Raw genomic sequence first — 140,178 nt, forward strand, 5'->3', positions numbered from 1 at the left:
TAAGTTTTTAGTAAATCCAAATGCAGATGTTTGCTATGGCAAGGAAAGCTCCGTCCCCCTTTTCTATATATATAAAATGGGCGGAGTAACACACCTGTTCCTAGTAGCCTACCTGTGATTTTTAGCTTTGGTTCAGTTCTCTGCAATTTCTGTGCCATTCTCTCACTTATCTCCAATTCTGTTGCAGGTCACATGATCAGAAAAGTGTTACAGATGCAGAAGGTAATGAAAATAGTCAAAATACTGTAATGCACTGTACTCAAATGTAACTCTTCATTTTCTTCTCATAGCACTTCCTTCTAAGAGACCTTCAACTCAGACCCGTGCCAAACCTACATCTGGTCGAGCTAGGGGCCCTGCTAAACCAGTGTGCAAGACTGAGCCCCCAACTGAAAGTCCTGTTGGTAAGCCATCAGTCTTGTTGCTAAATCGTACAGCAAAACCAAAATCACACTCTTAAATCTCCATGGTTCTTGTCTATAACTTTTGTATAATGGTTTATAATCTTGTCTCAATCTTGTTTTTGAAATTCTCTCAACAGTTGATGAAGAAATTAATAAGAAGTTTGAAATGTAAGTATTATTCTGTATAACATTTGTGCCACTTAACATGATCTATTAATGAAATATAATGTTATTGTGTCAAATTGTGTTAGTTATTCTATTCCTGTATGTGACTTATTCTATAAAACTTTCAGTAAGAAGAAAGAAGAGGATGGAGATGACCTCAGTGAAGATGCACTTGACGTAGAGCCACAGTTTCAGGATTTGACAAATATCAGGTAATGAATCAGACAAGGAGCAGAAATCTGAAAAATATGGCTATAACGATGCTATAATATATAATTTTCTGAATTCAGTAGTGCGGAAGAGGAAGGAGACAGCAGCGAAGAAGATGTTCCCTTCAGAGATGACCTAAATGACCAGAGCTATGATCCAAAAGGAGAAAAGTGGGAGCTTACAGTTTATTAAATTTACTGAAAATATACACATTTTAATAAACCGTTTAAATATATAATTCTTGCAGGGAAGGCCCAAAACCAAAACGTAGACTTCCTCCGAGACAAAAAGAAAAGCGAGAAAAAGAAACCGATAAACATCCCAAAGCAGAGAAAGAAATAAAAAAGGAGGGAACAGATTTGGAAAGTTTGGAAAGTGCAGAGGAGGAAGTCAAAGCTGAAGAAAAACATGTGGAAGAGACGGGAGGACCCAGGAAGTAAGCACACATCCATAATCACTTTCCAAAACAAATACAATGTCCATCATTTACTACGTTCATTCCTGTGTTAGGAGAGGTAGAAGGAAAAAAGATGACAAAACTCCACGCCTGCCAAAGCGAAGGTACAATCGTGCACTTCTGTACTCATTAGAGTTTATGATTGCACTGAATATTTATATGTTGAAACCCTTTAGGAAAAAGCCACCGGTTCAGTACGTACGTTGTGAGATGGAGGGTTGTGGTACAGTCTTGGCACATCCACGTTACTTACAGGTCTGTCCCACTGTGTCATGATTAATGTTTCAATGTCATCTGTCAAGTGGTTTATAAAATACTTATGTATGTTATTTTATCCATCAAGCACCATATTAAATACCAGCATTTGTTAAAGAAGAAGTACGTATGCCCGCACCCATCCTGTGGAAGGTTGTTCAGGCTACAGAAGCAGCTGCTGCGTCATGCTAAGCATCACACTGGTAAGTAACGCACACAAGGCATTTGTAGAAAACATAAACACCACCCAGCAGTGTTGTTTTTTTTTGTAGATCAGAGAGATTATATCTGTGAGTACTGTGCTCGTGCCTTTAAGAGCTCGCACAACCTCGCTGTCCATCGCATGATCCACACAGGAGAGAAACCTCTACAGTACGTCTTCTGTACACATATTGTTTATTGGTCTGGTGTGATTTCTATTATTGAATTAAATACAACAGAAAACATGTTACCCTTTCATTTCTAGGTGTGAGATCTGTGGCTTTACTTGCCGGCAAAAAGCTTCACTAAACTGGCACATGAAAAAGCATGATGCTGATGCGACTTACCAGTTTTCCTGTTCTATTTGTGGCAAAAAGTTTGAGAAGAAGGACTGTGTTGTGGCCCACAAGGCTAAAAGTCATCCAGAAGTTCTAATAGCAGAAGCACTTGCAGCCAATGCTGGAGCACTTATCACCACCCCAGCTTCTTTGCTGGAGCTACAAGGAATCCCTGTGCCCACAGACCTTGGCAGTCTAGAGGTGGGTCAAATTGTGCCTGAAAGTCAGGCTCCAGCGGTAACCCAGGTAGAGAATATGACCCAACAAGTGGGTCATCAGGTGGTGTTACTGGGTCAGGACCAGACCCTACATACCATGCAGGTGCCTGTAACTATTGCACTGTCACCCATCGATCCCCCTTCACCCGCTGACCAGACTCATCTCCAGCTCCAGATGCCTGTGCAGTTTGTGCAGGGCCCTCAGCCACTGACCCCTTCCCCCAGTGCAGTGGTGACACATCAACCCCCTCTGCAGGCGTACTCCTCTCAGCAGCAGAGCACAGGGCAGCCCCACATCCTTCAGATGACCTTCCAGCCTGTGAGCCAGCTTCACCTGCAAACCTCCAGCCCGGCTCTTGTGTCTTCCCCCCAGTCGCAGGTCCCAGCCTCCTCTAATGGGGAAGGCTTTGTTCTTGACAATCCAGTGATGTCTTCCACCAATCCCAACAGCAGCTGCCTCCAGCAGACAGAGGCAAGAGAGGACAGTGTGGTGTGGGAACAACAAGAAACAAGCTCTGATGTGAAACAAGGATGGTGCACACAAACAGAAAATGGAAGTTAATTATATGAATAACAATAATAATAATAATGGCCTAAACACTGTATTTAACTGCCTAAGCTATGTGTAGGAGCACCAATATAGTAACAGTTTATTCTACTTTAGATACCTTTTGGTAGCTTTTTAGATTTTCTGTATCAGGGAAAGTATGTGCAAGTTGTTGCATTTGTACATAAGTCATGTTAACACAAGTTATGTGTGTATGTTGAAGAAATATTTTACAATGCTGGTATTACAATATAGTCATCCTGTCCCAAGTAAACTGTTTAGTCTAGAATGTGGCTCTTTCAAGGTTTCCATCAAAATTAAATGTTTATGCACATAACAAATTTAATAAATAAACTCTGATTAACATAGCAAAACATATGTATGTAACATAATACATGTGCTGCTGTTAGTCTTTACAGTTAATCCATGTTCAAACAGACATTGTATTGCTACCTACATTGTTGTGGACGTTAGAAATTCCTAGATGCAAACTACACATTTTGCTGTCACATAAACGTAGAAATCTTAAATAGGTCTATAGTAAAACTGCACCTCTGTAACAGCGTGGTAGAAAGGACACACAACTGTTGATTTGTATGTTGTAAATAAATGTCTTAACACCCCTTGTTTTGTTCTTTTATCCAGGCATAGAAGACAAATGTGTCAGATATGGCCTCCCTCTTTTTCCCTTTGCATTGCATACCGCTTCATTGCTCGTTTTGGGGGAATTAACGTGTTGCTTAGACCAACTCTCTTCTTGGTTACTTTCTGCCCTTCTGACTTATCCTCTGTGTCATGCTGGTTTCCCTGGGGTCCCTGGGCACCACACGCACTGGTGTGGGCCTCTCTACCAGTTTGTAGATGGCAGTCAGCGGGTTGGGTTTGGAGATCACTGTCATGGGCATACTTGCATTTAATGCCAAATCTGCATCTTCCATCCTTCCGGTACGACACACATATCCGCCGTCCTCCGATGTGAGAGGGTCGGGCCTGTTCTGTCAGGGGCACGTGCTTTTGCAGAGCATGTAGTTTCTGGTCCGCCTGAGCCTTGAATGGGTTGGTGAACACACTGGTGTCAGAGCAGGCCTGCAGGGAGGGTGGTGGCAGTTTGTTCATCCCGGAGGACAGCGTGGGGCTCGGGAGACCTCCCCGTGGTGTGCCATACAGGTGTGCGATGGGCTGCTCTTCCTCTGGCTCTTCTGAATCGCTGGATGCTGACCCAGAATCCGCCTCAAGTAGGAAGTTTCGGCTCTTTACAGGTTTATCTTGACACCCCTCCTGATTAGACCTTTTCAAAGAGAATATATGTGTAACCATTACAACAGTGAAGGCAAGGCAAGTTTATTTATATGGTACAATTCGTACACAAAGTAATTCAAAGTGCTTTACAGAACAAGAAAGACATTACAACACATTAAAATCACACAAATCAAAACATAAATAATCACAAATAATCATCATAAAATGTATATTAAAGCAGAAGAGCACAGAATAAAAACCTTTCAGTCACATGCACAGCTAGCGACCTGAGCACAGGACTTATGTGCTTATACTTCCTGGTTCTAGTCAGGACCCGAGCAGCAGTGTTCTGTGTGCACTGCAGCTGTCTTAATGCTCGGTTGGAGAGGCTAGTCAGCAGAACGTTACAGTAGTATAACCTACTGGAGACAAATGCAGGGATAACTCTAAGTCTAAGTCTCTAAGGTGTTCATCTGACCTGGTGTTACTCAGTTCATCTGACCTGGTATTAGTGTGTTCATCTGACCTGGTGTTACTCAGTTCATCTGACCTGGTGTTACTCAGTTCATCTGACCTGGTGTTACTGTGTTCATCTGACCTGGTGTTAGTGTGTTCATCTGACCTGGTGTTACTGTGTTTATCTGACCTGGTGTTACTGTGTTCATCTGACCTGGTGTTAGTGTGTTCATCTGACCTGGTGTTAGTGTGTTCATCTGACCTGGTGTTACTCAGTTCATCTGACCTGGTGTTAGTGTGTTCATCTGACCTGGTGTTACTGTGTTTATCTGACCTGGTGTTACTGTGTTCATCTGACCTGGTGTTACTGTGTTCATCTGACCTGGTGTTACTGTGTTCATCTGACCTGGTGTTAGTGTGTTCATCTGACCTGGTGTTAGTGTGTTCATCTGACCTGGTGTTAGTGTGTTCATCTGACCTGGTGTTAGTGTGTTCATCTGACCTGGTGTTACTCAGCTCATCTGACCTGGTGTTAGTGTGTTCATCTGACCTGGTGTTACTGTGTTCATCTGACCTGGTGTTAGTGTGTTCTTCTGACCTGGTGTTACTCAGCTCATCTGACCTGGTGTTAGTGTGTTCATCTGACCTGGTGTTACTGTGTTCATCTGACCTGGTGTTAGTGTGTTCATCTGACCTGGTGTTAGTGTGTTCTTCTGACCTGGTGTTACTCTGCTCATCTGACGCTTCCCCGTCGCTGTCCGAGCTCGAGGACACTCCGTAGCCCACCAGAGCGTTCATGTTGTCGGTTCAATGAAAGTTCAGCTATTCAACAGAGATTTTTAAAACAACAAACTGCTGTGAAAGTAGAACGATTAAAAACATTTGTACATATGACACATCTGCCCCTGATTTATAGATATTAAAGTATAAAAAAGCCTGCTTGTTCTGCCCGACGGGAAGCTGCTGTTTTGTTTACACTCAATTTGCCTACAGCGACACCTACAGTAGTGGCGTGGTACTGCAGGAGTTAAATCCCGGTAGTTATTATTACTAAGTTTCAAAAATAAAATAATCACAATTTTTTAGAGTATCTTAGTGTTTTCTTTTATCATCTCCTCTTTCAGCCTTATCAGGACGTGGGTATATGTTCCCAGCAGCACTGAGTCACCATCAGGTTAATTACTGCATGTGAAGTCTCCTCATTATGCACTGGCCTGGCTCACTTGTAACTTTAGAACACAACGTGAACAAGAACTTTGTCTATTTAAATTAGGGTGACCAGATTTTCAAAATAAAAAATTAGGACATACCCTGGTTGGGATGGTTGGTATAAATAAAAAGATTTTACTCACTTGTGGTTCACTATATAATCTGAGGAACATCTGTCAGTCTTTATTTATTTATTTAGTTAGTTAGTTAGTTAGCTAGTTAATTAGCTAGTTATTTATTTATTTATTCATTCATTTATTTATTTAGTTAGTTAGTTAATAAGTTAGGTCGATGGTTATTTATTTATTCTTATTTTTATGTATTTATTTATTTTTCATTATTTATGTATTTATTTATTTATTTAGTTAGTTAGTTAGTTAGTTAGTTAGAAGGTTGGTTGGTTAGTTAGTTAGTTAGTTCGTTAGTTAATACGTTACGTTACGTTTTATGTATTTATTTATTTTTATTATTTATGTATTTATTTATTTAATTAGATGGTTATTTATTTATTTTTAGTTATTTATTATTATTTTTTTAATTTATGTATTTATGTATTTATTTATTTATTTAGTTAGTTAGTTAGTTAGTTAGTTAGTTAGTTAGTTAGTTAGTTAGTTAGTTAGTTACTTAATTAGTTAGTTAGGTGGTCATTTATATATATTTTTGTTATTTATTTATTTTTTTTATTTTTTTATTTTTTTATTTTTGCCTTATGCTCATTTTTAAGCACGGATTTCTTTATTATAGCTAAACAAATCACACTATATTGGTATCAAATTGGTAAATAAATTGGGACACTTAAATAGGGACGTCTGCTCACCCTAACATTGTTAAAGATGAACAAACTTACAGCAATAGTAATGTATACATTTTGATTCTATTAGCTGTACCCCCTTTTGAATTTTTATTATCCAATTAGTTACTGTCTTCAGTCTAAATGTAGCTCTCTACTTCCAGTAAATCTGATAAGCTTCTCATGCATACGCTGATGAACTCCTCCTTTCACCCCTCTGGTCCTGTTGAATTCCACTGGCCAGGCATCAAGTTCCCAGAGGAAAAGGGCGGAGAGCTGGCCAAAAGCATGCAACACAAGTAACTCGCAGCAAGCAGAGAGGCTTTACCTGGAAATAAAAGCAGCAAGTCAAGTCAGAGTACAGTGGAGGAGGAGGAGAGATTAACTGAGCTGAACTTTGTGGTTTAGATGAATTACATTTCCACTGGTTTATAAATTTGGAAGTTATTTTTATCTGTATCTCTCAGTGAGCAGTCCAATGGCTCTTAGACGGACCAGAGGAATGACGTCTGTGGCCAGTGCTGTTTCCATAGCTGAGCAGCTACAGCATGACTGCTCCAGTTTGTTGGAACTTTATGTGAGTATGGCATTTTTTTTCCACTTACTTCAACCTGTTCTGAACTAGCTCATGTGTTTGTGTTTGAGTAGTTGCCATTCATTTGCTAAAACCTATAGAATCTTTACAGTGACAGGGAGAGTGGTTTAGGATGTGTGCAAAAAGAAGATAAGGGTGGGTGTGTGGTGTTTGAAATAATTAAATTGTTTTACATAGAAGGCAATGGAATACCAAGGGAGTGTTCCAGGAATTATAAAGGTGGGCGTTTATACTGGAACAGACTTGTCATTGCCTAAGGCTTGATTTCCATGTCACTTAGTGTTAGTATTGGTTCTTTGACTATTCATTCTCTGCAGTGAGATCATGCTGGGGGGTGTCCTACGTGCATCTCTATGGTCTATGTTCAGCAGTAACCATGGAGACATAATGCACATGTTAACCAACACTGACAAAAAGTTGTAAGACTGATTGTAAAACTGATTTAAACAGCACATTTGATCAATACAAGTTCAACAAAAAAAGTGAAAGTGACTAACTGAAAAACGTTTTATGATTGTAATTTTGTGTGTGAGGGACTTATTTAACGTCACAAATCATCTCACCTGTTGTAGTTTCAGCCACGTAACGCTCACGTCTAACAGAGCTTCTGACAGAGTTGTGCCTTCACTTAGCGTCACAGCACCAGGGAATGTTGATGCAATCAGCTGCAAAGTATCAATTCACTTTTACATAGGCCCTGATGTTATCTAATATTTGAGAAGGTATCACATTCAGCAATAATTAAAATGCAAAAGGCAGAGGGAAAGTTGCCAACATGTTTAACCAGTCACAGACATGAAGAGGTGGAGGAAGTACTCAGTTCTGTTACTTAAGTAAAAGTACAGATACTAGAGCAAAAAAATACTCAAATAAAAGTATCACATGAAAAAATAACTTAGGTAAAAACTTAAAGAGTAAAAAGTAAAAGTTTTTGAGATGTAATAAAGCTTCAAATGTAGTGACTTTGATAAAGGTTTGTGCTGAATTTTGCTCAGAAAGAACTGCAGTTTTTATTTGTACATTTTTGTTTCCTCAAAATATGCAACTGATAAAAAAAAAAAAAAAAAGAGCTCCTCAGGATTTTCAGCAGGTCTCAAACAGTAATAAAAAATACTTGTACTTTTCAGTCCAGTTCAGAAATGTAGTGGAGTACAAAGTAAAAAAATACCCACTGTAAAATGTACTGAAATAAAGTACAAATACCTAAAATTTAAACTTAAGTACAGTGCTTTATTACTTTTCCTTTGTTATGTTCCAACACTGCAGACATGTGTCATTTCATCAGTATGTCCCTTGACTATTCTTTGGGTGGGAAAAGATTTACAATGTGGGAAGAATCTAACCATAATTAAAACACATTTTATCATGATGAGGGCAGACATTTCAAGTACTGTATGTTGTTTTTTTTTTTTAAAGTTGTCTGTATTATACTCCTATATACTTCTTGCTGGATGTCCCATGACAGTGCTAATGCGGACCATGTTTGGACAATCTGTCACACTGGTCCTAAGTTCCACAGGGAGTACACAAACTCAGCAGCCAATTACATTCTTATCATGCCAGATCAGCTCATGTTGATGTAATGCAAAAGAGTGAGGGAATAAAAAGTGTAGAAATCAATAACCAGCATGTTCTTTCCTCAAACGTGCAGGTTAAAATATATATTCACCTTGAAAAGATTCTGAAAAAACAAATAAAAACTTAAAACTATAGTAAATTTTAAAATAAATGCCTCTTACAACACATTTTTTTCACAGATTCCTGGCAAATTTTGTGAATTCACACCCAAGCTAAGCCGCATTTCACTTAAAACCTTGCAGATTTCTCAGCGGTTAATTGATTTATAGTTTTAGAAGCACAGTATGTCCTGCTTCGTTGCATGTTACACAACACACCTCCATCTGCACATATCGCTGGGTTTCAGATGACATCATAACATTCTGCAGGCCAATAATATTAATACCATAAGGAAGTGGACTAAGGGAGTTCGGCGTCAGCTCCAGTCAAGTGAAGCCTGATTTGTCTGTTATTAATGTTCATATCTTGATTTACAGACAAAATTGTGAAATCAAAATACCAGAATCATGTAGAGCGGGTTAAAATGAACATTTAAGACCAAAACGACGAGGCTCGGTGCAGCAGTTACAGAGTGAGGGGTGCTAATTTTTCAATGTAAAGTGAATTGGAGCCAGAGTCGACGGAGCAGGAAGCGAACTCATGACACTTCCTATTTGAAACGCGGCGGCGAATGTGTTAGCTTTGTCCGTTTATATAAAGAGTCTATGATTAATACAGATAATTAATTAACTAATGTGTTCAGTGAGTTTGTGGTTCTAGTCACTTATGGAAATGATCATTTACCTTTGAATATTTCATTGCAAAGGATAATGTAATTCAGAGGAGTCAACGGGGGGAGCCAGAGTCTTAGAGGCCCAGAATTGGACCCTCTTCCTATTAATTTATATGAGAGGTGGGCCCACATGAGGCTTCTTGTCTTGGGCACTGATGTAATCAATAGAAATCTGGCTCGTGCCTCCGCCCTCTGGGATTATGGCGTCTCACAGAATCTGAAAACTACCAAGAGCTATTAGGTTTTAAGTTTTGTTTTCTTAAGTTTTGTTTATGGCCTGGTATTGCGTCACACGTTTAATTAAATCCTCATGAATTGTTCCTAATGTGCACAGGACTGGACATGCATAAACTGAACAAAAGCATTCCATTTCTTTAATCCTTTCCCTGCTTTTCAATGCTCAATTTGCCTTTATTTTTCAGAGGAAGAGGGAGAGTTTTTCCTCGAGCATGACAGTCACTGATGGTCGACTCGTGCCCGTTCAGCTTTCGTCGGCGCTGTTGGGCAGTCAGGAGAAACTATGGCTTCTACACTCTGCCCTTGTCCAGTGTCAAGGGCTGATGGACAAGGCCGTGACTAAAGAGGAGGAAGAGCTGAGCAGTGGGGCGATGGGGGAGTACGAGAAACAAAGAAAAATGGTGCAGGACAGACTCTCTTTTCTGATTGGCAAAACTGAAGAGCTGCTTAAATCACAATTTGGCTCCACGTTGAAACCCTTCAGTGTAGCACCAGAGGTAAGGCACAGATGAAGAGAGGTGGAAGAAGTACTCATGTCTGTTAAGTAAAAGTACAGATACTGCAGCAAAAAAACAACAAAAAACTCAAGTAAAAATAAAAGTATCACATGAAATTATCTACTCAAGTAAAAGTATTAAAGTAACAGTTTAAAAATGAACTTAAAGAGTAAAAAAATAAAGGTATTCTGTGCTAATTTTGAGCTCTAATAAAGCTTCAAATGTAGTGACTTTGATAAAGATTTCTGCAGAATTTTGTTCAACAGACACAATTGTACCACTCTTTTTTTTCTAGCTGTTTTTATTTATATATTTTTATTTGCTCAAACTATGAACATGTTAAAAATAAACCTCTCAGGCTTTTCAACAGGTCTCAAATTATAATAAATACTTTTACTTTTCCATCCAGTTCAAAAATGTAGTGGAGCCAAAAGTGCAGATGCCTGATGTAGTGAGGTAAAAGTAAAAAATATTAACCCAAAATGTGCTTAAGTACCTAAAATGAGTACTTAGGTATAGTATTTAAGTACTTTTACTCTGTTACATCATCATGCTGTGTCACTGTAGTAAAATCCATCTTGAGATTGTCACGTCACACCTCATAAAAAGTTCCGCCTGATGTTAAACAAATGCAGATTTTAAGATGCTAAATACTGAACTTTGTGTCCATTCAAAAGTTCTCTGACACTGTGGAGTGACGGTTGTATTCACCAGGAGTGACTCAGCACTTTATCAGCTTGTTCCACCGGGCTTTGGTTTAGTTTTTAATGGTTTTTGTTTTGCATTACTTGTCACAAATATGGTGGATTTCCATATTTGTGATGTGATGTTGGGTGAAAATGCCAGACTTACGTGAAGAGATGCAGTGATCCAGCTTTGTCAGTGCTCATGTTGAAACTTTAAACATCATCTAAACCAAATCCAACATGCTCAAATATAAAATTAACTTCTGCTATATAGTTTTAAAACATTCATCGACTGGCCACAAGAAACAGTCATGTTTTCTCGACTGATTCGTACCTGACACCTGCATTGATATTGGGACACGTGTGATTATGTGTGAAGTTTGAATGCTAAAATATTTACTACATCCTGATCCTACAACTACTCCAGACGACCATCTTGGACCCCGAGGTGGTTCACTAACCGACAAGAAACAAATTGTAAAAGAGGATCATCCAAAAGTATATTTAAACAAACTGCTTTTTAGTTAAACGTACACTGTGTAACTTTACTGATGAAGAGTACACCACCTGCTCGTCTCCATGTAGAATGTCCTACAATGTGGCATTACATTTATCAATCTCCATGTACACAAGCAGATGGCGCCACCAGGCCAACTTACAGGTCAGATTTGTGGAGAGGAGAACCCACACGCTGTCAGAATGCATGTTTTTGAGCCATAAAAAGACCCATAATTAAATAAAATAATCATGTATTGCTTAAATATGTTTCATGCAATACTGTGGAGCATTCCAGGCAAACAAAAACATCTCTACGGAGACAATTCCTGGTTGCAAAGATGATATAAGTTTTGTATTACACCACTAAATTGTCAGTCCCAGTTAAACATAAATACTGTGTGGATAATTGTGTCTCGTTTACTTAAAAAACACTAAATCAATCTATCATTTTCTCAGGTGCAGTGTCCCTCTATTCTGTTTGAACTGAAGTTGTGGGTGTACCGTGTTTTCAAAGAGATCGACTACTGGGCCAAGATGTCTATCAGCACCATGCAGGCCCTAAACAGAGAGCCAACGGTGGTCCGGAGGGTCAGGAGAAGCACACGGAGCAGAAGATGAGGCACGGGCTTTAGAGGAGGAGGTACTGACTGAGGGGGACTGGGTAAAAAAAAAAACAACACACATGAAAGATACAAATTATGATTTCAAATATGAGGAGATGACCAAACTATGGACTAAAGATGTGTTTAAACCAGAGGAAAGGCTAGACGGTTTGTGCATAAACCTTTTCAACTTTTGTTTTTTGTGGATTATATGTATGTGTGTATGTTTGGACACTATTAAGTCATTTGTTTGACCGGTCACAAAGTGGATTAAGATAAGTTTTCATTGTAATGGAATTCATAACTCTGTAAAAAGAAAAAAAAAGAAAAAAAAAGACACTAAACCACAACCAATAAACTCATTTCCAACACTGCATGCCTGAAAACCAAATGGGACCAGGAGGATTGTGAAAGGGGTGTAAGAACCTCCTTGCGTCACGCCCCCTGATGCTTACACAACAGACCTTTATGAAACAGTGTCTTCTGAAACTTTCTTTGTGAGGCTGGTGATACGGACGCAGCGTTTACAAAAGGGTAGCACGCTCACGGGAGAGGATGCCTGCGTTCTGGTAAGAGGCGTTCACCTTTTGACAGTGGTGGAATGTAATGAAGTAAAAGTAGTAATGTAAACTTAAGTAAAGTACAGATACTGAGCTTTTTTTTTTTTTACTTTTACTTCACTACATTTGAGAGTGGTATCTGTACTTTCTGCTGCACTATATGTTTGAACTTGACTGAAATGTTAAAGTATTTTTATTTTACTGTTTGAGACCTGCTGAAAAGGCTGAGGGGTTTATTTTTAACACATTCTTCATTTGAACAAACAAAAATATACACAACAAAACAAAATTCAGCTCAAATCTTTATCAAAATCTCACATGAAGTTTTATTAGACCTCAGATTTCTACCAGTCCGAATCACACAGTATATTATTGTATTGAATGTATAATATAGTTTTTCTTTTAGTAAAATGTTACCTATTTTTTCTATTTATTTAACTTGTTATTTTTATGTAAAATCAACAAAGAAATGTGTAAAGGAGTCTAGAACCTGCAGTCAATGGATGCCTTTAGTAAATTTGCATTAGTGGAAGAAGTAGGCCACTCAGTTTTAATAATAATGATGAAAAAATTACAGATACAGAGGGTAAATATTGACTTCTGAATGTGCATCTTCTCTCAAAGGCAGATTTTCTCTTTGGTTATTATGGCTCTGCTGGATCAACACTGCATCTCAGCTCATGGTGCAGTTGTGTACCCCCCAGAGGCCTCTGTGCACAATGGCACCCTGTATGCAGTATGTAAGGTCAAACCCAACGAGCCGACAGATGCTGGCCCAAAGGTTTACGGCATGGTCCTGTTTAAACAAGACTCCCCTGAGAGCAAACTGTCCGTCTTCCTGCAGCTCCGAGGCTTTGATAGTGACACAGCAGAGACTAAAGCTGTGCACATTCATCAGTACGGGGACCTGATCCCTAACTGCGCTTCCACTGGGGGGCACTACAACCCCTACAACGTGAACCATCCCCAGCACCCAGGAGACTTTGGCAACTTCATAACTCAGAACGGACGCATCAAAACCATGTTCGAATCTGAGGCCACGCTGTTTGGAGGCGACAGTGTCATCGGCAGAGCTGTGGTCGTCCACCAGCACCAAGACGACATGGGGCGGGGAGGCGACGCGTCAAGTCTGCTGAATGGGAACGCTGGCCCCAGGGTCGGCTGCTGCGTGATTGGGATAACCTCTGCAGATCTCTGGACCAAGCACACAACTAATCCTCCAACAGTGAATTAGAACAATGCACAATTGCAACAATGAAACAACTTGTTAAATACCAATAAGAGAAATATGAATTAAACCAATGCGCTTTGAAATGAAGATGAGGCAGTTTATATGTGTAGCTGCACAACACAGGGGTGACATTTATTCATTATAGTGTCATTGTGCTACAGGCAAATACAGGTTTGGTAAGAAAAACCTCCAGACCTTCATCTCTGTAATATAAAATGAGTCAATCATGTTTTAACTAAATATTTGTCAGTGTGTTCAATTGTTGTCCAGTTTGTTTTTACTTTTATTTTTGCTGCACTATGGTGAACTGGTCATATTGAAACCACTGCCTAAAACCTGTAATAAACATAAAAAAAAGTACTTTAAACATTCACGTGCTGAAAGTGAAAGTAAAGTTTGAGATAATTAGGTTTAACTCATTTGGTTTGGTAACAAAATGTATTGATCAACATTAGTGTGATGTTAAAACTCTATACCACAATGTGTGTAATCAACTTCCTCATAAAACCTGAAGAATAAATTACATGCAATAAACTATTGCACCTGACCACAGTCAACTGTCTGTTTTTACTGGTTGAACAACGTCATTGGTGTCATTTATAGAAACAATCTTCTTGGTCACTAATAATAAATAAAAATAAATGTGTCTTGTGTTCACTAATTATACATAAATATAAATGTGCTCATCTGTGTTGTCTTGTCTTGACGGTTCTGTTTATCTGTGCATATGAGGTTTTTATTCTACATTCTTCTATTTTAATGTTAGTTTCATGATGATTATTTATGTTTTGATTTGCTGAATTGTGATTTTAATGTCTTTCTTATTCTGTAAAGCACTTTGAAATACTCTGTGTACGAATTGTGCTATATAAATAAGCCTTGCCTTGTCTTCACTAATCACACATTCTCATTTGAAGAGTCAGTTTCATTTGTATTTGCTTATGCCTCTTGGGGTAACAGGGCATCCTCCTACATGTTTGAAGCAGTGGTAAATACATCTAAATGTGTTCATCTGTGTTGCCTTGTGTTCACTTATAAATAAAAATAAATGTATTCATCTGTGTCGTCTTGTCTTTAAGTATTCCCTTCCTCATTGGAAGAGTCAGTTCCGTTTGTATTTGGGTCTGTCTCTTGGGGTAACGGTGCACCCTCCTCCGTGTTTGAAGCAGCGGTGAAAGAAGAAAGCTCTTCTGTGGTTTGAACACAGTGGACCGTTTCATCCTGCTCAGTGTCTTTGTCAGTCTCACAATCCAGATTATCCGTCTGATTTAAATTGTCCTGTGTAATAGTAGTAATAGCAGTAGTATCCTCATAAAGTCCAGTTTCATCTGTATTCGTATCACCTAGTTCCACAGTTTGAGGCACCGAGCTGCTGGTTTGTTGATCATCTTTCTGGGGAGGGGACAGTTGGCTCAGCTCTGACCCTTCCACTGAAGCTGAAGATTGAGATGCTGGAAAATTTGGTTCTTCTTTGAGTTGTTTGGGTTCATTTTCACCTGACAGAAAAGACAGCAAAAGGATTTTAGTGTATGCTTGCTCGTGTTCTTTCCCTCATAATTAAATGAGGGGTTGGGTTGTTTGGCTGTCGGGTGGTTGGGTGGGTTTGGTGGGTGGGACTGATTTTAATGCTTTGTAAAGCACTTTGTGTTCCTTTTTTTTGTATGAAAAGTGCTCTATAAATAAAGTTTGATTGATTGATTGATTGAAATAAAAAGAGTATTCTTATACCTTCACTAACACTGCAGTTTGAGGACTCAGGGGCCTGCTCATGAATAATAATGGTGTCTTTTCCTCCTGTAACAACACAAAAATATTTTAAAATATTAAATCTACAGACATTATACAAATAGTCATAATGAGTGCTTTTAGGGTAGAGTAAAGTTCAGAGATAAAGAGAGAAACCTACTTCCATTATACCCCAGAGAAACATCATAAGTTAAGCCTCCAATAAACAAGGAGCAAAGCAGGAAAAGGCAGAAAGGCAGAATAAACTTTGTTATCAATTTGTTATTAGAGTAAAAGAACAAATGTAACATCAATGTAAATACCAGGCAGACTCCATAATCCCGACATCTCCAATGATTTAAATTTGTTCTCCAATTCTGCCACGCGATTCCCAAGAATCCTAGTAAAAAGAGTTCAAAATAAATGAGAAAATTATTCTGGAATATGTTAAAACAAAACATAGTTACAGCTATTCTTGAGTATTAATGCAATGTTGTCTACTTGTTGATTTGGCGCTGGTGTTGTATCACCATGTTCTTCTCGTGGATGGTTTCTAAGAGAGCTGTGGCCAAAGATTTGAGATCTGAGATGGACTGGGGAGTGACCGGCAAGCTACAGCCATTTTCCTCAGACAACAACAGTTCCTTCACTGAAACAGAACATGTAATCATGGTCATAATTAGATACTTTAATAACGTCACATGTGGCTTGTTAATATGTGAGCCTGACCTTGTTTGGCAGAGAGCACACCTGTGAGCGCACTACTGTTGGGTTTACCACTAATTTTAGAGTTTTTTCGACACTCCAAAGCAGTCTGCAAATGAAAGAATATTTGTCATATGAATGTCGATTTATAACACAAACTTAAAAATACAAGATAAAAGTTGTTCATGGTAATGTAGCTTACTGTGTGTTCTAAGTTACCTTATACTTGGATAGATTTGATTTTAAAATGGCAACTTCTTCTTGTAGCTGATTAAGTCTCTCATGTAAATATCTGTAAAATTCAGGCAAAGTTTAGTGCCGACTTAACATCAAATAGAGATAAAGAAATGCCCTCCAAACCTGTTTTCCATGCACAGCGCATCTACATCCAGCATTCGGATTTCATCATTGCCAAGGAGGTGATTCATTTCCACATTGAGACGATGAGCCTTTTGTTGAAACACATCCCGCTCTGCTCGTATGTCCTGCAGCTCATCTGTCACGGACTTAACACTGTGGTCCAGCAGCTCATTCTGCAACACACAGAATCCACCTTCATAAGTCCTGCATTCAAACTGGGATTTATAATAAATTAACAAAGCTAAATCACCTGTTCTCTTGCTTCCTCCAACTGCCTGACTAGATCCTCTCGTTCGTGAGCAGGAAAATGGCGCATTCCGACCTCATCGTCCCCCAGTCTTTGTTTGGTAATGGTCATCCTCAGCAGCTGTGAGGAGAAGAGCTTTTATTCACATTATGCTACATATTTTAGGATACATTTACATTAGAAATGCACCACCTTATTGTCACCCTGAGCTTCTGTAAGTCTTTGTTTCACTTCTTTCAGTTCATCAGAAAGCTGTTGGCTTCTTTCTCTTGAGTCTCTCAGTAACTGTGCCAAAGTGACCTAATTCATCAAAATAACATTTTAAAGTTAAAATGAACACCTTCACATTGTCAAGTACAACACATTCACTACCATGACATGACAGTACTACAATAAAATATAATAAATCAAATACAAAATATATAATAATAAATAAAATAGAATAAAATATTTACTTGGTTTCGCTTTTCAGGTGGAAGAGAGGTATCTCCGTCCTAAGTATTATGGAAAAAATTGTATTAATTTAAGTTAAAAAAAAGATATAGAGTATAAAAGGATAATTTACAGTTAAAACTTACTATGAGCTCCCTGTATTTCTTCTTAAGTCCTTGATGGCGCTCTCTGAGCTGGTTAGCCATTAGTTTGTACTGGTCCCTCTCCTGCTGACATGTGTCCAGCTCTTTGGACAGGATCAGAAGGGCTTCTTTTTTGCTTTCGAGCTTTCTCTTGCAGACTAGAAACTGTAAAAGGCAACTACACACTGTTAGCTTTTCAAGAAAGAAAAAGACCCTTAATGCTAACAATACAAAAGCAATTAATGAGCCTGACGAAAAGTTGCTTCAGGGTGTCTCTAAAGGTTAAAGCTAAGAGGTATTGGCATTTCCCCTTGTAATTGGCATTAGGATAATAGCCAACTGAGATTTGCTGTAAGATGCGATTACTTCTTCAAAGACAATGTCTGCAGTACTAAAGAAAGAATGTCTACAGGTATTTATATTAAAACATGTCGTATGATGAATATCCACAGGAGCATAACAGTCAAGTCAAAACGTTATTACAATGTCATTATGTTTTACCAGACAAAGGAATCTTAATCTGCCACTTAATAAAGCCACTTGTCTTTAGTATAAACCTGTGTGCACCTGGCTGCAGCTTGGATAAAGTGGTAAACGTGTAGGGGGCACTCACCATCCCCTCCTCCTCCTGTCACTGTTATTGGACTCACCTCGTTGAGCATCCCCTGCCAGTCGCTTTCAGTCCGGCGAGACCCCTCCATGTCCTTATACTTCTCCTCTAAATAAACTCGAAGTGAACTAAAGTCAAATCATGGTCCATTTGTCCTAACGGAGAAATCCAGTAGCATCAAAACCAAAGGGATTAGCCACTGTCCAAAGCAACACGCATCACTTCCGCTGCTCTGACGTCACACAACCAGCGTCATGACGTGTTTCCGGTCAGTTTGTAATTAAATCAAACTGAAATAAAAAATAATCAAATTAAAAAATATATATACATTAAAAAAATACTGAAATCAACAGAAATCAAAACGAACACAGCTCACTATGCAATTTTTGTTTTATTTGAATTTCATATTAAGGAAATGAAGTAACTCGTGTTCACAGTTTAGGTTTTGATCACTTGAAAAATGGTAAATAAAATACTCACTCAGCAATCAAACGAGACACAACCAGATCCAGGGACACAACAGTAAGTGCTATTATGGTCCGAGACAGCTGTGGTTTAATATGCTAATTTCACACATTTTACCGGGACATTTCCAAGTTAATTGTACATTTACATTCACCAAGAGCAGCAGCATAGTACAGTTTCAAAGCATTTCAGCTATAATATAGGCCTATGGGCTGTTTGCATAGAGATCTTAAGTAAGTTATCATCTGACAAACTCACACACTGTCTTTATATTGCTTATAGACTTTTTAGACTTCACATTTTCTCCATGTATTTTCTTTTAACATCAGAAGCTATCGTTAGGTTATGCCTTTTCTACTTTCCTTCATATGCAGTACAAGCATTTAATGGCTTTTTGGTATTATAATGCATTTACATACAAATTGAACAATTTTACTTATATTTTCAATTTCACTCATTACAGTATTTAATTATAAGCTTAAATCTACTATTATATGCTCAAACACCATAGTTTTACCCTTGAAGCTGGGAGAAAAGATAAAGTTTCTCCGATCAGTGCTCACAGCTACAAAAGATCGAGGTGACTGCACATAAATATCCTTAAACTTTTTAAACAACTTTGCATCTGCATCCCACAGAAATATCTGGGTGAAGGAGTAGTCACTGCCCAGTGCCAGGTAGTGTCTGTTTGTAAAGGTGAACGGCTGCAGGACCATAGCGCCTCTGGAAGGAAGAGGCTGTAATTCACTGAACTGTTTATTGGTCCATTTGAGAATTTTGGAGTCACCGATGTAGCACGTCATGGCTAGATACAAGTCATCCTCCAGTCTGAAGGCTTTGACCGCCACTGCGTCATCAACGTTTGGGATCTCACTGTGAACTATGAACTTCAGTGTGCTTTTGTTCCACAGGTAAATGACGGGGGACTGAGAGCGACTGGCTAAGATCAGATAGGACTTCCCATCCACCTGAACATACTCGGCGTCGGTGTCTCTGAACCACTCATGGAGAAATTGGTAAGAGTAGAAGCCAGTGTCGTTACGCTCAGGCTCGTCATTCCATTTGTATACTGTGGACAGACCTGCTTTGGAGCTGTCCACTATCACAAAGTACCACTCTTTGTCTATCTGGAAAACCTCAATGTCATTTGGCTTTGAGATGTTGAAGACCTCAATAGTCTGAAACTTTGTGAACTTGTTCTGTTGGGCATCAAACTTGTAAATGTGAGAACCACCGAAAAGCTGCGTTATAACGATAAGGATGTGGTTGTCAATCAGGACAGACTTGCATCCCACAACAGACTTCCCTTTAAGGAAGAAAGAAAAAGAAACAAAGATGCAGGTTACAAACAAACAGGATTTATATTTCAGTGGCATAATAGGCTCTGTGCACAACAACTCCTCACTGTTAGCATCACTACTTCCTGTCCAATTTGATATCCATTAGGTTTTTACCGATTCATGCTAAAATGGATAAATATTTAAAGCAATGTAGACTGTATGTAACTGATAACATGTTAAAAACTGCACAAATAAAATGAATACTTCACTGAAGGGCTCTTCTGTGTTTAGAAAGAAAGATGTTTGTGTCTCAATGCTAATGCTAAGGCTAATTTTGATGCATCATTAATAAATATTAAAGCAACACCACAAACCAAAGTATATTACAAATACAAATAACTGGGTAGACTTTATTTGAATAAATTTTTATTTTAATTGGTTGTTTATTTTATATTTTCCGATTTTAACAAAGTGACTCTTAGCTTTGAGATGCCGTGAGCTAGCTAGCATGCTGCGTTGCACAGAGCCTATATAATCAGATAATAAAACCTGCAATGTTGTCAAAACTTCTGAATTTCATCTCAATGTGATCCCATTCCATGATGATGCAGCTGTTGGTGTTGGGTGAAGCCATAGCGGCGTATATATCCTCTTTGAAGGAAAATATATCTGCTGACATGGCCTGGACGTTAATGGACTGATGACGCACAAAATCTGTTTGCAGAAATAGACAAAGACACAACATAGGTACTAATAACGATTTGTGAACTGCATTGCACGTCTTCACACAAAAGTGGAAGAACTTAAAAAAATGAACTATGTGCAACTTGGATGGACCACAGACAAGCCACAGTTTCAAATGTATTTAAAGGAAATTAGGCAATTTCCTGATCTATGTTATAATGTTGTTTCCTCATCACAAACATACTCAGAATTTTCCACGTTTAACTCACAAACCCTGCATATTTAGACTCTTGAGTTCTTCTCTCAAACACAAAAGGTTCCACCTTGTGATGTCATGTGGTAATACAGGAAGTGCTCCACTGTGTTTTTAAGCTGCATACACTTTCACTAGAATTATTTGGGGAATTTCAGCCCTGGAATTGGCAGTCTCTACTGAATAAAAGGTAAAACGTAGATGTTAACCTGAAAACTATTGCTATGAATGAAACAAAACATAATTTGAGGTATGTTTTTGATGAAGTAACAACATTCTAACATGACTTAAAGTTTAAAAGAGTAAATTTTGCATAATATTGCACCTTTAAGCATTGTATAATTTTGAAGTAAACATTTTTTTTAAAGTAAAAACGCAACAAGCACACATGAAAGTATATTATGCTTTATATAGGTTATTTATGGTGCCTTTTAACGAACACTTTAATTATTTAGACATTTATTGATTTCTGACTTGCCTCCCATATGTCCTTCTTCTTCTTCCTTCCTGTGTAATGAGTGGAGTGAAATTGAGTTTTACCTGTAGACATGCACTGTCCTGGTGCTAGCGGGAGGTCATTGAGGCGTTTGCCCTTCATGTCGGTGGGACCAGCACACATCACTTCAGACACAGTGGCATTAGTGTTCTTCAGCCACACCATTAACCACTTATTCTCACAGATGCACTGGAAAGAGTTTCCCCTCAGGTCCCTGTTTAATAAATAAAAAAATACAAACATACTAGAGCACCTGGAAGAATCACGTTGAATATTTGTGTAATTTATGTTGTTAAGCACCAGATTTGATTTAAGAAAAAAGCAAAGGTCCATTATTTGTGCTGGCTCGGGCATTACTGTGCCTGAGTCAGCTTCACTTTAGAAAGCACAAAGGAAAAAGAGACACATTACTGATGCCACAACTGCTTACTCACAGCTCCAGTAACGAGTCCAAGTCGAAAAAGAGGTCTCTTGGCAAGGACTTCATCTTGTTGTTGGCAAGCGATCTGAAACAGAGCCATAAGAGGAGACGATACCATTTTGTTCTACTTAATGCTTGTGTTTTCAAACCATTACATAAGAACTGAATCATATACATTTATACACATACATGTATATGTATGTGTATGTCTGTACATTTATACACATATACATGTATTAACCTAATGAGTGATTTTGAAGGTGGTAAATATGACTTACAAATGAGTGAGGTCTCGCAGACCACGAAAGGAATTTTTAGTTATACTCTCGATTTTGTTGCCTTCAATAAATCTGTGTAAAACAGCACAAGATCAGCACATATGTCACTAGATGTGAGGGTAACTTTTGCAACAGAAAAAAATTATCTTACAAATATTCAAGATGTGGAAGTCCAGAGAAAGCATCATCTCTGATCGTAGTCAAAGAATTTCCATTTAAAAGTCTGCAAAATATAAAGAGATGAGTTGGATGTGTTGTTGTAATATATAGGCCTACAGCCCACTGTCATTAGGGTTATTTTATGGAAGCTTTATATTTTCATCATTTATTTTCATTGTTACATCAGTTGGACGTTGAACTTACAGTAGCTGCAATGAAGGCATTAGTGCAAACATGGCCTCAGTGATTTCAGCAATGGACCCGTTTACTATGCTCCTGACACAGACACACAAATCAAAGTCAAACTTGGACAGGGCACCGCGTGTATCGGATGTCCGACTGCAGAGCGATGCTCACAACACAAAAGTACGTTTTCCTCTCGAGCAGTAGCATATTTATCATTGGCTATTCTAAAAAACTGATATAACTCGTGGAAATGGACAAAACACAGCTGGCTTACAGTGAGTTGATGTCACTGGGGATAGTCCGTGGGATCTCTGAAGCGCCCACGCAGACGATCGTCTCCTTGGAGCAGGAGCATCCTGAAGGACATTTAAAGTTTCTCTTGGATTCTACGCGAACAAGAAGGAAGAAAATCACCCCTGCTGCCGCGAGCCATCCCTGAGAAGCCCGCATTTTTGTAACTTATCATCAATGACTGCAGAGGAGACCGAGGTGTAAACAGCTCTGTCCTGTCCCGTCCGCCTGGGCCGCGTCCAAACGCAGCACTGAGCCTTGGCACTGACACAGGCTGATACGGCGCAGCGCCCTCAGCATCAACAAGGCTCCAGACTGTGAGCTCTGCCACTGTGGATCTGATCTGAGGATACAGAGGGTTAGTCTAGACTGGAGCTCAGAGATGTTTACGAGGATTTTATTAAAATAATAAGATTAAGACAATAATTCAAAAAAACAAAACAAAAAAACCCAAATTATTCACCAGCCAATTAAATAACTAACTGATTAAATAACTAATAACATTCATTATCTTTTTGTTTTCTGTTGAAGATTATAACTTGATTCATAAATAATGAGACCATGGCTCCAGTAAAGAGCCACTGTCATGTTGTAATTGTTGTTAAACGCTTGTACCACTAGAGGGAGATAGGGATCACACTTTATAAGACACCAGCTTGTTAAAACGTTTATTTTGAAAACAATATTAAATATTATAATATACACACAGTGTCATCATGACATTATACAATACAAATTAGCATTAGATCTTTTATATATTAATATGTCATTCATATTTTTATTGCTTTTGAGCAAATTCTTTCTGTCATTATTAAGGTGGTGACAATAAGATTATTCCCTGGTTGTGCATAGGCCTAACAAGGTGCTGACCTTTGCTGGAGCTCCAGGGGTCTATGAGCAGGAGTGAAACTGAAGCCTTGTTGCCAGAAGGCATCAGCCGTACATGTCTGCCATTGCTGGCATAATCTGCGACAGCTCTGCATCTAACATTGCTGTTTTTAGTCTAGAGTATCTCCGAAACACTCAGGACACGTGCAAGCTGAAACCAGATGATGCCACAGTAAACATCTCTTTGCTATTTCTTTCTAGACAACCATCAAACTGTCATTAGGGAGCGCAGAGCAAGTTTGTTTAACTTCATTTTTCTGTAGGCTACATACAGTAGCAAAACCACCTCAGTTATTGTTTTGTTTTACTCATTAGTAACTGGCTCTCGTGTGTGGCCTTTGACCTCTAGATGTGTGAACATTTTGCAAATGACTTGAATGTCTATAAAACTTTATGTTAGTCAAGGAATCAGTCAAGGAAACAGAGAAGGGTTTGGACCTTAGCTTTCACAAATCAAACTGAAGGTTTTACATGCAGAAAGGCTGCAGGTTCAACTGCAGAAGTAAAAGCTTGAAGAGCTTCACCCGCTCTGTGTTACATAAAGTCTACACCCTGCACAGATTGTTTAAAGGGAGAGAATAGTTGAATGTCATTTACAAGTGTTTGGCCAAACAAAATGACTTCTGCAGCACTTATGGCTATTAACAGGAAAAATAAAAACATATCATATTTGTAATTTTAATTTGTGGTATAAAATGCATTTGTTTAGTCACATGATCATAACATTGTAGCTCAACAATGATGCAGACGTGTGCATGTGAAATATGGTCCGTCAGCACTGATTCCTTGTCCTTCCAAGTGAAATGTCATTATCAGTGGTTTGGAGTATCTGTTAATCCTTTACATCTCCAGAACCAGCTCACATGTGACACTTTCCAATCCACAAATGACCTCTGACCTCTGAACTTGAGGGTGGAAAAAGCGAAGGGGGTAACCTGGTGACTGTCTCACAGCAGGTGCTCAAGGTTTCAAGCCTCTCTGGTTCCCAGCAGCAGAAGACTCACTCATCAATATAAGGAAGAGCTGCTAGATGGCACAATCTCCCAAGGAACATAAACATGTCACAACAGTGCTGCTTAAATTCAGTCAGCACGGAGCAGGAGATTCATACAGGAGTCTGCATTTAGTCATTTTTAACCTGCACACATCAGGGCAGTCAATTATGATATTTTACTGTTGGTGATAGCAACATTTCTGCTTTAGAGGAATAAATAACCAGCGCCTTCACAGGAAATGCCCAGTAGAATGTAAAACAAAACAAAGTACAACGCTACTTAACATTGAATGAGTTTTGATAGAACTTAAATGAATAGTGTCTATTCTGAGCTGAAGTACCTCTCTTGCCCTCGTGTACACTAACTCAGCTCAAACAAACAACTGTCAGACCTGCTCTGTCCACTCCATCCACAATGTGTCACAGTAAAATCATCACATGTTACCCTGGAAGATTTGAGGTTAGTGAGAGAGGAGAAGCCACAGACCAAATGCATTTTAGAAGCAGTTGTGCGTTGTATATTACTGAGCTCTGCGTGATGTGCAAAAGCCTGACCAGGTCTGCACATGGACGTTTGATGGCCCTGATTAATGGTGCTCATGATTTAACACCTGCTGTTTTAATGTAGCCACTGTAAGAAACTGATCTCAGCTGGCATGCGTGAGAGCTGCCTCCATTTTAAATAGCTCCCTAAATGTATCATCTTTGTGGAGGTCTTTTTAACCCGTCTGTGGGTCCACATTTGGAAGTATACATAAATACTGGCAAATGTGTAGAGTTTTCACAATCACAGGAAATGTGAAAAGTATGAACTCAAAAATCTGTCACATCTACGAGGGCCAGACAGTTAAATAGAATAAGCATAGACAGGATTCCCATTGTTAATGTGACCGTGATGTCACTTATAGGTAAGTGATGTGTTTCTGTTTTAAATCATCCAGAAACAATAACGTAGGTGGTTCATAACAAAATAAACCCATTGGGGACAGCACTGGTCCGTTGTGAGACTGTAGTCTAAGTCTAATGAGGGTAAAAGTCAGATGCGATGGTGCAAAGAGCTAAGAGCTGAGCCTGTGTCCTTGATAGTGCTGTTAGTGTGCCCTCCACATGGAGCAACTGGTCACTGCCCCTCCCCTCTGCATTCCTCCAATCTGGGGCCCTGTCCAGAAACAACACTTGTGTCTTCAACACCTACACATGTATTTTATAACTGGGTCATTATAATAAGGGAACCTGCTCCACATTATGAAAACATAACATGCTGGACCATATTCAGCCCTGTCACGTGCCCAGTGGCTCCGTGTGGAGGGTAAAATCACATCTGCAGTTAGACCAAAGCACATTGGCACCAGTCAGAGAGAGTGTTCTCCAGACAGCTGTGCACACACACACACATACACACACCCACGCACACACACACACACACACACACACACTTATAGTATTTCATTGTGGTTTTGTGCCACTGTCATAATGACATTACACAGCTCATTATAAACCTATTTAACTGTAATGAGGAAAAAACATTCAGGCTAATTGTTTTGAATGAAATACCTACAACAAAACTATATTCTGACTTATAGATATACTGAGTAGGCGAGTATAGCCCATGTGTTAGGTCTTACTAATGACATTACAGAACTTAAAAATGTTGTAGCCTGTGTCCAGTGTTTCAACTAAAGCCCTGTAGGTTAAATGCTAAAGTCCATTACAGCAGAAACAGCCTTAGACCTGTCCTGTGTTTATATAGACCTATATTTAGATCTATAGGCTGTTGTATACTCTAATGTATGAATGAACACGGATATAGTATCATAAAACTGCTTTACCCCGGTGGGTCTACCAGTCAAATGCATTTCTAAAGTTTTGGATAATACAATGTAGGCCTAATATTAAAGGCACAATGCGTCATTATGAGAAATGTGAAGACAGACTCGGGAGGAGCTGTTCTTTGTTGAATGGTGCTGAAAGTGCACATATTCAGATCAGATAATGACGGGATTTTCCTCGGGACTCCCCCTGTGTTGCTCTCTCTCTTATTGACAGAAGCGTGTCTGTGCTGCCCTCCCACAGCCCTCCCCTGGACCTCTGAGGGGCTGAGGGGCTGAGGCTCGCCCTGCTCTTGCCCCTCAGAGTTTTCCGTCCTGTGTCAGGGTAACACCGTCACCGAGCACACCACCTCCACACGGCCACACTGGACTAATGGAAGCAGCCGAGGAAACTCTCACTTACCGAGATGACACCGGACTTCACAAGAAGCTGCTCCCGGAGGACAAAGTCTACACAGACTGTCCCAAAGACTGTCCCAAAGACATTAAAGACAAGGTCGAGGCGAGGAGCGACGAGTCCAACTACATGGACACTAAAACGGACAGTGCAAAAACGGTCAAAGTGTCTTTCACTGGTGAAGGAAACCAGCTGTCTGTCAGTAAATGTGACACCTCTAAACAAGGAGCCAACGAGAAGATCATTTCAGAAGAATCCGGAGATATGATTTCAAATAAACCAGTTGTTAACAGCGACTTTATAGACGCAGAGTTTAATGAATTAGTAGAAGCTGATGGTCCGGACACGAGTGAGTGCAGTGAACCGCCTCAGAGCGAGAGCGACGACCTGCACTACACAGACATGTATCTGAACAGAACCACCGAGGACGAGGATGAGGAGTCCGGCACTCTGCTGTCCCACCACTACGACCCCGCTGAAGATGAGTCCCACTACATCACCACGCACGAGATCCAGCTCACGGAACTGGACCATGACGTGGACTACGACCTGGGCACCGGGACGCGCTGGGAGTTTGAAGACGACAACTTGGTTTATTCTTTTGTGGATTACGCCACGTTGGAGACTGATAACACTAACGAGGGAACTTTGATCCTAGAAGAGAAGAGCGCCACCAAAGTCCAGGCTAATCTCGGAGGACGGGTTGTCAGCACCGAGCAGGACGAGAGTGATCTGTTTGAGTCTGAGAAGTTTGCCAGCTCAGATGAAAGCTTCTGTAAAAACCAAAGGGACGCCGGGAAGATTCACTTATCAATACAGACGGCCTCGAGGCCCGTCAACGAGCCGCTGCTCGACGGCGGCGACAGGGGCCGCTTGTCACTCGTGAGCTCTGGCGCCAGAGCGGGGCCCTTGAGCGATAGAGCCCAATATTTTATCCCGGCTCCCGGCCGTCAGCACCTGGCGACCAAACTGAGACGGAAAGATATAAATGAGTACTCCAGTGGAGCTTCCAGCTCCATCAGTGAGCTGGACGACGCTGATAAAGAGGTGCGTAATTTAACCGCCAAGTCTTTCCGCAGCCTGGCATGTCCATACTTTGATGCCATCAATCTGAGCACATCCAGCGAGTCGTCTATTTCGGAATATGGACTCAATAAATGGGCTTTTGTGGACTGGAATTACAGAAACGTTTCACACAGCAGGGAGCACAGCCTAATGGCGCACAAGAACACCACTTTAGAAATGAACCAAAGTGCAGAGAATAAAATGCTCGGACAATCAGTAGGTCAAACGAAGCACCCCCATGGTGTTGTCCCAAACATAGATAATGAAGAGCCATCTGTCACTGCAAATAGCGGCAGTAAGCAGAAAGAGCTCGGGGGTCCAGTCCAGGACAAACAGCGTGAGGTGACGCTTAATTTCCACTGTAATGTTGAACCAGGAGCGCGTGAAGGAACCAGACGTCCCAAGTCTGTAAGTGCACGGTCCAGGGAGGTACATGGCACAGTACTGGCCAGGTCAAGGTGTGAAATGGAATACGCTGATGACAGGGACCCCCACAAAAAAGCAATTTTTGCATCAAGCCTTCTGAAAAATGTAATTTCTAAGAAGATGCAGTTTGAGAAAGAACGCAAAATGGAAAGAGGTGAAATTCATGATACATGTTTAGGTCTGTCACCATGTTTCCCTGGTGTATTCAAGGTTAGGGATTTGGGGAGAAGCATGCAAAGACAAACATCTGAGTCAGGGTCAGGGTTCACTGTAAATTCAGCAGAGGAGCTACATGGGGAGGGCAGTAGAGCCAGTTCCTCTGAGCCTGTAGATGAGGGCAAAAACAAAAAGGATCAAGAACCACATAAGGAAAGAATGGACAGCCCCTCTCCAAAAGTCAGCCACACACATCACACGTCTGATCCGGTAAAAGACACAGAAAAGAATACCAACAGTATGCTCACTAAACTGCTTTTTGTACCCAGATGCCAGCTCTACACCAAAGACAAAGATTTCGCTAAAGACGTGCCCTCTCAAGCCACAAACAGCACAGGGAAACCACCAGAGATTAAAATCTGTCTCAGAAGTGTCAAAGAAAACAAAGGGTGCACTCTCAATATTGCCAATTTGTTAACCCCTAAAATTAGCTACAGTACCGTGAACACTCTCAGAGCAGCAGGGGAAATGAAATGTCCCATTGTGTCTGCATCAGACAAGATGCCCACGTTCACAGTCAGAGATATCCGAGACACCAAATGCAAGTTTCAAACACCAATTTATCAAGTCAGGGATGTGCGTAAACTAGTTAAAAGTTCATATCGTTTTGTATCTCTGGACAACAGTGAAAATAAAAACCCTGCAGCTGTTTCCACAGCAGCAGACACTGCTGATGTGGATAAAGAGACAGTGAAACAGCCTTTAACGGCCCCCATGGTTATTAAGTGTCACTCAATCAAAACTAATGTGAAAAAGAACACGGCCGAGGCGCCACGAGAAGAGACAGGAGCAGCCAGGTCTTTCCCCAAAGTTCAGTTTCACCCTGCAGCTTCAGAAGTGAATTCTGAGCATGTAGAAACTCCGTCTACCTCTGACAATAAACTAGTAAAACAAAGGCTGGAAAAAACTTCAGGTGAGTTTACAGATTGGAAAAGTGAACCAAAAATACCTAAACAGGCTGCATTAGAGAAGCTTAAAGCTGCTGTGAAGAGTATGGAGCAACTGTATGTCTTTGACAGAAATGAGTGGAAACGTAAAAACCAGGCCTTGCATTCAATTACAGGGAGCCATGTGCAGTCTCTGATCAGCAAAGAGGAGCAGCGAGAGGAGGGGGGCACAGCTCACAGCGAGAGGGCTCAGCAGGCACAAACATATAAACCACACACTAAGGGATATATGAACGTCATGCATGTCCCATTTAATAGTGAGGCATTAGCACAACTACAGCCCAACAAAGAAGGCAGCCGAAGTGCACCGCACCCAGAGCGCATCAATAAATCACACATGAGCAAAGGCCCTGTCAATAATACAATCCCACAATGCTCTGCTCCCAAATCATCCACTCTAAAAAGTTCAAAGACAGCGGCGCCATTCTCTGTGAAAATAGATGCACCAAAATGTGGGCAGCTGGACAAAGCAAAGGTCGCCGTTAATCCCGCCGTGGCACAGCCTGTGTCGGACTCGGAAAACTATCTAACTATACCTGGACTCACTCCGGAGAGCAAGGCACTGAGTGGTGAGCCAGGAACTAAGGAGGACAGTGTAAACAAACATGAGACATACATAACTACATGCTCAAATCAAAAAACCTCACCATTAATTACAGAATATCCCTCTTCGACGCTCTATCATCACTCTACTGTCGTACCACAGCATGTGCTCTGCTTCTCCCCCTCCGTCCCCACTGTGTCCCCCACACCCTCAGTGGGGGACACTCAGAGGAAGATGCTTCTGGACCCTACAACTGGACACTATTACCTGGTGGACACACCTGTACAAGCCACTAAGAGACTGTATGATCCTGACACGGGGCAGTTTGTGGATCTGCCCGTGTCCCATTCTCCCGTGTCCCCTGTCACTCCCGTGGCGTCGGTCACCCCTGTGCCTCTCTCGGTGTCCCCTCTGGCATGTGCACCCACGTATATGATTTACCCGGGCTTCATTCCTTCGCCCACACTCACCATGCAGGCAGTGCCCCCACAGTCTCGCTGTGAGGAGGCAGCCCGGGAGAAGAAACACAAAGACACAAACTCTCCGGTCCTGGCAGAGAGAGTGTACTACAGCCCTTCAGGAGGGGCCTCGCAGAGCGAACAGCTCCCTGGATCTGTAGGTCATGTGACCACTCGAGGACGTGCAGCTGACAGAATGCCTCTTATCAGCATCTCAACACCACAAGGCCCAAGAATCATTGCCCCTCCTTCCTTTGATGGAACAACCATGAGCTTTATCGTGGAGCATCGGTGACCAACACTTTCCCAACACAGACTTCAGGTGAGTAGAGTGCACACTCTGCACTGCTGTCACTTTATTTTAATACTTTCCTTGTAAAAAAGAAAAACATTCTACTCTGCTTATATTCACTTGGGCTCACAGTGCATTATTATTATTATTATTATTATTATTATTATTATTATTATTATTATTATTATTATTATTATAACACAATAATAGTGGACTATATATTTTTTTTAAAGTTAATGTAAATGTAATTTAGCTGAAAAAACATTTTATACTAAAGAAATGTTAACAGAAAACAGTTGTGATGTATAGGAGACAGATGTGCAGCCTTCACACTGTGGTGCACTGTGAGCCACTGGCTGTGGTGGTATGTCAGTGTTAATAGACATGCAGGAGGTTCATGACAGGAAACATGACTCCAGTCCTCTGCTGTGCTCCCCAGGAGACTGGACTTTCAGCCATGACCAGTCCCACAGTTCCCTTTTCTATGCATTACACACAGTCGGGCTATTTTAATAGTGCCAGACGAGTTTGTTTACATGGTTTATTCTCAGGGTTAAGACTATTCATGTCAGTGACGCCTCGCATGTTAGTATTTAAAATATAATATTGGTTTAAATTTCTAAATGTCCAATTTTATAATTTTTTTTGTAAAACAAATGTGAATATTATAAAATGAAATGTGTTCTAAAGTGTGTTATTTCACAAACTTAAATATTTGATTTGACTGAATGCACATTCAAACATATAATAATTATGTACATATAATGTCTTCTTTTTCTTGATTTTTCAACAAATGATTTACAGACCCAAACTTTTTTGTGTTGATGGAGTAAACAAATGAAACAAGATCACACACAACAGTAACGTAACACCATTAGCATAACAAAGAATGACACCATCAACAGTAAACACAGGGCAGGGCGCTTCACCACAGGAATGTCCAGGTTTAAAGGGCACACACATCAGTGCAGACGATCTGTTACAGTTCATTTAACAGTTCATTGTCCTCAATCAGAAGTTAACACTTTAAACTCTTTAAACAATCACATTTGATCAAATCTCTTTAGATTAAAAATGAGATTAAGGTGCCATACATTTTGCATGTCTCTAAACTACTGAGGGAAATATACAAATTGACAATTTGAAAGTGAAATGGAAAGTTTGTATTTCATATTTCCAGCTGTATGTGTTTTCCTGATGTGATATTGGCCTAATGTTGTGATGCTTGTCCTCATGCATACTGTCATATACTCAGGTATTATAATGAGTTGTTCTGACCGTACACTGGCTGATTTACACTGGACGTTCACTGTCATAGTGTTGTGGAGACATGAGCTCATGAGACAAGGTGAGAAAATACCAAATGACACATTTACAAATTAACTACATGTTCAAATCAAACAAAACTCTCATTAAATATTTGCTCTTTAAAATAGCATTTGATTGAAGCTGTGTCACTGAAATAGCCACAGTCTGTGAGAGGTCTTCAACATTTCAAACTCTTGTGTAGTGACGTACATCGTTTACAGAGCGGACATTACAGTTTGGGTTGACACAACGGGGCGATATGGCAAAAAACGATGTTTTGTTTCCTCATGTGGATCATTTACACTTTCTAACAAAATACACATGAAAACAGCTTTCAGTATTAATTTCATGAACATAAACCAGATGGAAGTTTATTCAGTGCCATCTCACACAAAACTATCAAATGTCTTCATATTTATGTATTTATGATGTATGTTTGTATTTATTTATTTATTTATTTATTTATTTATATGTTTTCTTCCAAGTCTGAACTCCACTTGTATCATTGACAATATTTGTATAAAAGGACTGAACCATCGACTACGCACTTTGAATTTAGCATTTTTAAAACAATTGGAAATTTAAAGTGAAATGCTAATATTAATTTTGAAAGTACCTGTTTACTCTGTTTAAAGGAGTTACCCGTCTTCATATTATATATTTCTGACATATGTTCCTTTTTAGTAATGTCTACATGTGAACCTTGGATGAACATTTTAACAAAGTGCAGTTGAATGGATAAATTGGATATTTTTTGTGTAGAAAACACCACAGAAAGTTGCATGTTTTTGTGTCTCAGGACTTTAAAGCGTCTAGACACCAGATAAAGGAGTGAAATATTTGAAATAGTCAAACGGAGCAGAATTTACACGCAGTTCCATTGTCAGCCAACGTGAGAGTGGTGTAATCCAAAGGCGATGGTGAGCGGGACATGTTGAGAGGAGCATGGCAGACAGAGGCCTCACATGGGCCGTAGTGGTGTGAAGTGGGACAGGGGGGAGGCCAGGGTGTTTGCGGTTGGGGGCGCGGGGGCATGGCTGGGATAGTGATGCAGGAGGAAAAGGTCAGGCAATGTAAAGTATTTGTTGTGCTGATGCAGGGAGAGGACAGCTGCTCAGACAGATCAGATGCAGCTCCAGCTCCAAGCGCGTCTAAGGCTGAGATGGGGTCAACTTTTTATAGCCCCCTCCCCCTCGGCTTTTTCCTAAACGGGCACTGCCATCCTGAGCACTGCGCACGCTCGCTACACAAACAAATCAAATATCATGATCCTAGAGGGACAATGAAGAGTTTATGTTGAACTACTATTACACTACCGCCTTTTAAAACCATGTTCTTTCTGTTCTTTATCTTTTGCAGATGTCTTTAGTGATGATTTCTTCAACTTGCTTGGCAGTAGAAGCTGTTTCGACCCTGGACTTCTTGCACTGCACATTTGGTAGCACCGTTGACAGACACAGACTGGTGTGTTCATTTGTTTCATTTAAGACAATATGTGTTTTCATCGTAGCACTTTGCAGGTTATAAAGTCAGCCAGGGGCCTGAGCTGATGCCGGACACACTGCTTTATTTTCTGCCTTATGATACTTTCCATTCATCTGCTGCTTCATTTGATAGTAGTGGAAATGTTGTTTTGTGCAATTCAAAAGGAAACAAGACACTTATGTGCGTAATATACATGTAATATATATCAGAAACCAGTTTGATAGAGATGGATTGTTTTAGAAATGTGACTTTAGAATCAATAAAAATATTTTGTCTAAATTAGTGCACAGATCTTTGGTGGTGCAACCTTTCTTGGTTTGGTATGAACACAAGAGCTATTCTTAGCCTCTGCTTGATCTAAGTTTCAGCCCTCACCTATGTTGATCAGTTGTGTTATTTTTTTAGTAGTTCAGGGACATCACGTCCACCATAAATCACCCAGCCCCAAGTAATACGTGCACATGTGTACTTCACACACAGTCAGAGACAAAGGCTTGGTGCAGTAATCGCACAAACAAAAATAATGTCATCGTTAAGAACAGTGGGATGAGTAATGTGGTTTGTTTTTATCACTGGGACCATTTATTTGCACAGGTGTGATGTTAAAGGTATAGTGACACACTGCACTACATTAAGGATCAGTGTATTTCAGTTAAAGTTGCCACGTTTGCCCTGTTTTATCCCCACAAAGTGCTGATAATGAGTGCGTATCTCGGTGAGTGAGATAGTACATGTTAGCGCACACTCCTGGTATGTTGCAGAGAGTTAGGAGATAGAGTAGAGCTGGACTCCTCTTCAGCTATGTACTTAGATCAGTATATCTAAGTAGTAATGTGGCTAATGAGCGGGAGCCAGCTGAGACATTTAGGGGATAACTTCCTCTATTAGTGTTGGTTTATTTTACACTTTTAGTGTAATGGCCTAGGAGTGGGTGTGTGTGTGTGTGTCTGAATGTATCTGTGTTTGTGACATCGAGTTATGCCAGGCATTTCAACATTCTGTGAGCGTACAACGAGGAGTCGTGTTACTTCACTGTGCATACGCGGCCTACATGTGTTGCGTGTGGCTATACATTTAACACCATAGCAGCGTCACTTTTTCTGTCCAAAGAATAAACCCTATGCCTTTGCTTGGTATGTGGATTACTAGAAGTACACATTAACATAACTAACTCATTCTTATTGTTATCATGGGGTGATACCTGTCTCTTGTTTCCTTTTGAAGCTGCACTAAAACTCTGGGTCATTGTGTTTTGACTTAATAATGTCAGCATCCATCACAGGACCCCTGTGTGCTGCTGCTGTGTTAGCATGTGTCAGACTAAACACTGAAAGCTATTTGGAGCTGCAGGCCAGTCCAGATACTTTATTTATTATGCACATGTTATTGCTCTGTCATTACAGAGGAAACACACCGTTATGTATCGTGTGGATACATAACCTGCTGGGAGATAGATTGGACATAGTTTACTCTTGAAACTTGAAATTGCAACATTTAATGCATCTTAAATTAATACTGATACAATTGTATAATGTATGCACTTAAACATTTACCAAATTTACCACAGCAATCGTACTTATTCAAATGCATCAGATCTTTTTAAAGGTCCTATATTACGCAAAAGTGACTCTTGTGAACTTTAAGCCATGTTATAATATTGTTACCTCCTCAAAAACACACATGGAGTTCTGTTTAGTTTCATTCAGACATGTTTGAGTAATCCTGCATTATTAGTCTGTTTACATCTCCAAAACTCAAATTAAAATGCTCTGTTCCACCTTGTGATGTCATGAAGCGATCATTTTCAAGTTAACAGCCACATTTTACAATTTGCTTTATAGAGATTGGCAATTCCAGGGCTGAAATTATCCAGATGATTCTAGTGAAGATGTACGAAGTTTAAAAACACAGTTGAGCACTTCCTGTATCACCACGTGACATCACAAGGTGGAACAGAGTGTTTTCTATTTGAGAGAAGAGCACTGTTTAATACATATGCAGGGTTTGTGCGTTAAACATGTGTGAATGAAACAAAAACACAACTCCAGCTCTGTTTGTGATGAGGAAACAACATCACAACATCGATCAGAAAGTAGCGTAATATGGGCTCTTTAAAAATAAGTTTACATTATTTCATTACACATGTTACTTTTACAAAACTTTGATTCCACTGTTTATTTTTAACAGTGAAACAGCCCCGTTTTCTGACGTCTTGAAAACGCGCCAGTTCTCCCCAACAGTTTAACCTTGATCAAAGTCTTCCCCATTTTCGTCTTAACATTATATAAATTGATCTGATGAATAAAAAATAAAAAAAAACTTTGACATCAGGGTTCAAACTGGGAATACGTGGGTTAGAAATTCAAGCTTGCCAGTACTTGAAGATGGTTAGTGAAAGTGAGATCGAGTTCGAGTTAAGTGCATGTGAAGCGATTTGGGGCAGTCCCTGAGCTTTGATGGCACATGAACTGTTTGGTGTGAGCTCAAAGTGTCGGGCTGCCCCAGAAAAGACAGAGGTCAGGATGAAAGACAAGGTAGAGCAGTGTGTGCATTTACTCACACGCTTTGAAGCAAGAGAAATGATGAATGGGTGTAATGTAGACTGACATGCCTATATAAGTCTGCAATAAATTTATGGTGCAAGCTACTCCACTTTTTAATGTCGTTTTTATGTTTTTTTTTTGTCAAACTTTTAGAGCCATACCCTGCAGGATTGGCTCAAAATGAAATAGTACTAGTGTAAGCCCCTCTTCTTGATTCTAGTCTTGTCAAGATTCACACAAGACGAGCTTCTGACACAGCTGGAGATATAAAAACAATATATATATAGACTTTTTATTAATTGCTGTTAACTTGAAATGAAATATCCAACCCAAGGATTTATTCATCCCTTGTAAATAACTGTATTAATTGTAAAAAGGGCATGAGAAAAGCTGAAAACTACACATTCATACCTTGGATCTCACATAACACGCTTTCCCCCCTTCACTTTAACGCTCTAACCCTGTGTTCATATGTTCAGATGCGCAGGGCGAATGGAAATCAAACAGATTTATGCCAACAGAAGTGCACATTTGGCATGTGCTAGTGTGTGAGGTTAGCTTTCTGGTGACACTGAAACACCACCCGGGCCCAGGGCTTAAGTTTAACCTGACAGTTTGTGGCGCTGTTTACTGGGTTGCCGAGGCAGCGTGAGACTGGCAGACACTGGTTTGCCCCCAGCTGCTCTCTGTGGTTTCTGAAGAATCTGCATTAAGAGCCAGTTGTTGTGTTTGGATGGCAGGAGGCTCTGATGTCACAGCCACGACACAAGACCAGGCCGGACTTAAGGACTTACCCAAGTGTGGTGAGCTTAGTACTACTGCGATACTAATGCAAACATCCCGTACATGTGAGATAAAATACAAACGAAGCACCACAGCTAACAGCTAGATGAGAGGGTTCTGAGATTTTAAGACGAATCTGTTTTGATTAAATTTTGTATTGAAAAGACTGTCAGGAGATGAGAGGGAGGCCAGTCCTGTCTGTTTCAAGTTTATTTGTATAGCACAGTTCGTACACAAAGTAATTCAAAGTGCTTTACACAAAAAGTCCTAACATTTAAGGAGAATTATATCATACATTTCTTTGCAGAAGTATATTTTGATGTCTAAACTGTTATTAGCTTTGGCCCTGGACCTGCTAATGCGCATTAATTCTGTCCCACTGAGGAAAAACCTTTGGACGCCTCTGAGCTGGACAGAGCTGTGCCAATGTGTTTAGTCAGACTTACAACTGAAAAAAGCAAACAGGCTCCAGTGAACATTTATTGTCAACCAGTTTAAAATCTTCACTAATAAAGTCAGACTTGAATAAGCCTAACAGTAGTAAGCAGTACTCAGTTTACACCGATCTGTGCAGTTGGAGCAGAATACAAAAAGATATTTTCAAGTGTGGATGACAAAACAAACTTGAATTTCATGTAAAATGGACAAAATGTTTTTTTTTTTTATTAATAGTAAAAACATAACCCTGTGTTTCCTTAAGAGTGGAGACAAAATATTTCTCATCAATGGAATATCTTCTTATAGGGATGGAAAAGGGGAATTACAGTGATATTTTCAGCACATACAGAAGTACTGCTTGTGTCTTTCATAAATACACTTAAAAAAAAAAAAACATAAAAGAATTCCTGATCCTCCCAGGAATGTAAACTTTGCTTGTGTTAAAAAAAACATTCACCATTTCATTGTTTGGTGTTGAGGTGTGAGAGCGGCCCCTGAACAATGAATATGAGTCCGTGTCGTGATAATGAGTCAATCGTCCTCTACCAGCTGGAATCAAACACCTTCTTGCACATGTTGGAGTTCTCCTGATGTAAAGGAAACTCCGAACCAGGGACAATCAGCTTCTTGCTCCTCTCTGACAAAGCGTTTTTCCCTGATGGTAAGCTGTCATATTTGGTCAGATGTTCACTGAAAAAAACAAAACACGTAAATTAGATGTTAAAAGGCGATTTTCTGTTCTGTTTCTATGTTATAATGTTATTTCCTCATCACAAACAAACCTGGAGATGTGTTTTGTTTCATTCGCACATGTTTAACACACAAATCCTGCATATTTAGGTTAAGTCAAGTTCTTGTCTCAAAGGGAAAACACTCTGTTCCACCTCGTGATGTCATCATGTGGTAATACAGGAAGTGCTCATCTGTGTTTTTAAACTCCACACACCTACGCTAGAATCATTCGGATAATTTCAGCACATGTGAATGAAACAAAACACAACTCTGGGGATGGTTTTGCAGAAGTAATAACATTATAATACGTCTAAAAGCTCCCAAGAGTCAATTTGTGCAACATAGCGCCTTTAAACTACATAATAAAACAGAAATACTAAAACTAAAAAAGCGCAAAAAGCTGTAACGTGTTATTTTCTCTACCTGATTGGAAATGTGGCTTTGTCCATCTGTATGCAGACCAGGAAGGGATACTCAGAGAACTGCACGGTGGTGATGAAGTCCAAAGACGCCTCTGTGTCAAAGCTGACCTCAACTCCAGTCTTTAGGAAGTCCATGTCCACAGTAACATTCCCCGATACGACCAGTGCTCCCCTGAAAACACAGGTATATGTTAAATAAGAAGAGGGAATAGCAAAACAAAAACGCAAAAGAGTAGAACTGAAGAAGCTGTGAAATGTCTTTACTCTAAAACGTTTGTACAGTTGATTGAATTGTATTTCTGAATTTGATTTGGATCATACTTGGACGACTGGGGGATTACACAGACTGTATTTTGAGGGTTTTTTGTTTTTTTGTTTTTTTAGATGCAGACAGATTAATAATGCAGGATTATTCAAATAAAACACAACTCCAGGTTTGTTTTTGAGGAGATAACGACATCAAAACTTGGCTTAAAGCTCATGAGGGTCAGATTTGTCATTAAAGTTTAAATTAAAGTTTAAAGTTACACATTTCACCTGTAATATTCAGAAAGCACATTTTTAAAAAGGACACCATTTTGATACTAAATAGAGCTGATAACGTCTAAAGAGCCACTACGCAGATTCACAACGAACGGCTTAAACCAATTGCGAACAAAACAACCTTAACTGTAAATTTAACACCGTCTTTCCTCTACACTCGTTTGTCAGATAAACGTATAGGTTAAATGAATACGTATTGTACTGTCAGTCTAAACTCGAGCCATAGGGCAGTACAAAAGCAGAAAATGTCCCGCATTGCTGTTTAAACCCATTTCATCACCTCTGAGATACCCGACACCCGGATGATGACGTGCTCCATTTTCAGCGGCTACTGTTGTGTATTCACTGTAAAGGTTTAAAATAGAAAAGCAGACAGAACTGACGTCACATTCCCTCAAAGCTAGCATTGAGAGGGGCCTTAAGCACAGCCCTGGAACGTGTCCAACATGCCACTGGAACAAATGAATCAGACAGAATACTTATAGGCTCTCTGAAGTTCACATAAACCCAGCATCAACACATGTCTATTTGTGGTTGAGTGACAGACCTGGAACTGCTCTTGTTTTCTACAAACCACTTGTCTATCAAAACGCTCCTAAAGCAGTTTCACCTTGACGCTACACAAAAGGCAGACACAATAATATACGCAGTGTTGAGAAGGAACTGAATGCACGTACCAAGAATACTTATACGTCAGAGTACTAATTTTGCATCCCGGTACACGGTTCAGTTTCATTTGGTGGTGTTCAGGATACAGTTACTTTACTAAAATCAAAGGAACACGTGGTGGTACTTGATCAAATAATTTAAGTTTCAGTGTGCACAGAATTGAAATAAATATAAAGCTGTTTTTGATACTATGTTGCATATTTACACTATAATTTATGTGCAAATCTGTGTAAAAGTAATTAGAATACAGCACTCTGATTGGACCATGGACCAGACTATCTTGCAAAATACGTCTTAATTCAGATATTCAGTATTTTAAAGTATTCATTTACATACATTTAAAGTATTCCTCCATCTTTGTACACAATAATTGACAGGGTGTGATCTGCAAACGTAGTGTAAAGTTGGATTCATATTTGCACAAACATCAAATCAAAACTGGGCCTGAACTGGACCTTAACATGGAACTAAACCAGGACTAGACCAGGACTAAACCAGGACTAGACTAGGAATAAACCAGGACTAGACTAGGACAAAACCAGGACTGGACTAAGACTAAACTAGGACTAGACTAGGACTAAACCAAGACTGGACTAGGACTAAACCAAGACTGGACTAGGACTAGATCAGGACTAGACTAGGAATAAACCAGGACTAGACTAGGACTAAATCAGGACTAGACTAGGACTAGATCAGGACTAGACTCGGAATAAACCAGGACTAGACTAGGACTAGACCAGAACTAGACTAGGACTAAACCAGAACTAGACTAAGACTAGACCAGGACTAGACTGGGACTAAACCAGGACTAGACTAGAACAAAACCAGGACTAGAGAAGGACTAAACCAGGACTAGACTAGGACTAAACCAGCACTAAACCAGGACTAGACTAGGACTAAACCAGGACTAGACTAGGGCTAAACCAGGACTAGACTGGGACTAGACTAGGACTAAACCAGGACTAGACTAGGACTAAACCAGGACTAAACTTGGACTAAACTAGGAATAGAACAGAAAACAACCAAATCTACTCAACTCAAACTGGTCCAAAACCAGGACCAAACCAAGACAAGCCTGACTGCTGCTCGACATTTGTGTAGTGACTTTGGGCTCTGTACCTGTTGTTGACACTGGTCTTGGACTCTCTGTACCAAAGACTGACTTCCATTCCTCCAGAAATATCAATGGAGAGTCCCCCCTGGAACTCTGCACTGGCCTTTAGACCAGACTGCAGCTGGATCACCTTGAACAATCACACAATACATCATGAATTAATACTGTGTGATTCTTAAAACTTTCACATTTATTTCTACAGTGTTTATGCATACTGCTTAAAGTTTAAAAGTACTGTATCTAGCCTGCGCAGTTACTGTTTTGACAAAGAAAACATAAACTGAACCTGAGTTGCCCGTGCCTAACGCTGCAGAAGTTTTGTCTTGGCGTATATATATGGAGTTTTTCTCAATATATGGACAGACCATTCCTAAAGGTGAAAGCTGAGAACTTCCAGAATTCACTCACTGAGCTCCAGAGGCTGCACTAGCACTGACTCATGATTGGCTGCATGTTCTGGGGTTTAGGCAGTGAGGATTCAGGTCAGAGAGAGTAATTTTAGGTTTAACCCAATTGGATTTGCATTGAAACTGGCAAACCAAATAAGAGACTCCTGTGAGGCTCATTCTACTTTCTGATTAGATTATCGTCTTGAGAAGCAAGACACCAAATTATATCACAAATAAATTACCGTAAATTTCGGACTATAAGCCGTTACTTTTTTCCCCACACTTTGAACCCTGCGGCTTATACAACAGTGCGGCTAATTTAAAGATTTTTGCTGCCTAACGGCCACTGGGGGGCGCTCTGACAGTAAATGCAAAAGTGAGACATGGGGAAAGATTATGAACTGATGCTTTTCAGACACAGTTAAAAAAAATAAAAAAAATAAAAGCGTTTCCTAAATTAAAACTAAAAAACCTTCTGTGTACCATCTTCCTGTGTAAATATCACATGTTACAAAACAAAAACCTGCGGCTTATATTCAGGGGCGGCTTATATATGTACAAAATTGATTTTCTTTTCAAATTTAGCTGGTGCGGCTTATATTCAGGTGCGCTCTATAGTCCGAAATTTACGGTACATCCTGTCCATTATTTTTGTTCGTGTTAGTGTTAATTTTGTCTACTAAAATATGTTCTCATAGCTTTCATCACTGTTATATTTTTATTTATTAAATTTGAATGTATTTTTTGTCAACTAAAACAAAAAAATGTGACTAAATCTTGACCAAAATGGCTGCTGATATCAATATATTAAATTCACTAACCTCTGAATGGTCAGTGAGGAGCAGGAGGCCCTTGACCACACTCAGAGGATCCCCGGACATGGAGAACATTTTGGACATGAGGTCGCTGTATCCTTTGAAGAAGTTGACTGGTCTGAGCTGCACGTCAAACAGCAGAGCAGACATCCCCGCAAACGACTCCAGGTTCTCCTCACCCTCGTCCGGGGTGGCAGCGATCAGGGTCTCCAGCCCCTGGGCCTCAATAGCCACCTGAAAAGTCCACATGAATTATTATTATTATTACTTTGAAATGAATCTTATGGTGCATTCTAATGTAACGGTTAGTGTTAGTGGTTAAGGTTAAGGTAAGGGTTGAGGTTGAGGTTAGGATTAGGGTTAAGGTTAGGATTAGGATTAAAATTAAATTAAGAGTTAAGTTTAGGATTAAGGTTAGGGTTAAAGTTAGGGTTAAAGTTAGGGTTAAAGTTAGGATTTGGATTAAAGTTAAATTAAGGATTATGGTTAAGGTTAGGATTAAGGTTATGAACATAATCTCTGACATCCTGTACTGCGTTATAATCCACTGTTTGTCAGCACACACCTGTAAACCGTGCAGAACGGCTTCTCCACTTGCACCAAACATGTTCATGTTGCTTCTTCTCAGAATACCAGAGCCAGAATACAGGATGTCCAAACTATACGTGGAAGTGACATCAGCCGATCCTACACAAAATAAATGAAACTATTTAATTAAGTGTAATGTAAATTATTATTAAACTGTATAAATAATTTATTTATTTATTTATATATTTATTTGACAGGGACAATGCAATCTGACATAGTTACAACATGAACATTGCAGCTGATGTGATGCATATAGAGTTTATAGCAAAAGCTAATTCTCAACTCCCGTCCCTGGTTGGGCTTCTCCACAATTCACCAATATGCAAAATATAATGTAATAGTTCAGTGACTGGCCACTTCAAAGCCTGCTCCGTTATTATTTTTTTATCCAAACTGTAGTCATTAATGAGCACAAAACATTTTATCATGAATTATTAAAAATCTGTTTCTGAAACTATATAAATCATTATGAGATTATGAGAACATTTGGGTGTATTTTATTGTTTTTTTTAAAATATATTTTTAAAGCTATTTTTAACCTGATATTGATATTGAAAAGTATATATTTGGAATCAATAGCCTGATAATTTAGTTATTAATCAAGTTTGAGATCAAATGTACTCACGTGCCATAAATCCTGAGAAAGAAGAGGACGAGCCAACTTTTGAAAACCGATCATAGTTGTTGACAATCATATCCTTCATTGCCTGATGTATAGTTTTGCTAAATAAACAGAAACATACACTGGGTAAGATTTCTTTAATTACACCTTGTCTTTTATATATTGCTAAGTTGGTAACACCTGACCATACCTGGCAGGCATCTGGAAGCGGAGGATGTCCTGGATTTTCGAGAGCATGTATTTATTCATTTCATGAGGTAGGTGGCCGATAGACAGCAGCAAATTCTTGACCTCCATGATTGAGGGATTACCACTGAGGATCACATCAGCGGCTGCAGCCCGGACATTTTTCTCATAGATGCGCCTGTTCTGGTGAAAGACCCTGTTCACCGTGTGTTTGACCTGTGTTTAGACAGAACAGAATACTTATAATAAAAACACAGTAACACATTAGGGAGAAAGATGGAGACATACCTCTTCTGTCATCAGACTGTTGTCATATCTCTGCAGTGCTGTTAGTGCGATTGTGTTGTAAGACCCGAGATCGGCCTCAGCGTATTTAAGAAAAATGGGAATGGCTTCTGGGAGCATAGAGTTCTTCAGAGCCAGAAGATACATCTGCACCAGGGACTCCTCCTGTGTGCTCTTCGGCCCCTTTAAAATCATGTTTTTAACCTCCACCACTGTCTGCAAACAGACAAGAGCACGTGAGTCAATAGAGTGTAGCAAAAACACATAACAGTTTGATGGGTCACTGCAGGGTCACACTTACAGGTAAATTACAGCCACCTTTTTGACACAGTTTGTGGACCAGAGCTCCCATGATGATTACCACAGACTCTTTGATGTCATTGTTGGCAATTTTTCCTTTGGAGATGTCCTGAAAAAGAGAGGAAGAAATGGAGAGATCCAATAAAGGAAAACAAAGTTAACAAACTAAACTAGCTTTTTAAAATAGTGTTATAAATAGATTTATATAAGTATAAAATTCATTATTTCCGTTTATCATAACTAATATTAAATACGCACATATTAACAGATTATAAAAACTAACCAGCAAAGCCTTGAGCATTCTTTCATTGGGATGTGAGGCAAAGCCACACGCGTACAGGAACCTTTCCTGCAAAACAAAAGCTTTGGCGTCTGTGAAGTTCAGGAACTCCAGCATCGCGTCCAGCGAGGCATGAGTCTGAGAGGACGTCACAGCATCCACCACCTGAGGTCTGAGCAGCAGAGGTACGAGCACGTTACACACACGTTACACACATGTTACACACATGTTACACACATGTTACACACATGTTACACACATGTTACACACATGTTACACACATGTTACACAAATGTTAGACACATGTTACACACACGTTACGCATATGTTAGACACATATCACACACATGTTAGACACATGTTAGACACATATCACACACATGTTAGACACATGTTACACACATATCACACACATGTTAGACACATGTTACACACATATCACACACATGTTAGACACATGTTACACACATATCACACACATGTTAGACACATATCACACACATGTTACACACATGTTACACACATATCACATGCATGTTACACACATGTTACACACATGTTAAACAATACTACTCATGAAAAGGTAGGTCTAATATAGAGGCACTCACAGAGACGTCTTGCTGGCACTCTTGAGCACTTTGAGGATCTCGTCCTTGGATGCCTTTCGAATGCTCTGGATCAGGGCCAAAAAGCTGCGAGGAGCCGAGACTTTAGACAGGCTGTTTGGCTCCAACAACTTCTGCAGGGACTGCCAGTGTTGAAACAGCTACAGGCAAAACACAAGTTTAAGTCTTAATACTTCAGTGACAGTTACTTTTAGTAAAGACGTAGTCAAATAATCTTTTCTTTTAGTCCAATTTAAATGGGAATCTAGTCCATGAATTCTGTGATACCAACACCCCCCAAAAGGATGTTCCCTTTACATTTAAAACTATACATTATTTTAGGATATAAAAGATGCAGCACTGATGCTAAGGACAAGGGCAGTTGCTCCTAAAAAGTATACAAGCCCATAATGATCCGTTGACCAGAGCCCTGCCATACACCTCCCAGAAAAAAGATGGAGCCTAAATAGAATTGGCCACTTACCGTTGGACAGCCCTTGCACTGGGATTTGACCTTCTCAGCTATGATACCAACAGCTGCGAGTTTGGCATCAATGGTTTTAACAACACTCGTCACATCTTTGCCAGCGGCTTCAAGTGGACCTCCCTCTGTTCCCACCAAAGTAAGTGTTTGTCTGAAAGCAGGAAAAGTATTTGAATTCACAGTACTACTAATTTGTGTCATATCGTGTTCATTGTGTTACCTGGATACAACTTTAGCACCAGTAGATTTGTGGGCGTTAACAGTCAGGCCGTGTGTCTCTTCTGCCACAGCTGAACGAAGGAAACCGTCTTCAATGGTAAAAACTGTAACAGAACTGGCCTTTTTGCTCACCCCCAGCACCTACAATACAATTGATACACTGTATAAAATCTATTTATAAGGGATTACTTCATAGACTAACAGAATATCTAACTGGCTTGTTGAACATTGATACGGGAACATTTAATAATCACATGTTTGTATATGTCTGAGGACTAGCTACACCAGAACTGAGATGAAAAAGACTTTTGGCTGTCCTGCTTCACAACAATTTAATATATTTCAACGACAAGCAAAATTGGATATTTTAGTGTCACAAACGCAATTTAAAAATCTGATAACAAACTTTTATACTCACACCTGCACCTGTTTTTAATGTTTTAAATGGACGTATGTACTTATTTGTTTTGTTTGTTTTTGGATTGTATTTCTGTGTGTTTTAAAGAGAGCACGCTTGAAAAGGAGAGTCTGAGTGCTCTCATTGGGCTCTCCCTGTATAAATAAAAATATGTACAAAAAAAGGTATATAAATAAAAATAAATACATAAATAAACATAAATACATAAATACATACAGTATATTAATGTCAGTTTAAATACTTAAAATAATGCTAAAATGCCAGATAAACGCTCTTACTTTGCTGTGGGTGGTGAATCCCGTCTCTGGGGTTTTGCACGTGTCCAGGATCTTAGTTCTTGTCACTTGATTTTTCTCGGCCTTGTACTGGATGGTGCACCTCCCTGACACGTCGTTCTGGATGGTGCAGAATAACATATGAATATTAGCGATACCAGACCAGTCACATGCTCTCTAACAACGCAGACTGTCTTATTGTCTTACCTCTATAACTTTCCCACTGTGGAGCTGCACTTGCATTAAACTGGCCACTCCACGTTTTAGATTTTTGATAGTATCAGGTTCAGCCCAGTACGAATAAAACGCCTTTGTCTACAAACCATAAACATATAAAAACATTAGAAGCATTTTAATAAGAACTACTTTTAATTACTGAATTTAGATGCACTGTGTAAGTTTTCTGATGTCTGCCACCTGCTTGTCTCTATGGAGACGTTGCCTGGAATGATCCACAGTATGACTTTAAACACTTCTGTCTTAAATTTATTCACTTACAGGTGTTTTATTGCTTGAAAATACAATGAAAAACATGTTTATTGTGAGCGGGGTTGCCTCTGCACAGATCTGACATGTAAAATGAACAGTAACACTTCACAGTCACTATTTTTAACGCAGTTTAAGACTAGACTGACGCCCCGCCTCTTCTCCCTGGCATTTAATACGAGCTAGACAGGATATATCAGTGTTTTACTGTTCTTTTCCTATTTATCGTGTTATATATTTGCTATTTATTGAGTTGTTTTCAATGTGCTATATACATAAACTTGAATTAAATTGAACTGAATCACTTGCTTTTTTCGAGGAGATAGATCCGTTAAACGCAGGGGGTGTCAAACTCAATTTCACCAAGGGTCACATCAGCAAAATGGTTCATGTCAAATTTGCAAATATATAAAAAATATGTCTGTGTAACTGCGTAACTTCTGATAATTGACATTTTAGCACGACATACATTTAAATTTACCTTGTCGCAGGCCACATAAAATGACATGGCGGGCCGCATTTGGCACCCGGGCCTTGAGTTTGACACATGTGGTTTAATGCCATACTGTGAAACATTCTAGTCAAAGCAGGGACAAACTCATGCAGTGGACCCTCAACCAGAAAAGTTCCACAGTGCCCCTTTAACTTGAATTATAGATGAAGCTGTTGTATATGATCATAATTATTATCATGTGACATATTATTGCAGGTGTTTACATCATTCTACAACTTCTCTTCAACACTATGCCATTTATTTGTAGCAGTCAACCACAATATCAAATAGGGCCCCCATAAATAGATTGTGCAGTGCTACTTTGTGTATTTTCCTGTCTCAGCTGTCAGCATTATAAATAAATGAAGAACACCAGGGAGGTATATTATTTCACACATACTTTTAGTCAGTAGCTGCAACATCCCTGAATGATTAAACAAATGAGACGATATTATGAATGTATTATGGACATATATTATACAAAATGTCCTTTTAGTTAGAAAGAACGGCGCACCCAGTGTCTAACTCCAAAACAGACATTCTCTTAGTGACCTGCTAACCCCAAATGCCCTTTGTCCTTTGACCTTTGGCCTTTATACTTCCCTTGCCAACATCATCACAACAAAACGTGATTATGTAAAGGCTACTACTGCGATGAGTCATGTGTCTGTCCACGCACAAACCTGTTTTACGTACGGTTCTTTGGCTAAAATCGTTTGGATAATTTCCCTTCTCTATTGAACTAAAGGTAAAAGGAGCTGTTCATGTGAAAACTACCACTTCATGACATCATAAGGTGGAACCATTTTGAGCTTTGGAGACGTGACAGACTTATAATCCAGGTATGTTTGTGAGGAGGTGACAGTATTATAACATGGCTTAAAACTCACAAGTCAATTTTGCAAAATATAGGACTTTTAAATGCTTCATCACAAAACATAAAACATAACCAGAACAAACGGTGCCATGTCTTACCTTTCCATTCTTCAGATGCACCATAAATGGTTTGGTTAAAGCTGAGAGTTTTTTATTCCCAAAGAGACTTTCCGCTGTGGATCCTTCTATGATGCTCTTCTTGTTCGAACTTTTGGACACATGCTCCACTCTGACGTTTGAGATCTGCTCGTGAGAAAGTTTATTTTGAAATCAGACATGAAGAACAACAAAGAACTAAACAGAGACAAAACAGGTTTTTCATTTGTAGATAAAGCACATACTGCTAACTGTATGAGCTGGTCGTCCTTGTTGCTCGGGTCTCTCCACACCAGATGGACGTCCACGTCTGAGGAGAGTCTGTAGCCGGTGCTGCCCTGTGGTGACCCCCGGGCCCTGTCCACTCGCACCTCTGTGGTGTAGCTGAATTTGTACAGCTGGTTATTATTGAGCCGAGGTCCAACGCCTGCAGCTGAAGAAACAGTGAGTGTTTATTGTGATACTATAGAACAAATATTTTATCTTCTTTTTTTATAGAGGTTCCCTTAAAAGAAAAAAGCTTCAGCAACAGAAAAGATGAAATACAAGTTAACTTTGCACATACATGTCTGAAAGCCCTAGCAACTAGTGACACATATGACCTTATTCGCTCATCAGCCTGACTGGGTGTGTCTAAGATAAAGGTCCACACACTGATGACTGTGATTCAATAGTGAAAATAGACTGACGTGTCACTGTGGTTGTGATTTCATCACAATGAAAAGAGAAACATCCATTCATTTCCCTGACAGAACAAATGAAGCATTAATTTAGGCCTGTGTCTTTCCAGTTTCACTTATATTCTTCAAATGTCAGTCACAAATTTCATTATTGGAAATGACACTGATTCTTTAATAGAAAAACATCCTTTTGATATTTAATACAACTCATAACTACTGATAACATGTTACTGAGTTCATGCAAACGTATGGGCTATTATTAAAGAAAAACACATTAATCAAGAGTTTCTTGACGTCTCATCCCAGAAGCCCCTGTGAAAGGTCACAGCGCCCCCTGAACTCACCTTGAGCCGCTGCAGAGAGACACGAGGCTGCGCACAGCAGAAAAACAAACCGAGCCAACATCGTGGTCCCTTCGGTGTGGCCCGTGAAACCCCGGGATAAAGGACTAAGGGCTCAAGTGGGTCTTGGGGCCAAAGAGAGAAGCAGCCGTGTTCTCTGTGAGGTTCAGTCGGAGAGGAGGGCAGACTCCAAACTCCACGCTCAAGTACTAAGTACGGGTAAAAGTGAATGATTAACCCGAGCAGCACAGATTTATCAGTCTCAGATGGACTCAGAATCATGGGCCCCTTTAACACAGGGCCAAACCACGTGACTGTGTCTCATCAATGAAATGGGATTATCACATTGATTGAATTAATCAGAAGTGTGGCCCCTCGGCTCTCCCCACGCGGTGGGGTCAGCGCGCACATGGCTGTTAAAAACAGAAAACAATGAACAAAAACTTAACTGAAGAAAAACAGGAAGTTACCGAGAAGCAACGTAGAGACGTCCGCAGTCCACACATCACCCCATGGTGCAGCAACAGCCGGTGATCTGTGGCGCTGACGCAGTCCTGAAAGTGCGCACAGAGGGGACAGGGCGGACAGAGGGGACAGGGCGGACAGAGGGGACAGAGGGGACAGGGCGGACAGAGGGGACAGAGGGGACAGGGCGGACAGAGGGGACAGGGCGGACAGAGGGGACAGAGGGGACAGGGCGCACAGAGGGGACAGGGCGGACAGAGGGGACGGAGCGGACAGAGGGGACAGGGCAGACAGAGGGGACAGGCAGCATCCAGGCCCAGGCCTCGAGCCTAGTCTAGAGAGACTAATCTAGTCCAGTCTCAATCAAAAGAATCTCTATGTTTGCAAACAAGTGAAGATCCATATTTTAATCAGTAATAGAAAAAGCAAAGGAGATTCAATGTGTAGCTGAATAAATGGTCAGATTTTTAAACCATTAGAGTGTTTCTGTGTGAAAATAACATGGAACAAACACAAACTGTGCTGTTTAATGCAGATCCACACAGATTAAAGGTCACAGGTCCTTAGGTGTAATCAGGGGCTGATAACAGCAGTAGCCATGGCTGCATATCTCAATTCTAACAGTATAGTGATATAGTAATATAGTATACAGATGTAGTATAGTGATATAGTACAGTCATGTAGTATAGTGGTGTAGTACAGTGATGTAGTATAGTGATGTAGTACAGTGATGTAGTATAGTGGTGTAGTATAGTGGTGTAGTAGTAATATAACAATGATGTAATTTAGTGATCTCGCGTATTCTCCTCATGAAAACTGAACTCCAGCTGATAATGACACAAAATATATGGACATTAACAAAGATGCACATTTATTGTCTTACATATTTACAACTAGTCACAGTCCAAATATTTACATGTTTGTAAATTAAAGTGGAAACAATCATAACCTTGACCACAGTATGAGTGGTAATAACAGACGGTACGATGTCACTGGTCTTCTTAATTTATGAGCCTTTCCATTTGAAATTAAATTATTTTTATACAAAATCTTAAAGTAAAATTTCATAAATGTGATCCATCTGTGTTCTCAGTTATAAAGGTAAATGTCCAAATAGCTTTTGTTTTTTATTTCTTCTTAATTAAAAAAATCACTGGGCATGACGTCCCATTTATTTATGTTATAATTTGGTATTTTGGTTCTCAAGATGATTATCCAATCAGAAAGCAGAATGAGTCTCACACATGCCTCTCATTTGGGTTGCCAGTTGGTTTAAACCTAAAAAAAGGCCTTTCGCTGATCTGATCCTCACTTTGTAAATCCCATCACCTGCAGCCAATGATCAGTGCTAGTGTCCTCTATCTGCAGGTTAAGACTCTGGCAACCCAGGTTCATTTGTGATTATCATAAGAGCGTAGAGTACATACAGTCTCCTTAATATAATACATATGTGTTTTGGCAATTCAGAGAAAGCTGGTGAAATGTTGCGGACAAGCAGCCAATGGCCATTAAGCCAAGCACCACTGTCAAAATGCTCGTTTGATCAAAGCACAGGTTTGTCCTAACATTAATAAACATAAAACATAAAATAGAAATTCTTTACAATTTCCAGAAGAGCATAGAAGAGCCCTTATTGGTAGTGTAACTGTCAGCACTGAATTCTTCTTCACTGTTTGTCCACGTGGAAATATGTAACGTAGCTGTAACTTCATTTAAGGGTAAAATAATATGGACAATGAATAACAGTGAACAGTGTGCAAATATAAATGCAGTTACTGAAACCATTTTGAAGGAGACCATGGGGGAATAAACAACTTAGTAGCTCAAGATAACTTTGAAAAATTTGAAACTACTCCCCCCAGTGGCTGCCTGTAAAACTATCAGTGACTAGAACATTTGTGTCTTCTACGTTAAAATAAAGTGCATTTAATCCTTAATCACGTTGTTTATAATATTTTGTCAAATTATTTTACACAATCTGTAAATAGGCTCTCCCACAAATTGCACACGAGCCCATTCATCCAACTTAAAAAAAATAATAAAATAAAATACAGTAAGCCAAAGTCCTAGTGGTAGACCAAAGGCATGCAGTGCATTGTCAGAACCACTTTTCTCTCCAACGACCCTCACATGCAGTAATCAAAACTGCAGTTGTGCATTAACAATAAAGCATAAAAACATTACAATTCAATACATTGTTATAATTTCTGCATCATGACAAAGAGTCTGTGTTTGCTTAACTTCAATTAGACAAATCTGATTTACAGGTGGGGATATGGCACAATAAGATCACAATTTTGATTCATGTACACTACTCACGATTTATGAGCTATTGCCTTATTCATGGGATTCAGACAAACAATTCCTTCCCGGTGTGGATCTTTCCCAGTTCAAAAAGATATAATATTTTGAATTGAATTGCTTAATTGCCATGACCGTGAAGGCAGTTGCCATAGCTTGAAACCCATGAATAGGCGCCTGCTCTCTACGTCTTCTTTACACTTCACGGTGATTGGTTAGATCCACATGCCACTCCCTCAACACATGTTGGAGGCTCACCACTCATTTGAGCAAAGAGTTGTTCTCTCCCGATTTGATATAACACTGACTACATTTTCTTCAGTATAAACTCTGCATTTATGTGTACCTGTAAACAATGCTGTTTTTTTGGACGCATTCAGTCACTTGAGTCCCTTTCTCGCTGGAATCCAAAGTGAAGTGTCCTGTTAGGATGAAACTGCATTTTAAAAATACCAAATACAAAATAAAAATGTGTGATTTACTGGTATGCGTATATACCTTGTGCATCTTTCATGCCTTTGGATATCCACTGCAGCTTCAGGTGAACAAACTATAAACACAATTAATTATTAACATTTTTTATATTTTTGGCTCAGCCAAATGTTCAACTTACCAACTTTCCCGGACAGCTTCAATATCACTGACAAGGTTTTGCGCTAAACAAATCCCAAATATCTGTAACCACAAATAGGGAAAAGTTGCAAGGTAAATTTTTTGCCACTAGAGGGCAATAAAATAATCAAAGAGATTATCTAGATTGTTAAAACACATGGTGGGGTTTAGGGTTGTGAAGATTGTCCTTCTTTTGACCATAAACATGATTCATGAACATCTCTTTTTATTTTTAATTTAAAGTCAATAAAGTTATGTTAATAGACTGAACGCAATTCTTGGATTATGCATTAATTAGGTCTACTGACCTGCAATAATGCTATTCCAATAAAGATCCCTGCCACCACCGTCAAGTTTTCCTGAAGCCACTTCTCAAACTGAGGCACACAGCCTTTGATATAGATGAAGGTCCTCTGCTCAGCGTCCTGCTCACACATTCACAAAGACAAGTTAAGAGTAAAAATGAACATGCAAAATAGTAAAAAATATTAAATAATGACGTAATAACTGATGTCTTTCAGTTGTTTGTTGATGAAAATGATCTATAATCTATAGTAAAACGTTCTTCCCCTTGTCACACAGTCTTGTGTCACTGAAGCTGCTTCATGTAAAGTAAAGAAAACAAACATGAGTCTTTTCTTACATTATGAAGCTGAGGAGCAGAGTTAAAGGCGGGGGAGGGGTCTCATGGCCCTTGCATTGCTGCAGCATGAGTAATACCACAGAGCTCTGATGGGGAGCCAGCAGCTGGAGTCAAACACTGGGGTGTTCACAAACTTAAGAGCTACAGAATACTGTGACCGGGGTGGGGTACCAAGTGACCTCACACATGATAATGTACCCAAACAAAGTAATATCCTCCCCAAACTCACAGTTTTGGCTCGGATATCATATCCACACTGTGTGTTGATGACATCTTCCTGTAAAAAAAAACAAACCAAGCGATTAAAATCATATATGTCCATGGGGAATGCTTCAAAGTATGGTTTTATGGGTTTTAATTTTCTAGATTTTTCTAAAGTGGAGTGCCACCTCCAGAAAGTTACACTGTGTTGCTTTAATGTGAATGTGCAGTTTTAGAGGTAGCATACAATTCATTCAAATTAAATAATTACTAAAATGAATGACTTGTGATGTCACATGAACACATCCGTCGACATTAATATAACTACTGCTCTAAATGCCCTAAAGACATTTTATTGGCTGACACAGACACAATGCTCTAAGAAGCAGGCGGCGTTTTTTGCTAACTCACTCTCCTGTCACCTAAAAAAACTGTACTTGAGCCTTTTTTGCCTTTCTCTTTTTCTCACACTGGGCTGAGCAGGTAGGCATGTTTTTAATGTCCTGTTGACAGCAGCACTAAACTTTCTGGAGGATACAGATAACACTATCTCACAGAAAGCTTCCCGTTAAAGTATGGACAGTGTAAAAGTTTGGACTCAACAAAAAAATCTGGAAATTGCATCATGGGTGATAGTGACCAGTGCAAGAAAAAGTGTGTCATACCGCTGGATCTTTGGTGCAACAGGAAAAGGGCACTCCACACTTCTCCCGACTTGGGTTGGAATCCGTGCAGTTGAAATAAATGTTTAAATTCCAGTCGTCAGCCCCAAATGCTCCACAACACTCCCACTACAAAATCGCACACAAGCTCTTAAGAATACAATTTGTTTTATTTGCGAAACCCCCATTGAGTAGCTATTGTACTGTGCATTTATCAAGGTTTTGTATGTGATATTTGCAGATGCATTTCAGTTTTACCCAGGCTTGGAACAGGCACAATCACCTGCACAAGATTATAAACCATTCTTGGACTATAAAATGGATATAAACTGCATAAACTTACATATTCTTGGGTGAAGTCAATCAGGTTTTGTAAATCAATGTCATCTCTGTAGGCACGGATGTTGTTATTGATGAAAAAGTTCAGCTGGTCCTTGATCCAGTCTTTGAAAACAAATGCTAGGACTCCAGCAGTCAGCTCCAGAAAAAAGATAATTCCCAAAAACACGGAAAACTAAAAACAAACAAAACACATACAGATTTTTATTAGAAATATTAAATTATTAGATAAATACTATATGATTCAAGAAGTCATATACAAATTTTAACAAGAAGGAGTTTTCCCGCAGTGCTCCGATGCAACCAGCAAATCCCAGTATGAACATTACACCTCCCACAACTAGGAAAAGCCACACAGGGTCAAAGCCCCCCAGGTCGGTGATGGACGAAATGTTGGAGAGGACACCCTAATGGAGAAAACAGGGTAATGAATATGCATTTGAGAATGGTTTATGCAAGAGCTGCTCTAGCCAAGAGTCTGTGTGCTGTCCAACAATAATATTAATAACATACTTCATATTTAATAGTTTGGTTTCTCGACAGCAGCCACGTCGGGGGCATTTCACTTTAAACTGATTCTTTGTATATTGACACTGAGAAGTCATTGTTCTTTGAAAATTTCTTCCAGAAACATATGGCGTTCCTGATTCAAATTCAGGAAATACACCTTTAGCTACTGATTATATTATTATCAAATACACTCATGTACCTAATTACTAATCCATTTTGAAATCAAGAGTAAAACATATCACATACCTTTTCGCTCCATGCCCATAAACCAATGGCTAGGAATGCCACTCCAAGGAACTGAAAAGACAACCAGGAAAAAGCATTAGAAACAGTATTTCAGAGACTGTAACACACTGTTTATCACAGAGAGAGCTTATGGGCAGTTGAATATTTAGAAAATGCTCCTCATTCAATAAATAGGTGAAATATATTTGGCGAAACCTCCTTATCAAAGCCTGATATCGTCAGATCTCAGAAGCTTAGAGAGTACTGGTTAGTACTTGGATGGGATCCTGTTAGGAATAACAGGAGGCACAGTGGAGCGCCAGTGACAAAAACTGTTGTTGTGTCCTTAGGCAATGCACTTCACCCACACAGCCTCATATGAATGTGATGTGGGCGTGAGTGCTGGTGTTGGTCGGAGGGGCAGATAGCACAGTTCAGTAGCCTCGCTTCTGTCAGTCTGTCCCTGGACAGATGTGGCTACAATAGTAGACAACCACCATCGAGTGTGGAGCCAATGTATAATGCAATATAAAGCATCTTTGATTGTCCACAAACCGTTCTATGTACATCAAATTTATTATTTATTGATTTATCTGGTTAATAATTTGCCGATACCAAAAGAGCCATACAACTAGACCTAGAGTTTTGTCAGCAAACCCACATTTAGTGCCCTTATTTCTGGAATGGCTCCCATTTTTTAGGTCAAAGGTCAACTTTTACTTCAACCTTTGACCCTCTGCTTCTGTAAAGCCGCTGAACTCACTAAACAAATATAGAAGAACTCCTTGTAAATAATTTTAGATTATGAAAACGCATTAGAAATGGTTTCAAAACTGAACGCATACTGTTTCCGTAGAAGTAATGTTTTTCTTTGATATTTCTGGTCCAGGACAAACAGTCTGTGGGTCATTGTGCCCATGGACAAGACTGCGGACATGCACAGCCTGATGCTGGCAACAAAGTGCAAAAGCACAGCCTGATGCACAGTTTGATGCACAGCCTGATGCTGGCCACAAAGCGTCTGCAGGCGCACAGTGGCTGTCAGTGACTGCACTGAGCAGAGACGTCAACAAAGATGAAACAAAGCGACCCAAAACATGACGAAAGCCTTTATCAAACACATCCAGACATGACAATGGCTGTAATGCGGTGAATCACGGGCCCAAAAACCCAGTAAACAAACAGACTCTCACCCAGAAGATGATGTTGAATCCAAAGATGAAATACTTGATGCAGCAGCTCACTTCATGAGCCTTGAAATGTTTTCCTGAGATCATTTTGGGCCCGGGCTGACAAGCTGCGAGTGGAAACACCCTCTGGATTTTTCACATCAGACAGACGCTCTGTCAGTTGTTGTTCCGCCATATGTTCAGCTGCATCCTGCCTCGAGTCCGCATTGGCCAAGGACAACTTGAGCCTCGATGTCTTTAACGTCGGAATTTCCTTATGTCACAAATATTCACTTCAGCACGAAGCCAGTGAAGACATAAAATGAATGTGAGCTTGAAGGAGACGCGACTCTAGCTGACCCGCGAGCTCGTCACAGCGCAGAGATGGACAGGTGCTTCGACCAATCAGGGACTTGGGTTATTTAAAGGAGGCGGGACTTCCGCTAAATCATTTGAATGTAAAATTTAGATCTAAACTGAAGGAAAAAGACAAAAAGATACAACAATCAGAGGGCTACGATAAAAAATAAATAAATAAATAAAACTGTTTAAAAAACGTGACATAATTAACTTACCCGCCTACAGACCGAAAAGTGGCATTACGTAACCTTGAAAACATTGCCACCTGGCGGTAAGTACTGTGCGTCGACAGGCTTATAATAAATATGTAACACAATAAAATAACTTGTACCATTTACTTTTATTGCATAAAATAAATATTATTGTACAAACATTGGTTTACAAAAGTTGATAAATTATGAAAAATAAATATTTTGTGCGGTTTAGTCCAGGTACATAACTGCAGGCAGAAAACCTTCATTAATACCTCATTCCATTAAAGTCCTTCTACATAGTTACAATACACATGCCATGCCCATGATACACATTTCTATACAACAGTTGGTTATTGTTGATATTGTCCTTGCATTAACCAAAAGAAAACTGAAGACACAATGAGAGAATCTGAGGGTAAACGTGACGTAAATAAAACCAGTGAAGAAAAAAAACTTTTCCTCGCTGGAAACCCATGAATTTTATTAGTTATTCTTCTGACTGTGAAAACAGAAAACTAGGTACATCACTACGTAGGAAATAAATGTGAATAATAATTAATGGAACAAAAATGCATAATTAAACTTTTTTTTACTTTTAAACTATTTTAAACATTTTGAAACATTTTGAACAGTAAAGCAGTTTTACTGTTCAGTAGGTACCAAAATTCTACTAACTGCTTCTTCATTACTGTGCATATCAACAGTATAGCCAACCATTTTATACAGTACTTGCATGATTAAAAGTACTTTAACAACAATATTTCAGTCCTACACATTACATAGAATACTTCACATAATCTGTAAAAACCTCTCAAAAGTAAATATTTCAAAATTAAATATTAGTTTTTCAAATCCTGTTTTGGCAGGACACCTAAAAATATAATTTTTGATCTTAAAAAATACTTTACTGAAAAATATGTTTTTGAATTGTGTTTGTATACTAGTGGCTTCTGCTCACTCATTTTGGCAGTAGTATTTGTAAGAAATGATTTGGTTCGAGAGAACATATTTGAAGTTCAAGTTGTTGTGCCGACCCACTTCTCATTCAGTGAGACAGAAGCTGGTGCAGTGAGGACAACTAAACAAAAAGCTTAGTGACCAACAAAATCTTATCATTCATGATTATTATAAGCTGAGTCTTGAGGTCTTCTCATTCAATACGACATTCAAATTCAGAGAAAATGGAAAGCTTCTCTGTTATTACTCACTTACATATACTTTGACCTAAATAAAAGTTATTATTAGGTCTTTTAATGATACATAGTTTATACCTCTGTAGCTTCATACAGATGAAACTGAAACCAAAAGGGTTAATAATTTTTAAATATATAAAAATAATCCTACTGATCCATCTACTGCATAGTACAGTTTACTTTAAATGCAGACAGGAAGACGTTTTGTTTTTTTAAGTATAAATTCCCATCTATACATGTATATTAGAGTTATAAACAAATACTCATCTTGATGTAACTCTGCTGCAGTGCAGACACTGCAGTGTGCACTATGGATATGTCATGATTAAGTCTGGCCATATAGCTCCATCCAATTCTGTCAGCATATTTTAAGGCAACTCTTTGGCTCATACTGAGCTTCACAGAGATATTCAAATGTAGACACTTCTACTCAGCATATTGTTGTTAAATTATCCCTTATCTACAATACTTGCTTCTTTGCTTTTGGCAGTTATTTTACTGCACTTTAGTAAATAATACTGATGGCTTTGTTATAGCCAAATAAGAAAAGCAACACATACTGTATCTCTGAGATAATCGATATAATTTATATATCTGACATGTTTCTCATCCAGTTAAAGGAGCACCAGTCGATGTAACCCGACAGGTTGACTGGCCTGAGCCAAATACTGAATAATACTGAGTATCAATAATTACTGGATTCCTATGAAAGCCCAGCGGTACGGACTTAAGTCACCTTTACAGTAGGTTTCTTGTGGGCACAGAGTAAGGAAACATATGGCACTCCGATGAAAGCCCACTTCTCGTTGGGCCAGAACATGATGACCGGGCCTCGCTCTGGAGCCTCTGTTGCCACGTCAAAGTATGCAAAACAAACACACCCCAGATAGGAAGCCAGACAGATGAGGATGTGCCTGATGAGGGGAAAGAAGCAAGTTTAAATAACCATCCAACAAAGCCTCTGTGCCAACTTTGAGCTAGAAACAGCAACAGCGGTGCAGTAAATCACCATGTTCTGTGTTTGTTTTCAGCTTACCAAGCACAGTGTAAGTAGGGAAAGTTGACAGATGACCACATTTCGCAGAATATCCAGTCACTGACCCAGCAGAGCAGAGCCAACACCCACCAGAACCCTGAGATCAAGCCCAATTTGAACACACGCAGATTTTCACACCTAAAAAAAGGAAAAAAAAATAAATGTACCGTTTCAAATATACTGTAATATTTGGACACATTTTAATTGGCATGAAATCAGTTTTGACCACACACAAATACAGTTTATCTGGAGGCTTATAATGTTGACTTATAATATTGTCAATGTTTTGTTGGGGGATTAGAAGACTGGTAAATAAAATGATCTGTTTCATCATCTTCAGTGTTTCCTTTACGATTATGACATTTATATTTGTTCATATTGACATAAACACAATAAAAACAATGTAAGAAATAGGGATTTCTATCTAATGGTTTATAAGAGAGTTTAACACAGAAAAAATGTACATTAAGAATCAAACAATTATCCCAGTTTAAGATACATATTACAATGTCCCTTTAACCTACTCCGAGATCCTAATCCAAAGAGTCAAAGTCTCAAACATCTATTTTTAGAGCTGCTCCTCTTGATAGGTCTGTGTGAGCTCTGATACACACAACACATTTCACAATAAAAAAGATCATTGCGGTAAATTGACCAAACAGAAGCCTACTGATAAACAGCAACAATAATTCAATTTAAAAATATTACAATGTTGTTAAATACTGTTAATGTACAGATGGGACAAGGAGTAGAGCATAATTTTTGTGACGTTACATAATTGGTCAAGACAGGAAGAAGGAAAAATGTCTCCTTACACTCATCAACAACAGGAAGTGCACAAATGGGGTTATAACACTGACAAGCGTTCTCAGAGGAAAAAGCCCCGCCAGTTACTTAAACATATGTTAAAGGTCCTATATTACGCAAAATTTACTCTTGTGAACTTTAAGCCATGTTATAATATAGTCACCTCCTCAAAAACATATCTGAAGTTGTCTGTCTGCATCTCCAAAGCTCAAAATGCTCCGTTCCACCTTATGATGTCATGAAGTGTTAGTTTTCAAGTTAACAGCTATATTTTACCTCTAATTCAGTAGAGATGGGCAATTGGAGGTCTGAAATGATCCAAATGATTCTAGTGAAGGTGTGTGGAGTTTAAAAACACAGTGGAGCACTTCCTGTGTTACCACATGACATCGCAATGTGGAGTGACAAGAACTGCAAGGTTTGTGTCTTAAACTTGTGAATGAAACAACTGGGTATATTTTTGATGAGGAAAGAACATTATAACATAGACAAAAATGGCCCTTTAATAACTGAAGCATATGAAACATGTAATAGCAGGTCTGCAAATTCACTGTATATTTACCCCAATTACCTTCCCTTCCTTCCAAATACAATGTAACAAAACATCACCAAAACCAATACTTACAGTTGATAAAATGCATTGCCACTGTGCAGTCTTCCATGCTCATGATCTTTTATCTACTTTTCATTACTGACGTTTTGTCCACTCAAACAGAGACAAATGTTTTATAGTGACTAATCGTGATAAGCAAAACTAAAAGGTTTTGATGAGTGGCCATCCTGACAGCGGTTCTTAAAAGTTACATGGTTAAAATCAGACTTTCAGACAATGAAGCTTAAAAAGTTTGAGCTTTAAGCCATGTTAGAATGCCATTTCTTCATCACAAACATACCTGGAGTTGTTTTGTTTCATTCACACATACTTGAGTAATCCTGTATAATTAGTCTGTCTACACCTCCAAAGCTCAAAATGCTCTGTTCCACCTTGTGATGTCACGAAGAACTCAGCCTAAATCTGCAGGGTTTGTGTGTTAAACTTGTGTGAATGAAACAAAACACAACTCCGGATCTGTTTGTGATGAGGAAACATAGATCAGAAAATACTGTAATATGGGCCTAATGTCAAGTCATGTCCGGAGATATTAGTAAATGTTGACTTTTCAGGGGCTAAAAGTCCACCTCTCAGGGTCACAGGAATTTGGCATCATTCCACGGAACAAAAAACAAGTTCCTTTTGTGGATGACTGGTACTCAGAGTAATGTCAAGAATCACTAGCAGGTGAAACAATGGCTGAATGAAACATAAAAGTTGCATTTGAGTAAATATTGTGGTTAAAGGAAATGGACCCCTGTATTCATGTGTCAGAGGAAAGCATGAAGAAAACACGTCGTCACAAATGTCCATAGACGGTGTTTGTTTTCAAGTATGTTCTCTCAGAGTAATGTGTTAGGCAATAGTGAGGTTGCAAAGGGTCACTTGGATGTTTGCAACTCTCACTGTACTTGCTTACACAGAAGTACACTTGTCTTTCTGAAAAGCAGAGCACGAACAAATCAAACTGTAAATAATTATATATTCCACACAACCCTGAGTTTTTCTCTCAAACGGAAAACTGTCATGCGGTAATACAGGAAGTGCTCTACTGTGCTTTTAAACTCCATACACCTTCACTAGAATCATTTGGATCTCTACTGAACTAAAAGGTAAAAGGAGCTGTTAACTTGAAAAACTTGAAACTACCGCTTCATGCCAAGGTGGAACAGAGAATTTACAGCTTTGACGATGTACAGACCAATAATAAAGGATTACTCAGACAGACACAAAACAAAACACAACTCAGGGTATGTTTTTGCGAAGTTAATACCATTATAACATGGTTTAAACTTCAAAAGAGTCAATTTTGTGTAATATACGACCTTTAAGCAACGTGTTAAGACAAATGATCACAACCTTGTATTATAACTGTACCTTTTAAGTTCTGTAATGAGAAGTGCGGTACAGGGAATCCCCAGAGTCATTAATGATAGTGAGTTGACGACGGGCTTAACAAAAGCTAGTCCCGTGGTGATCCCCGACAAAACACCAATAACCACCTTGAACCGTGACCTACAAAGAGAGCAGAGTCAGAACAACATCTGCGACCTTATTAGTTACGCACTTTCGAAACAAAGACAGCTGGTGTTAAGAACGGGCAGTATATATATATTAACAAAAACAGCTTTGCAAATGTGTTAGCCCCCACCCTGAAGGTCACAGTGGTGGAAGGAGAAGTGAAGGCATGTGATGTAGCTTTAACCACTGTCAGCTATCTCAACAAGGCCTATTATTATACAGGACAGTCATGGCAGTGGAACCGGCATGTGACTGGACCAGTGCTGACCTCACAAAAATAGGCAGTAGAACGCTGGTCAGTTTTAAAACATACCGATTTCTTCTGAACATCTTGGGTAGATAGCGCTTAGGAAACCACATGCCAATGGCACACATGAGTACCCACAAAATGGCCAGCTCGTCCAGCATTTGACCCAGGAAGCTGAGAGTGGCATGGAAGTAAGTTGAACCAATACCTAAAACAAACAAAAATAATAAAGCATAAATGTAAAATTATTGGAAGTATGTATCTGTATGTTTACTGCATTATTACTAGTTCATAGCTAATTAGAAGAACGAAGTGGCCGTTATTGAAGACTGAGGGGGTATGATTAATATAATAAATATCTTGGGCTAAAAGTTTAAGGAACCAAATCAACTTAAGCCTATGTTATATATAAGTATTCTAATGATATATATATATTCTTGTGTTCTGTGCCAAACAAGCGGCACTAAGTCTCAGTTAGTGTTTTCTGGAAGCTCTACTCAAATCAAAAACAAAACATCTCTGTCCATATATAATAGGCACATTTAGGCTCAAAAACTGTCTGTGGGGGTAGCTCTTTGTTATCACAGTTCTGCAGACTTTGACTTATCTTAGCAGTCTTGTTTTCAAAGTCAGACTTCAGAAGTTAGATGAGATTCTGCATTATAACTCACTTCCACAGTAGGTACAGCTATGTAACTAACATTAAATCCTTTACAAACTCTGTACATGTATTTTTATATCGTGCAATAAAAAAATCCTTCTAGGCACGATGAATGCAACCATACACGAGCCACGTCAAAGCCAACCTCTGTGATGTTTTTATACTGAAACCTGTATAAACCTACTCAGAGCTGGCACAAAGAGGGCATTAATTCTGCATACATGTAATACAAGTGTATTGTGTGTAAAAACAGTTGCAATAACCTTCACATTGAAAAATACTATGGGATTCCTGACATGAACAAAAACTAAAACTACTATTAAAAACTTCACTACTGTACTATAAAATAAACTGTTCATTACACTCATGAATGAGAAATATGTGCTCTGAAATGTAACCATGTCAAAGTCTCCTATGTGGAACAGAGGTGAGATTATCTGTGCAGACAGAGCAGACGAAACACAACCACAGACAAAAGCATCACAGAGCCATTTATGATTAAGCTTTGGTTGACCAAGTAATGTGATCTGGGACTAAATGAAGTAGTGGTGTGGACATGTAAAGACTTGTTCTATGTAGATATTCTTGTGTTATACAACACCAGCAGCATGTGAACTGTAACAACATTTATTTATAGGAGGGAGAAAATAATCTACTTTATGTAGGAGTTATACGTGTCTCATACAACACAGCTCACTGTTACTAAACTTAAAGTAAACATGGAGATCAGATGGGACTGCAGAGGTGAACACAAGCATGGAATAAAACATCATGCAACTTACCAACCACAACTAGCAGAATCCATATGAGGTAGATCCCACTGTTGAAATGTGTTGCATATTGGCGGAACAAGCACATTAATATGGGGGGCAAAACAAAAAACAGTATGTTGCTGATCTGAAATGATAGAAAAGAAAGAGAAGCTGTGAGCTCCACACCTGCAAACAGGTGTTACTGACTGACGTCATGCTTGTGTTTAGATTTGTGCGTTTGTAAAAGAGCTAAACAAAGTCTAAAGCAAAGAAGAAAATTAAAATCTGATTAACTAAGAAACAGCTAGACATTTTAGGTAAAAGCTCAGGCAAAACAGCAGCGGGGGCAGTAAACACAAAAGGAAACAAAGGAAAACCAACCGTGTTATAAAACTCAGCGATGCTGGGGTAAATAAGGTAATTGCCTTCACACCAGTCCACCTCGGAGCTGCCCGCCTGCAACTGGTCCCAGAAAATCAGTCTCACGTCACTCATCTCTGGAATAGTTGTGTCTCTGCTGGACACAGCCACAGGATAAACAGCTTTGAGACACCGAAGAGACAAAAGTGTTTTCCACCGCACGCGCTCGGCCTAGTCCTGGTTTAGACTCAGAAACAAGCATCAATCCTGACACGATGCGTAAAGCGCCAAACTATGGAGTGTCCGTGATCTGGCTGCATTTTAAAGTGCTCTTCGTCCACAAAGACTCCGCTAGTCGTGACGCGTGAGTCCTGACAGCTGCGGGCTCAATGCGCATGCGCACTCGACCCAAATCTTTTTATCACGATCAACTTTTTAACTCGAGTCATTCAACATGTTCAAACTGTCTTGTTTAAATTTCAATTTAAAATCAGGAAATTAATATTCTACGTATCATATAGAAGAGGTGAAAAGTGACTTATTGACTTTTAGTAAAGCAACCTAGATATTCAAGAGGTACCTATTTATTTAGTTTAGTTACATTTATTTTGTATACAAAAAGTTACATATATTTATTTTGTATACAAAAAAAGCCCTATAATTGTTTTTTCCTGATTTGTTTGAACTCTCGCGATAACATAAAGCTCTATGTGAGACCTCACAGCGGATATCCGGCCTCTTTTCCGTGGCGGACCGTCGTTGGGTCGGCTTGACAAAATGAAGGTACATGTTTTCACACGAAAAGTTACACTTCTCTTCGTTGTATATTAAAAATAGTCCCCTGTAGGTGATGGTACAAACATATTACTCTCCCCAAATAACTGTGGTGTGTGTTTAATTCCTCTGTGGCTCAGGATGAGCTTTGATTGTACCAGGTGCTAACCATGGTAGCTTCTCTCAGCATAGTAGCTGTAGAAACATGGCTGCGTTCAGGGTAAAATGTGGACCCGGCTAAAATGTCTGTGAAGCACCAGCAAAGGGCGCAATGTCGTTTTGCTAATTTCCATAGTTTAAGGTTACTCCCTGATAGTACAACTTGGTCTTATTCCGTCACTGTCCTGTAATTGACCTCTGTAAAGCCTCTTGTGGGGAGTTTCTTGCCGGTAAAGTAATGCTCCTGCCTTTTATATGACGTTAAATGGTATAATATTTGGCCTGTCATATGTGTATAGTTGTTTATGTAACCAGTGCACTTGACTCGTACTAATTTGGCATTTTGTTTCGAATAATAAATGTTAACTGATAGATTCCCATGCTGTGGTGAAATATAACATATTATTGTTCATTTTGCAGCTGAACATCTCGTTTCCCGCTACTGGCTGTCAGAAGCTGATTGAGGTTGATGATGAGCGCAAGCTTCGAACATTCTATGAGAAGCGCATGGCCACTGAAGTGTCCGCTGACCCTCTGGGCGATGAGTGGAAGGTGAGTGTGGTCTTGATGGGCCATTACAGATGTACGGATGGCACACTTGTATACCCTTTCTGATTTGAATGTGGTCATTAAGGGGTGGACAGAGTGTCGCCAAAAAAATCAGAGCAGCTCACCAGATGCACACAGACCTCTGCACTATGTCTGTATGAAACAGCAACGCTCTGACACTAAACTAAACTATTACTTGAAATTGACTGCTTTCTTGGGCATTTCTTCAATAACATCCCAGCAAGTTTTCTCACTTGGACATTAAAGGAGTGACTCTGTTTTGCAGGGCTACGTGGTTCGCATCAGCGGAGGCAATGACAAACAAGGTTTCCCAATGAAGCAGGGTGTCCTGACCCACGGCCGTGTGCGCCTGCTGCTCAGCAAGGGCCATTCCTGCTATCGCCCTCGCAGGACTGGCGAGCGCAAACGCAAGTCTGTCCGTGGCTGCATCGTTGATGCTAATCTTAGCGTTCTCAACTTGGTTATTGTCAAAAAAGGTAACATTTTCATACACGCACTAAGCTCTGTGGAGCAGTACCACGTTTAGCTCTTTTTACTGAACTGTTGCATCATACACACTGCTCATCACCCAAACACTACTAATTAACAAACTCAAAACATAAGCTTCCATCAAACTCAGAGCCCAGTGGGAATGCGTACACACTTTTCTGATATATAGTGGGCATTCACTAATTGCAGAGTAAACTGTTGGGCTGATGCGTGCTGGTGACAGCAGAGGAAGGCACTCTGGTAGCACACAGATGAGGGCTTTACACTGCAGACAAACAGGAGGATATGTGCTGCTTTCAGATAGTTATTTTCCAACTCTGCAGGGAGTACAAACAGACGCTCTGAAAACCAGTAGCCTTATTTGAAGCACATCAGGTTGTGCACTGCACAAAATCTCTTTAGCATTTACCCAACTCATGTTACTGTGAACACGATCTTTACGACTACATGTGAATGTTGTATTTGGCACACCGGTAAACCCTTTCTGATTGGTCAGTAATCATAAAGGGGGGACAGGTGTTGCAAAAGAAACTGCAGAGCTGCTTACCAGATGTGACCAAGCTGTTCAGTGCGTGGTTGAACTGCATTGCTCTCCCATTTTTTTTCCTTTTTTCTTATCAAAATTATGCTTGCGTGCTTGTTTGTGTTACCCTGAGTAGTTCTTGCCACCTTTTTTAGTGTTTTAAATTAAATGTGACGTAGATTAAGTTTTTATGATACATTAAAGTTGTACAATTTGAAAGTCTCTAAGGTGTCGGATTTTAAAGTCTGAATAATGCATGATTCAGGACTTCATAGTTTCTGTTTATTTTTTGTCTTAGGTGAGAAGGACATTCCAGGGCTGACCGACAGCACTGTCCCTCGCCGTCTTGGTCCTAAAAGGGCAAGCAAGATCCGCAAACTCTTCAACTTGGCGAAGGAAGATGATGTTAGGCAGTATGTTGTGAGACGACCTCTGACTAAAGAAGGTAAGATTGTTACTATAGAAAAGACTGTTTAATCCTCCATTAACTTCAAATTTAATTTTATTCAAATTGTAGTATTTGAATTGTATTTTGCAGGTTCATTTAATAAACCTTTCATTTTGTAGCTTGCTTGTTTAAACTGTAACTTTGTTTAACAAGGAACTTAAGACGCCTCCTGATTTTACCAGACCAAATATGGATGAAGTTGAGCCTTTTTTGGTTGAGGCTTTTTAAAATGCATGGACTTAAATGAAGTTTAACTCCAATTCAGCGTAATCATTTTTGGTCAAATGAGATCTGACCGCTTATAACTGGCAGATTTCTGGCTCTTGGAAAAATAATCATTGCCTGCCAAAATGTCACCAGTATGGCAGATGTAATTGATGGGCTTTCCACAGAACGAGCTTTAAAAAGATTGCTGTATGTGTACCAGAGCAACAGTAGTGTGAAAACACTTTTTATAATGAAGTGTGAATGTTGTATTTGGCACACCGGTAAACCCTTTCTGATTGGTCAGTAATCATAAAGGGGGGACAGGTGTTGCAAAAGAAACTGCAGAGCTGCTTACCAGATGCGACCAAGCCGTTCAGTGCGTGGTTGAACTGCATTGCTCTCCCATTTTTTTTTGTTTTAAATAAATGACAAGTGGTAATTATTCTAATTAAATCCCATGTTTTATTTTTTCCATAGCAAAACTATGCATGTTTGTTTGTAATACCCCGAGTAGTTTGTGTTCTTGCCACGTCTATTGTGGTGGTAGTCTGTCAAAATTTGGGGAATTTTCAAAGTAGAAAAATTTCCATGGGAATATATTAACACTGCTAAAGTTTCTTTTTTTTTTTAGTAGGACTGATGCACAGAAGCAAATCTAAATTTATGCAAATATCGCTTTCACAATCACAGCTGAGGGTACCCATCTCAAAAAAGTTGTCATTGCTAAGGCTGACCACTAGGGGTTGATGAGGAAGTTTTCCATCCAGGCAAAGTCTGGCATTTAATGGGATGGACTCCAGAGTATCTGTCACATGGTGACGTCCTCAAGATCAGACACATTTGAGCTCACATGATCATACACAAATGTCACAATCCACACGGGTGTAAAAGGGACACTGACCCCTCATTTCAGGCAGGTAAAATGACAATTTGTCAGTTTGGTCTGGCTAGAGCAAAGAAAACGGAGGGTGCAAAGTTAAAGCTAAAGAGTATTTAGAACTCAAACCAGTGAGGCCTGACAAGGTTTATGAATATATCAAATGTTCAGAAGAATATATTGCGTTCACTGTTTTGAACCCAGTTTTGTTAAGTTCTGTGGGGTTAATGGGAACTCATTGGTGGACTGGGGCATTTATTACGTAGTGATGTGAGTAGGGTGGGAACTACACATGTGTAGTTGTTCAAAAAAGACCTTGTTCTATCAAATGTATAAGGGTGACATTTGGCAAAAGCTGTTTTACAGATCTTTTGACCATACTGTTTTTGAAAATTGCAGAGCGAAAGTTCCCATGTGAAATTCACTGGAAATTTGCCACCCCTTTGCAAACTTGATATTGACCATTGGTCAGTTTTACGTCTGCCCTTTCTTTTATTTTGACTGGAGCACTTTAAAATCTTCTGTGGGCTTGGAGGGTCGGGGTTCTACCTGTGGGTACAATGTTTTGCACTGCTGTAGTTTTATGGATACAGTGAACTCTATTGTCAGAATGCTTTGCCTTTTTTGAAGTTTACATGAAGTTTACTTCTCATCCTGTTGACAGGTAAGAAGCCTAGAACCAAGGCACCCAGGATCCAGAGACTGGTGACTCCTCGTGTGCTGCAGCACAAGCGACGCCGCATCTCCCTCAAGAGGCAGCGCACTCTGAAGAACAAGGAGGAAGCATCAGAGTATGCGAAACTGCTGGCCAAGAGGATGAAGGTACAGTATATTTGCTGTACAAATTAATATGATTAAATTCAATCGTTTGACGTTGGTTTTATTCATACAACAGGAGGCCAAAGAGAAGCGCCAGGAACAGATCGCCAAGAGGCGCCGCCTTTCATCTCTGAGAGCATCCACATCCAAGTCAGAGTCCAGCCAAAAGTAAAAGTTGAATAAAGAATGACCTTTTGATGAAAAGGCCTTGTAGTGTGATTCATTATTTATTGGTTGGATAATTTCAGTATCTAAGCTTTAGACGGGATTTGCTTATTGCAATTCTCTACTGTAATGAAATAATAAAAGCTGGAAGATGACCACATAGAAGCACTGTTGTATTATACCTACAACAGTGCTTCCATTTGGTCACTTTGTGAATATGTTGGTGATAAAAAGAAAAACTTTTTAGCCAAAAAATGGACTAGACTTTCATTTTGGTTGTGCTTAATTCACAGAAAAATGTAGAAACAAATGTGTCCTTGCTGTGAGATGCTTGCATTTCCACAAACCTGACTAATTGGGCCTGGGGGAGGCCTCCTGTTGTGTCCATAGAAATGTTCCTTTAGCTATAATCTATAGTATGGCATAAAACTTCTCCATGGAGAATGTTCCATAAGTTTTATACTGAATCTTCACATTCACAAAACCAGAAATTTTTTAAGCATGTTTGAAAGATTTGATGGGTTGGCAAAATCTGCATCGTTGGCACCAAGTCATGACTGAGTAGAATATGTAGATGTATAAATTATAAATTACACTAAATCAATGTACTGAGTTTGAGTCATTCAGCGATTGCTTTACTCGGTCTTGAGGTACTTGTCCCCTACTTCCTGCAGGGACATTGGTCTCATTTGACCTGGCACCGTGGAAACAGTGTCTTAAGCTTGTGAAAAGGCAGGGCAACACTACAAAACTTAAAAGCAAGAATGAGTTTGAATGGAGAACAGGATGAGGAGCAGAAGAAATGTAGAGCGAAGTGTTCAAAGATATGATTAATGTATTTTAAGTGTGGTACAATAACTTGCACTATTGGGTATTTATTTCAAATTTGGGAAGAACAAACTACTATTATGTTTATTAAAAAAACTCAAAGTCCTACATGTAGAATTTAACAGTGAAATACCATCCTGCAGTTTTTAACTGGTCAATGAACCAGTTTCTTCTAATTACCAAATGTAAAATAGTATACACATGTTAAGGTTCAATAATACATAACCCCCAAAATCGCAATTCTATTTTTCTGAGATTAAATGGGCAATGCATAATAATGAGCGTACAATGTAAATATGCCAGAATTATCCCAACATGTTTCCCATTTGTAGCCCCTTTCACAATAAACACTTTCTAGTATTAGTTAAAACAAAAAACCTTTAGGATCAGTGATCACAGACCTGGTTCTTCTTGAGCAAAGTTTGAGGAGCATTTTAAATGTTTAATGTGAGATGTTGGAGTCTGTTGGCAGCTGGGGGGCGCTGTTTCAAACCTCTGCCTTTGACAGCACCTGTGACTATAGTTTTTTGTACAATATTCAATTGGCTTTAATGTAGCTCAGTTTGTCATTGACCAGTTTTACAAAATTCCATGGGTGAGAATATCACAGTGAAGAAATGTTTTAGCAGTATTTTCTTTCAAAAATGATCTGATTTGTTAAAAATTACACATTAAAATTTACAGTTTTATGTTTTTTAAAAGTCACACCAAGATAAATAAAGTGACACAATATCTGCGTAAAGCGATAGCTACATTTTTCATGAACATTACTTCTGAAGCAAAGGGAAATGGCAAAAAGGTCTGGCAAAATCTAAAGAAAAGAGAAGCACAAAATGAGAAATTGAGCTTAAAATAAACAATACTATAGTGTCGAATTCAAATCAATTAGTCACTGAATTCAATAATTTCTTTCTTAACTCTGTCTTAGAGATAACAAAGTTGTTTCCACCACCTGAGCTCAGTATTAGACCCATTGACCAAGTGTTGCCTGTTTTTAGTCTACAGGAAATAACGGGGCTAGAAGTTGCCAATATTATTGGTTCATTAAAAAACTCTAAAACCAAAGACATTTATGGGCTGGATACACATTTTTTAAAGTTATGCAAAGACTCTTTTGTTGCACCAATAGCACATATGATTGACCTATCATTTAAACAAAAAGCTGTCCCATCTTCATGGAAACTGGCTACAGTCACCCCAATTTACAAGTCCGGTGACATCAAATATAACCAACTACCTGCCAATTAGTCCAATTAGTATCCTTCCAGTAGTTTCCAAGGTTGCTGAAAAGTGAAAGCAAAAATTATAAATGAACACTTAAAGGCCATTCTGCTCTACACACGATGCAGTTTGGGTTCCGTGTAAATCATTCCACTGAATCGGCAAATAGTTTCTTTATTGAACAGGTGAAAAGCAAATTAGACAATAATACATGTGTTGGTGCAGTGTTTTTGGATCTTAAAAAGGCGTTTGACACTGTCAATCATGACATAATATTGACAAAATTAACAAACTTCAATTTTTCTCCAGATGCAATTGAATGGATTAAATCATACCTACTCTGCAGGAAGCAATGTGTACATATTGACAGTGTCACATCATCCCTTGTAGATGTTCCAGTTGGTGTGCCTCAAGGATCAATACTTGGCCCGCTTTTACTCTCACTGTATATTAACGACTTACCTTCAATTTGTTTAAATGTTGACTTTCAAATGTATGCCGACGACGCCGTGATTTACACGCATGCGAGGAGTATAAAAGAGGCATCCTCCATTTTAACTACAGCAATGGAGTCTGGAAATGAATAGCTGCTTAAATCTTGTCTGTTGCTAAATACTAAAAAAAAACTGTTTGTATGATGTTTACAAAGCAGCCACAAGATTTAAAACATTCAGGAGTATTCTTGAGAGGAGAAGAATTACAAATTGTAACTGAAGTTAAGTACCTTGGTGTCACACGTGACTCTACTTTATGTTTTAAGAATGATGTTAAAAGAATTGCCAATACAGTTAAATTCAATCTCCAAAATTTTAAGCAAATCAGGCCATTTCTAACCCTTGATGCTGCCAGAGTGTTTCTCCACTCAATATTATCTCACATTGAATACTGTATCACAAGTTGGTCTTTAACAAATTTAAGTACACTCAAAATAATGAATCACTCTACAAAAAATCCCTAAATGTCTTTGATAGGAAACCGCTTTCTTTCCATGTTTGTAATATTTTAAAAAAGCATAATCTTTTTTGTTTTGATCATTTTAAACATTTTAAATATGCATGTTTTATCTACAAAGTGCTACATGGATTAGCCCCGCCTCCCATGTCAGACCAGCGCCTCCTCCAGAGGAGACTGTGAGGTGCCCTATAGAAAAACTGCCTTTGGACAAAATGCTCTTTCTGTGAAGGCTACTAAGATCTGGAACGGCATTCCTCTTCAAGTAAGAGTGCTCCACATTATCCACTTTTAAAACTCAACTCAAACTCTGGCTGAAATCAAATCAGTCATGTGATCATTAGCCAAAATATGTACCTCCCTTCTTTTTAACTCTTCATATGTTGTACTAATGTGATGTATTTGTTGTACTCGTTACCTGCCTAGGGACTGCAGATGTAAATTAGCTCTGTAGCTATGATCCGGCATATTTACATTTGTTCACAACAGATGTTCATTAATGTGCATTGTCCCCATCAAATAAATAAAAAAAATAAATTCATCCACAATTTGTGTCTTATGTCTTTATTGCCCAAGTGATAGTTCAACACAATGACACAAAGCTTTCATAATCAAGGTGCTATTTACATAAACTGTCGGTGTGTTGCAGCTACTTGCATCCACAGTCAGTAGATTTGGACAGCTTCAGCTTCCAGGTGGGACTCTCCTGCCATGGAATGACTGTGAGCCAGTCATTGTGAGAAGGCGAGTCCACAGCAGCAGGGCTCGAGGGAGTGTCTCCTGTGTTAGTTTGTTGAGGACCACTTAATGTGTACATCTGTGATATGAACAAGATCACGATCATGGCCTGATGCTGAAGGTACTGGGGGAGTCTCGATATCAAGGATGACAGACAAGTTGGAAGACCCTGAGGCCAACGGGGAGACCTGGACAGCGTCACTATGGCCTGTAGAAAAGATCAGTTTGATGTGTATTAATAACATGCATTGTAATAGTATCACAATGGACGATACTTCAGCATAAACCTTTACCAATATCACTTTTAAGGATGCAATTTACTTTAAGAACAAGTACAAATGCTCACAGCTAAAGCACATTGGTGAATCTTGTACCTTGTAGGATCCTCTGTATGTCTTGGTGCTGACAGACAGAAGTCTCTCACGATATGTCCTCAGAGGGGTGGAATCCGACCTCTCCACCGAATCTTTGATGGCACCACCACAGAAAGAAGCACATATTTGTTTTTAGATGTTATCAGTGCAATTTCTAATATTCAAACATTTGCTAAATTAACTTATAAATGATGTACTTAATCAGCAACTGCTCTGTTCAAATGTATTAAAAAAGGGAACATGTCAAATACAGCCTTTATAAACTTAACCATGTTATACCAGTGTTCCTTCATGAGCTTAGTTGTATTTCAATTTACGATTCACATTTTTGAGCACTCCTGTACTGAGACAGGACAGAAAATTACCATCCCTGTCTACTTCTAGAAACTTTAGTGATTTTTCAAAATGGTTTGACCGTTTCATGTATGTAAGGTTCTAAATTGTCAGACATTTATCAACACTAAAAACGCAGAAATTAATCTGTTTGCTGCGATGAAACGCCACAGTGAAAAGCAGGGCCCTTCAGTTCTGCTCTTTTGAACAGAAAGTCAATGGCCAGAGTTATTACCAAGCCATTTTTATCGAGCCAAATTATTCCCTAATGTAAGAAAGATGGACTGGCATGGGCAGAGTTGTTTTAGTTTTTCCTCGATTGATGCATAAAAGACGGAGCCACTGTCAGTGTTAATGGTCATGTATGTTATTGAAAATGTAAATTCATTAACTAGATATAGTTTAAAACTAAAAAAAGCATAATGTGTCTTCTTTACAACCAACCTTTTACAGAACATACCTTTTTCCTCAACAGTAGAGGGCAGCATGCGGTCCACCAGAGCCTCTGACACGTTCAGTGCACAGTCCAGTCCTGCACTAGCCACAATCACAGCTTTTTCTATGCATGGACTCAAGTGACCGTTGGTGTGCAGCACTGTGTTCACAGCCTGCTCCACTGTGTGCTGTATGCAGCCTTTAGTCCCAGTGGCAACGACATTCACCATTTCTTTGGCTTCATGCATTTTGTCTTTTGCAACGGCAACAATCTGCAGGAACAGATTTTACATAATTTCACACTCACATGATGTGGTGTAACATCCTTAATCTTGTATTAAAGCATTAGACCCAAGTTTACCAAGCAGCCATTATGGCCACTGGAACAGACCTCATGATAACTGTGTGGATTCATCTACAAAGTATAAGGCGCCAGCCTGGAATCATTTTGTGCAAAATGCACACATGTTAAAATCAGGGGAACATGGCCAAGGGTTGAGGAAGTTTCCAGGCTGGCTATGAAAATCGTGTATAGTATTTGTACTTTTACCTCTTCTGTTGGTGCCTGAATCAATGGGAAAGTAGACTCCAACCAATCCAGACTTTTACACGCCATCTCATTCGCCATAGATACTGTTGAAATATGCATTAGTAAACCAGCTGCTAAAGAAAGTACTGTTTTAGAATTTCTTTTCGTACTCACTTTGAGGCTCCAATATGACCAAGACAGGAGAGATGGTGTCTGTGGCCACTGTGCATAAATGAACTGCATGATACTCCAAAGCGTCACAGAGAATCCTCAGGTTGGGACGGGAGCATTTAGTGTCAGTGTACAGGACAGACAGTTTGGACCAGGCAGAGCGCATAATGGGAAGCCTGGCCATCCTGGCAGCAGCACTGTCAGGCTCTTGGATCATTTTCTACAAACATCCACAGTACACACACATTTAAAGATGCACGATGTAACTGCAGATACTCACCTGTTTGTCACCAAGGACACATTATTGCATTTGAATGTTCTATAGTGTGGGATAAACATGTCAATGTTGCATTTTCTTAATATTGCAGAGGGTATTGCTGCTTAAAAATACACGGGAAACATGTTTTCTTACTCTGAGTGAGGTCACCTCTCCACAGATGTGACCTGTTCATGTAGATGACATAGACTACTCTATTCAAAGTAATAACATCCAGAGAGAAAAGTGGACCCTTCACCACAAAGTTATCCTGCAGAGTGCAGCTTTAAGAAGGAAGTGTGAAGAGGTTCATAGGCGAGGCCCACGTGAACCAAACACACATTAAATAATCACACACACACCTGGTTGTTGTTCAGAGGCATTATCGCTACATGAAATCTAATAAAAATACAAATAACCCTCTGAAATCCGGATAACAGGAGAACAACTAACAACTTAACAACCAGACAGCTCGAGATGATGAATCAAGTCGCACGTGCGGCGCTGATGGATTCAACTCTCACGAGCACGTGCCGCTGCCAATTTAACTGATAGGTTTGATCTCGCGATATCTGACTTGACAGACGTGAAACATTGAGAAATGTTTGGTTATTGTACATGTCATGTTGCAATTAAAGCCATATGTTGTGAGGCTGTATTTGATCTGAGTTCAAACACTTTGTTCTGAACATGTGTGGCCTATTTTAAAAAGACAAAAGACTCAACTTTGCACAGACGGATGTATTAAATGATGTCTTCGCCAACAGGTTGGTCCACCTCAGTCTGCTTCAGTCTGCGCACATCTTGGCTTAATGGCGCAGCTTTGTGAGAAATGGCACAGATGAAGGTGTTACACTGGTGACAGAGCTGGCAGAATATGAAGTGGCCTGAGTGTGATTGTTGGCGTTTGGGCGCAGTTGGAGCAGGCGGACAGGCACGAGAGCCGTGTGTGGTGCTGATGCTGCTGCTGGTGTCTGTGCCGCAGCAGCATCACGGGGCTCTCCTCCTCCTCCCCAACAAGGGGCCACTAAATGTTTCTTTAGACCAGCACACGTCAGAGAGGAGGTGTATCTACAGCCGTTTGTGAGGCACATTCTGAGGCTTGGGACGGCGGGACAGGAGCTGCACGTGGGGTGGGTGGTTCCCATAACGCGTGGTTCACGTGGCTCAAACGAGCTCCACAGACCGAAACACCGTCAGTCCAGTGCGCAGCAGCCCAGCAGCAGCACACAGCAGCACAAACAGCAGCACAAACAGCAGCATGGCCGTGGAGATGGAGCCCTCAGAGTAAGTCATCTGGGATGTTTATTGGGAATAAAAACAGTTTCATACTTGGCATGGTTGAGTAAGCGAGATAACAAGTGATGATGAAGTCAGACAATGTCAAACCTCTGCTGTGTGTGCGCAGTTCTGTGCATGATATGTCATTCTCTGCTCTTTATGTTTTTATTTTTTACATACTGTTTTTGTGATTCGAAATAGTCTTAAATGTATAAATATTAATGCCTTTGTAGTTGTATCTCATCCACGTAAATGATTTTGATCTTCCAGACATTTCTTTTTCTTTCTAGTGATGGTTTTGCTCCACCATGGCTCGTATTTTATAGTTCAACAATGTACGTGCTTTTTTCCAAATGCATGACCTAGAGCTGTGCAGGTGGTGTTTTTATTTATTTATTTTTTTATTCAGACTGTAAAAGCAGGTGGCTCTGAAATGGGACAAAACAACAAAGCAAAAACTATGCACATAACACAGACTCTAAAGTATTAAAGCTCAAAAATGCATCTTTCTGTTGTCAATATCCCATAATGTTTCAGTTAAGCGTCTGCATAATCCCTCAGTCCAGGTGTAAAATAAAAATATATTTCTGTCAACTTTTAGTCCAGTTGACAGAATAGATTTTTTCTTTTACTTTCAGTTGATAAATTAACTGGTTGCTTCATAAAACATCGATTTGCCATTAACTGTCGGCTTGAAGTCATATATTATTTTTAGTTTTGCAGTAATAATCATGAGCCATCATAAAACGTTTGAATTAAAGACAAATTATAGACATTATTTTATGCTTAACTTTTTGCAAAATTGAGCTTAATTCTGTACTTTTTCAGCAGTGTCGGCACGAGACATTTTAGTTTGAGGAGCTATGGAGCTGCACACTTTAATGTTTATTTAGAGTCTTGTACGGACACGGCACACCCCCTCCATCTACCATGTTTGAGTCGCCGTTTTAAACAAGTTTTGTAGTTGTAGTGATTTCTAAAAACCTGATATGAACACACTGTTTTTGCCATTTTATAATTTTTTTCAGATTGTTTCTGCTTTGAAAATGGAGCGAAAATCTTTATAGTTAGATCTAATCAGTTAAAGAAAATACTATCAACTAACTAATTCATCATACAACCCTGACCCTATTTGTTTTGGCTGTAGTCTCCACCACAGTTTTTTGTGGTTGTAAACAATACGCTGCAGTCTTTGTCTTTTTAATGACGTTGTATCTCACTCTGATGTCTCTCCAGTGTAATCCGCCTGATAATGCAGTACCTCAAAGAGAACAACCTCTACCGAACGTTAAACACTTTACAAGAAGAAACCACGGTCTCTCTAAACACGGTGGACAGCATCGACAGCTTTGTAGCCGACATAAACAGCGGCCACTGGGACTCGGTTCTGCTCGCGATTGAATCTCTCAAGCTGCCAGACAACACTCTCATTGATCTGTATGAGCAGGTGAGACACTGATGACTGTTTTTCACATTGGCTGTACGTAAGGCGATGTTGTTTCCCTCATCAAAAAACAACATTCAGTATTTAATTCGTACCACTGTGAGTCGTCCTGTGTCTTCAAAACAGTGTGACTCATTAAGCTCTACTTCCAATCGTCTCTCGTTCACTTCCCAAACGCTGAGGAATCCCGTATGTTCAACAGGTCGTTATGGAGCTGATTGAGATGAGGGAGATGGGGGCGGCCCGCTCGCTCCTCAAACAAACCGACCCTATGATCATGCTCAAACAAACTCAACCAGACCGATACAAACATTTGGAAAGCCTCCTAACGTGCACCTACTTTGACCCCAGAGAGGTACGAGGATAACGGGATCCATGTTTGCAGATGACTGTGAAGAACTGTGATGTTTGAATGGTGTTTAAATTACAGGCTTATCCAAAGGGAAGCAGCAAGGAGAAGAAAAGGAGGGCGATCGCTGAGGCCATGGTGAAGGAGGTGTGTGTGGTGCCCCCGTCACGCTTGATAGGACTGCTGGAGCAAGTTGGTGTGAGTACGGCTGATAGTGAAGTCAATTATGTGCATGGTTAACCCTTAAGTGTATAACAAATGCATTGGCCTGTGTTAATTTTAGACTACAGGTTTTCACTTTGTAACATGTTTATATGGACAAGCTTCATAAAATATCCCCAAACAGACACTTTTCTTCATTTATCTGACCTTAATTCAAAAGGATTTTCAGTCGAATGTTCACTGTCACATTACTTTTTCAGATATTGTTCAGATAACATAAGTAATTTGTCAAACTTCCATCCAGACCCAAAGAGTGCGACAGTACCAGGGACATCTCTCTCCAGACATGGGCTTTCACTCGCCAAACAATGAGCCCGTTGAAGAGGAGAGCTACCCGACACAACTGTTCCGCCACATCAAGGTAAGATCTGGTACAGTGGTGCTAATGATAGACATAACTAAAAACACTGACAAGAAACAAAACTGAAAGATTTTAAACGTCTACTTCAGATCTATGTCTCACTGGCAGCAGGTGAATATGGACCAGTGGATTCACTCTGACACTGCATCCAACAGATCAGTGTGTGGATGTGAAACAACTTTCCCCAGCTAAACTCAGAAAAGACTGAAGTCATCGTCTTTGGCTCACAGAAACATAGAGAAAGTGTCAGCAGTCACCTCCAGTCTCTCTTTCTAAAACCTTCAAATCAGGCTAGAAATCTAGGGGTAATAATGGACTCAGACTTGAACTTTAACAACCGCATCAAATCAGTAAGATCTGCAGCTTTTTAACATCTAAAAAACACAGCAAAAATCAAAGGTAAACTGTCAAAACCAGACTTGGAGAGATTTATCCATGCATTTGTCTCCAGGAGGTTAGATTACTGTAATGTCCTGCTCACTGGCCTCTCCAAATGAGCCTTAAGACAGAACAGTACATCCAGAACACTGCTGCTCGGGTCAGGACTAGAACCAGGAAGTACAAGCTCATAAGTCTTGTGCTCAGAGAATAGACTTTAAAGCAGCTCTTCTTATGTAGAAGTCTCTCCATGGACCAGCAACAAAGAACATCTCCCACATATTAGAGCCACATGAACCATCTCACACTCTGAGGACTTCAGGGACCGGCCTCCTGCTGGTGCCCAGAGTTAGAACTAAACATGGAGAATCAGCGTTTCAGTTTTATGCAACTAAAACCTGGAACAGTTCCTGAAGATGTGAGACAGGCCTCTACTTTGACTAGGTTTAAATCCAGGCTCAAAACGGTTCTGTTTATCTGTGCATGTGACTGAAAGGTTTTTATTCTATTTTATTCTTCAGTTTTAACGTTAATTTTGTGATGATTATTTGTGATTATTTATGTTTTGATTTTAATGCCTTTCTTATTCTGTACTGCACTTTGAATTACTTTGTGTACGAATTGCGCTATACAAATAAACTTGCCTTGTCTAGTTTGGGAGGAGGTCTCATGTGGAGTGTGCTCGCTTTTCTCCCGATGGTAAATATCTGGTCACTGGATCGGTGGATGGCTTTGTGGAAGTTTGGAATTACATCACAGGGAATATAAGCAAAGTAAGTATTTTTTTCAAACTCAGAGCAATGATAAAAGATAACCCAAATGCAGAAATGTATTTTTTGATCTCTCTTTTCAATGTATCATGAAGGATCTGAAATACCAGGCACAAGACAGCTTCATGATGATGGATGAAGCTGTGCTGTGCATGTGTTTCAGTCCAGATGGAGACATACTGGCCACTGGAGCGCAGAATGGAAAGATCAAGGTTGGAGAATATCTGAAGTGAAGACATCGCTTCATTTTATCAAGCCTTGTTTTCAATAACGTTTTCTTTCTTGGAAAAAGATTTGGAAGATCCAGAGTGGTTTGTGCGTGCGCAGATTTGAACACGCACACAGCAAAGGCGTCACGTGTGTGAGCTTTTCCAAGGACAGCAACCACATCCTCAGCGCCTCATTTGACCAAACCATCAGGTACATACAGGCACATCAGCTCTGTATTTATTTTCTCAAGTTTTGTCTCTTGTTCTGTGGGCGGAAGAAACTTTATGGACTCTGAGCGTGATTCATTTTAGTTTCATGGAATTCCTGAAGCTGAAAACCACCAGAGAGTTGTTTGTTCTGCCCACAGCGTACATCACCAAATTAAAATATTGCAAAAAGTTAAATCATTTCACATCTAATGCAAATATTTAGACTGAGTAGATTCATTTGAATAGGGACAGATACAACAAACGCAAATTAAACATTCAGTAATCACAGTGTTTATAGATTAGGCTAATGCGCAACACCAGTCCCCAGAAGGGCTTTTAAAACTGTTCAAATTTCACTGAAAAGCACTGGGTTTATTTGTAGGTAAAGCAAATAAGTTTAGCTCCTTTTACTGAGAATAAAGTCTGAGCAAAAGATGTCTTACAGATAAATAGTTAAGACATTTAACCATAGATTATTATAACTGTTTTGATTGAAGTTTATCTAAAATAATTCAGTTTTATTGTGGGAAAAAAGACAAACACACAGATTAACTGCCTGAAATATTTTACTTTACGTGCTATTTATGTGTAACTACTGCTAAATTAATGTTCTGTTATAATACTGGTTGATATTTTAGCCTCATAGATGCCATAAAGAAATGCAAACAGCACCAAGTCAGACACTGCGTTATGTAATATACACAATGTTATGGTATATTGCAAAGACTCGGAGATACTAGACCGTGACTGTCTGCCGGGGGCTGGGTCGGGAGGCACATGGAGCTGTGTGGGTGCAGATGAGATGCCATGTGCCTGGGAACAAAGATACAACGTGTTCCTGGCTGTTCCGCGGGAAAGACGCCTCTGTATTGTTGACAACGCAAAAAGACCCTAAGACGGAGAGGCTCATAATTAGGCATTTGTCACGGTTTCTCGGGTCTACGCTGAGTTAAGTCAATCCATAGAGGCTAAAAATAACACACCCGCCTGCACAGCAACAGTTTTCTCATGTTTTAAAGAAGAATTATAGAGGATGGGAGATGTGTGGAGACTGGGATTAGGTGTATCATCTCTTCTAATTATGTAATGTTCACAGAATCCACGAGCTGAGGTCAGGAAAAACACTGAAGGAGTTGAATGGCCACACATCATTTGTAAACGACGCATGTTTCACACAAGATGGATTTCACATCATCAGTGCTTCATCAGATGGCACTGTCAAGGTAGGCTAACTGTGTAAACGCTGGCACATTCAAACACAATACAATTTAAACTGATGGTATCTTTTGTTCCATGAAAAATACCAACCAACATGTCAGCGGTGCCCAAACTCTTTTCACCGAGGGCCATATCTTAAAAAATATTCGACAGAGGGCCACAGACCAGTGGTCAATACTGTGGATAATTCAGATGGTGCATTTAACATAGTTTAAATAAGGCTTGAAATATTATTATTAGGTCTGTATGACAATGCAATGTGATGTTACTTAGGATATATTAATAGGATTACTCAAATTTGCCATAAAAAGTACTGATTATGATCAATTAGGCCAGTTCAAGTGAAGGCCTGAGGGCCGATAAAAATTGGTCTGAGTGCCGCATTTGGCCCCCGGGCCATAGTTTGGACACCTCTGGAATATGCAGTCATGGAAGAAGTACTGAGTATTACTGTTACTTAAGTAAAAGTACAGATACTGGAACAAAAAAAAACAAAAACTCAAGTAAAAGTATCACATGAAAAAAATCTACTTAAGTGGAAGTATCAAAGTAACTGTTTAAAAATATTCTTAATGAGTAAGAAAAAAAGTAAGTAAAAGTATTTCGCACATATTTTGAAATATAATGAAGCTTCAAATATAGTGATTTTGATGAAGATTTGTGCTGAATTTGGAACAGAAACAAATGAATTGCATTTTTTTTTTCCCAGCTGCTTTTTATTTCTATATTTTTGTTTGCTCAAATTATGAACATGTTAAAAATAAACCCTTCAGACTTCTCAGCAGGTCTCAAACTATAATAAAAAATACTTTAACTTTTCAGTCCTGTTCAAAAATGTAATGGAGGAGAAAGTACAGATTCTGCTTTCAAAAGTAGTAGAACTAGTTGTAAGTAAAAGTAAAAAGCATACACTTTAAAATTTAAGTAATGTACAGATACCTAAAATATTTATTTAAGTACAGTACTTTGTTACATTACTGCCAATATATCATGTCATAGTTATACCTTGAGTTGTTTCGACTTTGCTAATCACAGTTTTCATCTGTTTAAGGTCTGGAGCACAAAAACATGTGATTGTGTCCACACGTATAAGTCCCTGACATCTGAGGTCCCAGTCAACAACGTGATTCCTCTTCCACAAAAACCAGATGAGTTTGTGATCTGCAACCACTCCAACACCGTCGTCATCATGAACCTGCGCGGCCAAGTAAATACTCAAAACACAAAGTCAAATTAAAGACAAAATGTACTTTCCTGTGCAAGTCCCTGAACCTTTCCACTCTTTTCAGACAATAAAAAGTTTCAGCACAGACAGAAAGGAAGGAGCAGGGTTTGTGTGCTGCACGGTGTCGCCCCGGGGAGAGTGGATCTACTGTGTGGGGGAGGACTTGGTGCTCTATTGCTTCAGCTACACCACAGGAAGACTGGAGAAAACGCTGACCGTAAGCTCCGCCCACCTGACGCTATTTATTACACAAACCACATCGGCCATTATTGTCTGACTCCTTATTTTTATTATAGTCAATTTTTATTCTAAACTCACAGGTCCACGTCACTGCGAGGATGAGCTTTATCTTTATTTTAATTTATTTATACAGGGGAACACAATGAGAGCGCTTGGTATGTCTTTTTTTCATGGGCGTCCTGTTTAAAATACAATACAATCAGAAAAACAAACAAAAACAAACAAGACTGTCACGATTATCATGGCCAAATTAATTGCGATTAACGATTATATCACAATAATTATAAAAGTTGCTGATAGTTAAAAAATATTATAGATATTAATAGTTAGAATTTTAATATTATGAATAAGTTCCATGTTTAAACAACTTTTATATAATTGTACTTTATTATCAGTGACAACAACTATGATCTAGCGGAGAACGTTATGGATAAGTACCTTTTTCTGCACATTCTGGTGACGCAATGGCGATGATCTTTGTTGGAGATTATCATGATTATTAGGGATTATCATTATTATTAGGGACTATGTCTCTCGGCTGGCCTGGGAATGCCTTGGGGTCCCACCGGAGGAGCTGGAGGACATGTCTGGGGTGAGGGAAGTCTGGGAGTCCCTACTTAGAGTGCTGACCCCGTGACCCAGCCCTGGATAAGCGGAAGAAATTGGATGGATGGCGACTATCACGATTATATAAAATCTCCCACGAATGATTATCACGATAAAAGATATTATTTATTGTCCCATCCCTACATACAAATCCACTTAACACATTACAAAACAGGTGCAGGTGTGTGTATAAAAGTTTTGTTACCACATTATTAAATCGCAATTGCGTCACAGAAATATCCAGTTTTGCTTTTTCTTGGCATACGACATTGAAGTGTGGCATTTTCCTCCTCTTTTTTCACCCGCAGGTCCATGAGAAGGACGTAATTGGCATCGCTCACCACCCACACGAGAGTCTGATTGCCACATTTAGCGAGGATGGCCTCCTAAGGCTGTGGAAACCTTAAAGTGTCCCCTGTAAGGCTGGCATATGTATTTATGTCCATTTAAAGGGCAACTCCAAGGCACTGTTTAGTAATAACGTTACTAATGTGTATGTCAAAAACAACCTGGCATTTTCCTGTTCTTCCTTTGAACTAACACTGCCCATAGCAAAGCAGTCACAGTGCAGCAAACTTCTATTGATTACTTTTATATTTGTGGTTAAATTTGTTTGTGACCACTGACCGGGGAAGGGTGAAGAACTGTTTGTCTCTTCGCCGTTACGTCCGAAAGCTGGATATATATGTGTCAGAGCCCAAATAGCAGGTCTTGTGGGATGTTATGGTGGTGAAAAGACTTTTGTACACTTGTTTTGTCTTCAGTGTTTTCTGCATGCTACCTCAGTGCAGTGTCTTTATGTGGTTCTACACTAATTTTCTTATGAATATGAAAATATGCATGACAAAGAACCTCACTCAAGATGTAGTGTCACCTGTGTGTGCAGAATAAAATTACTTTCTCTGGACAGTAGACACCCGGGTGAATTGTGCTGTTTTACCTTCTTCTTTCAGTCACATCTTAACAAACAAACTGCGCTTCTGTCGCCCCCTAGTGTAGAGTGTTTGTCCACTGATCCACAGGTTGACGGTGCGATTCCAGCTCTCACAGATGAATACTGTTGATTGTGTTCCTGGGCAAGGCACTTAACCCGCCTCGGCCCCAGTGTCTGTGTACACTGGTCTATGAACGTCTGTGTGAATGAATGAATTGATCCTTGAAGGTGGAAAAGCGCTGTCTAAAAATGTGACTATTTGACCATTTATCAGTCAAAATGTAGGACACACCCACTCATTTAGTGTTTTCTTTTTTTTCTTTTTATTATGTTCTACAATTTATATACATACAAAAGGCAACAGATATATGAAGTAAGATATATGGAATAATATAGCAAAGAAAAAAGTTAAACAGCATAACAATATTTTTTTAATATATATAGTTTATGTCCAAATCCTCAAAGTAGCCACTCTTTACTATGTTGAAAAATATTTAGTAGATTTTATTTTATTTTTATTTTCATTTATTTATTTATTTATTTATTTATTTATTTATTTATTTATTTATTTATTTATTTATTTGTAAAGGAGAAGCACATATTAATAAACATTTAAACATGTACGTAAAGACCGGCGTGGCTTAATTCCATCTTCAGTCCTTCGTCAGGTTGATGTCAAACTACAGGACACAGAAAAGAACAGAAAAAATCACATTAAAGTAAATGTAACACACCAGCACACTCACTATAAATACAATCATAGAAGTTAGAAGTTAAAAGTTAAACCAACAACCCCTCAATATAAAAATGTAGTTTTGTTGTACATGGTGACATATCTGACCCTCAAACAACCTCTGTTTTAAAGTCACTTAAAGTAATTTCACTTCATATATTCAATGTCTTCTGTATATAAATTGTAGAAAGTAGTAAAAATAGAGAAAAAGAAAAAAGCCTTGAATGAGAGGGTGTGTGCAAATTTTGCTTGGTAGTGCACTCAACTTAAAGTATATTCCATTAGAGGAGTATTTTATCTAAGTCCACCTGCGAGGGCCACCTATCAACACCCTGAGGAGAGCCCGCTGGTGATGGACTTGAGACTACAAGTTAAGGACCTCCAAAGAGCTCACCAAGAACAGCTCCACATCAACGCCAAACAGAAGTGGAGACTGAGGGAGCTCGAGGTGGCAAATCAGGTTCCAGTAGAAGTTCAAACCTCTTTAGAGGAGAACCCACTGGTGAAGGACCTGAGGCGACAGCTTCAAGGGCAGGTCTATGTCAACAACAAACAGCAGACAAGACTGAGAGAGCTGGAGGAGGAGGTCCAGGAGAAAAAAGACCTTGATAAAAAAATTGAGGAGCTCCAGAAACAGCTCAATGAAGCTCAAGAAGAGAAGGAAACCATCATGGAGTTTGGGAAAAATCTCCTCAAACAGAAAGACGAGGAGAGAGACCAAATGATAGAGCAGGGTAGGCAGATGGTAAACGAATATGTGCAGGGCCTCTACGAGGAGAACAACAATCTCAAGAGGTTCTCCCAAGAGCAGCAGGCTCTTGCCCTGAGATACCAAGCCAAGGTGGAGGAGCTCGAACAACAACTGAAGACACAGAAGGCAAACAGCCACAACTACAGCGCTGATGTCTTTAAGGAGCTGGAGCGCACCCGCGACACCGTCATGAAACAGACAGCCTCCATAATGAAAATGTCCCAGAAACTCGAGCTGTATAAGGCAGAGAAAAGGGGAGTCCACAGTACAAAAGACCACCGAGGAGCTGCAGAGGGAACAGGAGGAGAAGCAGGCTCTGCAGAGCAGGATCACCATCCTGGAGTCTGCCCTCACTGAGCAGAGGCGGACAGCCGAAGAGGCCCTGAACGCACATGTCTTCTCCCTTGAATCTACCATTGCAACAGAGAGGCAGAGTGCTAAAGAGGCCCTGAGTAAACAGATTCTCAGCCTGGAGTCTGCACATGCAGCAGAAAGACATGCAGCTGAGGAGGCCTGGAACAAAAAGGTCCTCTCCCTGGAGTCTGCCCTCACTGAGCAGAGGGAGGCGGCTGAAGAAGCCCAAAACAAGTACCAGAAGCTAGATGAGAGCCTGAGCACTGAACGAAGCAAAGTTCAAATACTCCAAAAGGACTTGGACTCAGAGAAGATGACTTTCACATCTATCCTGGAAAAATGTCACGCCACCCACAAGACCCTGGTGGAGGAGAGCTCACTCCACCAGAAGACGATCGAGGAGCTGAGCACAGCTTTGAAACACAGTGATGAGGAGAGGACATCTGCCCTCCTCAGATGTGGAGAGCTGGAAATGTCCCTGAAGGAGTCGGGTGATAAGCTTCAGCAGACCAATGTCATCGTGGAGGAGCTTCAAGCCGAGGTGGACAAAAAGAACAAGAAGAAGAGGAGAAGGTGGTTTATCTGCTGGCAGTAAATCACCTTCCAAGTCTGAACCCTACCCCTCCTGAGACCCGGGGTCCTCATCTGTGGACAACACATTTTGGGCTGTTTAGGCCACAGTGCAAATTTTTAGAAGAACAGCAACAAGAACATGTTCAGTTTTGAATATTTCTAAGAGTTTAGAATATTTTTTTTATTTGTATTTATTTGTATTTAATTTATTATTATTATTGTTTTATTTTTGTATTTTTTTTATTGTATTTTAATAAAAATAAAAAAAAAACTATTAAATGTTTATTTTTATTTAAAAGCATATGTCTTCCTGCATCTGTCAGCAGCACAAATGAGACACATTGTTCCTAGAGGCACAATTGTTTCTCTATACAAATAAAGTTTAATTGATTTTGCTTTTTTACACAAAATGTATGTGTTCAAGCGCTTAATAGTTTTTGCAAATGAAGTCCTGCAAGAGCTCGGGTCTCAGGAGGTTAACCTGTGTCTGTGTATCTTGACTTGTTTCCACTGCACACACTGTCAGTGGCACAAATGAGTTGAGGTACGACACACACACAGGTCCTGCATTTTAAATAAATCAAAAAAATTGCAAATTCAAATGAGTCTAAATGGATGTTTCTTGCTGTATCCCAACAGTTAAACATTTTCTACTTATGTCTGTTACATGTCAGTGGTGAAGAGGTGCTTCTCACAGTTTCATAGGTCAATCTGTAGCACTGCACTTTGTAATCACACTAAGCAGCACAATTAATCTCAAAAATCTATTATTGTCGTCATATCTTGAACAAATGTATGACTAGTGCTGGGTATCATAAGAAGGTGCCAAAACAATACATACCTCGATACATAGGTCACTATATAATACATATATACAGTACATATACAGTACATACAGTGATATATGAGCTCCACTTTTACCGGGACAGGGAGGTGGTGCTGGGGAAAGAGTCGGTGCTGGGGAGGGGAAGCTGGTGCTAGGAGGAGGTGATGAAGGTGGAGGAGCATTTAAACTAAAACTCCAACATATGTAAATATAACTGTAACCACCTGTCCTTGATGCTTTTATTAGATGCCATATTTAAGCATTTATTTCATCACTAAATCAATATAAAAAGTGTGAAATGCACTAATAAGGCAAATATTTCAACTGTAAAAATGACTCTATGTAGACTTTGAAACCAAGACATTAGGCATTATTTATTTAGAAGGTTGTCAATTACAAATACCATTGTTGCATAAAGGTTAAATTTAACATAACTTAAAAACTATTCATTATTTTACAGGCTCAAATGATAACAAGGCTTAAAAACAAGACACATACTGTCCCAGAGCAATGCTTATTTGGCAGCTGGGATGAGAAAAGTAGACAGACACTCAGTAGTTTGCATGCCATTATTAAAAAAAAGTGAATTATTTATGGGCAAGAGAGAACATGAACACTATATTTACCATTATAAACAATCTTGAGAGTAGAAACATTATACTGGCTTGGCATATTTGTTGACTCAAGCAATAACATTAAATATTAACAATTTTAAACAAGGCACCAGGTAAACACTGGCTTTTGAGCAGGTAACAACACTAATGAAACTTTTGGTCCTTTGTAGCATAGATGTGGAAAAAGTGGCCAGCGATATTTTCACAATACTTCTAAAGATACATTACTGGAATAAATTAATTTGGCAAAACAATATCGACATCTGAAACAAAACTGATCTGGTCCTGACCTACAATGTTCTAAGCTGATGTTATTCATTTGCAGTCGTTTCAAAAACAGCCCTATAACAACACAACAGCAGAAATCCTCGAAAACAAATCTGTCATCACCTGAAAACGAACCCTCACATCAAGTTGCATTGTGTTTAACGACTGTATCACATTTGTGTATTAACAATATCATACAATTATTTAAATATTAACATTCACATACATTTTATTCAATATATTGGATAAAAGAATAACAAAGCAACAGCCCTGTTTAAGTGATTTTTGAGAAGCCTATTCAACATAGACTTACTTGTATCACAGTGTAAGAAGATCAAATAAAACTACACTAAACCTAATTTAGATTTAAGAATAGTCCTTTGAATGTAATCACGCTTTGCTCTCACAAAGAACAATTACAATAGTATTCATAACATCAAGGTGTTATGAAATGGGTGTTAGGATCTGACAGAAAAAAAGTTTCAAAAACATGTTCAATATGTGGAAAGGTGCTTTTGTCAACACTTAAAACAGACCTTCATTAAAATGGATCATTTAGGAGGTATGACACTGAACTCCTCCTGCACTTGCATAGTCATCGTCATCCACATAGTAGTAGTGACTGTTGCGTCTTCTTCTGTTTTCAAAGTCACACTCCTCCAAGTCAGCGTAAATGTACAAGTCGTCGTCCATCATCTCAGGTTGCTCAACCTCTCCCTTTGGAGGAAAGTAACGCTCCAGCTCCTTCAGTTTTTGCTTGGGGAGGAAATTTGCTGGTGGAAACACAACCTAATACAAACAAACATGTTATTTCCACAACAAAAAACAGCATTTTACATCATATACAAAGTGTGAAATACTTACAGAAAAGTTGATAATAAGGCGTCCCTTTTCAAAAGGTCTACGGTGAAGAGGCATGCCTTCATTCAGCACACATTTTGTGTCTCCAGGTTTAATCAGCTGTCCTGTGGTAATCACCTTTGATTAGCACAACCTACAGAATGTTTACGCAAATAACAGGTCGTTGTATTATTGTACCTGGAGGGGTAGTGATCAGAAGTGTTCTATTGTCAAGTGTCTGAACAGGTTTCTGAAAACCACACAAAGCCTCAACCAGCTGCAGCTCCATAGACATAATCAGGTCCTGCCCCTTCCTGGTTAAACCACAATCAGTGAATATAATGTGAACATGGTACTTGAGACATATGAAGACTCTTACCTGGTGAATCGTGGATGCTCCTGCTGGTCAAGCACAAAGATTATATCCCCAGGCTCAATACCAGGCTCCTGGTCTCCCTCTCCGTGAAAAAATATTTTTTGTCCATCTCTCATTCCTGTTGCAGAAAGTGTATACTTTTGTTATTGAATCCCATCAAATAGCACTGCTATAAACACTAGTATTACTTAAACACTCACCTTTGTCAATATGAACTTCCAGGATCTTCTTCTGTCGTAGGATCTTTCGGCCTGCACATGCTTTGCAGCGGTCTTTATGACTGATTCTTTGCCCTCGGCCCTCACAGTGGGGACACATAGTGGAGACCTGCTGGACCATGCCAGGCAGAAGCTGGTGGACTCGAACTTGCATACCTGTACCCTGACAGGACATGCATGTCTGTGCTGCTCCTTTGCGACTCCCACGACCTACCAAAAATACTCAATCAATAATCCAACAGACATACTCATGTGAAAATGTATGTTTACCAAAAAGGAAATAAGGTTTACCAAAAAGGAAATACTAATGACCTCAGTGAAAAATTATTATTGTGAAGTCAGTGAGCAAAAAGTTTCTACCTTCACATTTTTCACATAGCATATTCTTCTGGACTGCAAGTTTTCTTGTTGCACCGTTGTAGAGGTCCTCCAAAGAAACACTTATCTGGTGAACTATATTCTTTCCTGCAATAAAAAAAGATTGAAATGTTAATTAGGTTATTTAAAGGTATAATAGTTAAGCATTGTACATCTGTATATAGTGTTGTAGGCATTATGTTTTTTGAGAATTTGCATGACCAAGCTTTTATTAAGAAATGTGTTCACATCACCAAGCACACGGCATTTGAGTTGTGGCATCTTTTCACAAGCTCATACCTTTTCTCTCTCTGTGCATTCGGCTGCCACCTCCAAAGAACATATCAAAGATGTCCATGGGGGATGCAAAACCCCCACCTCCCCCAGTGCCACCTTCTTTGATTGCCTTTTCACCTCCACGGTCATACAAGTCTCTTTTTTTAGGATCTGACAACACTTCATATGCCTGTGAAATCTGCTTGAACTGTGAGGTAATAGAGATGAAATCACATTAATCACATGCACCCAGTTACCTAACACAAAATGTGACTGGTCTTACCTTCTCACCCTCTGTGGGGTTTTTATCAGGATGGTATTTCAAAGCCATTTTGCGGTATGCTTTTTTCAGTTCATCTGGAGTCGCACTGGGATTTACTCCCAATATGTCATAATATCCAGTTTCTTTGACCATGTTTGACTTTTATGAGGCCATGGGAATATAGAAAGAAAAGGTTAATCATATTAAGAGGCCTATTAGCATGTAAACAAATAAGACAATTCTATAAGAAAACCCAACTAAAAGAGGTAGGGGCATTCATATTAACAATCTGGCTAAACCAGAATTTCAGAATAAGGAAAAAGTAGGATTTTAGCCATAGCAATTAACAACTTATTATTGTATCTTTTGATGGTGAAAAGTCCTCAAAATTTCACATATAGGAAGTTGAAGCCTATGAAAACGCAACGGAAAAAATAAAAGCCTCACCTCTCTGCGTTCAAGTACAGCTAATAAAGTAAACACAAGATCAACTCGACAACAAACACAACAATAAACAAACTAACAATAAGAAGGGGTTAAGTGCAACGTGCCATGAGTCGTTCTCGCATTATCACTACATTATTAGGCCTATTACAGCCTTTTATAACTACAGATCCACGTGAGCTAACGAGGCAAAGAGCTATCGATAGCCACCGACAAAAACCTCCCAACGACTCTATCAGACACAGGCCCGGCACCAATCAACACTTTACCAACACACAGAACACCTATTATTCCCTGTTACCTTACCTTAACTGTGGGTGCTTCAGTCTACAGACTTAAACCTGTGAGACCTTTTCAGAAATGTGAAGCTCTTGAGCAACAAGGAGACAGGATATATGAGCCCCCTGCCAGTGACGTCATCTCTGTGCGACGATCAGTTCAACAAAACAAACGCCTGGCGTGGCCGAAGAAGTAGAGTTATCAGACCTGAAACGATGATAAAATGCCAGTTTGTTGGCTTATTAGTGAGGAGGGAATGCATAAACCAATACAACTGCCTCACTGGCATGCAGTCGTATTGGGTCGAGGACCAGAAACAACAATTAAAGACAAAAAATGTTCCCGTCAGCAAGGTACGCACTACCAGACTAAAAGAGGTTAGTTTCTTATTGTGGCATTCATTTATTCATGTGTTATTTGTTTATCATCAGTTGAACTAAAAGCAGAATGCAACAAAGGTTATGTCAAAGTTAAACAGGTGAGACTTATCATTTGAAATGTTGCATGTTCACACTAATAATCACTTTGTTTCTCTTTTTTGCACAGCTGGGCTCGAACCCAACATCAGTGGATTCAGTGGAGATTGGGAAAAGCAACGAGGTGAAGATGAAGCCTGGACAGCTGCTGCACATGGTCAACGAGCTTTACGCCTATACTGTACACTTCAAAGAAGATCTAAGTGGTGAGCAGCGTGGAGTCAAACGCCCACGAGAGTCTGTTCCTGTGAACAAAGAAACATCTTCACAGACTGCAAGCCCAGTTACAACAAAGAAATATGATAAGGAAAAGTCTGGACAAACAGACTGTCATACTCAAGCTTCAAAGAATGATGTAAGTAAAAGTGTAAAGGCTTAGGTGTATGTGAGTTGCATATTTACAAAAGAACAAAACAAAACAAAAGCACAGAAAAGTGGTTTGATGGAGGACTATCAATTCTGTTTCAGAGAGGGTTTGGACATTGGAACCAAGGTCTCAAAGTGTCAATGCAGGACCCAAAGTTGCAGGTTGGTGATGCCACACAAGGATACAAAAAGAATAACAAATATTTTTTCTATTCCATAGTTTTATATTTCATAATGAGACCTTAGTTATTGTGTAATGATATGTGTTGTATGTTTTACAGATGTAATAGTAAAGTGTTTATCATTTATCTAAATGCAAATACATCTGATCTACAGATCTATAAAGATGAGACCGTAGTAGTTATTAAGGACAAATACCCCAAGGCTCGTTTCCACTGGCTGGTTCTCCCGTGGCAGTCTATTGTTCATCTGAAGTTCCTACGCAAGGAGCACTGTGATCTTTTAAGGCACATGCAAAAAATTGGAGAGCAGATGGTTCTCCAGTGCCCAGACTCTGACTCCTTACGCTTCCGCATAGGCTTCCATATCATCCCCGCCATGAGGTTGGTATTACAGTTGTAAAAACGTACAGTATGTAATCTTTCTGGTGGAGGGTCCGTCACCTGCTTGTCTCAATGGAGAGGATATTACTGTGCATCTAGCTCTATGGAAACAATTAGGTGATGCCATCAGGCCAAGTTAAAGGTCAAATAACCCTGCTCACAGTAAGAGTGCATGTTTTCAAGGTATTTTTGTGTACCTTTAAATATGTATTTGTTTTTTCTAGTTTATTGAAATGCACATTCATAAAAGCAGCCTAGACATGATAAAATCTTGATTTCTATGTTGGTTTTTTTTGCAGCCACCTTCACCTTCATGTGATCAGCCAGGACTTTGACTCGCCTTATCTAAAGAACAAAAAACACTGGAATTCCTTTACCACAGATTATTTTATTGAAACCAAGGGTGAGAATAAAGACTTTGTGTTAGTTGTATTTTTTATACAACTTATGTTTTGCAAATGTTATTAGGTGCACCATTTTAATTTAGATGATGCTGATTCACAGATGTCCTCAAAATGCTGGAGTCAGATGGAAGAGTCAGTGTTAAAGAAGGCACCAGTGAACTGTTGAAGTTACCTCTTCGCTGTCACATATGTCACAGAGAGCTCTCGACTATACCTGCACTAAAGGAACATCTGAAGTCACACTTCTCCAGAAAGAAAGAAAAAAATTGAGCTGATTAGTGACAAGAAGAGATGCCAAATTTGTTTTTATATACTGTATATCTATACACAGCCTTATTGGCTCAAAGCAGTTCATTTTACTACAATGCACTAGCTGTTTGTTTATTTGTTCACTCTCACTGCTTTTGTTATTGACTTATCTTGAAAGTTGTTATATATATTAAAAACAAATATATATATATTGCCAAAGCAGATAGTAATTTGTATTTGCATGCTCTTATTTGTATTTGTATTTATTCAGTGTGTTTATGTTGCACTTTTTCACCGTATCAAGTTCCTAGTTTGTGAACTGTGTTCACAGACTATGGCAATAAAAGTCTTCTGATTCTGATTCTGATTCTAATTATTCTTTGTCTCCACCTGGCGGATGCTTTTATGAATTACATTAGTATAAAAGTATATCTTTAAAACTAAGGTATGGAAAATGTTCGTGCGCTACTTAAATGTGTAAAAGACATTTAAAGAACAAGAGTTTTCAAACAACACAAAAAAGCTCATTGGCCCGTACGGGGATCGAACCCGCGACCTTGGCGTTATTAGCACCACGCTCTAACCAACTGAGCTAACCGGCCATGATGAACGAGAACGAAATATCTGATTAAAGCCCCAGTGCGACTCTTTAACACTAGAGGAATTCTTTAAAATAACAAGAAACACTATTTTTTTCTTTTTTGTTTGATACATTTAAGATGAATATAAAATAATAACAATGTTTTATAAATCAATGTGAATGTAAAGGAGCAGAAAAAAATATAAACTTATGATATCTGCCCCATTTTCACACAAAAAACATTAACCAAAATTTACATCAGCCCATAGATTAGGCCATTATATTTTTCACCTCCTGAAAAGTATGAGCAGTTTATATTATGAGCCTGTTATAAACTGATCCTGTTGTGACCGTAGAGTTTGAAATGTGTAAATAAAATGTGATATAACATTAAAAATCAGAGTAAAAACTACAGGGCCAGAAGAATAAAAGAAAACACTAGAGGAGCTATGGAAGAGAAGAGGTGAAAGAGTGGACCATGTGCACCATGTGGATGCAGAGACAGAGACAGAGACAGAGACTTGATCTGTTCTTATTAGATCAGTGGTTGAAAGTTAAATAATTATCAGTGGCTGTGGTTACATGATTAATATCAGATTGTTGGTGTTAAGATTTATTAAAGGAAATGTAAAAAGGAAAATCACGTAATGTATTTCTGATCATGTGATTACTCACATCAGATTTTGCAATGTACATGTCATTTAATCTTAAAGTTCCAGAAATCAGATTACCGTACAGTCACATCTTGATGTGCATGTGAACAAGGAGAGTGCTGTAGGTCAGTGTAAAACATGCAGAACATCTGTTTTTATGGATTAAATTAGTCAAAGTTTCCTCAAGTCAGATCAATGGGCTTGATGGGATTTTGTAATAATGGAAGAGGCTCAGAGGCTGCACTAGCTCTGAGTCATGACTGTGTGCAGGGGCTGGGGTTTAGATAGAGACCATTTAGATCAAAGAGAGGCATTATGATTTTAACCAAGTGAATTCAGCACAGAAACTGGCAACACAGATGAGAGACTCATGTGAGGCTCATTCATTTCAATTAACAATAAATCCGCATTTCACTTATTACTTCTTAGTAAAAGCAACATTTGATTTGAACATGTTTACCTCGTATCTGAGGACACAAAACATTAAAGGATGTGGTTTATTTTAAATTCTATCTTCTAATTTGACACAGAGTTTTAAATGTCTTGATATTGTACTGTACAGGATCAGTCTCTAGATGGAGACATTGTTCAAGTTCACAAACTGCAGACTTTAACTGTTAGTGGTGAGTGGCCTCACTGTTTGGACATAAAACACTTTAGAGTTTTGTGATATACACTAATAAAACACACAGCACATATAAAAGGTGTGGTCACATTGCAGCATTTCATCACTTCAGCAAAAATAAAGATACACCAGGTCAAAGGTTTATAAATAAGAGTAGTGAAGAAGATGCAGAACTATAACACAAATAAAAATACAATTGCCAAAAGCTTGTATTTGTACAGAGAATTTGATCATGTCAAGGGCCACTATAATAATATTGAAGATTTTCTGTTTTTTAAATAAATAATCAAACTAAAATGTCCATTTATTCTTACAGAAGAGACACTGAACTGTAAGTAAGTTTGCGTTTAATGTGAGTAGATGCAGTAATTATAAAGATATTAACGTTAAACTAGGTCAACAAATCTGCAAACTGGAGGTCTAATTGTTGATCTAATTGTATCATAGAACTCTTCTCTGTCCTTCAGCTCCACTGTCGACGTTCCAGTGTGTGGTGCAGTTTAAAACACAGAACGACCACAAAATAAAGTCCAATCTGAGCTGGTCAAGTGGTTTCCCTGTTGACTCTGATATAACTTTATTAAAATATGTGAAAATGCAAACATCTTCCTCGAGTAGCTCCTCACTGGTCTTTCTTTCCTCCTCTGTCCTTTGTCTCTCTCTCCATCAGGGACTTTGTAAATGACAACGAGGGGCCACTTTTTCACGTTAGACTTCTGTGCATTTGTATCCAGGGTCAAGTTCTCCCTGCGCTCCACTGCCAGGGATTTATAGTGACAAATGTCTGCTGGGCTCACATTAAGGCTGTCCTCAGGCTTACTTCATCTCCCTCACAGCCTCTGCCTCCACCCAGTCTTCAAAGCTCCACCTCCACAAGGTTAAAGTTTACTCTGACATTTCAGTTATCTACACTGCAAGTCCTACATATGTATGTCAAGTTCAACTCTGAATATTAATCTGATTTTTTGGTTAAATTTCAGTTCAGATGTAGAATATTTCAGTTGTTTAAAACTCCACCAATTGCAATTTTATCTGTATTATTATTATTATTATTATTATTATTATTATTATTATTATTATTATTATTATTATTATTATTATTATTATTATTATTATTATTATTTTATTTTATTATTTTATTATTTGATTTATTTTTAATTATTATTATTATTATTAATTTATTTATTTTTTCCTTTATGTTTTTTTATGGGGTTTTTTGCACTGAGAAGCATAGACAAGCATGTGTCCCTTTTTGGCCTGGAGGAGGGATAAGACTTGTCTCCATAGAGAATGTTCCAGAGTATGGTTTTAACTTTGTATTTCCATGGAATTGTGCAGGTGATGTGCGTGCCATGTGCAGAAAGTTACACAAGAAAACGTGGCTTGAAATATCAAAATTAACTCATGAAAAGGGTAACATTTGCTTAACTCACTGGTAAATAGTTGAACCTAAAATAAGTTTCCCTCTGCAGAAGCCACAAACTGAAGCAACTAAAGTCGTCTCTGGGTGCGTCAAGTAAATAAATCAGAGTTTCAGTTTTATGCAGTAAAACCTGAACAGTCTTTGTGAAGATGTGAGACAGGCCTCGACTTTGACACTGTTTAAATCCAGGCTCAAAATGGTTCAGCTGTGACTGAAAGGTTTTTATTTTGCCTCTTCTCTTTTAATGCTAATTTTAGGATGATGACTTATGTTTTGATTTGTCGTATTGTGATTTTAATGTCTTTCTTATTCTGTAAAGCACTTTGAATTACTTTGTGTACCAGTTGTACTATATAAATAAACTTGCCTTGCCTAAATCTTCAAAGTCAAAACTATTAAATTCAAGTACAGTAATATTAATTCATCTAGAAAGTACGTTTTTGTAATGCTGTAGTGTTGGGGTTACTAAGCCCGTGACAATAACAAAATGCGAAATATTGCTATAAGTAAATAAAGATAATAAAAAATAATAGTGAAACCAAACCATAAAGCAGAATAATTCACATAAAACTATAGCCTAGATATTATGAAAGAAAGTATACGATCACTTTAAGTAAATGTGTTGTCTGTCGATTGTCCACTTCTTGCTTTAATAGATTCTTTTTCCAGACTGAGGTTTAGTTTATTTATACCTGACAGTTTGGAGCGTTCACTAGCGCTCTTCCTCAGAATGGTGACGTGATGTTGATGTGACGTGTCTGGTCCACACTCTGTACATATAAATATAAATGGACTCTAACTGCCATGTTTCTAATAGGAAGTGAACATGGGCTACACTTCTGACTCCATCGACTCTGACTCCAATTCACTTGCTATTGAAAAACTGTCACCTTTCTCTCCGTAACCGCTGCTGTCAGGGCTTAAAATGTTCGTATTGACATGATCCTGGTGTTTTATTTCACCATTTCATCGGTAAATCAAGATATGAACATTAATAACAGACAAATCAGGCGCCTTCTTTCACTGAGGTCACTCCCACTAGCGTTAGCAACAGGTTTGATTGACAGCGTTGCTAAGTGTGTGCTCTGTGCTAAACCAGCGGTGCGGATGGGACGGGGCGTTGCCTTCAACAGCCTCGCTCTGGATTGGCTCTTTGGTTGCTATGATACTCGCCGTCGCAATTCCAAATATGAAACTTGGCTCCACGTTCGTCCTTATAACTGCTCTAGCCTCGACGAGCTTCATTTGACTCTTTTAGTCCACTTCTTTGCTTTGGTCCGCTGATTTAAACAGGTTTTGGAGCTGTTTTCTTACCAGCGGAGGCAGGACGACAGCGCCATCTACAGTCCACCTCTTGTTTTACGAATGACACGTTCGAACAAAGCAAAAAAAATGTTTAACTTTATATTTTTCTAAATGCATTCTACTCTCGTATCCCCTCTACTCCTGTCTGTGTTCACTAATTAACTGTATTTTGTGCCGAGGAGTTATAAAGAAGCACTAGCACCACTCATATGTTCTGTTTCTGCCCCGAGGTCCAGTCCCTGCACATCCCCACGCTCTTTAACTCTATCAAATAATCCACAAACCTGATACAAATTGCAATATCGTCTCCACACACTACACTCCCCAAACTGCCTCTCCTATTTCCAGTGCGTTGCTCATGTTGCTGTCTGCCCCAAGTCAGGGACAGAATTGCATGTAGCCACCAGTTTAATTGTGTCCATTTTCAATTTGGTCACATCTCCTCTGTGGGGCCAGGCATTTCCACCTCCACTAATCCAATCTGGCTCCCTGCGAGTCTCTGTGCCGCCGCCGCTGCTCAAATTGAGGCAGAAACTGAGAATGCACTGGGCCTCATCATTGGTGGGTCCAGCCAAGCTCCAGAGAACAGCCAGGAGCATATTCAGTTATTAGTTAAAGGGCCCGTGTTACGATACTGTCCGATCTGTGTTATTATAATATCGTTTCCTCGTCAAAAAACAGACCTGGAGTAGTGTTTTGATTCATTCGCACATGTTTAACGCACAAACCCTGCACATTTAGGCTCAGTTTTTTGTCTCAAACAGAAGTTCCACCTCTGTTCCACATTGTGATGTCATCGTGTGGTGATACAGGAAGTGTTTTTAAACTCCACACGCCTTCACTGGAATCATTTGGATAGTTGCAGCTCTGGAAATGCCAATCCCCTGAAGGTAAAATGTAGCTGTTAACTCGAAAACTACCACTTCATGACATCACAAGGTGGAACGGAGCATTTTAACCGTTGGAGATGTAGTCAGACGCGTGTCAATGAAAGAAAACACAACTCCAGGTGTGTTTTTGTGGAAGCGACAAGAGTCCATTTTGCGTAATATAGGACTCTTTAACTGCACGGTTGGAAAGTGACTCACTACAAATCCTCATGTTACTGTAATTGACTGTATTTTTTCACTATAATTGCGTAAAAAGTGAGTAACATTCGAGCCTGTGTGCGCATGTTAAACAAAATGAGTAGACTTTTACAGTATGTAGTTATCAGTTTATTTAATGTGCATTATTACAGTGCGTTAATATTGCCTTCAAACCTAAAGCTGCACTATGTAACTTTGCTGGTTATGTCTGCACTCTGTGGGTTACTGCTGCCGTATACTCCACCCAGAGCCCTGATGTCAGCTGACCAGTCAAAACCAGAGGTGACGGAGCCTTTTCTGTGGCCGAGACTATGGAACAGCGCCCTCTGCCTGTCAGATCCTCTCCGTCTTTAACGCGGCTTGAAACTAGACTGAAAACGCACCTCTCCTCCCTGGTATTTAACACTATCTAAACAGGATATCTTGGTGTTTTATTGTTCTTTTCCTGTGTATCGTGTGATCTGTTTATCTGTTACTTATTGACTTTTACGTGCAGCACTTTGTTTTTTTTAAATGTGTTGTATAAATAAACTTGTTTTCCATCGCATTATGTCGGGAGATTGGTTTTATATCATAGTGTTTTACAGCGTTGTATAAAACTTGGCAACCCTCTGCTACTCTCCATGGAGACAGATAAGTTTAATGCCATACTGTGGAATATCCTGAGCAAAGTACACTTCCACAGATGATGAAGCTTTAACTCGTATGCTCCTTTGGCCCTGATTATGTTTCCCAAAGTCACTCAAAACACTTCATAAATAAAGTCGGGGACAAGAATATATTAAAAGTAACCAAAAAAATGTTAAAAGTTAAATTTTCATTACCGTCGCCGGGGATATTGTTGCTATTGCGTCTCACACATCACACTTTCAGGTATTTTAAGACTTATTATTTTAGTTAAATAAAAATTGAAAAGGTCATTGTCTTCACTCTGGACATGTTCTTTAGATGAAGTGACCTTTTACTGAGCTAATTAATTTCCGCCTGGAGAGCCTCGACCCTCCCCATTACGCGGACCGCCATCTTGTCTCGATTTTCCCCTTTTAGTAACGTTATGGCATTTGAAAGACGTGATGTTGAAAGGAAACCATACGACCCTCAAAGCGCTGATGTTGTTTTGATCTGATACTGTGGCAAGTATCGCAATGTCAATCTGAGAATAATGATGTTTGTTTTAAAATGCACTGAAACTCTTTTACTACAGTGACATAATCTTTAGTGCCTGAACAGATCAAAAACTTAAATATGTGCAGACAAACTAAAATATAACCCAAAAAAGTGTCAAAAATAAATAAATAAATATGTGCAGATAAACTAAAATATAACCGAAAAATAGAATTCTAAAAAATGTGTAAAAAAAAATGAAAATAAAATTAATTAATTAAATATATATATGTGTGTGTGTAGAAAAACTAAAATATAACAAAAAAAAGAAATAAATGTGTAAAAAATAAATAAATAAAATAACATAAATAAAAAATATGTGCAGATAAACTAAAATATAACAAACAAAAGAACAAGAAATGTGTAAAAAAAAAAAAACAGGAAAAGACTTTTTTTTCCAATTTTTTAGCAGAAGAATAGATTTTTTTAATGATCTCAGTCAGTATGGATATTTGGCACTGATGTGACCATCACTACCTCAAAGAGTGACTTTCGAGCAAAAACAACAACTTTAAAACATGTTTACTTTGATCTTGTACAAGTGCTCTTTGTGTAGGGTTGTCAAAAGTATCAAAAATCAGATACTACTTGATACTAAAAGTAGTATCAAAACTAGATACTCATTTGAGCAGGTAAAGTCACATTCACAGGACAGAAATGAACCTTTTCCTGTGCAGCTTTAGAACGATCTTGAGCTGCATCAGAACAAGTATAAGACACATAGACCAGTATACGCCCATAAAGTGCTACGGAACGACTGAGGGATTACACAGACATAAGGCACGGTAAAAGAAAGTGTTATGATTAGTACTGTGGTATTGGAATCACACTAATTCATATACTTCATATACTCTTATAGTCCTAACTTTAACGTGGCATTATCACACTTACGGGAGATTGATTCTGCAACAGTCCAGTAAATGACCATGCATTGATACGACCTTGCACACACGCAGTAGCAGGTGAAATATAGAAATATGCACTGTGACCCTTTTAACCCACCTTCTCTCCCGGGGCTGTCCAGCTCAGGCGGTGTGCTTCTCTGCCTGCTAATATGTACCATCCAATATGAGACAAGTTAGAGAGGGAGGGGAGGGAAGGGGGGGCTGGTGCACTCACAGATATAGCCTCCCTGACTGTCACTCATGGGCCCCGGGTTGGTTCTATAGACTGCTAATGCATGTCTGCCCCCCCCCACACACACACGCAAAACAGAGCGACACAGTGACACAAGCAGGTGGGCAGTGGCTGTACATCAGAATAGAACGACGCCGAGAAAGTCTGGTCGCTCTGAATGGGAACAGTGTTATAAAGATATAGTGTTTTTTCACCCATCCCAATAGGTTTTTTTTAAATCATTTATTTATTTATCATTCCACTGGCAGCCAAATTGGTTGTAACTGCTAATGTAAACGTACAAAACTCCAAAAGGAACATGCAAAATTACCCAAATGATCTGTATTACATCTGTTTTTAGACAATTCTGCTCCTTCAGTTCAAACCAGGGCTGTTTTGGAAATTCACAACCGCAGACCGTATATACAAATGAACAGAGCTAACCCGCTAGTCGCCGCGTTACAAATAGGAAGTGAGCATGTGCACGCTTCCGGCTCCATCAACTCTGGCTACAATTCACTTTCCATTGAAAAACTGTGGCCCTTCTCTCTGTAAATGCAGCTGTCAGACTCGTCATTTTGGTCTTAAAATGTTCGTATTAACCTGCTCCACGTGTTCCTGGGGTTTTTATTTCTCCCTTGTGTCGGTAAATCAAGATATAAACATTAATATCAGATAAATCAGGCAACTTCTTTCACCGCTAGCGTTTGATTGACACTGGTTTAGTTAACCCTTTAAGGACTGAGCACATTATAGACCACTATAGCATGTCTAGACTTTTATTCTTTTTAGCCATAAAAATCATGTTATCAGCAGGTACTTTTGTCTTTTTCTCACACAACTTCCTCTATTTTACATATCCATCAAATAACTGACTAGGAGAATCCTGGCGGCACCTGCGCTCTGATTGGTCATCTCCGAGGGACAACGTTAGCACATTACCGTAATGACAGTAACATATTTAAAGAGCCCCGTGCCTCTGCTTTGAGACGCCGTTTGAATTTACACGATAGAACAACTGGTTGCGGAGTTACGGTAATGGAAAGTCGGCAACCGCGAGTCTATTGGTGGCGATACCATCCACCACAGTAGGTGTAAGAGCCTGTTCCCAGCTAAACCAGCGGTGTGGGCGGGAACAGGCATTACCTTCAACAGCCTCTCTCCAGATTGGCTCTTTGGTTGCTATGATAATTGCATTCAGAGTTCCAAATATGGACTTGGCTCCACATTTGCCTCTACAACGCTGTGGGTGACGTCTCATTCCTTTAGTTCACTTTAGCACCCAACCCCAAAAACATTGTCGTGTGTAGCAGCGATTAGCCTCGACATAATATAAGGTAAAACAAAGTGTAACCTTTTCGCTTTATGCACAGAACATAAACTGTAAATACATCTTGATACATACAGATGTGAAAAATAATATCTTCCTTTGACATTTGCAAACCATTATTGTTTACACGTTTGATAATTGTGGTTCGTAAAAATACTTCATCGAGCTTACGTAGCGTTCACATAATGCAGTTTTATTTTGGTTCTCCTGCTCCACTGCCCCCTGATGTTCCTCCTGTCACATTTCCACCACGGCTCCCACCAGAACAGCGTCTCGTCCTCCTCCACCGAATCACAAATAACCCCAGGCCAACCAGCACAACGCACATTCAGGCTGTTCATTCTAAAGCACGGAGCTACAGACCCCATGCACATGCAAATGGATCTCTTTATGTAAGTTCTGTGCTTTTGTTTTATTGCACAAGACCATTGTACATTGCAGAGAAGGAGTCACCCATCTAGTTTGAAAATGACAAAATCCAGTGCTGTTGTGACAGTTTATTTACATGATAACAGTGTTTTGGGAGCCGGAGAGTGCAGATATGAAAGTGCCTTCAGGGACTTATTGTTGTCAAATTCACCCTGTTACTTCAAAGAAAACCTTATGTAACTGATGACAGCTCTTTCTTGCAGGTACCTCCTATACTTCTAGGCTGCCAATGCAACAGGCATTGTAGAATTTTAGAAATGTGCTCTAGAAAAAAAGACTCCTTCAGAAACTGTGACTCTTTTCTGTTGTTCTTTTCCATTGATGATCTTGACAAAGTATGAACGGTTTAAAAAGGTGCGTTATGAAACCTTTCTGTTAAAGATCTGCCACCTCCTTGTCTCTATAGAGATGATACAGCTTTGCCTGGAATGTTCCACAGTACACCTTTACATCTTACTAACTAATTTATCTTGTGTGTTTTTATGTTTTAGATGGCAGGTCGTCCTTTGGATACTGTTTTTGAAATCAGGACATTTTGACTCCCATCCTTCAAAGTGCCTTTGTAACATTTTCGACCTTGGGCCACTTCTGGACAAATCCACCGACATTTACAAATAAAGTAGTTTTTTCATTCAGGGCCACATGAAGGATTGGTCATCTGAGCAGCAAATTCTATTATTTAACATTATAATGGATGTTTTATATGATGGATGTTACATATTACAAACACCAACTACTGCACTGAACCCACAAGTATTTCTAGGTTGGGAGCAAACGGAGTCCAAACAGAAAACCATTCTATTCATTAAAAAAAAAAAAGAAAAAAAAAAAGTTTCTCGTAATTATGAGAAAATGTTCTCGCATTTACAAGTCAATATAATTTTATTGATCAGGTTACTGAACATGATTCAGTTCAGTACGACAGTGGGACAGTGTGTGGCACATTGCCAGACTTGTCAGTCTCATTGGCACATTTTGGACTTTGGAGGTGGGCCAAAGCACGACACCAAAGCACGACGCCAAAGCACGACACCAAAGCACGGCGTGTACACAGTCACAGACGTACTACTGTACGACTGGAAAATAGTGAATAAATTCCAAAACACACGGTGGATCTGCTCTTGTCTTGAATAAGGACTGTGGACAGAGACGGTCCAGCCTCTTGTCTTCTGTTGCCCTCCCTGTTCCACTCCACCATTTAATCCAAAAGTTTCACATTTTAACGTGACCATATTTAGCTCATTGAAGAGGTGCAAGTCACTGCAGGTCTGAGAGTGCAGTGTGTATAATCTGCAACAATGTGCAGGGGAAGAGCCAAGCACTTCTCACGTTGCTCATGTTTGATGACACGAAGGGCAACATGACACTACTCTGACCTGTAGGCATAAGTCCACAGAAATAACCTGTGGAGCTGCCTTTTAGGTGTTGTGCCGATGTGTCTGGAGAGCAGGGCACACAGCCAGAGCATCTGTCTGTGCCTGACCAAAGGCAAACATGCACCTTTAAAAGCTCTGGGCTGTTGTGGCACGTCTGTGTGACTTCACCCATGGTTGGTGGCACTGATCATCTCATATAAAGGTGAAAGGGTCATCTGTGCACACAGCGTTACTGCGTTTTGGCACAGCTGGAGCACGTCTGTGTACCTGGACACGTATAAGCTGGTCATAAAATCATTCTCTGTGTAGATCCTGAGTTGCAGATTATAGCCACTGATTCCCTCGCAGCTTCTTTCCTCGTGCCACCAAAGCACGTGAGCCTTCACCCACATGAGGATCCAAAATAAACAGGTTTGGGACACAGCCTGCACATGTGCACATGATGTGTGAGGTTTTTGCAAACGTTCCTCTGCTCTCCTTCTACAGTTATTGCCCTGTACAGTCCAACAAAATGTCACATACAGGCTGTGACCTTATGAGGCCAGCACACTGAAAAGGATCAGTAACTTTGTCCAGTCCAGCAATTGTTGGACCACAAAGTTATATCCCTTGTCCTCTAATACTCCTCAGCCTGTCTTAACACGCTAAACACACACACACTAAGCCTAACTTGGCACAATGGCAGTGAAATGAAACACCAATTCCATCTGAATAGATCCTTTATCCGTGCGCGTTCGTGCCTTTAACAAACCACATAGTTGACTGCAGCAAATATGCCATTTTATTAAAGTGACTTTGCTAACCCCAGATGCTTCAGACTTTGCAGACCCCTAAGGGATAAACATGGCAACATAAATCAAACTTGAAAATGTCATGATGTTAATTCATACTATACCAAAATCATTCACTTGCATTCTTTATGTTTGTTATGTGGGTAAAAACATCTGCATTGGCACATAATGAAGATAAACTCTTTCTTGTGTTTTCCCTGAGGTTTTAACATATGTTTTGTTCTTTTAAGTGGTAAGTGTAAGGTATTCAAGTTAATCCCATTGTGTTACGTTATGATTGGATGTGCTCCTGTAGAGAGTCGGCATCACACACCTCTACGTTTGTCCAATTGCGTGTAGATAAGACAGTTTTTTAAAAGCTTTTGACGTGTTTGGCCCCCGGGTTGTAAAATTGATTAATCTCTCCCTTGAAACTGGCTCAGTCTCCAGCTTTTTTCATACATGCAGTTGTGAATCCCATCCTTAAAAGGCCCAATCTTGATCCACTGGAGTCAAAAAATTACAGGCCCATATCAAACCTTCCCTTTATCTAAAAAAAATTGGAGAAAGTGGTGACAGGGCAGCTTACCACTCTGATTACACAGCAAAATTTGTCTGGTTCTGGGTTCTGAAATTGAACTAAAACAGCTTTACTTAAGGTTGTAAATAATGTGATAATTGCAGCCGATTCTGGTCGATACTGGTCTTGGCTGTTTTGACCTAACATCTGCTGTTGACATCGTAGATCATAAGATTTTGATTAGTTTCTCCAGACACTGAGGGTTTTCTGGTCCTGTCCTCCACTGGTTCTCATCTTGATTAAACTTTTAAGTGCTGCTGTAAACAATGTAATGTCTGACATATCCGCTCGGTCCTGTGGAGCTGCACAAGGATCCATTTTTGGTCTAGTAGCATAACGTTACAAAAGTTAGCATTGTTTTATACTAAAGATAAGCCCAAACTGTTTTCCTTTACAGAAACAGATAACATTCATAGACAAACAACATCTAATTAGGCCTATGCTGTTCACGTTCTTGTATATGTAGGCCTATTTTGAGAGTTCAAGCAAACCTATCATGCTAAATCAACTTTTCAGAACTTTTCACCATGTTATAGCTGTTTCCCCTTCTCATTTACCCACTCAGAGTTGTATTTAGAGTGATTCACGCATGTTTGACCAATCTTTAATCGCTTATTTTCAAGACGTATCGCTGATCAACCCCCGTTTTCACCTCTACCGGCATAAGCCCTACTCTCTACTTACTTAGTTCTCCAATTTCTTTTCTTAATCGGTGATAGGCGTAGGATTCGACAGTCATTTTGGTGTGTGATCTGCAGTTATCCATAGGAGGTGCCCACAATCTCATAGTGTTTTGTTGTGATGATGTTTATGCGACGTCAGCTCCCACTGGGCACCACAGTTCCTTTTATTAAGTCGTTTAAGATGAATATTGTGAATTAAAATGCAAATTATTATGTAATGATCCACGGGTGTCGTAGATTATAACTATACAGCAGACACAAGCGTAACATGTCTAATTTAAATATCTGTTTTTTTTGTGACATGTTTTAAACTGATAATGAGCCGATACAAGCAGAACAGAGCAGAGGCGACACAAAGCAAGATCGTTTCAAACTAAAAATGAAATCTATTAGTGCGTAAATGTTTTTGAAATGTTTCGTTCTAAACAATTTGAAATGAGCTTTAGCAATGACCTTTAATTAACAATGAACTGAGGCAACAACTGATAGAAAGTCTACAGAAGTCATTTATAAAGTAATCTAAGGAAAAAAGATGAGGTCAGTGCAGAAGCATCCTGGTGGAGGTCTGCGGGGTAGGATTCTCTGGGTGGAGGTCTATCAGGTGGGATCCTCTGGGTGTAGGTCTGAGGGGAAGGATCCTCTGGGTGGAGGTCTGCGGGGAAGAATCCTCTGGGTGGAGGTCTGCGGGGAAGGATCCTCTGGGTGGAGGTCTGTCAGGTGGGATCCTCTGGGTGTAGGTCTGAGGGGAAGAATCCTCTGGGTGGAGGTCTGCGGGGAAGGATCCTCTGGGTGGAGGTCTGTCAGGTGGGATCCTCTAGGTGTAGATCTTCGAGGTAAGATCCTCTGGGTGTAGATCTGCAGAGTAACATCCTCTGGGTGGAGGTCTGCGGGGTAAGATCCTCTGGGTGGAGGTCTCTGGGGTGGGATCCTCTAGGTGGAGGTCTCTGGGGTAGGATCCTCTGGGTGGAGGTCTGCAGTCTTTCTTGCAGAGGTGTCATGATCTTTCTGGTGGTGGAGGTTGGTGATCGCAGCCTCGTCAAACATCACCTCTGTCATTTGTGCTCATTTATGCTGTATTTTCTGTGATTGTCCATTGTACTTTTTGCTCACTACTGTTACTATTTCTGCTGCTGTTACTACGCGTCTTACTTAAGGACACAAGAGTACGCACTGGTCTCTAACCGACTGTGTAATTGCGTAAGTACTAACCACTTAACCAGCGCTGTCCCGAAAGAGAAAAATCAAACTAAAATTGACTGAGCAGTTGCAATCAGTCTGGACGCCCTCTATATTGTTGTTGTTGTTTGTTTTTTTTTACTATACATGCCACCTATATCGCATTGTGAAAGTACTTCGCCAACTATATCCAGAACTCTGCCTCAATACTTGTGGGTACTCCAGTCCAGCAGATGTGTGTGATTGAAGGAGAATGGAAAAGAGATTTTGCCACTCCTTATAAAGCTAAAATATGTTGTCCTCTAGCTGCACAGACGTCTTTGGCAGGACTCAGGCTGGCAGCTCCTTCCTGTATATGAAGGCTAGGCTCATTATTGTAGAGCTGTGTGTGCATACCTGGGTACTTACAGAGCACTATCCGGTACCCGCTGCAAACTATATTAGGAATCCACTCTTGGCGGTGACTGCACTTGTTTATCCAAGTCCAAGGATGTGTTGTGAAGTTTGAAACAGGCAGAGATGGTCACATATAGAAGACTCTTAGTTAGAGAAGTAGGATTTAAACTCAAACTCATTTTCACAGAGGGCCACATCAACAAAATGGTTGCTGTCAAAGGGCCAGATGTAACTAAGACAGTATAAATCTAAGCAGATGTAACTAAATGTAATGTAAAAAATATGGATCTGCTTTTTTACTCTTGTTAATTAACCGTTTCTATATTTATTACTTATTCACGTTACAAATATTGCATAGGGATTTGCATAGATATGAAAAAATGGCTGTGTAACTTTTGTATCTGCTGATAAACTGATATTTTAAGGCAGTCATACATTTTAATTTACGTGTTCGCTGGCCACATAAAATGACGTAGCGGGCCACATTTTGCCCACGGGCCTTGAGTTTGACACGTGTGATTTAGGGTAAGAGCTGTAAATAAATAATAAGATAGAACACGTGACATGTTATGGACAGATGAAGCAGGATTTACACGGTAATTTAGAACAAAAGGGCAGATTTCTTCACACAGAATATGAACATTTATAGACTAATATAAAAATATATACAGTGGGGCGAAAAAGTATTTATTCAGACACCAACTGTGCAAGTTCTGCCACAAGGTTTTCACTCATTGTTGCTCATTGTTGCTGGTAGTTTGGCCCATTCCTTCGTGCACATCTCCTCTAGAGCAGTGATGTTTGGGATCATTGTCACGCTGAAAGACAAAGCCACGTTTCATCTTCATTGCTCATGCATCAGTGTCTTGTACGTCTTCCATTTTCTAATAATTGCTCTTACAGTTGATTTCTTCACACCGAGTTGTTTCCCTATTGTAGATTCCGTTTTCCCAGCCTTGTGTAGGTCTACAGCTTTGTTTGTGGCGTCCTCTAACAGCTCTTTGGTCTTGGCCGTAGTGGAGTTTGGAGTCTGACTGTGTGAGGTTGTGGACAGGTGTCTTTTATTCTGATAACGAGTTCAAACAGGTGCCATTAAAACAGGGAACGAGTGGAGGACAGAGGAGCCTCTTCAAGAAGAAGTTACAGGTCTGTGCGTGTTTGTAGATGACCAAATACTTATTTTACCAAGGAATTTACCAAGTAATTCATTAAAAATTAAAGAGATTTCCTGGATTCTTTCCTCTCATTCTGTCTCATAGTTGAAGTGAATCTATGATGAAAACTACAGGCTTCTCTCATCTTTTTAAGTGGGAGAACTTTCCCTCACTGTATATATTTCAAACATAGAAAAATTCAGCTGAAAATATAAACCAGCACAGTTTTTAGGATGAATATTTGTTTTCATAGTTTAGAGCACATGTGTCAAACTCAAGGCCCGGGGTCCAAATGCGGCCCGCCATGTCATTTTATGTGGCCTGCGACAAGGTCAATTTAAATGTATGTCATGTTAAAATGTCAGTTTATCTGAAGTTACACATTTACACAGACATATTTTTTATATCTTTGCAAATTTGACATGAACCATTTTGCTGATGTGGCCCTTGGTGAAAATGTGTTTGACACGCCTGGTTTCGTGGAAAAATAATCCTGAGTTCCGGCAATTTTAGCACCACAAATATGTAAAGACATGTATACAATCTATTATATTTCCAGTTCACAATGCATGTAAAATGAGCCAAACTCAATCTTTTACATAAAGAGACGCTAAAACATGGTGATTACAGTAGCTTCAGCCTCGTTTCACAATGCCAAACACATGGAATTATGAAACGTCTCTTTGTGAATCGCTGTAGTGTAGTGGGAAGTATAATTCAGATAAAATTTTGACATTATTTATTAAGAAATCTATTTAAAAACAGAATATGTCTTGCCAATGTTACCAAAAAGATACAGCAGTCAAGTAGAGAAGCACTCGTAGTACTCAAAGTCCTTTATTACAACATGAACGGCCAACGTGTTTCAACTCGTCTTCATCAGGGCAATGACCAGAAAACACCAGCTGGTGAGTTAAAAAACTAATGGGGTCACATGGTAAAAGTCATACGACCAGAGTAACACGAAAATAAATATGGATACATCGTGTTTGGCTGGAGCAGACGCACATGAGACGATGAGGGAGGGCGGTTTAGAAATATGGAGACAGTGTATATCTGCGTTCGTCTTGGATAACTGGCTGCGTTTCATGTATTGATTCGGAATGTTTCTCACTGCAGGAGTCTTTTTAATCTACCACCGCTCCTCGGATCGTTTTACACAACCTCCAGAACCATAACTTTGAGACTGTTTATGTTAGTGCGCCTCGTATTTTTAAAACGCTTTGCCCTCGGATAGTCTCAGTTTTCAGTTTGAATAGTGTGCGCTCGTAAGCCTGTTTTTTTTTATTTTTGTTTTGTCCAGACGATGTAGCAGCACCCACAACTGTAGTACGATGCGTAAACTGCATATAGGTGGTGTTACAATTAGCAAAGATGCAGCAGTCGTACACTTTACCATTGCAAATATATCATTTTGATGCCTAACTTTACGGACAAATACTTGAACAATGGTTAATGTTTTATACGTATCTAACCGTACCCCATCTAAGGCCTGTTGCGTCACTAATATTTACTCGATTTCTTGCGTCCCCTAAAATTAGTAGCTCTGTAGCATTGTCGTTTGGTACGGGCAGCTCACTGAAGGAAAAAGGTTGGAGAACAGCTTCTTTAGAATGACTATAATCTGTAAGAGTAGTGGTCGTTTTTTCGATGTGGGAGCAGTGTGTGCATGACCCACATCTGAAACTGCACACTGCTTTTTTTTGTTTTTTTTAAGAAAGATACTGTTTTTTCTCCTTTTGTTGGGGCGTGTCTGAAGGAGAAGATCGGATGTCCGGAAAAAAACGAGGCTCAAAGCGGAGTCACGAGACAAAACGCTCAACTTTTTTCTTTACTATGACACTTTTTATAGCGTTGACAGTCCTGCTGCATCGAGCTAAATATTTAGTTAAGTTTGCCATTTAAGACGTGCAGATTTTTTGCAGAGGCTTGATCTGTTCTGACTTGTCGCCGTGGCCAGGGCTGTGTCGAGCGTGTTTTTATTGTGGCCTTTTCATGAAACTGTTTTGCATGTTCTGGGCTTACTGTTCAAAATCAGAAGCGGAGTGGCAGATCCTTCTCAACCTTTAGATTTGTCTGAAGGGTGTGTTGGTGATGAGACGCTTTGGATGAAAACTTTCAGCTTTTAAAATCATATTATCGTGTCAGTGTTTTTCTGTAAATTGATGTTTATAAGTGAGATTTTGAGGTCCAGACAGTTTACTTCTCTATATATTCCAGTTTTATGTTGGGGTTTGTAGTAATTGCTGTTCTGATCCTGCGAATATGAAATAAGATCATCATTAAAACGTCCGTAGAACAAGGGGTTGTCGTATACCATTAAAAACATGAGTTATGTAAGTGTTTCACGTAGCAGAGCTCTGCCCCTGGACCTGGAGCGTTGCTTGCGGCACCGAAACGCAATTCGTGCACCGAGACCCACTCCGAGGCACCGTGCCAGTGGAAAACCGACTAACCAACAGACGTTTCCTCACAAATTACACGACTGACAATAGAATTAAAAAACGTAAGGCCCTGTACCAGATTTCGAGAGAGGAACATGTTTCAGTTTGAATGTTTGGCTCCACTTTGCCCCTTTTTCATTCTAATGTTGAACCGTGACAGAACAGTTGCGTCCCTGGCAGTTTTCATCCAGCAATATGGCTTTTCCAGACGAATTTTGTGTCATTTTGTTTCACTTTACAACACAATACAATGGTGTAAAGGGCATTGTCTTGAACTACAAAAAAAAATCACCTATAGGGCCTGAAAATATCACAGTTTTACATTTCCTCTTATGGTTTTATCGTCTAATGTAATTCTAAACGCAGCCAGGTTCACTGTGAGTTATGGGGTCTGTCTTGTGAACTGAATAGTGCACCTGCTCCACACACAAACACACCACACACACACACGTACACACACACCTGTCTCTGTCCTGGCTCCATATGCTGTATATAGTCACTACAGGAGACACACAGATGCTGCCTTCACTGGAGGATCCCACTGAACTGTGCCAGACAGAGTAGAAATGGGTCTGTGTGTCCTAATGGGTCTAAACGAAAGGTCTGTGCGTCCTATTTTACTGAATGTGAAGTACAATTGCGTCGCTAATATTAAAAATTGTACTCAGTTTATTGTCGAAGTTGCCGTGGACGCCGCATCCCAGAGAATCAGTGCAGTGTTAACTTGTTGGTGACATGAACGTAGGAGTTTTTACACAAATCCGCCTATTTTATATCAGATTTTAGTGGAAAAACTTCTCCAAATTGTCCATTTAACCCTCTGGTGCATAGCGGTCACTGCAGTGGACAGCTACTAAAACATAACTTTCTCTTTAATGCACTGGTTTAAATGGTGGAGCTGCATATCAGCCTGTAGAGTGCTCTCTGCTGCCACACTCCATTGAGGTCAATTCAGTGGTCAGTCAGTGTAACTGCAAGTAAATTTCCTTGGTTATTGATTGGTTTTCTTCTTCAGGCCTAAACATTGCGCCTATACAGTGTTGAAATTCCCCAAAAATTGTTGAAATGTTTTTCAAAGCATAAAAACAAAGATGTGTTTGTATATTTACAATAGAACACAAGTTAATTCATTTTTACATGCAGCTAACAATGTTGTTTCATGTCCTGAGAAGAATAAAAACACTTCAGAATCTTGACCAAGGTTTTCATAATTCATGTATCAGAGGGTTAAATGTCCAACATCCCTTTTGACGTCCATCATTCAATAGGCCTAAAATATAAGCTATATATAGAGAGATTTTTGATATTTTTGCTGCAGTTAAAGCTCAGTATTTGTGAATTACCGTGTCATTAAACGCTCCTGAATCCATTTGGCAGCGTGACATAATCACACAATAAAATCTGAAATTATTACTGTCGTTATTTGAAGTCTCCAGTTTAGAGATCTTTAAACTCACTTTTACCATATGTCGAAATGCCAAGTAGCTTTAGTCATAAATGTAAAAACAATATATTTTGAAAAGGCCACACATTTAGCAGTTCTCGCTCTCCGTGTGTGTCTCTGCCTCTTTTTTTCACCCCTCTGTCCTCGTCCAGGGCGGTAAATGTGGTCGGTGACAATAATTCTCAGTGACAAGCCTATTACACATAACACAGTGAGTCCAGAGTTGCCAGAAACTCAGAGGAGAAGCTGCACGGCCGGAGAGAGTGAGTCTGTTCATCTGCCATTTTCACTGTAACTGCACTAACAAACAAACAACAAACACACACAGACAGTTAAATCCTGTGTCGGTCTGATCAGTGTTATAAATGTTGTGTATAAATGTTCCTACTGTTCCATCGTCATGTTATGTCCTGATTCATTTGAGTACGTTTGAGTAATCGTATTCTGTCCATGCACTTAAAGAAAAAGGCTGTTTTCCCCTACCCCCTAGCCCCGCCCCCAGCTCTGTACTTACATGTGATTATTCAAAACAAAATCTAGACTCTGGGTTAAATATGTCATGTTAAAAAATGTCACATATCCATTTGTTCAACAGTAAAAATAAGTACTTGAGTAAGGAAGGAAGGAAGGAAGGAAGGAAGGAAGGAAAGAAGGAAGGAATTAAGGAAGGAACGAAGGAAGAAAGTAAGTAAGTAGTTAAGGAAGGAAGGATGTAAGTAAGTAAAGAAGGAAGGAAGTATGTAAGTAAGTAAGAAATTAAGGAGGGAAGTAAGTAAGTAATTAAGGAGGGAAGAAAGGAAGGAATTAAGGAAGGATGTAAGTAAGAAAGGAAAGAAGGAAGTATGTAAGAAAGTAAGTAAGGAAGGAAGGAAGGAAATAAGGAAGTAATGAAGTATATAAGTAAGTAAGGAAGGAAGTATGTAAGGAAGGAAGGAACGAAGAAAGTAAGGAAGGAAGGAGGAAAGGAAGGAAGGAAGGAAGTATGTAAGAAAATAAGTAAGGAAGTATGTAAGGAAGGATGTAAAGAAGTAAGGAAATAAGTAAGGAAGTAACTAAGTAAGGAAGGAAGTAAGTATGTAAGTAAAGTATTTATTTATACATTCACTCATTTATCGTCTTTTGCCTGTAAAACTCATTTTAAACCAAACATAAAAATCTGTAAAATCCAAACTAAACCTGCAGATTTCATGTTATTATTTCTTTTAAACTTTCTGAACCCCTCAGTTCCACAGACTCATCTTGACCCGGCTCGTCTTTGATATTCAGGCTGCATTTGGGGACAATCACTTTTGTTGTTTTGTTTTTTTTGTTTTTTTGTGCTGCATTATCTTGTAACCCGCAGTAATCTATGGCTCCGTGTTGCTCGGGGACTTCATTGATTCACGGCGGAGCGGTGGCTGGTGTCGTGTTTACTGGCCTTCATGCGACATTACCATCTGCCCTAATGAGCTCAGTAAAGCACGAGTCATGAGAACCGTTAGTTCAGAGAAAAACAAGCCTCTTCAGCAGCACCACTCGTGTGAACTGGGCAGAATGATCAAGAAAAGAGTGAAAGAAACGTGCGAGGAAGGACCAAACGTTCAGTGAGTCGCAGTGGAGCTGATGAACCTCTGAGGAACACAACTGCAACGTCATGAAGACTAGTGTTATATTTTATGTTGTGCATGAACGACACAGACATTTACACACTCAAAATTAAAGGAAGTAAATAAGGAAGTAAATAAGGAAGTGAGGATTCTGATTTTACAAATAAAGCAGCTCCCCCTCCCGTTTAGTTTTTTTCTATTTTGATTAAATAAATGATAATCTTCTAATTCATTTTCCAGTTCTTTATCGTCACATAGCCCAATCTCTGAGAACGCTACAAAGCTAAATTTAAAACTTAAGATGATTTAAATGATCTTTTATTTTGTCCATATTTTTATAGAGACTCCCGCTGTTAAAGTGGATCACGGAAAAGTGTTTAGTTGATGCTTTAATATCATCTTCAGAATAATATCCAAAATCCAAATTTAAACTTTCAGGATCAATGTCTGTTTTTACATCATAAGACGTGTAATCCTGGTGTTCAAATGTGTTAAAGTGTTTAATGTTCTTGACTGGGCTTGATTAGTTTCTTCTTTTTGGTTTGTCTACAAATTTGTCAAGACCAAACAGTTCATTTTCCCCAAGTCAGTCTTTGTTCTTACTTAAATTTGTCCAAGTCTTTTATTTCTTGTAAATTAAAACTTAAAGGAAGGAAGTAAATAAGGAAGAAAGGAAGGACAGAAGGAAGTAAATAAGGAAGGAAGGAAGGACAGAAGGAAGTAAATAAGTAAGGAAGGAAGGACAGAAGGAAGTAAAGAAGTAAATAAGGGCCTAAGTAAGTAAGGAAGGAAGGAAGGACAGAAGGAAGGAAGTAACGAAGTAAATAAGGATGTAAGGAAGGAAGTAAATAAGTAAGGAAGGAAAGACAGAAGGAAGTAAAGAAGTAAATAAGGAAGGAAGGAAGGAAGGAAGAAAGTAAGTAAGGAAGGAAGTAAAGAAGTAAATAAGGGCCTAAGTAAGGAAGGAAGGAAGTAAATAAGTAAGGAAGGAAGTAAAGAAGTAAATAAGAGCTAAGTAAGGAAGGAAGGACAGAAGGAAGGAAGTAAAGAAGTAAATAAGGATGTAAGGAAGGAAGGAAGGAAGGAAGTAAATAAGGAAGGAAGGAAAGACAGAAGGAAGTAAAGAAGTAAACAAGGAAGGAAGGAAGTAAATAAGGAAGGAAGGAAGAAAAGAAGTAAGGAAGGAAGTAAAGAAGTAAATAAGGGCCTAAGTAAGTAAGTAAGGAAGTAAAGAAGTAAATAAGGAAGGAAGAAAGTAAGGACAGAAGGAAGGAAGTAAAGAAGTAAATAAGGGCCTAAGTAAGGAAGGAAGGAAGTAAATAAGTAAGGACGGAAGAAAGGAAGGAACTGCTTGGTATTGTCATTATTGTGGCTTTGTCGTAATGATTGACAGAAGGACCAAAGATTCAAACCTCCGGTGAACAGTTTAACAATGTTTATTTACAGATAGAGTTATGTAAATGAAGGTTGACAGACAGTTGAGAGCGAGGTCGTGTGCAGCGCGGTCAGAGACGAGGGGGTCCGTACCGGTCGAGGTGAACTGAGACGGAGACGGAGGAGCGGTGCAGGTTCAGGGAACAAAAAAACATCCAACTGAGTGAAAAAGACATACAACGCAAAACGAGACTGAGCCAAGCAGAGCGGTGCCACTGAGGATACGAGGACGATCTGGAGCTGAGTGTCAGTGTCCTCTGTCCCTTTGTCCTCTCCAGGTGCAGCCTAATTTTAGATTATTTGCAGATGTGGAGGGGAGGAGCCTGAATCTCCGCCCATTGATCATAACTTTACACTTCCTTGTCCATATATCCTGGATCTTCTTCTTTTCCTTTAGGACTTTGTGAGGTGTTCTTTTACAAATACACCTGAGCCTTTGAGTTTTTTTACTTAACTTTAGCACTTTAACTTTGCGTTTGCGGTTTGCAAATCTCAAAATGATCTTGGGGCTGTTCCCTTGTCTCAGAGGGATAGTGTGACAAGCAGAGATGTTCCTACTTTCCGGAGTGATGTCTTTGCTGTGAAGGAAGTCCATAACTTGTTGTTCCAGTGTGTGTAGTTCACCTGGTGGAGCGTCTTCACCCTCCTTGTCTCCTGCTGTCGTCCTGCGGTGTCTTGTCACTTGTCCAGTTATCACCAGATCATCCATCCTTGCATTGTTCCAACTCTCATCCACTCTTTTTTTGTAATTCTTCAATCTTCTTGTCCTTTTCCTTGATTATATCTCTCAGTTGTCGCGCTTCATCATTTAACTTCAACACATCTTTTCGTTTAACCACGTTACTCAGCTCTTCCGTCATTGAGCTGAGTTTCACTTCTTCCATTTCCTCTGCCCCTTCTTTGCCATTATTCTGTATCTTTTGGTCAAGTTATATTTCTGAGTTGCCAATACAAGTGAGACAAGTGTTCCATGTCTCACAGATGCTTAGTTTTAAAGCTTGGATGGCACTTCCTGTGGGTGATATTTAGCGGATTGTCAGAGCTGAACATCCTGGTCACATCAGCGGCCATCTTGGATTGCTTTTGAGTTGCAGACAATTACTTCCACATGGCCAGAGCTTGTCCAAATGAGAACTGGACGAGCACTGCTACTTTGTGTTCAAATAGTGTGGCTCAAATTGTTCTGGCTCAAAATGTCTCCACAGATCTGAGCTGTAACTTGGCCTGGTGGCATCAGGGATAAACATATATAACATAGTGGCTCATATGGGCATTGGGAAATATCGGTTATCGGCCAAAATCTAGCCGTGCTCCGCTAAAGTTTAGGCTCTAGACTGCAGCCGTTCTACAGACGAATGATGTAACATGAGGCGCCGCATCAGTGGAGCCGTTTGTGACACTTCAGCTCGTTTATACACTGCGCTCTGACCGTTCGCTCTGAGGCAGCACTTTGGGCGATGGTTTCAAACGTTCTAGTCTGAACTAAACGTCTGATCAAAACAAGCATTATTTCCGTTTCCTGGTGTGGTCAGTGCTGATGTTCACTTTCATCCCAGAGTCAAAGTCTGAGTGTGAAGAAGAGAAACGTGCTGCAACATACTGGATTATATTCTTTTCATGGGCAATCATTTTGAGTCGGGATAAAAGTACATCTTAATTCTGAAATCTTAGAACCTGAGACGTGTTGCAAATGTGTCTTTTGACTTTTTGGTCCTTCACACTGAAAATTATCCATAAATTCTGAGCCTTTTTGTGACTATAGTGACTGTACACATGTTACTGCACTGATATATGTAAATGTGACACAAATATACCCAACTTTAAAAAATATAGAGCCAAATATAAGTTTTTGTCATGATCCTGTCTCCTGTGTTGTTTCCCTGTGTGCTTTTCCCCTTCCTCACCTGCCTGAACCTGGAGCTGGGCGGAGTTCCTGGCTCCTCCCGTGCGCACCTGCATCCCATCAGCGCAATCACTGCCACCTGCCATGGATAAGAGGACCCAGGACCAGACACTCGGTGCCAGACCATCCATGTGTCAAACGTGACTATTCCTGCTCTGCTTTTTTGTACTCGCTTGTTGCCTTTTTGATGCTGACTGGATTTTTGCTGCCCTCAGATTCCTGTTGCCTGGACCGTCCCAGCTCCTCTGCCTCCGGCTCCGTTCCTGACCCCGTGTTCCTGCTCCGGTATTGTCTGTCTTGTCTCCACCACCCTGTCTCGTCCTGGACCTCGGCTTGCACCCCGCCTCCCGCTCTGGTACCCGCTCCCTGTCTCCGTTGCCCCCGTCTCTGTCCCCATTCCTGTCTTTCGCTCCGGTACTGGTTACTCCCTGTTCCTGTCCCAGCTCTCCGCGACACATTCCCGGACTCTGGCTCGCACCCGGCTCTTCGCCCCTCGCTGGTCTAATCTATACTTGCCTGTTATTTCACAAACTGTAAATAAACACTGTAAACTTGCTCCGAGTTCTGCACCTTTTTGGTCCCACCTGCACCAGCATTACAACAGTTTTATAATCAGCTGAAGATTCAAAACGTTGGCTGTTGTATTGGCTATTGTCACCTCCAAAGCTCCTTGCATCTGTATCAACATCAGCCCCAAAAAAATCCACATCATCGGGACGTACTGTGGAGCATTTGAGGCAAAGCAGCAACATCTCCATGGTGTTGACAAGGAGACCCTCCAGAAAAGCTGCGTAGTGCATCTTTATTCTGTCCACACATGTAATTCAATTGTACTCCACGTAAAATATCTCAAAATCCCACACACACACACGCACAAAGGCAGTTGTTGAAGGCAGATCCGGACGCTCTGACAGACAGTGACACTACAAACTGTTTTCAGACAGAAGAAACAACTCCTGTCACTCCAGCGAGCGCCACTCCGCTGACTCCAGGCTCTAATTGGAAACCTGAACCATCCGGAGCGTTTGAATTGACCTACACCAAGGACATTTCACATCACAGCAGAAAATATAAAAGACGTCCAACTTTCAGCATGACTTTTCACATCCAGTTTTTCTCTCGTGAAACGCCAATGACGTCCCGGTAATTGTACGCTGCCTCCACCTGATGAGTCTGCACCGGCGGCTCGTGGAAGCGCGTCACCTCACAGCGAGAGGGTTCCGGCTTTAGTTTCCAGGTCCAGGTCTTTCTGTGTGGCGTTTCCGTGTTTTTCCCTGTGTCTCGGTGGTTGTTCTTCCTCTCCCATCACCACAAAACTTGCACTTTAGATAAAAAAATCCACCACTCTGGACAGGTTATTAGAGCAGTATTGAAATATGGGGTCAAACGCAAAAAACAATAATTACTCGTCCAGCGTCCAAGCAGTTAATCCCACATGAGCTGAGAAGTATGAAAAGTACTCTGGAAAATGGCTACTCAAGTAAAACAAAGTAGTAACCGTCAGGGCGTTACATCTGATTTATAATTTGAAATGAACATAACTTGAAGGACAAAACGTTAAATTAAAACCAAACTTAAAACCTACTGATTTATTTCTTTATTTTAATGGTGTAATGTGATTGTTGACCTATTTGTATGATGTTTATTGTTTTTTTATCTTGTTTTTAATGCTGTGCAGTACTTTGGTCGGCTTTGGTTGTTGGAAGGTGCGATAGAAATAAAGTTTGATTGATTGATTGATTGATTGGTTAAATAATGCACAAATGAAAAATGAGAAAAACGTAGTAATATCTGAAAGAGCAGAGCAAGAAACACGAACGCTCATTTCAAACTGTCGACATAAAACGTTTCTCACTTGTAGACTTACTCAAAGCCAGAAGAGAAACGAAAGTACTAGCCACGTCTGGTTATGTGCATGAAGTACCACAATAAGGTGAGAGTTTAAAACACAAAGAAAAAGTAACGCAGAAACAATTTTATTCTTTACATTTTATTATTTTTCTCAGAGCCTCTGTATTTGCTTTTTATTCTCTTAAAAATGTGAAAAACAGAACTATTCATTTTTAAGTAAAAGTACACATACTGGAGCAAAAAAAATACTCAAGTAAAAGTAAAAGCATCACATGAAAAAAATCTACTAAAGCAACAATATTAAAGTACCCGTTTAAAAGTACTGTACTTAAAGAGTAAAAAGTAAAAGCATTTTGTGCCGATTTTGACGTCTTATAAAGCTTCAAATGTACTAACCCTTTTTTTAAGATTTATGATGAATTTATGTTTGTTTTTTTTGTTGTTTTTTTTTTATTTGTATATTTTTATTTGCTCAAATTATGAACGTGTTAAAAATAAACCCTCAGACTTTTAAGCAGGTCTCAAACTGTAATAAAAAACTTAAACTGTCCGGTTCAAAAATGTAGTGGAGTGGAAAGTACAGATACTGCTCTCAAATGTAGTGAAGTAAAAGTAAAAAGTATCCACTGTAAAATTGACTTAAATAAAGTACAGATACCTAAAACTTTTACTTCATTACATCCCACCACTGCGGACCATGATGAGTTTATGAGAGTTTTTCAGAACTTTCAGGGACAAGAGGGGAGAGGGTTATTACAAAATCTAGCATGCCAACACACACTTCCTGATTAACGTGTAATAAAACGCTTCATAATTGGATGCAGAAGGCAAGAAGCTCAAGAGCAGCTTACACCATGTTTCTTTATTTGACAAATTTTGCATAGATACATCAGAAAAATCACGTAAATACTGTATAATAAAGTCAAAAATCAGACCGATACTTTTTACTCATAAAGATTTCGGATCGTGCACAATGAAACTCATCATTTCTCTCTTAAACAATGGAACAGTTTTCACACGGGACACTTTATCAGGATCGTCAGAGATAATACGTACTCACCAGTCAAGAAAATGAAATAGGAAAAGAAAGAAGGGGGTAAATGGGCTGTTATATTTTTGTTAGGACATGTTATATACTAAAAAAGACAATTTATACTTCACATCACACCAAGATACAGCCTCAGTCCCTCTAATTAACTCCTGCACGTCGAGTCTAGCTGAGCCCTTTCCTCATTTTATCCCTGTTATCTGGGACATTTGATTTTAGGAAACTTCGGACGCCCCAGGGAAAGAGAATGTGGAGAATCTCATTGCAGGAGAATTTACTTGAATGCCCTCCCTCGCCGTAGAGGTCGAAGTCTGCGCGAAGATTGTGAAACGGTGGAATAGGTACAAGTTTTAAATTCAATCCGAGGTCAAGTGCTGGTCATTCCGAGTTCTCATTTGCGGGAACTGTTATCCAAGGAAACAGAGTGAGGAGACAGGGAAGGATGTGAGTGAAGGGAAGAAAGAATTCAAAATGTACCTAAAGCCAAAGATAATCCAAGAGGAGTTAATCCTTTCCATGTGAGACAAAGGAACTTGAAGAGAAAGTCGGAGAAAAACAGCGTGGTAAGTTTAAAATGAGAGCTCAGAAATGAAGGAGCTCATTGGTCACCCATGATTTTGAACTAAATGAAGTTTCTCTCACCTCACATTCACAGATTTTAAGCTATTTTAATCTTTTCTGTTGTTTTTCTTAAACATTTTGTTGCTACCTGTCCGTTTTAATGACCTTCCACCATGTTAAAATGCCCCGTTTACACGACGGAGGGCCTCATTTATCAATAAAAGTTCGCATTTGTGGTTTGTCGGTGATTAATATTAAAAAGGAACAGTATTCAGCCAGTGCAAAACCTGCAGGCTGCTGAGGACCAGTGAAAGTGCAGCCGTGTATAAAAAGTTCTGATGGCTAAACGACTTAATATTTTAAATTGATAGGTCTAGTCTTTGAATTGTTGAAGTACATTGCAAATTAACTCTGAAGGCGACCTGTGAACAATATTAGCAGCAGGTTAGCCGGCGCTAGTGAATCATGAAAAGACCATTTTCTCTTTGGACTTTAACTCGGTGTTATGGATCATGGTAAAATACGCTCAAAAAACCCGCTCATGTCAAAGCCTACTGCCTAAAACTACTGAAGAAATATCACTGTATAATAAAATACTGTATATGTAGTTTATATTATAACTAGTGTTGTTCTAAAACCACTTTTTCATTTGATCCAATACCGATACTACTACAATACTGCATAAAGTGACTAAGGCTACTCAATTTTGTTACAGTACAAGAGCAAAAAAATAACTACTAAAAGGTGATCTCTAAAGAAAATTCACAAGAATAAAAGAGATTTGGAGGACGAAGTATTATAGTCAAATGTATAATGGTGTTGATGATGAGTTGTGCTGATTTGAGCTCTTTTACTTTCATACTCGGTCACTTTGTATCAGAGCGTGGATAAAAACAACAGTGAGGCCTGTGAAAAGACCTCATCCTCCAGCACGTGGATCAATATGCAGAGGAAACAAAGTCTGTGTTAGCGCTGTTGCCGTGTTTCCGCTGTTGACATGTTAGCATTGTTGTGGTGTTTGCCCTGTCGCTGTGTTAGCGCTGTTGGCGTGTTTGCATTGTTGCCATGATAGCGCTGTTGCCGTGTTTGCGCTGTTGCCGTGTTTGCGCTGTTGCCGTGTTAGCGCTGTTGCTGTGTTCACGCTGTCGCCGTGTTAGCACTGTTGCCGTGTTTGCCCTGTTGCTGTGTTAGCACTGTTGCCGTGTTTGCATTGTTGCCATGATAGCGCTGTTGTCGTGTTTGCGCTGTTGCCATGTTAGCGCTGTTGCTGTTGCGATGTCATCATGTTAGCGCTGTCGTCGTGTTTACGCTGTCGCCGTGTTTGCACTGTCGCCATGTTAACACTTTTACCGTGTTAGCGCTGTTGCCGGGCTGCACTCTCCGTAGCGTAGTTATTTTAGTCCAGCGTCCAGTCTAAAGGCTAAACGAAGGTATCAAAAAGTTAACACAAATGTCTTTTCTGTCATTATTAGCGTATTTTAAGTGTCCGCAGAGACTCTACAATCTGTATTTGCAATCTCCACTGACCGTTAGCATTAGCCACAGACGTCAACAGCGGCTGCTCGCGTCTACCGCTCCTCATTCTGGAAAATAAATGGTGATTTGGTGTGAGTACTTGCCAATACCGATGTCTGAAAAAACTGCAGTATCAGAGCTTTTACAATTTAAACTTTATATTGCACCAAACTACAGATACTAGACCTACGTGCTGTTTATTTGCGATGGACCACACGGCTTCTTGGCGCATATTGGCTTTCCATATTTGAAGATAATGTGACAGACTCTTACACTGAAAGTTAAACCGTCATAAAGGGTACATGGCGCGCGGGCGAGGTCTTGGCAGAATGATTGTTGTTCGTTGTAGTCGTGTGGAGCAGCAGACTGGACTCTAAGCTGTATCGATTTATCATCACAGCGATTCTTAGAAAGGCTACACTGAAATATATAATAAATAAAAGATCAGTTTAACCCCCGAGTGCCCCGTAGATGCTTATTTACATCCTTTTAAATGTGCAAACGTGCTGGATATCGATATTGTGAACAAAAACGGCTCTAAATAATCAATAGTTTATCTCGTGTGAAGAAATCTGAATATGTTAAACGTACAACAATGGATCTAAAAATGCAGGTGTTGTGGAAATAAGACTCATTTTGCAGGCTCGGATGAACGTTGAAGCAAAGACGAAGAGTTTATTTCGTGCAAGGAATAGGTTCGACAACGTCTCCCCTTAACGTCAGACCCCGGATCATGGAAATCGCCGGGGTTATATAGTTTGAGATGAAACCAGAAGACGTACACGAAAGAGTTTACACGAAAAGGTTTCTAACACTGTCCTCCACGAACAAACCAAATGAGCTTTAGTTACAAGATGAAGTGATTTCTAAAAGGTAAAATACACAATCGCACAATAGTTTAACTTCCTTTAGACAGGAATCGATGCTCTAAAGTTTTATTACAGGCAAGAACTCAGGGAAGTGTAATGTAAATGTAAAAAATAGCACATGGGGAACAAAAAAAAAACAGTCAGATGATCTTGGATTTGGCTCACATAATGGTCCGGCAGAGTCTTGGGGCAGAGCTGTTCCTTAAATACAATCGGGACACAGGGTCTTGAGATGGAGCTCCAGTCTGTAGGTGACCAGGAAAACATAGGACAGTGGAACATGAGGTGGTGGAATGGACTCACACAGGCCAAAAGTCACAACAGAATATTCCAAACAAACAAAATGGTGGTCGGTACGTCTCCTTCTTTTCATTGCAACTTGTTAAACTTTCAAATGAATGTCTTGGTTTGAAATCCCTGGGAGAACACACACTTATGAACAATACTTTATGAAGATGTGAGTCGGGTCGCCGAGTTCAGATGGGCGTGGTTTACAGGTGGATCAGCCAATCAGGGGCGTGCAGGGTCGGTCTCTATCCAAACAAATATGGCTGAGGGAAAAGTAAAGGAAAGTAAATACCACAAGAGACAAACACTGTGGACGTCTGCAGAATGAACGAGTGAAGCACTAAACTCTGAGGTGAGAGAAGAAGAAGGAGGAGGAGGAGAAGAAGAAGGGGAAGAAGAAGAAAAAGAAGAAGAAAAAGAAGAATAGAAAGAGAAGAAGAAAAAGAAGAATAGAAGAATAGAAGAAGAAAGAGAAAGAGAAGAAGAAGAAAAATAAGAAGAATAGAAGAATAGAAGAAGAAAGAGAAAGAGAAGAAGAAGAAGAAAAATAAGAAGAATAGAAGAAGGAGAAAAAGAAAAATAAGGAGAAGAAGAAGGAGAAGAGAAGAAGAAGAATAGAAGAAGAAAAATAAGAAGAAGAATAGAAGGAGAAAAAGGAAAAAAGGGAGAAGGAGAATAAGAAGGAGAAGAGAAGAAGGAGAATAAGAAGAAGAAGGAGAAGAAGAAGAAAAAGAATAGAAGAAGAAAAATAAGAATATGAATAGAAGAAGGAGAATAAGAAGGAGAAGAACAGAAGAAGAAGGAGAAGAGAAGAAGAAGAACACAAAGAATAGAAGGAGAAGAAGAAAAAGAAGAAGAATAGAAGGAGAATAAGAAGGAGAAGAGCTGAAGAAGAAGGAGAAGAAAAAAGGAGAAGATGAAGAAGAAAAAGAGAAGAGAAAGAGAAGAAGATCTCATTGCACGGTCATGTTTGGAGCCTGGTGTGATGGACGGATTTACAAAGCATCTAAAACATGGGGGGTGAGCTCGAACGAACTAACTATTTCCTTCCATTCTGCCTTACACTCTTCTGAAATTTTATGTTTTTTTTGTTTGTTTTTTTTCTGGTGCAGCCAATCAGATTTTGCAAACAAATCCAGCAATAGCGAGCATCTTTGACATCCCTCCTTGACCTTGGCTCAACAATGTGCTGTTTGATGACATTATTATTGTTCATCTCGCTGCTTTATCTTTGTATGGCGGGAATGCTGCGTTCCCGGTTTGCCTTTCACACCCGAATGCGTTTTGTCCAGGAAACTCACTAACATCACTCTCATCTCAGGCCGTGTCAGCCGAGCAGACACTGTGCTGTAATCGCTCTCATTCTGTGCACTCATTTGTATTTGGGGGGTATTGATCGGTGGTCGTCTCTCTGACTGACCCCTCAGGACCCCAGATAAAAACAGGACAGTGTGCAAATGTCACAGTCGTAGTTAATGCGACCATTGAGGAGGGTAAAATAAAAATCTGTGTATTAAAACAAATGAAGTTATTAGAAGAAAGGATTACAAAATGTAAGCAGAGGAAAAGAAACTAGAAAAGAAAGGACTATAAGAAACTATGACTTGAATATTTATTCTGTGGTTTGTTTATTTTGTGGTAAGTTTGGGAACCTTGTGGTGACAAAACCAGAGGATTCTGCGAAATATAACTTGGTAAAAAAACCTAGAAATAAAACTTTCTAAAAAGAAAATAACACCACATAATCACAGTCAATAAAGCTCCACCTTTACGATACAAACAGCCTATTTTTCAAAATCATGCAGTGTAATTGCCCTGTAACAATGATCTCCTGTATTTTGCCATAGTCAAAGACGACTTCAGCCCATGGGTCCATGTTGAACATGATAAACACATTTGGCTGCATGATAAACGCTTTACTGGAGTAGTAAACAGTGATCCTCAGTCACAGCTCGTGGGACGTCCCGTCAGCACATTCTGAGCCCTCCCTCTTACACATCCATCTCTGGGACAGCTGCGGCCTACTCAGCGCAGGCCCTCTGAGGAGACAGGCTTCTGCTTCTGATAAATCACACTGTTTATCTTAGGCAAATGTGTACAGCATGTAAGACTCCACAGACCTCTGTGTTTGTGCAGGTTTCATCATCTCTCTGGGGCAGAGTGAGACTTTCAACACGTCACATTGTTTATTCTAAACATGCAGTGTTTTATTTTTATATGAGAAAACAATTAATTTCCAATAAAAACTCTATTACAATATTTAGTGTCTATGACGGTCATGAAAATGCCTGTTACGTCACACAGTCGACAGCAGCAGATGTTTCACAGAACTTCTTCTTTTTCAAAAATTTGTTTTTCCAGTGAATATCGTTCAAGCCAAAGAGGAAGTTAGATACTTATTTGGACTCAAGAAGTCATTAAATACCGTATTTGTCAGTGTAGCACAATAATTTTACACCAACTTCAGACTCAATAAACAGTAATGTACTGAGCTCTAGTCTTCAGGGGGCTTTTAGCAGCACTTTGTAAACTGTCCAGACCAAGGCAACAATCTTCTCCAATTAAAAACATGCACCATATTAAAATCCTTCTGCTAAAGACTGACCCACTGAAGGATGGGTCAAATACAGAAGACCCGCTGACAACTAAGTCAGCCATAACCATATCTTCTGTAACTCTATGCAAAGTCTCGTCAAGATATAAGTTTGAATTGTTCTAGGTCAGGGATGTCCAAGCTATGGCCCAGGGGCCAAATGTGGCTCTCAGACCCATTGTTATTGGCCCTCAATCGTTCTGCTGAACTGCTGATGTTAAACAGGCCCCCACAGTCTCTGTATTTAAGACCAGGCTTAAAACCTTCCTCTTCGGTATAGCTTATGACCAGGTTACATAGTGAGGGAGTTAGGGACATTAAAACCCGGGATAAGAGGCTGCAGTAGGAGATAACTAGCTGGGGGAAGTATGGCAACCTGAGCACTATCCTCTGCTTTGTCCTATTTTCTCATCAGCAATGCTATTCACATGTTGTCCCCTGTCCCACTCCCCCTGTGGAGTGTAACTCTTTCAGATGCCCCGATGACAGCTGGACCCTCTCCTCCTCCTCGCCTGGCCCTCCTCCCCGCCTGGCCCTCCTCCACCCGCCTCCCTCTCCTCCTCGCCTGGCCGATTTTTCTTGTTTTGTGTGATTTTTCCTGTTGTTTGATTTTCCTGTTTGTTTTTGTGTGTAGGCAGCACTGCGGCTGAGTGGCAACACTCATGCCTCACAGCAAGAAGGTTTGGTTCGATCCCCGGGTCGCCCAGGCCTTTCTGTGTGGAGTTTTTCATGTTTCTCCCCGTGTCTGGATGGGTTTCCTTCGGGTACTCCAGTTTCCCCCATCAGCCAAAACATGAACGCCCTTCAAGACAACTGTTGTTGTGATTTTGGACGTTACAAAAATAAAATGAATTGAATTGAATTATTGACCACCAGTCTGTGACTCTCAGTTTCAAATATGTTTCAAGATGTTTCCCTGTATGTGAGAATCAGAATCAGAATCATTTTATTGCCATCCAGCTCTGTAAGTGTTAAAAAAGTGTTTTGTGTGTGTGTGTTTCTTTCGTGTGTATCTCTATGAGTATCTGTCTCAAAGGACCACGAGGTAATCTTTGACATTATTAGAGCAACACACACAAAAAGAAACTTCGAGCATGTGCCCACGAGGGGCGGGTCAATAACAGCCAAAGTTTACTGTGTCCTTGGGTCAGTTCATCTGTCTTACCTCCAGTGTCCACAGTGTGGAGAGTAAGTGAAGGTGGGACTGTGATGGTCATGAGTCCTGGTTCTTAGAGTTCTTAGAGTTACAAAATAAAGAAAGACCATATCTCTACACAAAAACGTTTCTTCATATTTAGTGATAAACATTTAGATTTATAAATAAAAAACACAATAGTTCACATCTTCAGAACTGACAGAGCTGGTTCTCTGCTGCCTTACTTCTTCACCGTGGCATTTCATTGTAGCAAGTTATGGATTTTCATGTGTTTCGATTTTTGAAAAAGGCTCCACGAACAACTCTGAGTAAGTATATGATGAGGGAACACTTAAATGCAGTAAGCCAGTGTCTGACATTAAAACTTTAGTGTGAGCATTGTGTGGGTAGAATTGGACTAATTGTATTGTTTTTGCTAACCACACACTGTACACCTTTTACAAAACGCTTGATCTAATGGACTGTAATCTGTTCTTTGTTCACGACTACTGTGTGAGTCAAGTGAAATATGTCGTTCTTTTTCCTTTGCTGACAGCTCGGATACATCTTCCCCTCAAGACATTTCAATTATGATGATTTATCAGCATCAAGCCCAGATGAATGAGCTAATGAAGAGGCATCACTTACCACATCCAGCTACATCCATCTGTTTGGGACGTACATTAGAGTTATGTGTACAAGAAGAACTACAACCATTTCCTCAATTTATTAATGCGTTGGCTAAATTACATTACATACCGTACATTTAAAAATAAGTTATAGTAATTAATTCTGTTGGATATGTTATTGCTTTGCTTGTTCTGCTCTAAATATCTTTCTTGCATTTATTTTTAATGAAAAAAATATTTGAAAAGCATTCTTACTGTGAGCGGGGTCACCTCTTCACAGATCTGACCTGTAGCTAAGCCTGGCACGTGCTTGTCTTCATGGAGTTCTATGGCATATTGTCGAGCAATTGTGGTGAAGTAATAACATCTTTATGGACCCAAGACGGTGGTGAACACTCCAGCTGAAATGCTCGAATAAGTTATATTTTTTTCCGCAGTGAAAAAGGACAAAAAAAGCAGAATTTATATTGACTTACTCCTGAGTGTTTTAGAAGGGAGTATTGCAGGATTACACAAGACAATTTAGGTTTGACTACGCAGATGAGCAACACCAGCAATTACTCATTTACTCACTAACCATTGCAAGACAGAGCCAAAGCCTTAGTGGAGGCCTCAGTTTTATTTTGTATGACTTGCATGTTTCCATCTTCTATCTCACCAGGGATTCATTAACTGCCATGTGAAACTTCAAGGTCAAGTGTGAAAAGTTGATATAAATACATAGTTTTAAAGCTGCTCTCCTGATGTATTTGTGCATGAGCCACTGCTCGGGGCCCGGATGCTGCGCTGATGTATAGACAGTCAAATCTACCTTCTGGAACACTCCCTCAGCACAGACAGATGCTGCACCGTAAACACTATTAATATAAGTATGTGAGGACATTTTTCCAACATGCTCAAACATTTTCAGCAACAACCCTAAACGGGCTGAGTAATCTGTGCATTGTTTAATACAAAATGTTTGTCCCCTTTGGAGGACGGCTTACTCAACTTCACACAACTGCAACGGATTCTGATCATGTCGGCACTTTAGAGCAAAGGTGGGATCATAGACTGTATAAAGAAGTGGTTCGACTGCCAATTAAATGAAGCTCATTGAGGCTAGAGCAGCTATAGAGGCAAATATGGAGCCAAGTCCCATATTTGGAATTCTGACCACGAGTATCATAGCAACCAAAGAGCCAATCCAGAGCCAACCCCGCCCACACTCACAGAAAGAAGGTGCACCACTGGTCTGTTATTAATGATCATATCTTTTTATTTAAGGAGCAAATTGTGAAATAAAAACACCACGATCGTGCAGCGCGGATCAATACGAACATTTTAAGAGCAAAATGACGAGTCTGACAGCAGCAGTTATGAAGAGAGGAGCAAAGTTTTTTCAATAAAAAGTGGATTGGAGCCAGAGTCAATGGAGCCAGAAGCGCATTCATGCTCACTTCTTTTTTGAAACACTGATTTAGCCCCTACTGTGCAGTTTAACTTCTTTTTTTTTTTTTTATGTCAGCCACCGCTGTCTGTCCCTTTTCTCTCAGATGCAATTAATACAAATCATTTCACAGTGTTTTTATCTACATAAAACAGGAAATGCACATTAGCGTTAGTTAATATTTGTTAGTAATGGCAAAACTCCACTTTGGTCTCTGAAAGATGTGAAAAGCGCTTGTAAATTAATCACGGTGCATCATTAGAATAGTGAGAATGCATTAGGAAAGTGAGAAATGCATGTGGAGTGTTGCAAATAATTTCGTTTTTCACAATTTTGAGATAGTAAAAATCAGATATAGAGCCTTTAAAAGAAAGTAATGAGATGAGACAGGTGAAAAAGAAATGACCCGACGCCCTACTCCAATCCGTGCATCCGTTTGTCATTCCGTACTGTTGCAACGTTACAGTGGAATTTCCCATCGCCCGGACGGGGATGTGATAAGAGATGAGAGGTGAATACAAAAAGCAGAACAAAGCAAATATCAGGTCATCAGAGAAATGTTTCATAAATATGTAGCAGGCGTGTTTGCTGTGGCCGTCGTCAGCTACACAGAGCAACGCGCCTGCCTGAATCCTCTCCCTTATAACGTATTCATTCAAATCCACTCTACGGAGATGTTTGTAGCAGAGACGGGACTGAGCTCGAACCACGGATGAAGCGAAAACACCTCTTCATGTATTCAGAATATCAGATGAATATTTACTAGAGAAAACCCAGAACGAAACGCGACTGAAAGGGAAACTATAATTCCTTAGATGAGATGAGCCGGGCTTTTCAAGGAACAGGCCCCATTGGTAATTTGCCATCGGAAAACTAACAAATGCACTCGGATGAAACAGCTGGAGGATAGGCCAGAATTCCACGTCGGAGTTTGCTGTTATGTTGTCGTTTGCTGCGCCAACCCGCGAAACAAAACACAAAAAATTGGCGCAAACTTCAGTGACTTCTCTGTCAGCATAAATAAACAAAAGTTACATTATTTTTTAACAATGGCTTCGAAAGTAGAGCAATTATTAAACTTCAAACGCACTTTAACGCCTTTCTTACTCTGTGAAACACTTTGAATTACTTTGCGATGGTGATGAATGAAGGGAAACTGAGAGGTTGCGAGGCTAATGGTTCTGCTGCTGCGGTGTTGTAGGTGAGGAGGAGGAAGAAGAAGAGTTTTTTTGCGAGTAAACGACAAGATAACAGATGGGACGGATGGAGATGAAGAAGAAAATTGATTGGTTGGTGGAGACAGGAAGATAACAAGATGCAGGAAACAATTCATTAAATCTATCTCGGAACATGGAGCGTTTTACACTTACTTCCCTGTTTCCTGTTTTGCATTATCCGTAAACATAGTCCCATAACGTCAATACCTTGTTCTCATTATGGACAGTTGTAATTTATTCATAGGTTGTTGTGTAATGACGCTATGGGCGGTTTCCCCTTCACCCTGGCGTTTATGTGAGGTCAGGAGAGTTCTGTGCTTCTGACCATTGTTCAGCCCTGGAGTCATGCCTCCAGCTCTGTATTCAAACTCTCGTCTGCCGCTGGGAACAGGATGGTGTTGATAGTTAATGCATGTCGGTGGGGCTCTCCCAGCTTATAAATATGCGCAGTTTTCAGTGTTAGGGACCGGTTCATTTGTTATTTATATTGGCAAATGTGCACACGAACATAAAAGTTGATTGTCCAATGCTCATTACGTCAGTGTTTACCATCAAGGTGCTCTTTGGCAAGACATTTGAGCCATATTGTGTGCGTGATCCCAATTATGAACGTCCCATGTTTGATTTAATTACCACACACAAAACAGGAAAACATAAAAATCCCTTGCAGAAAATCAACACTGGCGTTCTGTCTTTCTGAAGTCGAGGTTTTACAGTGGTATTACTTTTCCAAACTCTCTAATAATGTTTTAAAATCACACAGTTATGCCCATCCCAACATGTCCCACTACACTGCCCAATTTGTGTAAAGATATACTAATGAATATAAAATGCATTATTATTATTTGCAGTAGCTCAGTTGGAGAGTTCATCTGAAGGTTGGTGGTTCCAGTCCCACTCCCGACATAAACATCATCGGTAGAGCGATCAGAACCGACATTTTACAAACAGAGCGGCAGTAGCTCAGTTGTCTGTGGAATCCCGAAGTCGTCCAGGTCGCGAAAGACGGAGTTTAAATCCGTCAACTGGACAAAACGTTGTAGGAGTGAAGACGTTTCGCTGCTCATCCAAGCCGCTTCTTCAGTTCTGGTCAGTTTTAGTTCAGTTTTAGCTCAGTTTTTAGTAGCTCAGTTGGCAAAGTGTTTGTCCAGTGATCTGAAGGTCGGTTGTTAGACGTTCGACGAAGGTTGCCGCTCTCGACGTAAACATCATTGGTTGAGGAACGCTGTTGTTGTGTCTTTGGGCAAAACACTTAACCCACCTTTGCCCTCAGTGTCTGCGTACACTGACTTGCGAATGGGTGACTGGTTCCTTGATGTAAATTGCATTGAGCGCCTTTATATCAAGCACAAATGTGACTATTTACCATCCACTGACCCACAGGTTGGCGGTTTGATCCCAGATTCCACAAATGAATACTGCCGTTGTGCTTTTGGGCAAGACACTACACCTCCCTCACCTCTTAGTGTGCTATCAAGATGCCTTTTTTCTTTGTCAGCTTTAAGCATAATCCCTTAGCACCATAGGAACAATTATTGATTTCTGCTGAGTTCTGCTTGACATTTTCCACATGTGACGATCAACGACACCAACTGTGACAGATTACTCTATATAAACACGGGCCTTCATGGCATAAATAATAAAGTTTTGCTTGAACTAAAACAGATTTTGTGCTCTGTAAAAGAAGCCTCTCCCTCCATGACTGTTGGTGTCCCTGATAAATGCAGTGTGTCCGCCTCAGTACAGGACTGGAGGAGTTGTTGAGGATTTACACCGCTCTGTCTGCTCCAGCTTACAGCGCCTTGTGTCTCGGGGGTAAGACATATTTTTACGTTTCACACCGCATCGGTCATAACTTTAAGTGCCCCAGTTAAATAGAGAATTGACTTAGCAGAGTGTGTAGTAGCCGTGGCAGGCCCCAGGTGCATCCAGCAGTGTTTTAGAGCTGACTCATGGTGCACACCTGGAGATACAGTACTCTTGGGTATTCTTAACCTGTATGCTATCACAAATCTGAAAAAATAACACAACAGAAAGTTCATTTTTAATTATATATTGTAACGCAGATGTCCAGCCATTGCATTACGTATGTACTTTGAATAATAACAGGGAGGAATCTTGACTTGTCCCCAGTTTTGTTCAGTTTGTGACAAGATGAACCGTCAACAAAGCTCAAAACATGAAAAAACTGTGTGGCTGGAAATATTGTCCTTGTCAGCTTATGGTGTGGAGCGTGATATTAAGTATAACACAATGAAGAGTATTGTCAAGAAAACTCTGTTCTCAACGCGCAAGACAAGTATTAGACTTTTCTCTGCTCTGATCAGAGGGAAGAAAGTGCACAAACGAAGAGCTTTGCATCTTTGCCTCCTCTGCGCCTTTCTCCGACTTCCCCCTTTTCACAGCGGTCTTTTATTTGGACTAATGACACATTCTATATACACGTTACATACATTTCTTTAACACATGACACTTATTTAACACATCATTAAGACACATGATTTCAACACATGACTTAACTCAGCATTTTTAACAACAGCACTCTGTATCTTTCCACGCAAACATCTCCTATTTTTCATTCCAGTTGCACAGGATTTTTTTTGTTTTCATCGCACCATGTTGGTTTCGTACGCACAATATAAGCATATGATTTATTAATGATAAAATATAAGCATAATTTTATTCACAAGTAATGATCATGATCTGTAGGACCAAAGAGGACAAACGCATGAGATATCTTGATTTTTGCTGAATGATGAATTGATTAAATTTGAATCCGCAGATAATGTTCAATAAATGTACAGGAAAAAATGCATTTCCTGAGCATTTTTGGTTTGCAGAGAGACCTGGTTTGTGCCAAAAAAAAAAAGGAAACGTACAGGTGGAAAAGATACACAAGCAAAACCTATAATATATATTTGAAAAATGAAATTGAAAATGGACATTTTCAAATAAAAGCTCTGCTCTGAAAATACTTATTTTACCAAAAGAAAACATGTACTATTGACCATTCCCTTGAGCTGTCAGTGGAAAGTGATTGTCAGGTTTTGTTTCATTTTTTAAAAACACCATTTAGTCCAAGTTCTGTGACATTTTACTCCTGTGAGGTATTTAAAAAACATTCTTTTCATGTTCCTACCGCTCCGTTTGACGAGTGCGTTGCGTGTAATGTTTCAGCCTGACCCATGTTGGCTTGTGAAGTTCTGATTGGCTTCATGTGGCTGTGGAGCGAGTGAACGCCGCTGCCTAAGGTCCTGTCAGAGCAGTAGCACTTGGCCCCCCTGAACATCACAGGCTTATTAGAAATCACTGACGTTTTCTTGAAAGTGTTGCTTGCTGTGTTCAGAATTTGGCTGAAGTCGTGTATTATTTTTTATTCTAAATTCAATAATTCTCGAGATTCACGATGGCACCACGGTCATTTAAATTTATTTGAAGTTGAAATCTGTCTTTTACACTCAACTGATCCTTCAAAACTACTACAACTCTTCTTCAAATCGTGCAAAAGCTGCGTTGAAGGATCAGCCTACGGACCGCAACACTGACTGCCAACGCCAAACTCAATCCCCAATTCATTTTTCTCACTTTCCGAAAAAAAAAAGATATTAAAAGTCCAAAAACTTCTTCAGAGATAATCAGCTACGTAACTAATGAACACCAGACCTATAAAAATTAAACTTTTTTAGCAGAATCTTGCATTTTAAACAGCCTTTTCGGACTTCAAACGACCGTCTTATGAGTATTAGTTGGCACGTACCTGGTTTGCCTCCGTGACGCCTTTGAACTTTGAGCATTTAAAGTTTGGAATGACTTTGTAGAATAAAACACGTGCACGAGCGTTACTCTAACCTGCAGAAACACAAGCGATGTCCGTGCGCTAAACAAGGTCTTGGGTTTCGCTCATAAATAAGTAAATAGTCGTTCACCTGCCGTAAGTTGGATTATAATGATGAGAAGCAGCACAACGGGAGAGGTGAGGAAAGGTGAGGAGCTGCGGCTGGATCAGAGAGAGGGAGAGGAAGCACGCGGAGACAGAGCGAAGAGACGCACGACTTTTAGACAAACTGGAGATTTAAGTCAAATCTTGTGAAAGGTGAGGACGTGTGAGCGGACCCTGACTCACAGCGGTGGCTCCTCTTCAGTGCCACGAGCTCTTACTGTGACAGGACCGGCTGAAGACCTGTCGATTAAAAGACTCATGCTTTATCATCGACATCGACCAAAGTTTAGATCCTGGTCTATCAATCTTTCGATTCTCAGCACAGCCCTAGTTTTTTGTCATACTTCCTACGCCACAGGAGCAACATTTCCTCAGAAACAAACAGGTTGAGAGTCAGTTTTGTGGAAATTCAGTCAGCTCAGTTTCGGTTTTTCATGGCATTAAAAAATCCAAAATGAAAACAAAAACAAAAAAACTACAATATGCATTTATTTTAGTTTATTGTTAGTTAATGAGCTGCACAGTGTTGCTTTAAATGTCAACAAAAAGGAAACCAAGACTGAGTGATAAGTTTAATTTGAGCAATTTTAGCAAAACGATGCTCTCAACTCCCTGTCTCTTTTTCAATATATCATGTTACATTACCATTATTACTGTTTTTATGGTTTGTTTCTGAGTTATTTGTCTTCTTTTATAATAGACATTGTACAAGACCTAACCATCCACTGCTCTTTACGTCAGTGCCAGTGTGAGGGTATTGTTGTCTGCACAGGGTTAAACAGTAAACACTTCGATCGCAGCAGCACGAACAGCCACACTGTCACTGCACCTCTCTCACAAAACACTCACAAGATGTTCTGCTCTCGCTCAGTTGTACTTACTGAGAGGCCCTTGAGTTCAGAGCAGGTCAACACTGACTTATCTACCAGGTTTTATCACTACACAATTCTCAGTAGTCATATACAAAATGCAGTAAATGTCAATACATCCAAGTACATCAACTTTATGTTTTTTTTCTGATAGCTAGGCTTGTGCTTTGGAGATGTTTGTCTCTCTCACAGTAAACTCAGATTACATCACAGTGTATCTTGGGGAGTGGGGGAGGAGGCAGCTGCCAAAAGCGGCATCGTTCCCTCCAGCGCTCCAGAGTGAAGCAGGGTAGATCCAAAGTCCTACACAAAATACCTGCATCTGGCCCCTGTGTGAATAAAACAAACAAAAACATGTCACTCATTTTACAGTTACAGGACGGAGTGTATTTTAACAGGTTTATCGAATCAATCCTTGAAAATACACAGTATAAGCCTTAAATAATGTATTTTATTTTATCATTTGCTATAGTTGTAGGTTCTCTTAAGCCTTGCTCCCTTTTAGAAGTCCAAAGCGGATCACTGTAGGTACCGCCGTCCAAAGGGGCCTGGGACTCTTTGGACGTGGGACCAGCTCGTTCAGTCATTGGAGGATCAGCAGCAGCTCCAGCAAAGTTGTGTTTCCATGCTCTGGGTACGGCGCCGGGTCCAGGGGCAGTGCTCCGCTACATGAACAACTGACACCTCGACATAACTAACATTAACTTAATAAATAAAATCAAAATCGTACCTGAACTACACTCTCTTGAGGCTGATCTCAGTGAATCACAAAAAAGACATTTAGTATTTCAAGATTGTGGGGCTATGAGACAAGGCTAAAACAAAACACTAAACTAATTCCAGCTTATCATCAGTTGTTTGCATTTATATCATTTATCTGCACACCTATGCCATGTTTTAACTCCTCTTTATTCAATGTATTTGGGTTTTCTAGTGCTAGTCCCATTATACACTGCAAATGTGATATTATAGGAGTGGTGTACATCCATCGATCAACAGGAAACGGTGAGCCAGGTCTGTTTTATCAAGCACATTGACTCAACATATAACTTTTCATCACTGGAAATACAGATGTATATCACAAGATCAAGTCAGCGCCTGCTAATAAACTCTTATTTTATGCTTATATCTGTTTTTTGCCGTCTTAATGATGATCGTTTATCCGAGGTAATGTCCAGAGCTCTGCGGCTGCTGTACTGCTGCTCCTCCAGTGACTGTGCGGAGATGGATCCAGTCCCAATCCCTGTGAGCTCTTTGTTGATCTGTTGATGCTCCTGTAGCTCTGGTGTTTTTATAGCAGTCCTGTGCTTCATGGTGGCGCTTTTGGGTGTGTCTTACTGGACCTGTGTCACGCCCTAAAGCGGCCTGGGCCTGGGGGTGGTATGTGGACTATTAGTGGTCCACAGGCTGCTTCTGGTGGGACTTGGGGTACTTTGCAGTTCTAGTGGTTTGTAGTTCAAATTTAGAGACAGATGTTTTCATATTTTTGTCCTCTATTTTGTATTTTGCATTACATTGTCTTAATTTAGACCTGTTATGATCCTGTTTTAGTTCTGGTTTAGATCTGGTGGTGCTCAGAAAGTCGATTATTTTCTAACAAACATTCGATTATTTTCTAGCAAACATTATTTTAAACACAGAATTAAAGTACCTTTCAATAACACAAAACGACACCAACGTATATGTTCACGCTCAACGTTCAAAATATATACATCTACAAAAAACAAAAACATGTTTCAGCACAGGTTTTTGATAAAAGTGCACTGATAAATCACATCCAGAGTCTCTTTTGTGCAGTGTATGTGCGTTTGAATTCTGCTGCACGCTGGGTCTGGGTCTGTCTCCTGCCTCACTTCTTATAGGTGCTCTAGATTAAAAACGACCTGCCAAACTTAATACTGCACTTATCCATCTTTAGGCCCACTTTTTATAAAACCGCGCACAGAAGTGAATTTTCCTTTTTGCATATAAGCACTTTTTATTTATGACTGCGAGTAAAAAAATGTTTTCATCTCACCCTTGAGCTGGTCTGTGGAATGGTAATTGTGTGAATGTCTGCTGGGTTAAAGAGCCATTAATCAATAAGGATTAGAGAGGATGGAGGGAGGATTGGAGCAGGCACTTCCTCCGGTCAAATTCCTGAACTGGCGTCTCCTGACAGACAGTGGTTTCCTCAGGGCTAAACTCACACGGACAAGGAGGATTTGACCACTTTCATAGGATTTGGACGCAGCCCTTTCATTGTGATCTATGGGCTCATTCTGCTGTGGGCATCTGTGAGAGGACCAAGACCTCAGAACCACAGCACAAGAGTATTTACTCTGAGCTGCAACTGACTGATGTAACATGAACAGCATCATACTGCAAGTGCTTTTACAGTGGCTTACTATAATTTGGGAAAGGATTCTGGGAAATAGTTGTTACAGTAAATTACTGTAAACGTACAATAAGATATATGGTACTGTAGATAGTAAGTTAATGTACATAGTCAGCTACTATCGATATTAGAGTAGTGACCATAGACTGTGTGAAGAAGAGGACTAAGTGACTGTGACGTCACCCGTAGCGTTCAGCTCCAGGCAAATGAAGCTCATCGAGGTCATGGGGCAAATTTGGAGCTGCATATTGGAATTCCGACCGTGAGTATCACAGTGTGACATACGGAGCATACAGAGTGGATGACTAACTACATAAAATGCTCAATTAAATCATTAAAACTAACAACGCCACTGGGCATAGCCCAGAAAATAAATATAACTAAGGTAAAGGTCACACAAGTTCGTCAATTGACTTGAAAGAGACAGTTCATCTTCAAAAATATTTTTTTTTCTTTTGCTGGGTTTAGCTTAAAAGTATGACCCCCAGGCTGACCAGTGTCTAACAGATTCAATAAATTAGTAATTTAGTGCATAGTTTATTTAATTGTAAACTGAGGGTGGCAGCACATGGCGAGACTCAGTAGTGTGTGAGGTCAGAGGCACGAGGAAGCGTCAGGCGTGCACTACTACATTCTACCTCTCCCTTTTGTATAGTCATCCCGACGACGAACACAAATAATGCAGACCATTAAATGGACGAGGGCCTTTACAGCACACCTCTCCCAAGAACAACAGCCCAGAACACTGAGGATGTGGCCACAGTTATGCAGGCCTGTCCCCCTGCAGAATTAAAACAGTAAAAGCAGCTCACTCAGCTGTGTTCAGCCCGTCCCAGGTCCTACAGACGAGACCCTGAGGGCTACAGAGCGATGAAGCTACTCACTGCAAACAACAACCATAGTTCAGACTTGAACATGTATGTCAGGATGGTGCTATTGTTCAACTTATAAAGCAAATGTATACACAAAAGTTAAAAATGAAAACACACAAATTGTAAAAACAAAAGTCACACAAAACAGGTTAACAAACGCCCAACATTCATTTCAGGTTAAACCCGAGACATGGGGCATTTAACTTAGCTCCTTGGTGGCATACGGAGAGGATGCCTAACTAAATAAAATGCTAAATTAAATAAATCAAACCAACAATGCCAAAAATCAATATAACTCACTAAACTAAAAACGTCACAGGTGAGTTATTTGACTGGACAAAGTTTACTTTTGCTGCGTTTAGTTTAAAAGTATGAGATAAACTGTCACATGATACATTTCCATATTGCCGTCAGGTTCAGGCTTCTGCACCTGAATGACATAAAACAGAAAAATAAGTTAAGACAGACACAAAGACAAAGAACAACAGCTGAGAGCTCCAGTGCCCTGACTCCACACAGAACTGATCACCTTTAACTGGAGTTGGCACATCCTGCACCGGTCTGGAGCTACAGAGGGCGGCAGAACAGACCACACCCCCACGTAGACGCCACAACCCCTTATTTATTCATCAGGGCACATTTGTTCAATAGTAAACTTTGATGTTTGTAATCTGTTAAATGTTAATCTGTTTTGTATATGGCTTTTCCTTTACGAGTCTTTAATAATCTAAATGCACTGTTTTGCTCCATTGTACAGATGTTACAGTGAATGTACAAATGATGAATATATTTGTTTAATCTCTGGAGCACATTCAGGATAGATGTAGCAGTAGGACGCCGGTAATTTACTGTAATTATGTGATATCTGCAGCCCTTTTAGAGTGTAAGTCTCTGAAAGTCAACTCAAACTGGATGCAGTG

The 140,178-nt window shown here is 39.7% G+C and overlaps 14 protein-coding genes and 1 non-coding gene across 22 annotated transcripts in view; 6 read left to right on the forward strand and 9 right to left on the reverse strand.

The window, feature by feature from the left end:
- Positions 1–3,418, forward strand: part of LOC117387472 (E3 ubiquitin-protein ligase ZFP91-like) — a 22,940-nt gene extending 19,522 nt beyond the window's left edge. The window contains exons 3-13 of the mRNA XM_055225895.1: positions 126–222; positions 291–404; positions 542–572; positions 698–781; positions 860–949; positions 1,027–1,215; positions 1,290–1,340; positions 1,413–1,491; positions 1,580–1,694; positions 1,764–1,863; positions 1,958–3,418. Coding sequence (XP_055081870.1) covers positions 126–222; positions 291–404; positions 542–572; positions 698–781; positions 860–949; positions 1,027–1,215; positions 1,290–1,340; positions 1,413–1,491; positions 1,580–1,694; positions 1,764–1,863; positions 1,958–2,810 — 1,803 coding nt within the window. The 3' untranslated portion in view covers positions 2,811–3,418. The remainder of the gene's footprint in view (positions 1–125; positions 223–290; positions 405–541; positions 573–697; positions 782–859; positions 950–1,026; positions 1,216–1,289; positions 1,341–1,412; positions 1,492–1,579; positions 1,695–1,763; positions 1,864–1,957) is intronic.
- Positions 1,748–5,484, reverse strand: si:ch211-113e8.11 (uncharacterized). 2 transcript variants are annotated; one of them, XM_055223732.1, is made up of 3 exons: positions 5,233–5,391; positions 4,825–4,848; positions 3,425–4,083 (listed from the first exon to the last, which is right to left on the reverse strand). In XM_055223732.1, the coding sequence occupies exons 1-3, from the start codon at positions 5,286–5,288 to the stop codon at positions 3,459–3,461; spliced, it is 705 nt and encodes a 234-aa protein (XP_055079707.1). In that variant the 5' UTR covers positions 5,289–5,391; the 3' UTR covers positions 3,425–3,458. The 2 variants fall into 2 exon arrangements, with proteins under 2 accessions (XP_033832091.1, XP_055079707.1); XM_033976200.2 differs by lacking the exon at positions 4,825–4,848 and having other exon boundaries at positions 1,748–4,083; positions 5,209–5,484.
- A 1,286-nt stretch (positions 5,485–6,770) lies between these two features.
- On the forward strand, positions 6,771–14,830 carry LOC117378304 (extracellular superoxide dismutase [Cu-Zn]-like). Of its 5 annotated transcripts, none has more exons than XM_055223939.1 (4): positions 6,771–7,069; positions 9,860–10,171; positions 11,812–11,995; positions 13,142–13,220. In XM_055223939.1, the coding sequence occupies exons 1-3, from the start codon at positions 6,971–6,973 to the stop codon at positions 11,971–11,973; spliced, it is 573 nt and encodes a 190-aa protein (XP_055079914.1). In that variant the 5' UTR covers positions 6,771–6,970; the 3' UTR covers positions 11,974–11,995; positions 13,142–13,220. The 5 variants fall into 5 exon arrangements, with proteins under 5 accessions (XP_055079914.1, XP_055079916.1, XP_055079907.1 ...); XM_055223941.1 differs by having other exon boundaries at positions 6,814–7,069; positions 13,146–13,204; XM_055223932.1 differs by lacking the exons at positions 6,771–7,069; positions 9,860–10,171 and having other exon boundaries at positions 11,919–11,995; positions 13,142–14,830.
- On the reverse strand, positions 14,100–18,218 carry LOC117373038 (coiled-coil domain-containing protein 149). Of its 2 annotated transcripts, XM_033968898.2 has the most exons (13): positions 18,011–18,218; positions 17,364–17,525; positions 17,241–17,279; positions 16,978–17,085; positions 16,789–16,905; positions 16,539–16,711; positions 16,398–16,470; positions 16,203–16,287; positions 15,975–16,122; positions 15,797–15,873; positions 15,655–15,690; positions 15,477–15,542; positions 14,100–15,244 (listed from the first exon to the last, which is right to left on the reverse strand). In XM_033968898.2, the coding sequence occupies exons 1-13, from the start codon at positions 18,059–18,061 to the stop codon at positions 14,823–14,825; spliced, it is 1,557 nt and encodes a 518-aa protein (XP_033824789.1). In that variant the 5' UTR covers positions 18,062–18,218; the 3' UTR covers positions 14,100–14,822. The 2 variants fall into 2 exon arrangements, with proteins under 2 accessions (XP_033824789.1, XP_055079901.1); XM_055223926.1 differs by lacking the exon at positions 15,655–15,690 and having other exon boundaries at positions 18,011–18,207.
- Positions 18,219–18,343: 125 nt separating this feature from the next.
- On the reverse strand, positions 18,344–22,736 carry LOC117373081 (leucine-rich repeat LGI family member 2-like). Its single transcript, XM_033968940.2, has 8 exons — positions 22,467–22,736; positions 22,211–22,282; positions 21,999–22,070; positions 21,848–21,919; positions 21,583–21,654; positions 21,193–21,362; positions 20,265–20,429; positions 18,344–19,741 (listed from the first exon to the last, which is right to left on the reverse strand). Exons 1-8 carry the CDS (start codon positions 22,640–22,642, stop codon positions 18,906–18,908), a joined length of 1,635 nt encoding a protein of 544 aa, XP_033824831.1. The 5' UTR covers positions 22,643–22,736; the 3' UTR covers positions 18,344–18,905.
- Positions 22,737–26,451: 3,715 nt separating this feature from the next.
- On the forward strand, positions 26,452–36,846 carry LOC117378075 (uncharacterized protein C4orf54 homolog). Its single transcript, XM_033974616.2, has 2 exons — positions 26,452–30,569; positions 33,207–36,846. Exon 1 carries the CDS (start codon positions 26,568–26,570, stop codon positions 30,540–30,542), a length of 3,975 nt encoding a protein of 1,324 aa, XP_033830507.1. The 5' UTR covers positions 26,452–26,567; the 3' UTR covers positions 30,543–30,569; positions 33,207–36,846.
- A 792-nt stretch (positions 36,847–37,638) lies between these two features.
- Positions 37,639–49,207, reverse strand: mttp (microsomal triglyceride transfer protein). The gene is made up of 18 exons (XM_033967763.2): positions 49,018–49,207; positions 48,239–48,426; positions 47,997–48,140; positions 46,250–46,357; positions 46,046–46,162; positions 45,351–45,490; positions 45,131–45,281; positions 44,650–44,807; positions 44,045–44,213; positions 43,763–43,870; positions 43,465–43,677; positions 43,181–43,392; positions 42,994–43,091; positions 42,346–42,467; positions 41,787–42,014; positions 40,582–40,706; positions 38,252–38,422; positions 37,639–37,786 (listed from the first exon to the last, which is right to left on the reverse strand). Exons 1-18 carry the CDS (start codon positions 49,076–49,078, stop codon positions 37,639–37,641), a joined length of 2,661 nt encoding a protein of 886 aa, XP_033823654.1. The 5' UTR covers positions 49,079–49,207.
- Positions 49,208–50,325: 1,118 nt separating this feature from the next.
- On the reverse strand, positions 50,326–56,540 carry LOC117371950 (tetraspanin-5). The gene is made up of 10 exons (XM_033967637.2): positions 56,166–56,540; positions 54,994–55,044; positions 54,498–54,644; positions 54,242–54,412; positions 53,902–54,027; positions 53,265–53,312; positions 52,701–52,817; positions 52,394–52,455; positions 52,279–52,330; positions 50,326–52,202 (listed from the first exon to the last, which is right to left on the reverse strand). The coding sequence occupies exons 1-9, from the start codon at positions 56,247–56,249 to the stop codon at positions 52,318–52,320; spliced, it is 819 nt and encodes a 272-aa protein (XP_033823528.1). The 5' UTR covers positions 56,250–56,540; the 3' UTR covers positions 50,326–52,202; positions 52,279–52,317.
- Positions 56,541–56,822: 282 nt separating this feature from the next.
- Positions 56,823–64,251, reverse strand: acer2 (alkaline ceramidase 2). The gene is made up of 6 exons (XM_033967624.2): positions 63,886–64,251; positions 63,535–63,649; positions 62,158–62,299; positions 61,701–61,838; positions 58,925–59,062; positions 56,823–58,802 (listed from the first exon to the last, which is right to left on the reverse strand). Exons 1-6 carry the CDS (start codon positions 63,997–63,999, stop codon positions 58,616–58,618), a joined length of 834 nt encoding a protein of 277 aa, XP_033823515.1. The 5' UTR covers positions 64,000–64,251; the 3' UTR covers positions 56,823–58,615.
- Positions 64,252–64,565: 314 nt separating this feature from the next.
- On the forward strand, positions 64,566–68,934 carry rps6 (ribosomal protein S6). Its single transcript, XM_033968459.2, has 6 exons — positions 64,566–64,647; positions 65,218–65,349; positions 65,633–65,843; positions 66,678–66,824; positions 68,576–68,733; positions 68,807–68,934. The coding sequence occupies exons 1-6, from the start codon at positions 64,642–64,644 to the stop codon at positions 68,900–68,902; spliced, it is 750 nt and encodes a 249-aa protein (XP_033824350.1). The 5' UTR covers positions 64,566–64,641; the 3' UTR covers positions 68,903–68,934.
- A 3,515-nt stretch (positions 68,935–72,449) lies between these two features.
- Positions 72,450–75,175, reverse strand: LOC117390425 (perilipin-2-like). The gene is made up of 6 exons (XM_033988550.2): positions 75,094–75,175; positions 74,479–74,695; positions 74,326–74,408; positions 73,801–74,047; positions 73,008–73,099; positions 72,450–72,841 (listed from the first exon to the last, which is right to left on the reverse strand). Exons 1-6 carry the CDS (start codon positions 75,112–75,114, stop codon positions 72,545–72,547), a joined length of 957 nt encoding a protein of 318 aa, XP_033844441.1. The 5' UTR covers positions 75,115–75,175; the 3' UTR covers positions 72,450–72,544.
- Positions 75,176–75,935: 760 nt separating this feature from the next.
- Positions 75,936–84,157, forward strand: LOC117371393 (WD40 repeat-containing protein SMU1-like). Its single transcript, XM_033967071.2, has 12 exons — positions 75,936–76,018; positions 77,249–77,459; positions 77,659–77,811; positions 77,887–78,003; positions 78,272–78,388; positions 79,420–79,539; positions 79,632–79,748; positions 79,829–79,956; positions 81,052–81,178; positions 82,225–82,380; positions 82,463–82,615; positions 83,553–84,157. The coding sequence occupies exons 1-12, from the start codon at positions 75,993–75,995 to the stop codon at positions 83,649–83,651; spliced, it is 1,524 nt and encodes a 507-aa protein (XP_033822962.1). The 5' UTR covers positions 75,936–75,992; the 3' UTR covers positions 83,652–84,157.
- A 3,603-nt stretch (positions 84,158–87,760) lies between these two features.
- Positions 87,761–91,509, reverse strand: dnaja1 (DnaJ heat shock protein family (Hsp40) member A1). Of its 2 annotated transcripts, XM_055223005.1 has the most exons (9): positions 91,376–91,509; positions 90,647–90,784; positions 90,388–90,571; positions 90,091–90,195; positions 89,713–89,940; positions 89,516–89,630; positions 89,335–89,450; positions 89,161–89,261; positions 87,761–89,085 (listed from the first exon to the last, which is right to left on the reverse strand). In XM_055223005.1, exons 2-9 carry the CDS (start codon positions 90,776–90,778, stop codon positions 88,852–88,854), a joined length of 1,215 nt encoding a protein of 404 aa, XP_055078980.1. In that variant the 5' UTR covers positions 90,779–90,784; positions 91,376–91,509; the 3' UTR covers positions 87,761–88,851. The 2 variants fall into 2 exon arrangements, with proteins under 2 accessions (XP_055078980.1, XP_033822973.1); XM_033967082.2 differs by lacking the exon at positions 91,376–91,509 and having other exon boundaries at positions 90,647–90,813.
- On the forward strand, positions 91,488–93,766 carry aptx (aprataxin). Its single transcript, XM_033967095.2, has 7 exons — positions 91,488–91,701; positions 91,780–91,826; positions 91,895–92,179; positions 92,293–92,352; positions 92,527–92,753; positions 93,053–93,156; positions 93,258–93,766. Exons 1-7 carry the CDS (start codon positions 91,572–91,574, stop codon positions 93,425–93,427), a joined length of 1,023 nt encoding a protein of 340 aa, XP_033822986.1. The 5' UTR covers positions 91,488–91,571; the 3' UTR covers positions 93,428–93,766.
- A 168-nt stretch (positions 93,767–93,934) lies between these two features.
- trnai-aau (transfer RNA isoleucine (anticodon AAU)) lies at positions 93,935–94,008 on the reverse strand. Its single transcript has one exon. It is a non-coding gene; the product is annotated as a tRNA-Ile (tRNA).
- Between the last annotated feature and the right edge of the window lie 46,170 nt (positions 94,009–140,178).

This window comes from Periophthalmus magnuspinnatus, chromosome 1, assembly GCF_009829125.3.
Source record: "Periophthalmus magnuspinnatus isolate fPerMag1 chromosome 1, fPerMag1.2.pri, whole genome shotgun sequence".
NCBI lineage: Eukaryota > Metazoa > Chordata > Actinopteri > Gobiiformes > Gobiidae > Periophthalmus > Periophthalmus magnuspinnatus.

What these genes read in the sequence shown, in the direction of transcription:
- si:ch211-113e8.11 (XM_033976200.2), bottom strand. Translation starts at nt 5,288, where the DNA reads ATGAACGCTCTGGTGGGCTACGGAGTGTCCTCGAGCTCGGACAGCGAC. An exon ending in GATGAGCAGAGTAACACCAG is followed by an intron (nt 4,084 to 5,208) that starts GTCAGAAGAACA and finishes CTCTTTGAAAAG; the next exon opens with GTCTAATCAGGAGGGGTGTC.
- LOC117373038 (XM_033968898.2), bottom strand. Translation starts at nt 18,061, where the DNA reads ATGGAGGGGTCTCGCCGGACTGAAAGCGACTGGCAGGGGATGCTCAAC. An exon ending in AGAAATACAGGGAGCTCATA is followed by an intron (nt 17,280 to 17,363) that starts GTAAGTTTTAAC and finishes CATAATACTTAG; the next exon opens with GACGGAGATACCTCTCTTCC. An exon ending in TGTGCTCTCTGCCAAACAAG is followed by an intron (nt 16,123 to 16,202) that starts GTCAGGCTCACA and finishes GTTCTGTTTCAG; the next exon opens with TGAAGGAACTGTTGTTGTCT.
- LOC117373081 (XM_033968940.2), bottom strand. Translation starts at nt 22,642, where the DNA reads ATGCGGGCTTCTCAGGGATGGCTCGCGGCAGCAGGGGTGATTTTCTTC. An exon ending in TTGGACTCGTTACTGGAGCT is followed by an intron (nt 21,363 to 21,582) that starts GTGAGTAAGCAG and finishes TTTATTAAACAG; the next exon opens with GGACCTGAGGGGAAACTCTT. An exon ending in AAGTTTTGACAACATTGCAG is followed by an intron (nt 19,742 to 20,264) that starts GTTTTATTATCT and finishes TCTTCCTTAAAG; the next exon opens with GGAAGTCTGTTGTGGGATGC.
- LOC117378075 (XM_033974616.2), top strand. Translation starts at nt 26,568, where the DNA reads ATGGAAGCAGCCGAGGAAACTCTCACTTACCGAGATGACACCGGACTT.
- mttp (XM_033967763.2), bottom strand. Translation starts at nt 49,078, where the DNA reads ATGTTGGCTCGGTTTGTTTTTCTGCTGTGCGCAGCCTCGTGTCTCTCT. An exon ending in CGCTTCCAGATGCCTGCCAG is followed by an intron (nt 43,092 to 43,180) that starts GTATGGTCAGGT and finishes CTGTTTATTTAG; the next exon opens with CAAAACTATACATCAGGCAA. An exon ending in AAAGCCACATTTCCAATCAG is followed by an intron (nt 37,787 to 38,251) that starts GTAGAGAAAATA and finishes TGTTTTTTTCAG; the next exon opens with TGAACATCTGACCAAATATG.
- LOC117371950 (XM_033967637.2), bottom strand. Translation starts at nt 56,249, where the DNA reads ATGATCTCAGGAAAACATTTCAAGGCTCATGAAGTGAGCTGCTGCATC. An exon ending in TTGACTTCACCCAAGAATAT is followed by an intron (nt 54,028 to 54,241) that starts GTAAGTTTATGC and finishes GCGATTTTGTAG; the next exon opens with TGGGAGTGTTGTGGAGCATT. An exon ending in TTGGAATAGCATTATTGCAG is followed by an intron (nt 52,456 to 52,700) that starts GTCAGTAGACCT and finishes TTGTGGTTACAG; the next exon opens with ATATTTGGGATTTGTTTAGC.
- acer2 (XM_033967624.2), bottom strand. Translation starts at nt 63,999, where the DNA reads ATGAGTGACGTGAGACTGATTTTCTGGGACCAGTTGCAGGCGGGCAGC. An exon ending in GATTCTGCTAGTTGTGGTTG is followed by an intron (nt 62,300 to 63,534) that starts GTAAGTTGCATG and finishes TGTTTGTTTTAG; the next exon opens with GTATTGGTTCAACTTACTTC. An exon ending in CCCTACTTACACTGTGCTTG is followed by an intron (nt 58,803 to 58,924) that starts GTAAGCTGAAAA and finishes TCCCCTCATCAG; the next exon opens with GCACATCCTCATCTGTCTGG.
- rps6 (XM_033968459.2), top strand. An exon ending in CTTGGTTATTGTCAAAAAAG is followed by an intron (nt 65,844 to 66,677) that starts GTAACATTTTCA and finishes TTTTTGTCTTAG; the next exon opens with GTGAGAAGGACATTCCAGGG. An exon ending in ACGACCTCTGACTAAAGAAG is followed by an intron (nt 66,825 to 68,575) that starts GTAAGATTGTTA and finishes TCCTGTTGACAG; the next exon opens with GTAAGAAGCCTAGAACCAAG.
- LOC117390425 (XM_033988550.2), bottom strand. Translation starts at nt 75,114, where the DNA reads ATGCCTCTGAACAACAACCAG. An exon ending in GGTCATATTGGAGCCTCAAA is followed by an intron (nt 74,409 to 74,478) that starts GTGAGTACGAAA and finishes ATATTTCAACAG; the next exon opens with TATCTATGGCGAATGAGATG. An exon ending in TTCAGGCACCAACAGAAGAG is followed by an intron (nt 74,048 to 74,325) that starts GTAAAAGTACAA and finishes CTGTTCCTGCAG; the next exon opens with ATTGTTGCCGTTGCAAAAGA.
- LOC117371393 (XM_033967071.2), top strand. Translation starts at nt 75,993, where the DNA reads ATGGCCGTGGAGATGGAGCCCTCAGA. An exon ending in GTGGAGATGGAGCCCTCAGA is followed by an intron (nt 76,019 to 77,248) that starts GTAAGTCATCTG and finishes ATGTCTCTCCAG; the next exon opens with TGTAATCCGCCTGATAATGC. An exon ending in AACTGTTCCGCCACATCAAG is followed by an intron (nt 78,389 to 79,419) that starts GTAAGATCTGGT and finishes TGCCTTGTCTAG; the next exon opens with TTTGGGAGGAGGTCTCATGT.
- dnaja1 (XM_055223005.1), bottom strand. Translation starts at nt 90,778, where the DNA reads ATGGTCAAAGAAACTGGATATTATGACATATTGGGAGTAAATCCCAGT. An exon ending in AATGCACAGAGAGAGAAAAG is followed by an intron (nt 90,196 to 90,387) that starts GTATGAGCTTGT and finishes TTTTTATTGCAG; the next exon opens with GAAAGAATATAGTTCACCAG. An exon ending in GGAAGTTCATATTGACAAAG is followed by an intron (nt 89,631 to 89,712) that starts GTGAGTGTTTAA and finishes TTTCTGCAACAG; the next exon opens with GAATGAGAGATGGACAAAAA.
- aptx (XM_033967095.2), top strand. Translation starts at nt 91,572, where the DNA reads ATGCCAGTTTGTTGGCTTATTAGTGAGGAGGGAATGCATAAACCAATA. An exon ending in GTTATGTCAAAGTTAAACAG is followed by an intron (nt 91,827 to 91,894) that starts GTGAGACTTATC and finishes TTTTTTGCACAG; the next exon opens with CTGGGCTCGAACCCAACATC. An exon ending in CTCAAGCTTCAAAGAATGAT is followed by an intron (nt 92,180 to 92,292) that starts GTAAGTAAAAGT and finishes ATTCTGTTTCAG; the next exon opens with AGAGGGTTTGGACATTGGAA.